Source organism: Typha angustifolia, chromosome 4 (genome assembly GCF_048772165.1).
Source record: "Typha angustifolia cultivar Huaian chromosome 4, ASM4877216v1, whole genome shotgun sequence".
In the NCBI taxonomy this organism is placed as follows: domain Eukaryota; kingdom Viridiplantae; phylum Streptophyta; class Magnoliopsida; order Poales; family Typhaceae; genus Typha; species Typha angustifolia.
In genome coordinates this window covers 6,708,627-6,852,805 of record NC_133242.1, presented here as the reverse complement: position 1 = coordinate 6,852,805, position 144,179 = coordinate 6,708,627, and the positions used below count along the sequence as shown (strand labels likewise).

The 144,179-nt window shown below is 38.0% G+C and overlaps 3 protein-coding genes and 1 long non-coding RNA gene across 5 annotated transcripts; 1 reads left to right on the top strand and 3 right to left on the bottom strand.

Moving 5' to 3' along the window:
* Positions 1 to 716: 716 nt before the first annotated feature.
* Positions 717 to 7,181, bottom strand: LOC140759078 (uncharacterized). Of its 2 annotated transcripts, none has more exons than XM_073095543.1 (7): positions 5,992 to 7,181; positions 4,877 to 4,995; positions 3,332 to 3,820; positions 2,573 to 2,849; positions 2,340 to 2,468; positions 1,255 to 1,354; positions 717 to 1,026 (listed from the first exon to the last, which is right to left on the bottom strand). In XM_073095543.1, exons 1-7 carry the CDS (start codon positions 7,018 to 7,020, stop codon positions 800 to 802), a joined length of 2,370 nt encoding a protein of 789 aa, XP_072951644.1. In that variant the 5' UTR covers positions 7,021 to 7,181; the 3' UTR covers positions 717 to 799. The 2 variants fall into 2 exon arrangements, with proteins under 2 accessions (XP_072951644.1, XP_072951645.1); XM_073095544.1 differs by having other exon boundaries at positions 777 to 1,026; positions 2,315 to 2,468; positions 5,992 to 7,176.
* A 15,105-nt stretch (positions 7,182 to 22,286) lies between these two features.
* Positions 22,287 to 24,798, bottom strand: LOC140759659 (uncharacterized). Its single transcript, XR_012104255.1, has 3 exons — positions 24,697 to 24,798; positions 23,689 to 23,795; positions 22,287 to 22,545 (listed from the first exon to the last, which is right to left on the bottom strand). It is a non-coding gene; the product is annotated as an uncharacterized lncRNA (long non-coding RNA).
* Positions 24,799 to 58,322: 33,524 nt separating this feature from the next.
* LOC140759560 (peptide-N(4)-(N-acetyl-beta-glucosaminyl)asparagine amidase) lies at positions 58,323 to 116,597 on the bottom strand. Its single transcript, XM_073096150.1, has 17 exons — positions 116,415 to 116,597; positions 116,272 to 116,325; positions 116,057 to 116,200; positions 115,866 to 115,964; positions 115,675 to 115,761; positions 111,866 to 111,948; positions 97,901 to 98,014; positions 83,541 to 83,595; positions 83,339 to 83,425; positions 77,044 to 77,099; positions 76,881 to 76,940; positions 76,352 to 76,439; positions 75,500 to 76,243; positions 75,344 to 75,404; positions 74,006 to 74,108; positions 58,803 to 58,934; positions 58,323 to 58,724 (listed from the first exon to the last, which is right to left on the bottom strand). Exons 1-17 carry the CDS (start codon positions 116,490 to 116,492, stop codon positions 58,640 to 58,642), a joined length of 2,130 nt encoding a protein of 709 aa, XP_072952251.1. The 5' UTR covers positions 116,493 to 116,597; the 3' UTR covers positions 58,323 to 58,639.
* A 16,872-nt stretch (positions 116,598 to 133,469) lies between these two features.
* On the top strand, positions 133,470 to 135,014 carry LOC140759167 (pentatricopeptide repeat-containing protein At5g48910-like). The gene has a single exon (XM_073095653.1). It carries the CDS (start codon positions 133,470 to 133,472, stop codon positions 135,012 to 135,014), a length of 1,545 nt encoding a protein of 514 aa, XP_072951754.1.
* Positions 135,015 to 144,179: the final 9,165 nt, after the last annotated feature.

The following is a 144,179-nucleotide window of genomic DNA, read 5'->3' as shown; positions in this document are numbered from 1 at the left end:
AATATATTGTATTAATCTTATAGAAAATCTAAAACATGATGAATATGATTTGGAATTACTTTCTAAACTTAAAACTTATAAAGAAATTTTATAAATCAATATTAAGACTCCAATTGATAAATTAAATTATATAAAAAAGGTCAATTACTTTTCAAATGCATATATTACATATAGAATATTATTAATCATATATGTAACAGTAACCTTTGTAAAACGAAGTTTTTCAAAATTAAAATTCATAAGCTCATATTTGAGATCAATAGTGTTGCAAGAAAAGATTAAACAGACTAGCAATTTTATCAATCGCAAAACTTGAACTAGAAATCTTTTGCATCTCAAGAAAGATGCTCTATGGATTCAAGCTCGGTAGTGCAAAACGAGCAAATGTTGGAGGGGCCCACCAGGTTGCATCAATTAAATGAATTTCTTCAACATGGGGTTAGCACTTAGCAGTAACACAGCTCCCGACAAAGTTCCCAAAACTTGCGCATTGATCTTGCAGGAGAGCCCACCTTGAGCTAATAAATACATATTACAATTGCGATAGTGGCCAAAAGAGGCGAAATTCTTTTTGAGTTGGAAAGTGAGTTTGTTATCTTCTTTGAGTTGGAAAGTGAGTTTGTATCTTCTTGAGTTGGAAAGTAAGTTTATAATCTTCTTGAGTTGGAGAGTGAGTTTGTTATGTTGTCGTTCACATAATATAACAAAAGGTATTCCCATAAAGAAGGACATGTTTGCCTTTAGATTCAAAACATCTCTATTGATATGCATAGTAATTAGATACAAATTTTTACAACAATCAGCATGCATAGTTATGCAGATTGGAGTAAGAGAAGTTAGTAGGTTCTGGAAATATCAGTCTATAGCCTGAATATCTGAAAATAAAGCAGGCGTATCTCTTGAGGACATTACGAATTAGGATATGCTCGAACAACATCAACAATTGGAGATCGACAGATAGGACATTTTCCACTGCTCCATTGCAACTCATAGGCACATTTAAAACAAGTACACATATGTCCACACCTAAAGAGATCACAATGCTAATTCATTAGTAACACTAAGAGGTTTAACAAGCATATGTCGACTAATGTAGGTAAATCATACAAGTGATGGAATTTAAGCTTTACGCATAGATATATCATTTATAAGTTACAACAGTATGCATATTTATAACCAAGAAATGCCATACATAAGTTACTAATTTATGAGAGATATAATATTCGTACACAAACTAGTGATAATGAGTTGTACCTGTAGAGCAGCGAATCAACTTGCATTCCATAGCAGATGCAACAGCTGTTTTTCTTTCCTGCTGCCAGATTGAAATAACTTGAGGCATTTCCCATTCGAACTGTCACAAGAAGCAAGGATGGACTTCACAGTTTCACAGAAAATAAACATGCAGCAACATATGCTTAAAAAAGAGGACGACCAATCTCTTTACAGTGTGAAACAAACAGTGTAAGACGCTTATTATGAAAAGACTGCACCACATCTCTAAAAGAAACTGCAACTCTGCATGTCCAGTCTGATGATTACAATACAGTTGAATGCTATTCTTTGATTCTTATCAAACTAAGATTATTCAGAAAATGAATTTCATCAGAAGAAATTTTAACAACATATACGGCATGAACAATCTTTAATCATGTCAATTACTTCACCACACATCACATATGCTATCTTAGCTTGCTGCTTTCAGCAACATCAGATACTGAGAATTACTTGAGTATAGATTTCAGACATTAACTTTTTTGTACTGAAGTATAAGATTACTTTAAGGATACAATTATCTCAAAAAAAAAAAAAAAAAAAGATTAACTAAATGTACAAGTTCTGTTTAAGTCTCCAAATCTCACGCTCCAGAACAGCATCTGGATCTTGAATGATCACCATATCAAGTTCCTAGCAAAATCCAGCATACTATCTTTTCATATAATATTTTCCTTGTTTGAATGAAACACCATACCAAACTAGTATTTACTTCTGCATACAACTTGTGTCTCACGAAGCATGATGTAGGCATCATTATGGAATATTGTAAATGTTTATCTTGACCCATAGTTCCTAGGAAAGTATTAGATCACCTAAAGTCCACAAGAAATTGGTGTCCTGAACTTATGTAGTTAATTCACTAATGGAACCATTACTAGTACATATTTTTCTCTCATTGCAGCAATATCCTTTAGAAAGTAGAAATTTGACATTAAACTCATAAAACAAACAGATTTTTAGTTTGGCAATGCATTTGTACACCGATCATGTTAAATACTCAGCAATAAATATATGTTAAACATTAGAACTTAAAGACCTGCTTCTCGAACAGCATCGCAAACCTCTTGCTTAATAGAGTACTGCAGCTTTTCCTGCCAATCCATGCAACTCTCTAATGACTTTCGTAGTTCTGTTATGTCGTGATGAATCCTTGTCATATCACTTCTTAAATCATGCATAATTTCTGTGTCCTAAAACATTAGAACATCGTTTGGCACGTCAGAAATAAGAACTTTTAAGATAAAATATAATATAGTGATTCAATTTGTTAGCAATATGATAAAATAAAACATACAAGAAAATTCTGGGATTCATGTGGTTGAATAGAAGTATGTCTCCAACTGTCAGGATGCTGGATTCTCTGGTATCTAAATGGTACCAATGAAGATGATGCACATGGATCTTGATCAACAATCTGGAATTCATTATTTTGCCTCTGTAAAGGTTGTGTTTCATAGTCTTCTGCAAAATTGTCACCAAAATGTTCTTGTCCTCGTCTGTGTAGAAATGACAGGACCAATAGGTTCATTTTGTCACGGAAGTCACTTGCAAGGGAGGTAGAAACCCTTCTTCTGCAAAAAAATCAGCAGGAGTAAATTAGTATAGACAATCAGAGCCGAAAAGGCACTCTATTCCATCAAAATGGTGCTCTTGGTTAAAACAGAAAGCGACATTTATCTAGACTATGATGCTGACTATGTATCAGGAGGGTGATTTTTGACTCTTTAGTTTCCTTCATGAACAGATGTGTAGCTTAAACTTCTGCTAATTCTTTAGGTAAATTGGTTCCTGCAAATTATACACTAGGCAAGTACATGAGCACCAATGAAACTGCATGTGCCCATACATACTAAATGAGTTATGTAGTAAATTATCTGAGTAAAACAACAAAAAAAATTGCCTCTGACTAAATAGCATACTAACAACAAAACTGAAATAAAAAAAAAGCTTCCCCCTTTACGGTACCTGATTTTAAAAGCTCTTTGCAGATCAGTAAAATTATCATAAACAAATATATCTCTGAGTGTGAATGTATAAAGTGAACTATGTATACCTCTCCAGAAGATCTCGGATTTCCATGTTGTTTGATAAGTCATCAAAAACATCATGATACAGAGTTTGTCCACTGAGGCCCAATCCTCTCCAAGAATTGGGAGAATCACATAACCAGGGACGATCGTTATTCCCAACCTGTTCATAGGATTCAAGTTCCTCTGTTACAATTTCTCCTTGCCAACCAGGAGAAATGGAATTCACGGATCTCTGCCAATCAATGCTGCTCATCCATAAGTTCCTTTCATCCCAAGAACTATCAGGACTGTGGCTTCCTTCTTGCCCGTCACTTCTAGAATGTGGAGAGGTCATTTCGGGCGAGCCTGCCAGATCTCTTGAAGAAACAATTTCTGCATGATGATCGTTATCAGTCCTTATCTGATCAGTTGATTGGGGATAGCCTGAGCCTTCAGATTCATGTACACTACTTAAACTTTCCTCAACCGGTACAGCATTATCACTCTGCTGTACTCCAAGGTTGAATTTCTGCCTGTTGTTGATAAAATAGATAATAAGGTTATGAATAGCTCAACCAAATAATCAACACACCTGATATGACAATTACAAATTTTATATTGTTCCGTCATTATTATATGAATGATGAAAACTATTTCAAAGAACCAGGAAAAAATAAACTATATATCCAATTGCTTCACTGATGTTGCTCTGGACTATGATACCTAAGAATACGGGACACAAATATGATAGGAACATGGGGATACGACAAAATAAATAAATAAAAACATTATATATATTATTGATATGTTTAAATTCTAAACATATAATATAGATACACAAGCATGCATAAATTATTCACGAGAGAAATAAAATGTATATGATACCACAAAGCCAAAAAATGATAATACTAATATGTGACAATATAATTCAATATTATGAGAACAAATAAGTAACTACCATTACTTAACTATAGTGAATGGCATAGGCAAAATCTATGATTTTACAATAATATGCATTAATATTTATTTTCTTGGATGCACTAACTTGTGATTGTTGCATTATATTTCTATAGCATATGCAGGAAATTCCTCTAATAGATAATTTTTATTATAAACCTTTTATAACATATGAAAAATCTTATATCTAAAAAGTATTTCAAGAGTGTCCAAAAATGTCTAAGAAGTATTCGAATTTATTCTATAATTTCTTAAATATCAAATATGTTGTATAAGTGTCCAACACATGTCTACGAAGTGTCCGATGAGTGTCAGTGTCCAACAAGTGTCAGACACAAACACGACATGCTATTTAAAGTGTATGTGCTTCATAGTATGACACCAATGAGAAAAATATAGTTATTTTTTATTTATTTTTTATTTCCTTTTATTTGGGGGCTCCAATAAAGAACATAATCAGGATGACAAATTAACTCTACTAAATAGAATATCCAGATTAAAATAAAATTTCTCAAGAAATGTTCCAAATGTTTCAGTTTATGAGTAAGGACAATCCAAGAGAACAATTGTTGTCCACAGAAGAATAGGTAACTAGGAGTTATTATACAATGGTATATGACGCAGAATAATACCTTAAAAACGAGATTGTAGCTGCGTTCTGCAACTGCTCTTGCTTTAGTGTTTTTGATGGATTTCTTACTTCATATTGAACTGCCACTTCTTGTTTTAGGAACCTGAGTCTGAGCATTGACTGCAGAAAATGCATAGAGATCATCAGTAAAAGCTTCATTAATATGCAATTAAGATTCATGTAGAGAACGAATCTGGTGCACAAGATTGTTTCTGACTGAAAGGCTTTGAAATGAAAAGCCTATCTTCTTGTCCAGTTAATATCGCCTACTAGCGACTCTTATTGGTCTCTGATCAATCATGAGAATTTAAATCAGTTTAGTTAGATGAAAAACTACAACAATCTGCTATGAATTTAAATCACGTTTTGTATCACTGGTATTGGCTATATTTCATAAGGACTGTATGTATATGTTCTTTTGTTTCACATTTTAAGTACTGTAATTTGATGTCAAAACATTACAAAAGCAGCATTTCCATAGAAACAGAAGTTTCCATCAACTGCAAGAGATGATGTAGAAAGAAACTTGAGGCAAAAAGCCTTGATAGAGTGTTCTTTAATCAGAAATAAACTCAGAAGCACGATAAATGTAAGCAAATGATGTATATATGCAAGAGATAACCAATATAGATAAGAATAGTTATTAAAAATTATGGGCAGCATATTCTAAAATAAGATCCTATCCAAGAAGAATCTGCATGCTAAATTTAATATTGTAGTTTTAGCTATAGATCATAAGACCAACTCATGGTTATGATGACTATGCATGACATTATTTTTGAACAGAAAGAAGGCTATAATAGCAATAGAACAGAATAAGAAATCCAGCTATTGAATATTTGGGAGCATTTTATTACATGATCAAATGTTACACCAACAAAGATACATAAAACTATCCATCACTTCCTCTCCAATCTAGATTACAAAGACATCACGTTATAAAATCAGCCTAACAAAGAATTAGAGACAAAGTCAAATTCACATTTCACAACATTAAACAAAAATTCAAATGCCCATAACCTCAGAGAGGAATTCATTTAGATTGTAAGCGACCTAATCATTTAATCAAATTCATAGATTGAACATAAATAAGATAACTATTTGGACATAGCTCACCTTAAGGCGGCCACGGTATGAGAAACGCGACACTGTCTGACGCTCAACCAAATCCTTCAGCTCCCTTTTCCTATCCTGTTCCATTCTTGCAACCAACTCTTCGATTTTCCTCCGCCCCCGCACCCTCTGATGCTTCACCACAGGCAAGCGCGTTGTACTGACACTGTCCTCATTAACCGAGCATAGCAAATTCTCCCTTATCAAGCACTCATTCTCATTGCTTTTGGTCTTATTCGCCGATGTGAGCATCTTGACAATGCAGCCGACACGGCCATGCTCACCCTCACCTGATGAAGAATTATGCACAGGCTCGCTGAACGCCGCCGTTGTTGAATCGGAGTCCCAGAAATCCTCATTGCAAAGTTCAAAATTCCTCGTATGCTCCTCGGTGACGAACGTGGGGGAAGAGGACGGCGACGCCGCATTAGTGTTTGCCGAATTGCCTCCGCCGCTGGAGGCATGATGCGTGGGAGTGCTCCCAGCCTCCGCCTCAAGCTCCCGCCACATCTGTATCAGCGACGAGGCGCGAACGTTCGGCGGGAGATCGACACCGCTGCCACTGCAAGAAGCGTTTGCGCTTACGGTGGACGTCTCAGAGAGCGCGGGGGACGTCTCGCGGAGGAAGGACGCGGCGCGCGCCGCGACGGGCTGGCTAGAGGTGGTGAGCGCGGAGAGCTCGGCCTCGTAAGCCTGCCGCTCGATGGTGGTGATCATCTCCCGCGCCTGGCGCGCGGCCCAGCGGTCAAGGATCTGCGACTGCGGCTTCTTCGCGTTGCCGCGGGAGCTTGCGTCGTCGAGGATGCAAGAAGAGGAAGAGGAGGAGGACGCGCTCCGCGAGAAGGTAGCATTGGGGGCATCCTTCGAACTGGTCAACGAGGTTGACGTCGAGGAGGAAGTCGAGGGGATGGGAACGTGCGGGTTCTCCCGGACGAGGATCTTCTTGAGGCTGCTGGTGTGGGACCCGAAGACGGAGAGGCGGTGGGGGTCCCGCCAGTCCTCGCGAGGCATGCTTGCCACCGAGGATGCCATTGTGGAGGTACGGCGGGGAAGAGGATGGGACGATGAGGGTAGGGTGTTTTTGTATAGGAGGCCGGTGGTGGGGCTACATTTTGGTAATTTATTACTATTCTAAGCGGGCTTAAAATGGGAGGGGGAAGGAGGGAAACGCCTGTTTTGGGGCAATGATGGTAAAAAGTAACCGTTGGGGATGGGTTAAATTTGGTAACAGGGGAAAAGGGGAACGGATTTGTTACCGACACTGCCTTTGACAACCAATAAATCGGTTTGATTCGTTTAATTTGTCGGTCACTAGAGAGAGAGAGGATTGAATGAGATTTGGGCCTGCGTTTTCTTAATTTATAGGGATGGAAAAGATTGGCGACTTTTAGACCAAGCTAGCCCTCCCAAAAGTTATTCAAAACTTAAATATGAAATCGGGTGGTTAAAAAACTGTTGATTTTTTTTTTCGAAAGAATGTCCGTAGACCGATTTTATAAGAGTTAAGAAAGATTCTAGCTGCTCCCCTGACCAAGTTTTAGAAGTCTTGGAGCGAAGAGCATACTGGGCCAAATTGTGGGCAAAGAGATTGTTATATCTGCTAGTAAAATCTAACTTAATCCATAAATACTTTGAAAGGTGCAGATTATAGTCTTCGACGACGTGGTGCATAAACCAATCAAGGATGACATTAGAATTGTTGATCTAGTTAACTGCCGCTTGGCGGTCGCTAAAGAGCTGCATTTCATCAGTTGTATGGATTTTGCTAAGCTCCTTTAACCTTGCTAGGATGGCCTGAGATTCATCGAGCAGTAGGCTAGGGTAGTTATCAAGAAAGATGGAAATTGCTAGGGGAGGGGAGGAGGGGATAAGACTGATGTAAATGCCAATTCCTCCGCATAGGTCATTGCACCAAAGCCGCGTCAACCCAACCTGCCTGGGTGGAAGGGCAATTGGGGTCTGAAAGTTGAGAGGCGCAACCCACCTGATCCTGGAAGCTCATAAGCGGTCTAGGGCTACAAGATGAGCTCATTTGCCTTGTGGGCTACTTCTCTCGGGGAAGCTTACTTGTTGCGGAAAACCCGGTCACATCTTGCATTCCAAATGCACCACATGAGATAGAAGCAGTAGGTAACATTCCATGGGGACAACTTAGTAATCCAGTCTTCCAGCAAGTAGTCGTGAGCAGAAATTCTAATGCTCGTGCCAAGCAGCTCTTGCAAAAGGATAGCTAAAGAAGATGTGTTCAATGGTTTCTGTAACACCCCAATTAAAAAAAAAAAAAAAAAAAAACCCTGACTGACGCACGTGCCGAGCCTGCCACCCTGCCCTTCCCTTTTCTTCTTCTTCTTCCCTTCCTTTGCCGTGCACGCTATCCTCCCCCCATCTCCCTCATCTCTTCTTTCCCTCACCGTAGCCCCTCCGTTCTCCTCTCTCTCCCTCGTGGTTGCCGCCAGCCGCCGAGCTCGCCGACCCCCCCCCCCCTCCGGTAAGCTTTCCTTCCCCTCCTTCCTTTCTTCCCTTCTTCCTTCCCCTCCTCGGCCTCGTGCTGTGCTGGACCCATGCCGCCGCCGTCCCCGCGCTGCGCCACCAGCCTCGTGCCGCACCGTCGCAGCCCCGCAGCCTCGTGGGCTCTTCTCTCCGCCTCACCCTCCTTCCATCGGGAGTGGAAGGAGATGGGGTGGAGGGGTGGGGGTTTAACCCCCACCCATTTCCCCCTTAGTGGGCTGCAGTGGTCTACAGCCCACTAATCTGTTGGGGTGGGCTGCAGACCGCAGCCCACCAGCCCGGTCTGGGTGGGCTGCGGGCTCGGGTGGGCTGCAGGCCGCAGCCCACCTAGCCTTGGATCCGGGTGGGCTGCAGGCTGCAGCCCATTAGCCCATTGTGGAGTGGGCTGTAGTCTGCAGCCCACTATTCCCACCTTGGTGGGCTGTGGCTGGACCCCCAGCCCACCAAGGCCCTATTGCTTCGTGGGTTGGGTTTGGGCCTACCCATTGCCTCTAGCCTAGCCCATTTGGGGCCATTTGGACCCTATAACCCTGTTTATCTTTTTCACCTGATTTGATTAGCATGATCCTTAATTTTGGGATAACATAAGATTCCTAGGATACCATTGACTCGTACCAAACATAAATGTGCTAATAAGATAATTAATTATATTAGTTCGCTAATGGCTTACTTGCGTGAATTAATAGGATTGACACCGCGCGAGGAAGATTTTGGGATTCCAGACTAGCTGACGAGTTTTACCATACCGTGGAGACCCCCAGGCGAGTAGAGTTATACAAATCTAGAATAACATAATTACAGTCATTATACCTGTCATGATACGGTAGTAAATGTCAGTATTAATGCATGCAGTTGGAACTCCCTGTTATATCTTTTGCATATGTAGTTATTTATAACCTGTTCATCATAGTATCATGAGGATGTTAATGTGTATGATAATGCTTTACATGTGTCCTGTATGGTATACCGTTGCATAAATGTATGATTACTGTGAATATGGAATGTAATGATCATGATGACTATAACATGCTTTATACACGCATAAACACTGCACCACTTCCACCTATCATTAGTAGTCGAATTCTGACTAGGCAGTACCCCTACTCACTCAGCCCAGGGTTAAGGGTAGAGTGTATCATATATGTCTATACTATTAGCGGCCTACACCTGAGGTCGGGAAGCCTGTGTGGCGTTCAGGTAGTTATACTGCATAGTTAGAATTAGATTATGATGATAGAAGAACATGATTATGAGGCGGGGATATAACTCTAGCAGTACCCGACGACGCAGGGTTAGGGCGTCTGTTGATGAGCCGAGGGCTCCCGATTCTCCCGCCGAGGGCGGTGATGATTTAGAGAGAGTGAGATATGGGCTTACGACCGGGGTCTTGAGTCTGATGGCCACAGACAACCGGTCACATGTAGTGTCGCCATACACGTGTAGGTGACATTTTCGCTAGATGTGTATATATCCCCCTCTTAATGTATGTGATGATGGATGATTGTTTCGTAAGAGTATTTACCCTGTGTGGTGAATAGCTCGGTGAGCGATGATAAGTATGATTATTGCTTTGGTAGACATGAGATGACTAAACTGCTATTTTATTGCTATGCATAACATGTAAAACCTATGATGCACGAATAAGAGATTGTCTCAAGCTTTATATCTGTGTGAACTTATCATAATATGTTTAGGAACTAGCAGATTCCAGGATAGTGATTGGTAATCTTTATCAATTGCATTGACTTAGTAAATTATGGTAAGTCATTTCAATAAGCATGTCGTTATCATTAGCAAATATAGGCATATATTGGATATATACATGTGATGTCATTATTTTAGATTCTATGGATCCTACTCGCTGGGCTGTAAGCTCACCCCTCGTGGTGGTATTATTTCAGAGCTAGGGGACGCAGGTGCGGGTAGCGAGGAGTAGCCGTTTTCTTTCTTTTTAGTACGTATGTTAGTTGTATTAAGCCCTTGCGAGGGTATGATGATGAAGTTGTATTTTTTTGGACTTTAACATAGTATTTTGGATGTATATTTGGAAAGCTTGTTGTGGCCTGTGGAACTTGTATCCGGACTCCTTTAGTTGAGTTATTTATGGTGAACTTGTGCTGTTGTGTGCCTTGTGAAATCCTTGTACTGACAGGTCATGTGATGTACCGCGTGGGAGGATTTACCCACGCGGTTTACACGTGTATTTGGAGGTTTGGGTGTTTCAGTTTCACTGCAAGATGAGCACATGGGACAAGTCTCATCGATTTCTGGCAATCTTCTGTGAAGGATGGCTCTAACTTGGATAGCACGAGCTAAACACCTCCAAAGAAAAGTTTTGACTCTAGGTAGTAAAGTTTTTTTGCACTAGATTAGAGGCCATATCTTTCTCGGGTTACCACCCGAGGATGAGCTAAGCCAGTTGCCATTGGATACTGCATTGTAAGCGGCTTTAGCCGAGAAGACATCGTTCTTTGCCGTTGACTATAAGAGCTTGTCAGGCTACTCGATTGAGTGAGGACTAAGGTAAGAGCAAAGGATAAATGCAGTAGTTGGGGGTGGGAAGATGCTGCGAATGAGCGATTGCTTCCATGCACCATCAGCAATTAGTTCACTTGCTAGATTAATAGAGCTGGGTAACTGAAGGTTCTCCAGGATGGCAAGTGGTAGCCAAGGGTCTGTGTGGATAGAGATTGAAGCACCATTACCTACCGTCAAGCGAGAATATTTGAAGAGAATATCTTTTACTTTAAGGATGGAAGACCATGTTGTAGAACATGATCTCTTAGTGGTCTGCTGCCAAAAGGAATTAGAAGGATAATATTTTGTCTTTAGGAGTATGGCCTAGTCGGCATTAGGGTTTGATACTAGGCGCCAAGCAAGCTTGAGGACGAGAGCTTTGTTTATTAAGCTCGGTTGTTGTACGCCAAGGCCTCCCATTGAAGTAGGTCTGTAATGGAGTCCCGTTTGCATAAGAATAGATGCTTGCCATTGTTGCTAACTCCCCACCAAAAGTTTCTAATGACATTGTTTAACTCTTTCAGTAGAGAATTGGACAGTGAGGCCAGCGCCATGAAATAGACAGGAATTGAGCTGAGAACCGACTTGATTAGAGTGAGCCTACCAGCATAAGAAAGAAGGTTGCACTTCCAGGCTGTTAATCTTGCTCTTATCTTGTCTAGGATGAAGCAGTAAGCTTGGCTCTTTGGCATGGGGAGGAGAAGAGGACTGCCTAAGTATTTGTCTCCAAGCTGAATAGATTGAAGGTTTAGCTTAGATAAGATGGCTACTTTTCTCGTCAAGTTAATACATTTGCTGAAGCGTATTGAGGATTTGTCAAGGTTTAATTCTTGGCCAAAGATTGAGTAGAAGTGGTCTAATATAGCAGTGATGACCGATGCTTCTTTTTTAGAGGCCTTGCCAAAGATTAATAGATCATCTACAAAGAGGAGGTGGGAGTGAGCTGGTGCTATACAAGCTAGCTTGATGCCCTTGAGGAGCCCTTCATTAGCAACATCCTTGAAGAATGGGAGAGAATATTTGATCCAAGAATGAAAAGATAAGGTGAGAGGGGGCAACCTTGCCTCAGCCCACATGTTGGCTTAAAAAAACCGCTTGCATTGCCATTTATTTCAACAGCTAGAGATGAAAAAGAGATGCATTGATATATAAGCTTGGTAAACGCCTTTGGGAATCCATAGAGCTTAAGGCAGTCCATGAGAAATTTTCAATCCATCCTTCAAATGCCTTTGAAAGATCAGCTTTAATAAGGAAATATCCCTTCGTGCTCATGGAAGACTTGAGTAAATGAACCATCTCATTGGCAATAACTTGGTTGTCTAAGATTTGCTTGTCGAAGACAAATGCCTTTTGAGCCTCTAGAATGAGATCAGAAATGAGTGGCTTCATTCTAGCTGCAAGTAGCTTTGAGATGATCTTATAGAGGGTGTTACATAGCCCAATAGGTCTGTAGTCATTTACTATCTAAGGAGAGCCAGTCGTCTAAGGTTGAGTCTGATAGAGGTCGAAACTTCTTACTCTAATTAGTTGAATTTCTTTTGCAATTTAGTCCTTGTATTAGGTTCAATTTGCTTTCAACTTTAGTTAGACTTGAGTTGATGTAGTTGGGCTAGCCAAACTGACTTGTACGTGGCCACTTATATATACTTAGGTGTGGACCACATTTAGATTATTGAATGAATTGGAATTTTGACCTAAGTCCCTCTCTCCCTCAATCTCTCCCTCTCGTGCAACCTCCCATTCTCTTACTGAGCATTGTCCTCGGCCATGGCTGCCACCCTTCCCTTACATCCAATCATCTTGACCCTAAGAGTACGGTCTACTTCTCCCCTTATTAAACTTTATGCTTTATCCCATTATCACAGCCATTTTGCACTTTCCATAACCCTAACCCTAGTCCAATTTCTTATTTTTCTTAATAAATGAAGATTTTTTCTTAGGGTATTCAAACACCAGGAAGAGCCATTCGAAAGCCGCGTTTAAATGGCTGCATCATGTATGCATATACAGAGACAATGATTTGGGCGTTCATTGCTATGAAGGGTTGTTTGAGTGCCGCGTTTGAACAGCTGCATCGCATTTGAATAGCTGCATCGTGTTCGCATATATAGAGACAATATTTGGCCATTCAAACGCATCGCAAGGTTGTTCGAATGTCCTCGGCAAGAACGGTTGTATGTTATTTTTCTTAGTTATTTAGTTGTTATGCTAGTCTCTAAATATGTGGAAGGCAGCCTCATTAAGGTTTTATCGAAGGAATTATCATTTCAACCTATCTTCTCCTCTCTAATCTGAAGCTTCTCCCTCCTCGCTCAATCCCTAACCGCACGTCATCTTGTCGCTGGTTACCTCTAGCCTATTTCATCTATCAAGACCCGTCCTCCTCCTTCGAACACCGACACCTTCTCCCCTCTCTTCCTTCACCCTACAATACCTTATGCAAACCCTACCTATAACCCACGTCCACTAGTTGTAGATTAGAAAGTTGAATGAACTTATCTAGTTTCATAATTTTCTAGTTACGAGAGAATATTTGGTGAATATTCTCCTCCAACTATACAAAATGCCTTCCTACACACGAACTCGAACTAGTAGCCAAAATCGGGTCATAATATTAGGATTTGACTTGTGGTTCTATTTTTTGTTTTAATTTCTAAGTTTTCTTGAAAAATAAAGTTTCTGGCAGGTGCATTCGAACGCCTGAGTGCATTCACACATATAGAGACCAATCAAACTACATTCGAACACGCTCGAGAGGCATTCGAATGCACTCGATGAGAGTGCTTGTATTATGTCGATATTATTAGGTTGTTTTTGCTAGGTTAGCCACTAAAACATAATGTGGATGGCAGTCTCATTAGGGATTATGAATTAAATTATCAAGTAATTCTTTCTTCTCTATTCTAGGCTAAAAACTTCTCCCACCTCTCTTAAACCCTAGGCGTGCACTCTCAATATCAGTTACCCCTAGGCTCTCTTGCCTATCGAACCCTCTCTCCTTATTAAGACAGCGGCTCACTTCTCCTTTCTTTTCTTTCACCTACAACACTCGAGCAATCCCTATCATAACCCACATCCATTTCATATCCACCATTACCATCACCTTATGTCACCAATCCTTCCACCGAGACTCCTCGTATTTGACCCATAGCAATGATCCAAATCTATGAAGGGCGTAAGTACTAAAAACATAGATGAGAAAGTTATGGATCGAATCCATTTAGTTTTGTAATTTTCAATGACGGTACAATTTCTAGTGAATATTCTTGTCGAACCGCATGGGCTGTCTTCCTGCACCAGAGCTTGATTTGGGCTGAATTCAGTTCATAACATTTCTAGTATTGGAGTAGGCCGAGCCTTGGCCACCTATGGCTACAACAAGATCCATGGCCAAAAGAAGGTAAAATGAAGACAACATGGAAGAAACTCCTCAAAGAACTCAAGCGAACACACCTCCGCCCAAGGTTGAAGCACGACGTGAGGAAATGACTTCATCACCATCTATCAAAGTGACAACCCAAATTCCTGATCTTAACCATCTCATCCTCAACCTTATCACAAGCACTACTAAGAATACCATGTACCTGAGGCAGATGAGCGAGAGGCAAGACCATTTGTTGGAGGGACTCGAAAGGTTAAACCCGAAGAGCTCTACTCAATGAATGATCCCAAATCCCCAACGAGACCCTACCGATATGCCTCCACAATGATAGGGTTTGCTGCCCAACCCTAGGGAGCGTCGTCTAGAGAACATGGGGCATCAAGAATATCACAGATTAGAGGTGGTAGGAATGAATCATCAACAAGCAGCACTTGGACGTGATACGACTCGGTCCGTATTGGCTTCCACTCGCGATATTGGGTTCATTGAGATGAGTATATTTATTTAGTTAATTTTCGTTTGAAGAAATAAAAGAATTTTTGCCAAGGGGCATTCGAATGCAGGGACCGCGTTGAAACAGGCCATGTAAACGCTTGCACGCGTTCACAAAAATAGAAAATGCAATTTGCCCGTTCGAGGCCGTTCGAATGCGATCGTTTGAACGCTTGCACACATTAGCAACGACAGAGAACAGTAATCACTACGGCAAAAATTATCGGTTTGTTTAGGGTTTTTAACTTGGTGGATGGGCCCCATATGGTGAGCCTCTATAAATATGTAGAGAAAACTCTAATTAGAGTTTATCTGATAATTGAAACGACATTGTGCCTTTATCTCCTTCTCTACTTGCTCTAGCCATTGGCACCCTCTCCCACCTTTTTTCTTCCACCACCCATGTCTTTGGTCAGCTTTATCTAACTCCTAGTCCCTCTCTTTTACAATAACTTCTCCCCCTTCACACTAAAGAATTAACCTAGCACCTATCTAGCCATTGAAGGGCTACTAAGCTATGGTTTATCTAACATTTGGCCACTGTTCGACCGATATTTTAAGATATAGCCATCCAAACCATGCAATCTTGGATTCGTTAGAAAGCTATTTTCAAGGGTGACAACATATTCAAAATTCAGGAAGATCCAACAGTTAGATTATCCGCAGCTTTTCTCGAAAGTCACATCTTCAATCTAGTCATGAACCATTACAGATTGGATCAAGATGGTTCGTAACAACTGATATCAGAGCCAATGTTTCTTGGACCGTAATAGCTACCACCAGATTGAAGACGGCAAAGCAAACGAGCAACCAAGGCTTGGAGACGGACCACATGGCTCCATCAAGATCGACATCCCCACAAAGTTCACGAGGACGAACGGAAGGCCCTTTCGATCTCTCACAAGCCGTGGCTGTAACGCCCCCGCCCGGCACGAGCACGTGCACGCCCATGCGCCCACACGGCACGCGTGGCGCACGCGACAGGTCGGGCGGGGCCCGTCACGCACAGATACACTCCTGTGCACATACGTTCATGACATCATCAAATAACACCTGCTAACATATCCATGATCACATAATCCATCACCAAATAAATCATACTCTTAACCAAATAAACCTGTTAACATATTAATATCAAAGTCCACAATAATATACACTAGACCGCTACATAATCTGGCAGGACCCACACAGGCCACAACAAACCATCAAGATACAACTAAACAACTGATACAAGAGTACACTATGATTCGACCTGTATTATACAAATCATCGTCTGATACAATAAGGTACAAATATAACAAACAACGATACAACTCAATGCCTGGTTAAACTATCTTCTATACCGTCTCGCATCAATAGCTCACCTCATCATAACTCTAAAATATATTCTCTAGATATCTCAGGTCGCTATCACGCACCACAGATCAGAGGGGTTAGAAAAGAAATAAAGAGAGTCATGAGCAAAAAGCTCAGTGAATAGACTTTACCCCGAATCAGTGATGCCAAACAGAGAGTAAATCATGTACTGGATAATATGAATCAGAAAATAGTATGATGTCATGTATGAACATATATATATATATGTATCCTCAATGACATATATATGAATGAAATCAGTTCTCATGAATGACCATATTATATCCTCAACCGAAATTATATAACATCACCGAATATAACACCATATCATGTATAACAATTATGATCCAATGATATTAGTCACAACAATGATGATGCATGATGCATGCCAACTACTAGATAATCATATATGTCAGAGCCAGATATAATTCACATATCTCTCACTATCACAATCATCCGTCTCAACTCTGAATATCATCCACCATGCTGGACTACGGTACCCGGCCCCAAACTCGATACACATCATGTCACAAGCTCAGAGCATACCCTGTCATACGCTAAGAGTATCTCTGTAGATAAATCATACCCTGCCATACGCTAAGGGTATCTCTGAAGAAAGTAATCATACCCTGCCATACGCTAAGGGTATATCAATGATAGTTGTACCCTGTCATACGCTAAGAGTACAACTATCAGCCATCACCATACTCTTCCATACGCTAAGAGTATGTCCAGTACCAGTCCGGACCAGATACTGTTCCAGCCATCACATCACATCACATCACATCACATCACATACACATGTACTTTTATGATTTCCTATACATGATAAATCATATGCATATATCCAGTACGACAACAGATCATACAACTCAGGAATTTAGGTGGTAAAGAAGCCGAGAGAAAAATGATGTAATGCAAACTCCAACCATGTATCTAACACATACATACTCATGCTAATCTATCACATGCATACTCATGATAGAGATCATTCCGACATAAAACTATAATAGCATAATCATCTCCAATCATCTCTATATATCACCAATGTACTCATATCCTAGATTAGTCTAATCAAATGCATGATAAAATATATGCTCGACTGAAATCATCTCTATATAAAGTCATATAATCATGCTGGAGGCCAAAACATGCATGTACATAATATATAATAAATCCTAATTTGAGAAAGGGATCTAGGGGATAAGACTACCCACCGTCTGATCAGAAGATACAAACCACGCATCTCTCACGTCCGTCAGGTAACCGAGTGACACTCATCACTAGCAAGGTCCACGGGGTCTCAAATAAGGGGGTTCGGGATCTGAAAATGTTTAAGTAACATAAAGTTAGTTGTTTATCCCATTATAATCCGTTCGAGTAAAATATGATGATTTATTAGATTTTAGAATTTCTACTTGTTTTTATGATTGGCTAGATTTTAATTATAAATAAAATATAGATAAAAATCTAATTATAATTAAATTATATCTTGATTAATTAGGGACTATGTAGTCATTATCTTATTTGCTACAAAATAATAATGTATAATAAATTAATAGAGTTACTTAAAAATGTATATCATAAGAATATTAGAATATAAATCTAATAATTATAATTTACAAATTTATCTATTAATCTAATATACATATAAGTAAGTAAATAAATAAATATAAGTATTACCTATATTTATGCCTAATTAATCATTAATTATAAAAATTATCATTAATAAAAATACATTGAAGGATATATAATATTATTAAAATAGTTAATGTCTAAATAATCTATTTGCATTAATTAAGAAGCAAAATACTTAAATAAATAACATAAATAAACTAATTAATTAATAAATTAATTACAACTGCCATCAGTGCTGGGCTCGGCCCAGCACTGTCTGCTACAGTGCTGGGCCGAGCCCAACACTGTGCAGAAAGAGAAAAGAGGAGCTGAGGAAGAAAGAGAAAAAGAAAGAAAGAAAGAAAGAAAGAAAGAAAGAAGAAAGAAGAAGAAGAGAAGAGGAAGAGAAGAGGAAGAGAAGAAAGAGAGGAGGTGAGGGAGGAGGTTGCGGACCCGGGCTGGCGGGGAGGGCACCGGCCGCTGCTGGCCAGCCAGCGGCCGGCCTCTCGCCGGTGGCTCAGCTCCGACGAGCCCACCCTCGGGCAAGCAAGAGAGAGAGAGAGAGAGAGAGAGAGAGAGAGGAGCTCACCGGCGCTCGAGGAGGTGGCGACGGCGACAACCGGCCTCGGCGAGAGAGAGAGAGAGAGATAGAGAGAGAGCATCCAGAGAGAGAGAGAGAGAGAGAGAGAGAGATTTAAAGAGAGAGAGGGAAGGCGGTGGGAGGTTGGCGGTGGCTGCGGCGGCGCTGGGGCCCGTCGCTGCCAGATGGCCGCAGCCGGTTGGCTGCGGCGACGTGAGGGGGGGGGGGGTGCGTGGCACCTCCCCCACGCAGCCCCACTGCATGGGCACGAGGCCGGTCACACTGTGGCCGGCCACGTCGTGCCCGTGCATTTTTTTTTATTATTTTTTTTTTTTTGGGATTGGGTTGTTACATTTTCCTTCCCCCCTTATAAAAATTTCGACCCCGAAATTTAAATCACACTAGTATTGTAAGAAAATCTACAAATCTTGTTCTAGTACCTTCTAATCAAATCAACAACTGCACAATCTCACTTTTCAAATCAATAACTCATACTTCATTTACTAACTTACTCACTAACTCTTAACATTCCACAACCCCAAGTAACTCCCATACAAAATTAATTTTTTTTTTTCTAGGTGAGTCATGTAATTATACCATGTCTATAAACATCAATAATACCACTGGTCTACAAAGAAGCGTACATTCATTCTACAATATAAAAAGGTGTTGTCATCTATTAAGTAAATCATATTCTACTCCAAAATACCTCAAGCTATCCCAATTTTATCACTTTTCCCGCTAACTACCACAATACGCATCGTAATGCCATAATCACCTATGATTATACAATACAACCTATTTAAGTAAATTATCTCCAATCTGCTAAATATATATTCCGATATCAACATACACAATGGATTATCCCTCAATACAATCACTAATACCAAGTAGAACGATAAATACAAGTTATTTCAAAACATCCGAAATACTTAACTCATGCTTCTCTTCCTAAATAAATAATCTCACTAATCTAAACATACTCAGCATCATCCGATATCCTCATAAAATTTAGGCGATAGCACAAACTCTCTTATTTAAAGTGCACTGCTCATATGCTTAAACTATTATACAAATTACTAGGTAAATCAATATTAGAGATCATACCTATCCATATAAGACTACAATATCAACGTGTATTCATAATACATTCTTCAGAATAACATACAGTGCATCAAATCTAACCTATCAATGTAAATCCTAATGCAACCTCAACCGAAATTTATATCCTCTTCTAATTCTCCACATTATCTTCTTTCTTAATCTGCAATATCTAAAAGGTTAAATCCGAACTATCTCAAGAAACATACATGATAAACTTTATAATGATCTTTCTATCAATCACTTCTATATCCAACTATTCATTCCTCGATTCACATAATTCAAGTTTGATCATTATCTATTTAATTACTATCACTACTAGTATATCCACCAAAATATCGCTTAATGATATCAATATTCCGATCCAAAGACTATCCATGGAGTTCTATTAAGTGATCCAATAATCTCCTCAATATCTCGACAGATATAATATTCAATTCATAATACTAATCCATTGCCACACCAATATATACTAATCCATCATACTGGATCTTTTAAAAATACATAAACACATCTTAAACAAATCCATAAAATCATTATAAATGAACTAAAGTTACTAAAATTAACCTCCCGAATTCATAATGCTATTATGATCTGCTAATAAACTAACTGACACTAACTGATTCCTATAGATTAGAAGACATCCAAAAATATAGATAACAACATTCTCACATCCTTAACTTTGCAATTCATTAAACGATCAAATTTCCACAAACTATAATAGAACCAATCATGAAATCATTATCTTCTAATCAAATGTCTTTATCTTAAGACTTAAATGTAAACCTGTAAGTCTTTACAATCATTAAATTAATCTAATCATTCAAAAAGGCTCGCTTAATAACCTCTAGTAATAATCGAGCATGTAAGCCAATTGTTAAACAATTGCTAATATAATCACTTTCCTATACATCATTATCTGTTTATCATCTAGCAGTATAATAAACATCCATCGATACATTGTACATGAAATATCATAGTCCACTATATTCCTTTCATTATCGTCCTATGAAGCAATTAGTTCAACTTCCAAATCATCTCTCAGTCATAACAAATAATCAAGTCTATAGGCTCTACGAATAACGCTATCAAATTATCTCACCAATTAGTATCATCGAAACAACTAACATGTCAAAACACATAATATCTCAATTTAACATCTATACCAACATATCTCATTCCTAATTAGATCAATTAAACCTCATATTTCTTCAAAAATCTCAATTTAATATTCTATCACATCCTCTATACAAAGTCCATTATATATACTGCACAATTTAATCGTATAGTATCATCAACATCCTTCTACAACATCATTAATATCACCTAATAATCATAATAAAATAAGTCTGTATACTTGTAATTAAAATTCATCACCCAACATACACGATCTTCAGGCTATAACATTCTTATCCTCTAAATCAATTTTCAAAACTAAACTAATAACCATAATATATTTTTACTGTCATACAAGATATATCCTGAGACTATCAACTTTAGTAACTATCATCACTTTATATAATTCCTTTCATTATCATTCTTTCTATCTAATCAAATTCACACAGTCAGCAACTTCTAAACTAAACCTACTATCATGTCATCTAGAAGGATATACATTACTTCTCAATTACTGACATCACTCACAAACCAATCACTGTATCCATGTCATATTTCCTATACCCATTACCCTATTTGGTAATCAACTCAAAGGTTTAAACAAGACATTAATCCTCTAACAATATTGTAAAACACATATTCCTATTAAATCACCCATCTTATTGATACAATCACAATGTTATACCTACTACACAAGTATCTTGCAAACATAATTTATCATACTAGTCATTCGAAAATTATTTTCTATATACAATCTACAATCAGTTATATCACAACACATAATTTCTTTTCCACTATATAAAATCATCATACGTCTTACTCATCCATCCACAATCCATAATTATAACCCTCACAAAGATCAAAATAGTCTTTCTGCGCATATATCTCTTTACATCAATCTCCTAATATCAAATATATCCATAAAAGATCAAAAATCCAAAAATATGTTATATCTACTCAGAATAACTTCAAATCTACTTATAATAATTCTTCTGTACAAAATACATATCTCCACATATTTACAAATTTCTACACTTTATCATAACATATGAACAACTCTATATATCTAATATTATGCTCCACAGACTATGATGCCTCAATATCAATATCAATGCATGATTTTAATAATACATCTTCCTATTCATTAGTCGCTCAGATAAATTATCAATATACAAATATCACAAATTATTTCTATCAAAATCGACAAGTATCAAAACTTAATAATCTTAACATCACAACCTAGATTCCTATCTCAACCAATTAATATCAAACTTATCGAGATTGACTACTAAAGTAGCCCTAAAATAAACCGACAACTACTATCTTGATGGTTTGCCAGATCATCCTTAAACCTAGGCTCTGATACCACCTGAACTGTAACGCCTCCGCCCGGCACGAGCACGTGCACGCCCATGCGCCCACACGGCACGCGTGGCGCACGCGACAGGTCGGGCGGGGCCCGTCACGCACAGATACACTCCTATGCACATACGTTCATGACATCATCAAATAACACCTGCTAACATATCCATGATCATATAATCCATCACCAAATAAATCATACTCTTAACCAAATAAACCTGTTAACATATTAATATCAAAGTCCACAATAATATACACTAGACCGCTACATAATCTGGCAGGACCCACACAGGCCACAACAAACCATCAAGATACAACTAAACAACTGATACAAGAGTACACTATGATTCGACCTGTATTATACAAATCATCGTCTGATACAATAAGGTACAAATATAACAAACAACGATACAACTCAATGCCTGGTTAAACTATCTTCTATACCGTCTCGCATCAATAGCTCACCTCATCATAACTCTAAAATATATTCTCTAGATATCTCAGGTCGCTATCACGCACCACAGATCTGAGGGGTTAGAAAAGAAATAAAGAGAGTCATGAGCAAAAGGCTCAGTGAATAGACCTTACCCCGAATCAGTGATGCCAAACAGAGAGTAAATCATGTACTGGTTAATATGAATCAGAAAACAGTATGATGTCATGTATGAACATATATATATATATGTATCCTCAATGACATATATATGAATGAAATCAGTTCTCATGAATGACCATATTATATCCTCAACCGAAATTATATAACATCACCGAATATAACACCATATCATGTATAACAATTATGATCCAATGATACTAGTCACAACAATGATGATGCATGATGCATGCCAACTACTAGATAATCATATATGTCAGAGCCAGATATAATTCACATATCTCTCACTATCACAATCATCCGTCTCAACTCTGAATATCATCCACCATGCTGAACTACGGTACCCGGCCCCAAACTCGATACACATCATGTCACAAGCTCAGAGCATACCCTGTCATACGCTAAGAGTATCTCTGTAGATAAATCATACCCTACCATACGCTAAGGGTATCTCTGAAGAAAGTAATCATACCCTGCCATACGCTAAGGGTATATCAATGATAGTTGTACCCTGTCATACGCTAAGAGTACAACTATTAGCCATCACCATACTCTTCCATACGCTAAGAGTATGTCCAGTACCAGTCCGGACCAGATACCGTTCCAGCCATCACATCACATCACATCACATCACATACACATGTACTTTTATGATTTCCTATACATGATAAATCATATGCATATATCCAGTACGACAACAGATCATACAACTCAGAAATTTAGGTGGTAAAGAAGCCGAGAGAAAAATGATGTAATGCAAACTCCAACCATGTATCTAACACATGCATACTCATGCTAATCTATCACATGCATACTCATGATAGAGATCATCCCGACATAAAACCATAATAGCATAATCATCTCCAATCATCTCTATATATCACTAATGTACTCATATCCCAGATTAGTCTAATCAAATGCATGATAAAATATATGCTCGACTGAAATCATCTCTATATAAAGTCATATAATCATGCTGGAGGCCAAAACATGCATGTACATAATATATAATAAATCCTAATTTGAGAAAGGGATCTAGGGGATAAGACTACTCACCGTCTGATCAGAAGATACAAACCACGCATCTCTCACGTCCGTCAGGTAACCGAGTGACACTCATCGCTAGCAAGGTCCACGGGGTCTCAAATAAGGGGGTTCGGGATCTGAAAATGTTTAACATAAAGTTAGTTGTTTATCCCATTATAATCCGTTCGAGTAAAATCTGATGATTTATTAGATTTTAGAATTTCTACTTGTTTTTATGATTGGCTAGATTTTAATTATAAATAAAATATAGATAAAAATCTAATTATAATTAAATTATATCTTGATTAATTAGGGACTATGTAGTCATTATCTTATTTGCTACAAAATAATAATGTATAATAAATTAATAGAGTTACTTAAAAATGTATATCATAAGAATATTAGAATATAAATCTAATAATTATAATTTACAAATTTATCTATTAATCTAATATACATATAAGTAAGTAAATAAATAAATATAAGTATTACCTATATTTATGCCTAATTAATCATTAATTATAAAAATTATCATTAATAAAAATACATTGAAGGATATATAATATTATTAAAATAGTTAATGTCTAAATAATCTATTTGCATTAATTAAGAAGCAAAATACTTAAATAAATAACATAAATAAACTAATTAATTAATTAATTAATTACAACTGCCATCAGTGCTGGGCTCGGCCCAGCACTGTCTGCTACAGTGCTGGGCCGAGCCCAACACTGTGCAGAAAGAGAAAAGAGGAGCTGAGGAAGAAGGAGAAAAAGAAAGAAAGAAAGAAAGAAAGAAAGAAAGAAAGAAGAAAGAAGAAGAAGAAGAAGAAGAAGAGAAGAGGAAGAGAAGAAAGAGAGGAGGTGAGGGAGGAGGTTGCGGACCCGGGCCGACGGGGAGGGCACTGGCCGCTGCTGGCCAGCTAGCGGCCGGCCTCTCGCCGGTGGCTCGGCTCCGATGAGCCCACCCTCGGGCAAGAAAGAGAGAGAGAGAGAGAGAGAGAGAGAGAGAGAGGGAGAGAGAGAGAGAGGAGCTCACCGGCGCTCGAGGAGGTGGCGACGGCGACGACCGGCCTCGGCGAGAGAGAGAGAGAGATAGAGAGAGAGCATCCAGAGAGAGAGAGAGAGAGAGAGAGAGAGATTTAAAGAGAGAGAGGGAAGGCGGTGGGAGGTTGGCGGTGGCTGCGGCGGCGCTGGGGCCCGCCGCTGCCAGATGGCCGCTGCCGGTTGGCTGCGGCGACGCTAGGGGGGGGGTGCGTGGCACCTCCCCCACGCAGCCCCACTGCATGGGCACGAGGCCGGTCACACTGTGGCCGGCCACGTCATGCCCATGCATTTTTTTTTTTTTTTTTTTTGGGGATTGGGTTGTTACAGTGGCACTCATGGCACAAACGATGCTAGAGATCAAGGCAACCTTGGTGGACATGAACCAAAATCTTCCAAGGCATACCCTAGAGCATATCAATAGTGGGGAAGTTAATCAAGGTGGCATTCTTCTAGGAACAACAAGGAAGAACCAGCCAGGGCTACGACTTCTATGGCTCCACCACCGGTTGCTGCCCAACCAAATCGTTGACCTACACCTTGTGAGCATTGTCAAAGACAAGAGGGTCGTCCCTTACTGGAAGATAGGATCCGGTGAGGACCGATCCTGGAGGCACCATGGCAACAACACGATGAATTGTAAAGGCGCTACACCAATTTACCACCCTTGCACTTGAGGGCACCTATGGCCCTATACCAAGAGGAGGAACCTTGGGAGGAGTGGGACGAGCCCCCAATATCAACCAAGGTTTCAGCAACATGAGCCTCTTCATCGAGGACGCGAAACGGACGCAACCAAATATTACAACCTCGCACTATTCGAGTTGATTTTCTTAAATTTAGTAGGGTGACCCATTGGATTGGATTTATAGCGTGGAGCAATTCTTCACCTATCAAAAGACACTTGACCACAAAAAGGTGCTTGCCTTATTCCACCTTGAAGACGTAGTAGTGAGATGATTTTAAGCAGCACATCGCGCATGCACCTGCATCACTTGGAAGAAGTTCGCTAACGCGCTTTGTGTGCATTTTGGACTCTCCAACTATGAAGACTTTCAAGCCACCTTGATGAACCTAACCCAAAAGACCTTGATAAGAGCCTACAAAGAGGAGTTCGAAAGAATTAGCAATTGAGTCCACGAGTTGTCGGACTCAGCTCTCAAAAGCACTTTCGTCTTTGGACTTCATCGTGATATCCAAGCGGAAGTCAAGGTGACTCATCCTACTACTTTGTTGGAAGCCTTCTCAGCTACTCAAATGATGGAAGAGAAGATAAAAGAGTTGAAGGTGACACACCATCTAGCATGGAGCACTAGCGACCCACGCTCTAACCCTAGACCACCGGTCTCGGGTGTGGCACGTTCGGGGTAGGTTTGGCCAAACCCCAATCAGCCACCCCCACCACGGACAGCCCTTGACCCTAGGGGATAGCCACGCATGATGGGACGACCCTCACACCAACGGAGATCGAAGATCGGCGCTCAAATGACCTATGCTTTTATTGTGACGAGCGCTTCACATCAAGCTACAAATGCACCAAACAGCCCACTACCATCATGCTCATGGAGGAGATGATCGAGGATGATTCCATTGAAGATCTTGAGGAGCAGTAAGAGGAGGAAGGTGGCTAGATCGAAAAGGACAACCCACTTGATGTCCAAGTCGAGCTCTCCCTTCACTCTTTTGCGGCCGAGTCGACTTCGAAAACTCTTCTAGTCGAAGGTATGATCAAAAAGATTAAAGTCCTAATTCTTATTGATTTAGGAAGCATGAACAATTTTGTGGATTCTTGGATGGTGAGGTGTTTGGGATTGGAGTCAGAGCCTTCCAACGGCTTTAATATGGTTATCGGTGATGGCACCATGTTGAGAACGGAGGGCATATGCCGCAAGGTCTAGCTACAAATTTAGGGCCATGTCTTTCGAATTGATTTATATTCGTTGGCTCTATGAGGAGGCGACTTAGTGCTTGGGGTGCAATGGCTTCGGAATCTTGGACCGACCACCTTCAACTTCACCACCATGGTGATGGAGTTCAGTTATGAAGGCCAACTGATTCAACTACTAGCCGCATCAAACAAGGAAGCCAAGGGAGCACTACAGTCCCTAAAGGGGTTGTCGAAACCTGGATACCGCGGGTTACTCATGCAACTCATTGAAGGGGCCAAGGACGTGAATGATCCAATGCACTTACCCGTTGACATAAAGGCTATTTTGCAAGAAATTGAAGATGTATTTGATACATTTAGTTAGGATAATTTTTATTGCGTTAGTTGTTTATTTTCATTAAAATAAAATTTCTATAGGTCGCGTTCAAATGCGGAAGGGGTCGCATTCGAACGCCCTTGCAAACGCCTACATCAAGTTCGAATGCGGTATTCGAACGCCTGCATCGTGTTCGCATATACAGAGAACGTCTTTTGTGTGTTCGAACGCGATCGGTCGCGTTCAAAAGCGATCGGCGGGATTGCACTAAAATTAGGCTTAATTTATGTTATTAGGGTTTGTTAGCTAGCTTCTATAAAGGTGTGGATGGCAGCCAAATTCATTATACTATTGGATTATTGATTTCTTGCTTTCTATCTTCTTTCTAATCTCTCTCCCTCCTCCCTCTTCACCAACCTACCACCTCTACCGTTAGCAAGATCTCTCCTAACTTCTAATCTCTCCTAACTTCTAATCTCTCTCGATTATCGAGTCTTCCATCTTCTATGGGATCTCAATCACTTCTTCCCCTTCATTTATATCCCTTAACCACATTCACCATCCACCTTCATCTCCATTACCCTCCATAACCCTAACATCCACTCCATCTGTCACCACCACCATCACCCATATTATTTCGTATTTTCGTCCCAATTTCAGTTCGAATCTGCAGAGGGCGTAAATACGAAAGTTGTAGATCAAGGAGATACAAATCTAATCCACTTAATTTTGTAATTTTTTGACTATAGGAGAATATGTGGTGAATATTTTTCCATGATTACGTGGACTGATTCCTATAATAAATATAGATTTTGAAGGAATCATTTCGTAGCCTATCTTTTGGTACCGTAACCCATCAATTTGGTATCAGAGCTAGGCGAACCTCAGACCTCCATTAATGGTTGAAATAAAGAAGATGACATCAACAAGGAGACCAATAGAGAGCACACCGATAAGGGAAGACACAACCCACGATAACTCTAACAGTGAGGCCGATTCCTTTAGAGCGACCACGGTAAGACCGAGTCAACCAACATCCATGGGTGTGAATATGGGATTGGCAGATGAACTTAGGGGCATGTTCCAAATATTGTTGCATAGAGTTGATGCAATGCAAAAGGATCATAATAATTTAAAGGAATATGTCATGAATCGATCGGCTTCATCATCTCCTTGACGACAATCGGTGCCTCAAGAAGGACTAGCGGTGGGACCACACCGAACCGATATGGTACAGGTCCAGGTGCGACATGTTAATGTCAATGATCTCTTACCCATGCCTACACATCATACCCCACCTTCGTTACAAAACCCAAGACCAGCGATGGTGAAACCCGAGAGGCGTGCGGCACAGATGTGCTTCGTCGATGAGGATGATTGGCATTTTGAGGATGAAGTTGATCCCTTCGGAGATGGTGATGGACGTGCTCAAGGATTTAGAGAAGGAAATCAACATGCACAAAGGTTTAGACCTGAACCAAGGATCTTTCACGAACCCGACAATGCTATTCGGGGGAGAACTATACAATTGGACTTTCCAAAATTCTAAGGGATCCAACGGATTGGGTGTTTCAAGTTAAACAATACTTTGATTGTCAAGGGACAACAGAGGAATCAAAGGTCCAGATGGCAAGCTTTCACCTCCAAGGAACGGCATTGCATTAGTATCGATCGGTTTTTCGTGATGGAGGATTTACCGATTGGGCTAACTTTTGTAGAAGGATTACATGCAGATTTGGGACAACGGCATATAAAGATTTTACTGCCACATTAAGCAAGATGGTTCAGAGGACGACAGTATTGGATTATCAAGCTGAATTTGAAAGAATTAGTAGTTGTTGTGAGCCACCTTGGCCCAAACTGACATTGATGAGCACATTCATTTTAGGGTTGTGGGATGAGTTATAGGCGGATATTTGTTGATACGATCTCCCCATAGGCTAAGGTTCGATCTCTTCCAATTCTCTAATCTGGACTAGATCTGGTACGGAACTTTGGAATAAGATCTCGAAAGATGTTGCCGTTGGATCGATGTGAAATTTGGATATGTTATAGCCTCAGAAAAGAACTTTCCAACAAATTAAGTTTCAGGCGAATCGGATGTAGGGATCTTGAGATATTGTCTGATTAGTGGATGAATATCAGAGTGGTCTATTCAGGATCCGTAGATGGAGGCATGAGATCCTAGGTGATGGTGGTTGGAGGCAGACCGACGATTGTGGGGTGGCACCGCTGAAAAGTGGTGATATAAAGGTTATGGTTGATGGAAGGGTTAGGGCAAGTGTTGAATAGATTGGAAGAAAGAGGAGAAGGCTGCCCGCCCCTAAGGGTCTAGGGTGATTGGCCGGTCGAGGGAGGTTAGAAGCGGCGTCGCCGGGGATTGAGAGAACGAGAGTAAATCAAACGAAGAAGGCAAGGCAAAACTCAATTTTTCAATAATAATCTCTGGTTGCCATCCACATCCCTTTTAGAGGCTAACCAAACAACTCAAAATTAACCCTAAACAATACAATTTCACCGACCGCGTTTGAACGCGCCTGACCGCATTCGAACGTACCGAGTTCGCTCTCCTCTCGATTTGTGAACGCGATGCAGGCATTCAAACGCGCTTGTTTCCCACTTCTCTGGATTTGCTAACGCGATGCAAGCATTCACAGTGCGTTCGAACGCGGCGTTCGAACGCACAATGCATACTTTCACAACCACGTTCACAACCGCGTTCACAACCAACTTCACAACCGCGTTCGAACGCACTCCACCCCTATTCGAATGCGACTTACAGAAAACTCATTTTCTTAGAAATTAAACATTAAAGTAAGAATAAAGGACAACTCTAAAGTGTATCCATGCTCTAGATGACATCGGTGAAGTCCGAATAGTATCATTTGTGCTCTTAATCCTATCACTCTTAAGGAGGCCTTTGACAAGGTCGTGAGGATGGAGCAAAAGCATAAGGCTCTCATGATGGCAGCGAAATTAAGTTGGGGCAATCGAGATAGGCGGTTTGTGCCTAGAACGCTAGTTGGAAATTCTGCGGGTTCAAAGACAGCGGCTGCGAGTATTAGACGACGACCACCTTTGAGACCTTCCGAACATACAAATAACGTCTTTTGTGCGTTCGAACGCGATCGGGTGCTTTCGAACGCGATCGGCAGGATTGCACTAGGATTAGGGTTAATTTATGTTATTAGGGTTTGTTGGCTAGCCTCTATAAAGGTGTGGATGGTAGCCAAATTCATTATGCTATTGGATTATTAATTTTTTGCCTGCTATCTTCTTCTCTCTAATCTCTCTCCTTCCTCCCTCTTCACCAACCCACCACTTCTACCGTTAGCAAGGTCTCTCTTCACTTCTAATCTCCCTTGACTTTCGAGTCCTCCCTCTTCTTTGGGATCTCAATCACTTCTTCCCCTTCGTCTATATCCCTTAATCACATCCACCATCCACCTTTATCTCCATTACCCTCTATAACCCTAACATCCATTCCATCCGTCACCACCACCATCACCCTTGTTATTTCATGTTTTCATCCCAGTTTTAGTTTAAATCTGCAAAGGACGTAAATACGAAAGTTGTAGATCAGGGAGTTACAGATCTAATCCATTTAGTTTTGTAATTTTCTGATACAGGAGAATATTTGATGAATATTTTCTCACGGTTGCACAGACTGATTCCTATAATAAATCTAGATCGTGAAGGAATAGTTTCATAGCTTATCTTTTGGTACTGTAACCCATCAATATTCCAACAGCCACATGGATTGCCTCCATCTAGGATGCAAGAATCATCACATTGAGATCATGCCCGAGGCAGGTCCAGCAAATGTGAGGCCATACCGTTATCTCTTCATCCAAAAGGAGGCTATAACAAAGATGATCCAAAAGATGTTATTTAATAAGGTGATAAGAGCAAGTCGAAGTGCCTATTCTTCACCGGTCTTGCTCATGCAAAAGAAGGACGGATTGTGGTGGTTTTGTGTGGATTATAGAGCTCTCAATTTCATCACCATCAAAGACCGGTATCCCATACCAGTGATCAAAAAGTTGCTGAATGAATTGGCGGGTGCATGTTACTTCTCAAAGTTGGATTTAAGGGCGAGTTACTATCAAATCAGAGTAGAACCATCGGATGTGCATAAGATGACGTTTAGAACTCATGATGGGCGCTACGAGTTTCTTGTTATGCCCTTTGATCTTACCAATGTTGTCGCCACCTTTTAGAGCTTAATGAATGATATCTTTTGGTCCCATTTGAGGCAATATGTGCTGATATTCTTTCATGATATATTGGTATACAGCCGTACATGGGAGGAGCACTTACAACATCTTCAAATAGTACTTCGCCTATTGTGGCAACACAAATTAAAGGCCAAGGAGTCTAAGTGTTCATGGAGGCAGCAAAGGGTCGACTACCTGGGCCACATCATATCTAAAGATGGCATGGAAGCTGACCCCAAGAAGATCCAAAGCATAGTTGAATGGCCGCTGCTCAAGACTACTAAAGAGCTACGTGGCTTCCTTGGCTTAACCGGTTACTTTCATCGGTTTGTCTTCACGATTCGCACCTATCAAAGGAGTTTGCCATACTTCCTTGAGCAGCGCATACACACACCAGCTTGACAAAGGTGGGTGTCCAAGCTACTCAGATATGACTACAAGTTGGTGTACAAAAAGAGGACCGAAACAACGCCATCGATGTCTTATCAAGGCGCTAGAATCCAGCCAAATTGGTAGCCATTCTAGCATCGGTTTTTCCTTTTCTTTAGTAGCTGCGGGAGGCCTACAAGAGGGATTGATACACTTAGTTAGGGTCTGTTCTTATTGCATTAGCTATTTATTTTCACTAAAATAAATTTCCTGTAGGTTGTGTTCAAACGCGAAAGGGGTTGTGCTCAAATGACTTTACGAACGCCTGCATCAGGTTCACAAAAATAGAGAACGTGAAATGCATGTTCAAATGCGGTTGGGCGCATTCGAATGCCTGCATCGCGTTTGCATCGATAGATAACGCCTTTTATGCATTTGAACGCGATCAAGCGTGTTCAAACGCGATTGGCAGGAATCCTCTAGAATTATGGTTAATAATTATTATTTTGGCTTATTGGCTAGCCTCTATAAAGGTGTAGATAGTAACCAAAATTATTATGCTATTGAATTATTGATTTCTTGCCTCCTATTTTCTCTCTATCTTCTCTACCCTAATCTTCCTCCTCCCTCTTCATTAACCTACCATCTCTACCGTTAGCAAGGTCTCTCCTAACTTCTAATCTCCTTCGTCTATCGAGTCTTTCCTCTTTCTTGGGATCTCGACCATTTCTTCCCCTTCGTCCTTATCCCTTAAACAACATCAACCATCCACCCTCATCTTCATTATCATTCATAACCCTAACATTTACTCCACCCATCACCACCACCATCATCTGCACTAAATCGTAATTTCATCACAGTTGTAGTTCAAATCTATGAAGGGGCAAAAATATAATAATCGTAGGTTAGGGAGTTACGGATCGATTCTACTTAGTTTCGTAATATTTTTACTATAGGAGAATATTTGGTGAATATTTTCTCTCTGTTGCCCGAACTGCTTCCTGTAATAAAACCATATCTTCAAGGAGTCGTTCCGTAGCCTATCATTGGTATCAGAGCCTATATTTTGGTGTCAAACCCTATCATTGGTATCAGAGCCAAGCGAACCTCACACCTCCATTAATGGTTGAAACAAGAAAGATAACATCAACAAGGAGACCAATGGAGAGCACACCGACAAGTGAAGAGTCAATCCACGATAACCCTAACTATGAGATCGATTTCTTTGGAGCGACCATGGTAGGACTGAGTCTACCAACGTCCATGAGTGTGAACATGGGCTTGGAAGATGAACTTAGGGGCATGTTCCAAACATTGCTGCATAAGATTGACGCAATGCAGAATGATCATAATACTTTAAAATAATATGTCATGAATCGATCGACTTCGTCATCTCCTCGACAAAGATCAGTGCCTCAAGAAGGACTAGTGGTGGGACCACACCGAATCGATACCCCACAGGTCCAAGTGCGACATGTTAATGTCAATGATCCTCTTTTACCTATTCCTACACATCATCCCCCACCTCCGATACACAACCTAAGACCGGTAGTGGTCGAACCTGAGAGGCGTGCGACACTGGTGCGCTTCATCGATGAAGAGGATTGGCACTTAGTTTCGTAATTTTCTGACTATAGGAGAATATTTGGTGAATATTTTCTCTCCGTTGCTTGGACTGCCTCCTGTAATAAAACCATATCTTCAAGGAGTCATTCTATAGCCTATCATTCGTATCAAAGCCTATCTTTTGGTATCGTACCCTATCATTAGTATCAGAGCCAAGCGAACCTTAGACCTCCATTAATAGTTAAAACAAAGAAGATGACGTCGACAAGAAGACCAATTGAGAGCACACCGATAAGGAAAGACTCAACCCATGATAATCCTAACCGTGAGGCCGATTCCTTTGGAGCAACCACGGCAGGACTGAGTGGGCTTGGTGGATAAACTTAAGGGCATGTTCCAAACATTGCTGCATAGAGTTGACGCAATGCAAAATGATCACAATGATTTAAAAGAATATATCATGAACTGATCGGCTTCGTCATCTCCTCAACAACGATCGGTGCCTCAAGTAGGACCAGCGATGGGACCACACCAAATCGATACCCCACAGGTCCAAGTACGATATGTTGGTGTCAATGATCCTCTTTTACCTATGCCTACACATCATCCCCCATATTCGTTATAAAACCCAAGAACGACGGTGGTGGAACTTGAGAGGCATTCGGCACTAGTGCGCTTCGTCGAAAAGGAGGATTGGCACTTTGAGGATGAGGTTGATCCCTTCAGAGATGGTGATAGACGTGCTCGAGGATTTAGAGAAGGAAATCAACATGCACAAAGGTTCAGACCTAAACCAAGGATCTTTCATGAACTCGACAATGCTATTTGGGGGAAAACCGCACGTTTGGACTTTCCAAAATTCCAAGGTGGTGATCCAACGGATTGGGTGTTTCAAGTTGAACAATAATTTGATTATCAAGAGACAGCGAAGAACACAATGGTCCAGATGGCAAGATTTCACCTCTAAGGAAGGGCATTGCATTGGTATAGATTGGCTATTCATGGTGGAAGATTTACCGGTTGGGTTGAATTTTGTAGGAGAATTTTCTGTAGATTTGGGACAACGGCATATGAAGATTTTGATGCCACTTTAAGCAAGATGGTTCAGAAGACGACCATTTTGGAGTATCAAGCTGAACAACGGAGGACACAATGGTCCAAATGGCAAGATTTCACCTCCAAGGAAGATTGCATTGGTATAGATTGGCTATTCGTGGTAAAGGATTTACCGGTTGGATTAAATTTTGTAGGAGAATTTCATGTAGATTTGGGATAGCAGTATATGAAGATTTTGATGTCACTCTAAGCAATATGGTTCAGAAGATGACCATTTTGGAGTAGTCGTTGTGAGCCACCTTGCCCTGAATCGACATTGATAAGCACATTCATTTCAGGGCTACGGGATGAGATATAGGCGGATGTTCATGCTCTTTGTCCTACCACTCTTGAGGTGGCCTTTGAGAAGGCCGTGAGGATGGAGCAAAAGTATAAGGCTCTCAAGATGGCAGCGAAAATAAGTTAGGGCAACCGAGATGGGCTGTTTGCGACTAGAATGCCGGTTAGAAATTCTGCGAGTTCAAAGACAGTGACTGCTAGTACTAGACCACAACCACCCTTGCGAAATTCTTTCGATGTTAGAGGAGGCACAAGATCCCCCGTTCGAACTCTTACACCTACTTAGGTGGAGGAGCAAAGAGCGAATGACTTTTGCTTTTGATGTGATGAACGTTTTACCCCCAATCATCAGTGTTCCAAACCGATCGGGAGTGTGATGCTCATCGACAGTCTCGAGGAGGAGGATGAGGTCGTTGGTGATTGGGAGTGTTTAGAAGAGGGCTATGAGGAGGCCGTTGAGGAGGGCGGGAGGAAGATATCCAAGTTGAGATATCAATGCATGCATATTCGGGTACTTCCGCGCCGAGGATGTTATGGTTAGATAGACTCGTTAGAAAGCATTGTGTGTACATCCTCATCGATTCCGAGAGTACACACAACTTTCTAGATGAGAGGTTAGTAAGGAGATTAGGCTTGGATGCTGAACTGACCACGAGGTTTGACGTTGCTAATGGAGACGGCATGAAGCTTAAGGCGGAGAGCTTCTGTCGACGAGTTAGTATAAGGGTGCGAGGACACGACATCATTATGAACTTGTATCCATTGGCATTGTGAGAAGCAGACATTGTCCTAGGGACACAATGATTATAAAGCTTAGGACCCATTACTTTTAATTTTCGAAGCATGTGGATAGAATTTAAGCAAGGAAACAAAGAGGTGCGGCTTGATGGCGTTCATTCTCCGCCGATTCCAGCGATGCAGCCGATGGTTGTGTTGCCATATACGAGTGATTTGGCCTATCTTCTTCAGTTAGAACCAGTAGGAGACGAGCCTCAAATTAGTCCATATACTACCATCGAGTTGTCTAATTTATTAGACAAATTTGCTAGACTGTTCAAGGAACCAAAATAGTTGTCACTAAGGCAAACAACAAACCATTGCATAGAGATTGTGCCCGGGGTTGCATTGGCGAATGTGAGGCCATATCGATATCCACATGTGCAAAATGAAGTTATCTCCAAGATGGTAGTTGAGATGTTGGAACAAGGCCTCACACAACCAAGTCATAGCTGGACGGGCATTACGAGTTCCGGGTGATGCCTTTTGGTCTCAACAATGCTCCAGGTACTTTTCAGGCCTCATGAATAATATTTTTTGACCTCTATTGCGAAGGTATATCTTGGTATTCTTTGACGACATTTTGATGTATAGTAGGACTGAAATGGAGCATTGGCAGCATTTGGAGGATGTGCTGAATTTGTTAAAGCAAAACCAGCTGAAGATCAAAAAATCCAAGTGCCTATGAGGAGTACCATAAGTGGAGTATTTAGATCATATCATCTTAGCGAAAGGTATAGCAGCGGATCCTCAAAAGGTAGCATACATGACCGCTTGGCCTATTCCTACTACCATCATAGGATTGTGAGGATTCTTGGGGCTAACCGGATATTATCGCCGCTTCATCGTCGGGTATGGTAAGATCACTACTCCTCTCACTTCTTTGTTGAAGAAGGACTCTTTTAGATGGATGGGTGAAGCCACTACAGCCTTTGAAAAGCTGAAAGCAGCAATGACAACGACTCTCGTTTTAGTGTTACTAGACTTCACCAAAAAGTTCATTTTGTAATTTGATGCGTCAGGAGTTGGCATAGGAGCTATACTAATGCAAGGAGGACGTCTCATAGCCTTTCTTAGTAAGGCTTTATCACAAAAATCTCAGCAATTATTGACTTATGAGAGAGAGATATTAACAATTCTGCATGCGATGACAAAGTGGAGGCCTTATTTGATTAGTAGGCGATTCATTATCCGAACCAATCAAAAGAGCCTTCCATACTTTATAAGACAACGTATTTACACTCCGACACAATAGAGATGGGTCACAAAATTGCTGGGGTATGATTATGAAATTCAATACAAGAAATGAATAAAAAATTAAACAGTGGATGCACTATCACACCAACCCGATGCCACCGAGCTTGCAGCCTACTCTTCTCCTACTTTTTCTTTTCTTGATAAGCTGAGGTATGCATGTACATCTTATCCCGATATTATGAGATTGTTACATGAGGAATTGGATGATCTAAAGTGCTATCCAGAGTTAGAGAATCGTGGTGGTTTGCTGCTGGATCGCGGATGCATTTGGGTGTCTTGAGGATTAATAAAAGAGTATCACAGAGTTGCATGTGGCTAGGATTGAGGCAAGATGTGAAAAGTTTTGTCTGTGCTTGCGAAGTCTATCAAAGGGCTAAGACAACCACATTAAAACCAGCCGGATTACTACAGCCTCTACTAATATTGAACCGTATTTGGGAAGATATTTCTATGGATTTCAGAGAGGGTCTTCCATTGGTACATGGTTATTCCGTTATTTTTGTGGCGGTTGATAGATTAAGCAAGTATGCGCACTTTTTGATATTGTCACATTCATTTTTAGCCAAGTCAGTGGCTGAAATTTTTGTTAAAGATGTTACTCGGCTACATGACATGCCACGCACGATTGTCTCGGATCGTGATTCTGTATTTATGAGTGATTTTTGGATAGAGTTTTTCAGATTATAGGGGACTCGATTGAACTTCAGTTTGGCCTACCATCCACAGACAGACGGCCAAACTAAGGTGGTCAATCAATGCATTGAGTAGTACTTGATGTGCTTTATTGAAGAGATGCCGAGACGATGGTTGGAGTTCTTACTATGGGTGGAGTGGTATTACAACATCACCACCACAATAGCATTGGCATGACTCCGTTTGAGGTGATGTATGGGCGCATAGCTCATTACGCGCTTATGATCCAATGGCATCTGCAGATCGGACAGAGGTGGACTTAGTTTTGATGGATAGAGACGCCACATTAAGGAGGTTGCGTGCCCATCTTAAACTTGCTCAAAACCATATGAAGCAAGTTTATGATCGCAATCATAGGGAGCAGGAGTTCGACATCGGCAGTTGGGTGTTTGTGAGGGTACAACCGTATCGATAGGTGACTTTGCGTCCAATGTGAAACTAGAAGTTAGCACATCGCTACTTTGGTCCGTTTCGGGTGTTAGAGCGTATTAGTCTAATCGAATATCATTTGGAGCTGCCAAGGGGGTCGATAGTACATTCTATCTTTCTTGTTTCATCGCTGAGGGAGCGGATTAGAGATCATGAGGTCGTTTGATCAGTTCTATCGGAGCCATTGGAGGAGACAGAGATCGTGGAGCTAATTCGTGTACTTGCTAGGCGCCGACGACGTTATGGTACTAGATTAGAGATGGAGATTCTAGTCGAGTGGCTTGGCAAGCCATCCGATGAGGCAACATGGGAGTTAGAGATGGATATTTTGGAGCATTTCCTCGTCTTTTCACCTTGAGGACAAGATGGGGGAAGCGTGGTAGGCTGATACACTTAGTCAGGGTGTTTTCTTATTGTATTAGTTATTTATTTTTATTAAAATAATTTCCTGTAGGTCGCGTTCGAATGCAAAAGGGGTCGCGTTCGAACGCCTTTGCAAATGCCTACATCAGGTTCGCAAAAATAGAAAATGTGAAATACGCATTTGAATGCAGTTAGACGTGGTCAAACGCGTTGTTCGAATGCCTACATCGCGCTTGAATCAACAAAGAACGTCTTTTGTGCGTTCGAACACGATAGGGTGCATTCAAACGCGATAGGGCGCATTCGAAAGCGATCGGCGGGAATCCTCTAGAATTAAGGTTAATAATTGTTATTTTGGCCTATTGGCTGGCCTCTATAAAGGTGTGGATGGTAGCCAAAATCATTATGCTATTAGATTATTGATTTCTTGCCTCCTATCTTCTCTCTATCTTCTCTACCCTAATCTTTCTCCTCCCTCTTCACCAACCTATCATCTCTACCGTTGGCAAGGTCTCTCCTAACTTCTAATCTCCTTCGTCTATCGAGTCCTCCCTCTTCCTTGGGATCTCGGCCACTTCTTCCCCTTCGTCTTTATCCCTTAAACAACATCAAACATCCACCCTTATCTCCATTATCATCCATAACTCTAACATCCACTCCACCCATCACCACCACCATCATACGCACTAAATCATAATTTTGTCCCAGTTGCTGTTTGAATCTGTGAAGGGAGAAAATACGAAAATCATAGATCAGGGAGTTACGGATCGATTTCACTTGGTTTCTTAAATTTCTAACCATAGGAGAATATTTAGTGAATATTTTCCCTCGGATGCACGGACTGCTTTCTACAATAAAACCAAATCTTGAAGGAGTCTTTCCGTAGCTTATTAGGGATCCGGAGACCATGAGGATGTTGGACAACCTTGCTGCAAATCCTAGCAGTGGTGGTGAAGAACGGACTCTTAGTGGACAAAGGCAAAATAATTGTTCTAACTAATCACCACTTGTGCTTGGAGTTGATGCACCACTTTCATGACACCCCTATGGTTGGACATGAGGGGTGTTGCACACCTATAAACGACTGAGCCAGAGTTGCACATAGGCTAGAATGAAGAAGGATAACAAGCCTATGTCAAGGCTTGCGAATTGTGTCAAAGAGCGAAAACGGAATCAGCAAAACGTGCCGGCTTGCTACAACTGCTTCCGATTCCAATGAAGATTTGGAGGATGTCGCCATGGATTTCATTGACGATCTACCCAAGGCCAGAGGACATTCCGTGATCATGGTGGTGGTAGATCGCCTCAGCAAGTATGCACATTTTTCAGCCTTGGCGCATCCCTACATGGCAAGGAAGGTTGCGGAGGTTTATGTGCACGACGTGGCCAAAATGCATGGTATGCCAAAGTCAATTATTTGAGATTGTGATCCTATATTTGTGAGTCAATTTTGGCAGGAATTTTTTGCTCTCCAAGGGACTACCTTTCGTATGAGTTCAGCCTATCATCCTCAAACGAACGGCCAATTCGAGGTGCTAAATCGTTGCTTAAAGCAATACTTGCGGTGTTTTGTCGATGAGCGACCGTAGCAGTGGCTATCTTATTTGCCATAGGCTAAGTGGTCATACAACATGGCCTTCACTCGGCCATTAGCATGACTTGTTTCGAGGCTGTCTATGGTCAACTACCTCCGACCTTGCATACATTCTTGCCATCAGGCCCGAGCTGACCAAACTAAGATGGATGTGGTTTTGCGAGATCGTGATGAGGCTGCCCAAAATCGAATGAAGCAAGTCTATGACTAATGGCACCAAGAGAGGTCCTTCTCGACTAGGGATTGGGTCTACAATAAGCTCTAACCATATCGGCAAAGCTCAGTTAGGCCCATTCCTAATCAAAAGTTGGCTCCAAATTTTATGGACCTTACCAGGTGACCGAGAGAATTAGACCCGTGTCGTACCGTCTAGACTTACCTAAGGAGGCGCGGATACATCTAGTTTTTCATATCTTAAGCCTAAATGCTAGAGTTCCCCTTGCCGAGCCGATTGGAGTTGTTCCACTCGAGCAAACAAGGGCTGACCTTGAAGACCAAAAGCCAAACCGAGTACTTCTATTCCAATTCGGATCCTAGCCAGACGATGCACTAGAATCTAGGATGAGATGACTTGGATGCTCGAATTCGACTTTATGGATAGCTATCTAGAGCTAACACCTTGAGGACAAGGTGAACAGAAGCGTGGTGGAGTGATACGACCCGATCCATATTGGCTTCACTTGCAACATTAGGTTCATTGGGATGAGCCTATTTATCTAGTTAATTTTTGTTTGAAGAAATAAAGAATTTTTGCCAGGGGGCGTTTGAACACAAGGACCACATTGGAACCGAGCCATGCGAACGCCTGCATGCGTTCACAAAAACAAAGAATGCGATTTGTGTGTTCAAACGCCTATACACATTCGCAATGATAGAGAACAGTAATTCCGCGTTCAAATACATTCAAACACATAGTGGTGAAAATTGTTGGTTTGTTAGGGTTTTTAACTTAGTGGATGGGTTCCTAGGATGAGCCTCTATAAATATGTGGAGAAAACCCTAATTGGAGTTTATCTGATAATTAAAACGGCATTGTGCCTTTATCTCCTTCTCTACTTGCTCTAGCCATTGGCACCCTCTCCCACATCTTCTTCCATCGGCCAAGTCTTTGGTTGGCTTTCTTTAACTTTTGATCCCTCTCTTCTTCAACAACTTCTCCTCCTTCATACTAAGAAATTAATTTAGAACCTATCTAGCCATTGAAGGGCTATTAAGCTAGGGCTTATCTAACATTTGGCCACTGTTAGACCGATATCTTAATATCTAGCCATTCAAACCTTGCGATCTTGAATTCGTTGAAAAGCTTTTTTTAAGGGCAACAACATATCCAAAATTTAGGAAGATCCAATGGTTAGATTATCCACAGTTTTATTCAAAAGTCATGTTCTCAAATCTAGTCACGAACCGTTACGAATTGAATCAAGACGGTTCGTAACAAGACCCCACCCGAGGGACAAATTGGTGGATTATGATCATGACGATTTCTTCCACAACGTTCCTAATCGAAGGAGACCCTTCCATAGACATGAGCAACATCATCAACCTATTAGAGGGGATTTTGGCTTGGACCCAAACCGAGAGAACACCATTTGGAGCCGGACTGCACACGTGGAGTTCCAAAAATCCAAAAGGAGTGACTTGATAGAGTGGATATATATGGCGGAGAGGTACTTCTGTAACGCCCCCGCCCGGCACGGCACGTGCACGCCCACGCGCCCACACGGCACGTGCGGCGCACGCGACAGGTCGGGCGGGGCCCGCCACGCACGGATACACTCCTGTGCACATATAATCATGACATCATCAAATAACACCTGCTAACATATCCATGATCACATAATCCATCACCAAATAAATCATACTCTTAACCAAATAAACCTGTTAGTATATGAATATCAAAGTCCACAATAATATACACTAGACCGTCATATAATCTGGCAGGACCCACACAGGCCACAACAAACCATCAAGATACAACTAAAATAACTAATACAAGGTTACTCTATGATTCGACCTGTATTATACAAATCATTATCTAATACAAAAGAGTACAAATATCAAATATTGGTACAACTCGATTTCTATATAAACTATCATCTATACCATCTCGCATCTATAGCTCACCTCATCATCGCTCTAAAATATCTTCTCAAGTCGTTATCACGTATCACAAATCTGAGGGGTTAGAAAAGAAATAAAGAGAGTCATGAGCAAAAGGCTCAGTGAATAGACCTTACCCCGAATCAGTGATGCCAAACAGAGAGTAAATCATGTACTGGATAATATGAATCAGAAAACAGTATGATGTCATGTATGAACATATATATATATATATGTATCCTCAATGACATATATATGAATGAAATCAGTTCTCATGAATGACCATATTATATCCTCAACCGAAATTATATAATATCACCGAATATAACACCATATCATGTATAACAATTATGATCCAATGATACTAGTCACAACAATGATGATGCATGATGCATGCCAACTTCTAGATAATCATATATGTCAGAGCCAGATATAATTCACATATCTCTCACTATCACAATCATCCGTCTCAACTCTGAATATCATCCACCATGCTGAACTACGGTACCCGGCCCCAAACTCGATACACATCATGTCACAAGCTCAGAGCATACCCTATCATACGCTAAGAGTATCTCTGTAGATAAATCATACCCTGCCATACGCTAAGGGTATCTCTGAAGAAAGTAATCATACCCTGCCATACGCTAAGGGTATATCAATGATAGTTGTACCCTGTCATACGCTAAGAGTACAACTATCAGCCATCACCATACTCTTCCATACGCTAAGAGTATGTCCAGTACCAGTCCGGACCAGATACCGTTCCAGCCATCACATCACATCACATCACATCACATACACATGTACTTTTATGATTTCCTATACATGATAAATCATATGCATATATCCAGTACGACAACAGATCATACAACTCAGGAATTTAGGTGGTAAAGAAGCCGAGAGAAAAATGATGTAATGCAAACTCAACCATGTGTCTAACACATGCATACTCATGCTAATCTATCACATGCATACTCATGATAGAGATCATCTCGACATAAAACCATAATAGCATAATCATCTCTATATATCACCAATGTACTCATATCCGAGATCAGTCTAATCAAATGCATGATAAAATATATGCTCGATTGAAATCATCTCTATATAAAGTCATATAATCATGCTGGAGGCCAAAACATGCATGTACATAATATATAATAAATCCTAATTTGAGAAACGGATCTAGGGGATAAGACTACTCACAGTCTGATCAGAAGATATAAACCACGCATCTCTCACGTCCGTTAGTTAACCGAGTGACTCTCATCTCTAGCAAAGTCCACGGGGTCTCAAATAAGGGGTTCGGGATCTGAAAATATTTAAGTAACATAAAGTTAGTTGTTTATCCCAATATAATCCGTTCGAGTAAAATATGATGAGTTATTAGATTTTAGAATTTCTAGTTATTTTTTAATTGGCTATATTTTTAAATATAAATATAGATAAAAACCTAATTATAATTAAATTATATCTTGATTAATTAGGGACTATGTAGTCATTATCTTATTTGTTACAAAATAATAATGTATAATAAATTATTAGAATTATTTAAAATGTATCTCATGAAAATATTGGTATATAAATTTGATAATTATAATTTACAAATCTATATATTAATCTAATAGAGATATAAATAAATAATCATGAGTATTACTTATATTTATACCTAATTAATCATTGATTATACAAATTACAATTAATACTAATCATATTGAAGAATATATTATTATTAAAATAATTAATGTCTAAATAATCTATTTGCATTAATTAAGAAAGAAAAACCTAAATAAATAACATCAAATAAATAAAGAGATAAATAATTAAGACACTGCTACAATGCTGGGCTCGGCCCAGCACTGCCTGCTACAGTGCTAGGCCGAGCCCAGCACTGTGCAGAAAAAGAAAAGAAGGGTGGAAGCTGAGGAGGGAAAAGAAAAAGAAAGAAAGAAAGAAAGAAAGAAGAAGAAGAAGAAGAAGAAGAAGAAGAAGAAGAAGAAGAAGGGAGGAGGGGAGGGAGGTGCGGACCCGGAATGCAGGGAGGGCACCGGCAGTTGGTGGCCAGCCAGCTGCCGGCCTCTCGCCGGCGGCTCGGCTCCGACGGGCCCGAGCCCAAGGTAAGAAAGAGAGAGAGAGAGAGAGAGAGAGAGAGAGAGAAAGAGAGGGAGAGATAGTGAGAGAGAGAAGAAGAGAGAGGAGGAGAAAGAGCTCACCGGCGCTCGTGGAGGTGGCGACGGCGGCGACCGGCCTCGGCGAGAGAGAGAGAGAGAGAGATAGAGAGAGATGATCGAGAGAGAGAGAGAGAGAGAGAGAGAGAGAGAGAGAGAGAGAGGTATTTATAGAGAGAGAGGGAAGGCGGTGAGGGGGGGGTTGCGGCGGCGTCGGGGCCCGCCGTGGCCAGCTGGCCGCAGCCCGTTGGCTGCGGCAGCGGGCGCGTGGCGCCCCCACCACGCAAGCTGCATGCGCAGCTTGCATGGGCATGAGGCCAGCCACAGTGTGGCCGGTCGCGTCGTGCCCAAATTTTTATTTTTATTTTATTATTATTATTATTTTTTTTTTAAAGATTGGGTTGTTATATTTTCCTTCCCCCCTTATAAAAATTTCGACCCCGAAATTTAAATCACACTGGTATTGTAAGAAAATCTACAAATCTAGTTCTAGTAACTTCTAATCAAATTGACAACTGCACAATCTTACTTTTTCAAATCTATAACTTATACCATCACAAGTAGCTCCCTTACAAAATTAAAATTTCTAGATCTAAGTCAGTCAGGTAATCATACCATATCTATACACATCAATAATACCACTGTTTTGCAAGAAAGAGTATACTCATTCTATTAATTGAATCATATTCTACTCCAAAATACCTCAAGCTATACCAATTTATCACTTTTCCTGCTAACTACAATAATACACATCGTAATGCCATAATCACTTATGATAATATGATACAACCTATTTAAGTAAATTATCTCCAATTTACTGAATATATACTCTGATCTCAAACATACTCAATGGATTATCCCTCAATACTATCACTAAATACCAAGCAGAACGATAAATACAAGTAATTTCAAAAACATCTGAAATACTTTAACTCATGCTCCTCTTCCTAAACAAATAATCTCACTAATCTAAACATACTCAGCATCATCCGATATCCTCATAAAATTTAGGCGATAGCAGAAACTCTCTTATTTAAAGTGCACTGCTCATATGCTTAAACTACTATACAAATTACTAGATAAATCAATATAAGAGATCATACCTATCCATATAAGACTACAATATCAACGTGTATTCATAATACATTCTCCAGAATAACATACAGTGCATCAAATCCAACCTATCAATGTAAATCCTAATGCACCATCAACTAAAATTTATATCCTCTTCTGATTCTCCACATTATCTTCATCCTTAATCTGTAATATCTAAAAGGTTAAATCCAACTATCTCAAGAAACATACATGATAAACTTTATAATGATCTTTCTATCAATCATTTTATGTATTCAAACTATTCATTCCTCGATTCACATAATTTCAGTTTGATCATTATCTATTTAATTACTATCACTACTAATATATCCACCAAAATATCATTTAATGATAATGATATTCAGATCCAGAGACTATCTACTGAGTTCTACGAAGTAATCCAATAATCTCTTCAATATCTCGACAGATATAATATTCAATTCATAATATTAATTCATTGCCACACAAATATTTGTTAATCCATCATACTTGATCTTTAAGAATACATAAACATATCTTAAACAAATCTACAAAGTCATTGTACATGAACTAAAGTTACTAAGATTAATCTCTCGAATTGGTAATGCTATTATGATCTGCTAATAAAATAGCTGACACTAACTAATTCATATAGATCAGAAGACATCCAAAAATATAAATTATAACATTCTCGCAACCTTAACTTTGCAATTTACTAGAAGATCCTACTCTCACAAACTATAATGGAACCAATCATGAAATCATTATCTCCCAATCATGAAATCATTATCTTCCAATCAAATGTCTTTATCTTAAGACTTAAATGTAAACTTGTAAGTCTTTACAATCATTAAATCAATCTAATCATTCAAAAAGGCTCGCTCAATAACCTCTAGTAATAATCGAGCATGTAAGCCAATGGTTAAACAATTGCTAATATAATCACTTTCCTATACATCATTATCTGTTTATCATCTAGCAGTATAATAAACATCCATCGATACATTGTATATGAAATATCATAGTCCTCTATATTCCTTTCATTATCGTCCTATGAAGCAATTAGTTCAACTTCCAAACCATCTCTCAGTCATAACAAATAATCAAGTCTATAGGCTCTATGAATAACGCTATCAAATTAGCTCACCAATTAGTATCATTGAAACAACTAACATGTCAAAACACATAATATCTCAATTTAACATCTATACTAACGTAACTCATTCCTAATTAAATCATTTAAACCTCATACTTCTTTAAGAGTCGTAATTTAATATTCTATCACATCCTCTATACAAAGTCCACTATATATGCTGCACAATTTAATCGTATAGAATCATCAATATCCCTCTACAACATCATTAATATCACCTAATAATCATAATAAAATAAGTCTGTATACTTGTAATTAAAATTCATCACCCAACATACACGATCTTTAGGCTATAATATTCTTATCCTCTAAATCAATTTTCACTGACATACAAGATATATCCTGAGACTATCAACTTTAGCAACTATCAATCACCGTATATCATTCCTTTCATTATCATTCTTTCTATCTAATCAAATTCACACAGTCAGCAACCTATACATTACTTCTCAATTACTGACATCACTCACAAACCAATAACTGTGTCCATGTCATATTTCTTATACCCATTACCCTATTTGGTAATCAACTCAAAGGTTTAAATGAGACGTTAATCCTCTAACAATATTATTAGTTACACATATCCCTACTGAATCACTCATCTTATCGATACAATCAAAATTTCATACCTACTAACACAAACATCTTGCAAACATAATTTATCATACTAGTCATCCGAAAATTATTTTCTATATACAATCTATAATCATCTATATCACAACACATAATTTCTTTTCCACTATACAAAATCATCATATGTCTTACTCATCCATCCACAATCCATAATTATAACCCTCATAAAGATCAAAATAGTCTTTCTGCGCATATATCTCTTTACATCAATCTCCTAATATCAAATATATCCATAAAAGATCAAAAATCCAAAAATATGCTATATCTGCTCAGAATAACTTCAAATCTACTTATAATAATTCTTCTGTACAAAATACATATCTCCACATATTTACAAATTTCTACACTTTATCACAACATATGAACAACGCTATATATATCCCATATTAGGCTTCACAGACTATGATACATCAATATCAATATCAATGCATGATTTAATAATACATCTTCCTATTCATTAGGCGCTCAGATAAATTATCAATATACAAATATCACACATTATTTCTATAAATATCGACAAGTATCAAAACTTAATAATCTTAACATCACAACCTAGATTCCTATCTCAACCAATTAATATCAAACTCATCGAGATTGACTACTAGGGTAGCCCTAAAATAAACCGACAACTACTATCTTGATGGTTTGCCAGATCATCCTTAAACCTAAGCTCTGATACCACCTGAACTGTAACGCCCCCGCCCGGCACGGCACGTGCACGCCCACGTGCCCACACGGCACGTGTGGCGCACGCGACAGGTCGGGCGGGGCCCGCCACGCACGGATACACTCCTGTGCACATACAATCATGACATTATCAAATAACACCTGCTAACATATCCATGATCACATAATCCATCACCAAATAAATCATACTCTTAACCAAATAAACCTGTTAGTATATGAATATCAAAGTCCACAATAATATACACTAGACTGTCACATAATCTGGCAGGACCCACACAGGCCACAACAAACCATCAAGATACAACTAAAATAACTAATACAAGGTTACTCTATGATTCGACCTGTATTATACAAATCATTATCTAATACAAAAGAGTACAAATATCAAATATTGGTACAACTCGATTTCTATATAAACTATCATCTATACCATCTTGCATCTATAGCTCATCTCATCATCGCTCTAAAATATCTTCTCAAGTCGCTATCACGTATCACAAATCTGAGGGGTTAGAAAAGAAATAAAGAGAGTCATGAGCAAAAGGCTCAGTGAATAGACCTTACCCCGAATCAGTGATGCCAAACAGAGAGTAAATCATGTACTGGTTAATATGAATCAGAAAACAGTATGATGTCATGTATGAACATATATATATATATGTATCTTCAATGACATATATATGAATGAAATCAGTTCTCATGAATGACCATATTATATCCTCAACCGAAATTATATAACATCACCGAATATAACACCATATCATGTATAACAATTATGATCCAATGATACTAGTCACAACAATGATGATGCATGATGCATGCCAACTACTAGATAATCATATATGTCAGAGCCAGATATAATTCACATATCTCTCACTATCACAATCATCCATCTCAACTCTGAATATCATCCACCATGCTGGACTACGGTACCCGACCCCAAACTCGATACACATCATGTCACAAGCTCAGAGCATACCCTGTCATACGCTAAGAGTATCTCTGTAGATAAATCATACCCTGCCATACGCTAAGGGTATCTCTGAAGAAAGTAATCATACCCTGCCATACGCTAAGGGTATATCAATGATAGTTGTACCCTATCATACGCTAAGAGTACAACTATCAGCCATCACCATACTCTTCCATACGCTAAGAGTATGTCCAGTACTAGTCTGGACCAGATACCGTTCCAGCCATCACATCACATCACATCACATCACATACACATGTACTTTTATGATTTCCTATACATGATAAATCATATGCATATATTCAGTACGACAACAGATCATACAACTCAGGAATTTAGGTGGTAAAGAAGCCGAGAGAAAAATGATGTAATGCAAACTCCAACCATGTATCTAACACATGCATACTCATGCTAATCTATCACATGCATACTCATGATAGAGATCATCCCGACATAAAACCATAATAGCATAATCATCTCTATATATCACCAATGTACTCATATCCGAGATCAGTCTAATCAAATGCATGATAAAATATATGCTCGATTGAAATCATCTCTATATAAAGTCATATAATCATGCTGGAGGCCAAAACATGCATGTACATAATATATAATAAATCCTAATTTGAGAAACGGATCTAGGGGATAAGACTACTCACAGTCTGATCAGAAGATATAAACCACGCATCTCTCACGTCCGTTAGTTAACCGAGTGACTCTCATCTCTAGCAAAGTCCACGGGGTCTCAAATAAGGGGTTCGGGATCTGAAAATATTTAAGTAACATAAAGTTAGTTGTTTATCCCAATATAATCCGTTCGAGTAAAATATGATGAGTTATTAGATTTTAGAATTTCTAGTTATTTTTTAATTGGCTATATTTTTAAATATAAATATAGATAAAAACCTAATTATAATTAAATTATATCTTGATTAATTAGGGACTATGTAGTCATTATCTTATTTGTTACAAAATAATAATGTATAATAAATTATTAGAATTATTTAAAATGTATCTCATGAAAATATTGGTATATAAATTTGATAATTATAATTTACAAATCTATATATTAATCTAATAGAGATATAAATAAATAATCATGAGTATTACTTATATTTATACCTAATTAATCATTCATTATACAAATTACAATTAATACTAATCATATTGAAGAATATATTATTATTAAAATAATTAATGTCTAAATAATCTATTTGCATTAATTAAGAAAGAAAAACCTAAATAAATAACATCAAATATATAAAGAGATAAATAATTAAGACACTGCTACAGTGGCAGCTCCCTCCCCTCCTCCCTTCTTCTTCTTCTTCTTCTTCTTCTTCTTCTTCTTCTTCTTCTTCTTCTTCTTCTTCTTTTCTTCTTCTTTCTTCTTTCTTTTCTTTCTTTTTCTTTTCCTCCTCAGCTTCCACCCTTCTTTTCTTTTTCTGCACAGTGCTGGGCTCAGCTCCGACGGGCCCGAGCCCAAGGTAAGAAAGAGAGAGAGAGAGAGAGAGAGAGAGAGATAGTGAGAGAGAGAAGAAGAGAGAGGAGGAGAAAGAGCTCACCGGCGCTCGTGGAGGTGGCGACGGCGGCGACCGGCCTCGGCGAGAGAGAGAGAGAGATAGAGAGAGATGATCGAGAGAGAGAGAGAGAGAGAGGTATTTATAGAGAGAGAGGGAAGGCGGTGAGGGGGGGTTGCGGCGGCGCCGGGGCCCGCCGCGGCCAGCTGGCCGCAGCCCGTTGGCTGCGGCAGCGGCAGCGGGCGCGTGGCGCCCCCACCACGCAAGCTGCATGCGCAACTTGCATGGGCACGAGGCCGGCCACAGTGTGGCCGGTCGCGTCGTGCCCAAATTTTTATTTTTATTTTATTATTATTATTATTATTATTTTTTTAAAGATTGGGTTGTTACAACTTCACTTGGCAACATACCCCTGAGGACTAGAAGGTTCTATTGGCCTCAATTCATCTGGAGGAGTCGGCCCTTCGTTGGTTTAGATTAGCGGATGCACAACACGAGGTAGACACATGGGAAAATTTCAACACTAAAATTTATCGACATTTTGGTACATCCCGATATGAGGATTACCATGCCTTGCTGACCAAAACCGTTTAGAAGACAGTGGTGGACGCTTTCAGAGATGAGTTCATGAGGATAACTAGCAGATGTCTTCCTCCTTGATTAGACCTACAGTTGAAATCCACCTTCATTACTAGATTACAGCGAGGCATCCGGGCTTATGTGAGGGCAGTGTGTCCGATCACACTAAAGCAAGCTATTGAGGATACTCTCTTGATGGAGAAGTATATGGAGTTGTGGCCGATAGCAAGGAGTTCATGGACTAGTAGAGATGGACGGACAGTAGCACGTCCACCGAAGCAATGGCATACCCGGTGGTGAGCAATTGGACTGCAACTAGTTCATTGGGTTCACCTCTTCGGGTGTGCAATGATGTGAAGGGTGCTGTCAAGACTCCTAGGAGAGCCCTAACACCTGCCTAGATTACGGAAAGAAAGGCAAAAGCATTGTGTTTTACGTGTGACGAGAAATTCGTTCCAGTGCATCAATGTTCAAAACCGATGGGTATCATTATGTTGATTGACGAACTCAAAGGTGCCAAAGAGGATCTATACTTAGACGTCCCGGAGCATGATGTCATTGTTGGGAGAGTCCAGAGGACGTCGAGGAGGAGCTAGAGGTCGAGGACATGAAGGCGAAGATCCCATTCCATGCCTATTCCAGTGCCACTATACCAAAGACCCTATGGGTGGACGGAATTATCAAGAAGGCCACCGTGCGCATCCTAATTGACATTGGAAGCACGCACAACTTCTTGGATGAGCATTTGGTCTAGAAGCTAGGCTTGGTGACCGATCCTATTATGGGATTCGAGGTGGCTATTGGAGATGGAACGAAGCTCAAGACGGAAGGTGTGTGCAACGACGTCCAATTGCGGGTGCAAGGCCACAAGTTTGCATTGGATTTGTACCCTATTGCATTACTAAGAGTGGACGTTATTCTTGGAACTCAGTGGCTGCAAAGTTTAGGACCTATAACGTTTGACTTCTATGAGTTTTGGCTCACATTCAAGTCCAATGGGCAAATGTGCGGCTAGAAGGCATTTGACTCGCAACTAGCACTAGTTTCCAGCTTCTTCAGGTTTCCTGAATTCCCACGACGTCGCCTACATGTTGCAGTTGACTCCTATTAATGTAGAGATGAGTGGAGGCTCAGGTATACCCCTTGAAATTGCTAAGTTGTTGCAGGAATTCTAGACCTTGTTCCAGGAGCTGAAAGGTTTGCCCCAACGCGCGACATTGGTCATCGTATCGAGATAGTTCTAGGAGCTGTCCAATGATGTGAAGGGTGCTATCGAGATAGCTCCGGGGGCTCAAGTATAGCCCATTTGACTTGTGGTTCTATTTCTTAATTTAATTTATAAAATTTTCTTGGAAAATAAAGTTTTTGGCAGGTATGTTCAAATGCCAAGAAAGGGCATTCAAACACCTGAGTACGTTCACACATATAGAAAATGCTCAAACTGCATTTGAATGCGCTCAAGAGGTGTTCGAACGCACTTGACAAGAGTGCTAATATTAGGTCGATATTATTAGGTTATTTTTGCTAGGTGCTAACTAATACATGATGTGGATGGCAGCCTCATTAGGAATTATAAATGAAATTATCAAATTATCCTTTCTTCTCTATTCTAGACTGAAAACTTCTCCCACCTCTCTCAAGCCCTAGCCGTGCGCTCTCAATGCTAGTTACCCCTAGCCTCCCCCATCTATCAGACCCTCCCTCCTTCTTAGGACACTGACTCACTTCTCCCTCCTCTTCCTTCACCCTACGACACTCGAGCAATCCCTATCATAACCCACATCCATTTCATCTCCACTATTACCATCACCTTCCATCACCAACCCTTCCACTGAGACTCTACTTTATTTTCCCATAGCAGTGTTCGAATTTGTTAAGGGCCTAAACAAAAAAAATGTAGGTTAGGAAGTTATGGATCTAATTCATCTAGTTTCATAATTTTATGATGATGGTACAATTTCTGATGAATATTCTCATCAGACTACGTGAATTATCTTCCTACACTCGAGCTTGATCCAGGCTGAGTTCGGTTCATAACACATAACAAGTGATATTAAAGCCACCGTTCCTCAGGCACTATGTTAACAACTAGATCCATGGCGTTGAGACCTCATGAAGGCACCTCAGCCGAAGGAGAGGTCACATATGTGGTCAAATCCAAATTGAACCCCAGCACAGCAGTGGAGACTTCTCCTTTGACTTCTTCTGTCAACTCATATTTGATTAAGATGTTTGCATACATAATGGAGACACAACAAGCCATGTGAGCCTCGATGGAAGCGATGACTCAAGTCCTCATGGGCACACGATGGCAATCGAACTTCGCGTTCACACCTAGGTTGCACCACCGAGGGAACCACCCTTTCATCAAAAGACTGCCTCCACCACTTCGTGCTAGACCTGAGGAAGACTATGAGGGCTTCATAGGGAGCCAACCAAGAAGCCCCTTACTGCCCATGCCACAAAAAAGGCTTACCAAACCGACACTGATTTTTCACTGCAATTGAGCACCAGTTCTATCTAGCCACAAAGATGATGATGAATGGGCAGACTATGAGGAACCAGCAACCCCTCAATATCATCCTAGGGTTGCTGGACTGAACCCAAGAGAAAGGAGGCCTAACTAACATGAAGAAGAAGAAAAAGAAGGCATTTATGTGGAGACCGTTCATCTCAACTTTCCACCTTTCAACGGATGTAGTTTGTTTAATTGGATCTATCGAGCGGAGCAATTATTCATATACGAGGGAACACCTAATGCACAAAAGGTTGTGCTTCTATTGTGATGAGAAATTCACTCCTAGGTATAAGCATGCTTGATCGACGGCCATGGTAATGGTATTGGATGAAACTGAAAATATGGAAGAAGGTGAATTAGTGGAAGATGAACCAGGGGACCTTATTGAAGACCAAGAGCCTTTAGAGATCAATGATGAGATCTATGCCGAGATCTCTATGCAAGCCTACACCGGCACTAATATGCCAAGGACGTTTTGGGTTGATGGCACCGTGAAGAACCAAACTGTGCAAGTGGTATAGTGAATAATATCATCAATCATAAGACATACACATCGAAGATATCATAATTAGGAATGCTCCAATAATCCATGAATAACTATGAAATAGTAAATTAAATATAATTATGTTGAATAGTGAATAAACATCTACCTATGTATGATATGAATACGATAAACTCATAAAGTAAAACATCACTTCAATATTACACTATTCCTAGACTATAGATAATTCACTTACTTGACATCGCTTCTAAGTTAATCAACTCCAATTTTGATCATTCTCACACGATAATAAATCTACCTTGATAATGAACATAATATTTTAGTCAGGTCATACTCAAGTTGATTAATTATTTTAGTCGAGTCATAAGATGTATGGTGAACCTAAGTTCAACTCGGGCTTGTCGAGTTGTATTAGTTGATCAAGTCCTGATCATAGTCGGTCTAGGATAAGCCTATATTTATATGTGAAGGAAACCTATTTTCATTTTTATTTGGCTATTGCATTGGCTTTGCTACCCCTACCTCCCTCCTAGCTTGCTCTAGTCATCGGTTCCCATCTCCCAATGCTTTGGTCGGCCTCCTCTATTCTGCAACAACTTTCCCCCTTCACTTTAAAAGAAGAGTTTACACGACATTTATCTAACCATTGAAGGGTTAACAAGGGTAAGATAATTTAGGACTGAAAGTACAATAATTCTCTCTTCTCCACCACCACCACCCATTGACTCTCTCTCTCTCTTTCTCTCTCTCTCTCTCTCTCCACCATACTCCATCTGTCACGACTCAAAATAGGAATCATGACCGGCCATGCATCTCAATATGCTTGAGATACACGAAGCCTTATTAATACTCTCTACGTGTACGATGGTAAAATAAATAAATAAAAGAAAAATGTGCTTTATTAAATTTTAAAACTAATTGCAATAAAGATAAAACAGTGTTAATGTTTTTGAGTCTCTAAACTAAATAAATAAAACTTCTAATCTAAAGCATAAAATCTAAAAGAGCAAAAAAGTAAATAAGTAAATCCTAAGTGGAGGTAGAGTCCGGGTACATCTCGCTCAGTCGCCCCGCTGACTATTACCTGAAATAGATAAATAAATACAAAAAAATAGAATCCATAAGCCAACAACTATAGCTCAATGAGTGGAATCCACTCGAAAACCAAATAAATTTTAAATCATATTAATACCGAATAAATTAAACTAAGAGCAACAATATCCATAACAATATACAATAGACATGCTCTTTAAATAATAACAATAGAGAGATGTCACAACTTGTAACCTTGCACGTTTTCAACATATTAACATCTTTTAATATTTATACTGTCATATGTCTCAATAGGTCTAAACCCTGTGGATCCACATCAACTAGAAGTCACCTCGAGATGACGCTTGGGACTTTTCTTCATAGCTAATCCGGTTAGGGTCATCAGATGGTATCACCCTGTGATCAACACACTCTGTCTTTTTCACTAACTGTTGAGAAAAGTTAGTCACCTAAAAAATTTTCTCATTCATCCTAAGACTGTTCCCTAACCCCGCTAGAGTCACCTAAGAAAGTCACTACAGTGATCTAATTTAAGACTTTCCTCTGAACTTCCAGATAGACTTGAGTTACCACGGAAAATCGGATTTATACCGGGACTGTTCTCTGAGTCGTACTAATACTAGTCTCATTTTTCTTTTCACAAATTTCAATATTTGCACGAAGTATGGTGATGCACTGAGTATAATGATTAAATGCACACAGAAAATATAATTAAATTTTTGCACGTATGGATAAAATAAATAGATTTGCACACAGGATTTGTAACAATTAAATTTTTGCACGTAAGGATGAAATAAATAATTTGCACACAGAAAATTTACATGATCTAATAAAGGTACAAAATATAATAAAATAAATATGTGAGTGAACCCACTCACCTGAGTCTAGGCAAGACAACTGAAATCTCAAATCTCTAGCTCACGTACTAAAAATCACCACTTTAAATAATAAATAATAATCAAAATTTTAATTTGAATAATATCAATATTTCTAAAATTTAGAAAAAAACCAAAAAGACTAAAGTGGGTTTAATTTACCTATTGGATTGGGCTGAGCTACTGCTGGTCCGGCCCATTCCAAAAATAAAGCTAATCGAGTTGGGCCAAGGCCCAGCCAAGAAAATGGATTGGGCTGTGGGTTAGCCCGCAGCCCATCTAATTTAAATTGGTTCGGGTCGGGTTCCTTGGATTCAGATCCAACCCGACCCGAATCCAACAACCTAATAGGAGAAGGCTAGACTCGGGTTGCCCGAGTCTATCTTCTCCAAGCCAAAGAGAGAGAGAGAGAGAGAGAGAGAGAGAGAGAGAGAGAGAGAGGAAAAGGGAGAGAAAGGAAAAGAGAAAGAGGAAGACGCCGGCGGCCACTACGACGACGATTCGCCGGCCGCACCCTCAGCTCCCCAACAACCCTACGGTGCCGCCATCCTCACGAGGTGGGGGAGAACCCACGAACGGCGGTCGATCCCATGACCGATGGCGACCGGAGCCACGAGGGCTCCAACGGTGAATGCCGAGGGCACGAGGCCAACGGCAAGATGCTTCCAGATGGAGCGGCTGTGACCCGAAACCGCCGGCCGGCCAGATTTGTCGGTGGAGCCGAAATCCAAATTAGGTATTTTTTTATTTACCCTATTAAACTTTAATTAAAATTTATGGGTGGGAAAGGGCTTACCAACGAGTCGCATGGTGGTCTCCGATGGCTCCGGCGGCGCTCCAGTGGGCCGATCCCAAAGCGACAACTCCGACGATGAGGAAGAAGAAAGCGAAAGAGGGGAGGAAGAAGAGAGAGAAGAGATTAGGGTTTTAATTTATAGATTAAGAAAAAAAAATCCTAATCTAATCCGATCCGTATTAGGCACGATTCTGCCTTGCGCCTCGTCGCATGCCAGAGAGGGAGAGGGGAGGGGCTGCACGTGCAGAGCACGTGCACCTTCCTTTCTCAACCCCCAAATTTTTTTTTTTTTGATTCTGACACTATCTTCCTTCACTACCACCACCACTATCATCCTTCCTACAACTGAGATCCACTACCTTCCATCATCTCCATCAATTGTTATTCATCCTAACCAAAGCTTAGATCCCTTTGTTGCGAATTGCTCTAGTTTATTCATAACAATTTGGTATAAGAGTCGTCGTTATCCTCGGACTAGATGACAATCACACAAGGGATGGCAGCAAGAGTAACCAGGGAGAATTCCACAATTAGGGATCCACCATCAGCGATGACTACCCAATAACACAAGTTTACCATTGGAACCGCCAAACTCACCACCCTCGACAGCTCAATTGGAGGTGCTGCAATCCTTGCAATCAATACAAGTATTCATGGCAGAGATGGTGTTCGCTATTCACGAACTCCGTGATAAACGGACATCATGAGCACAAATAGAGAGGAGAGATGTGGCTCCCGAACCAATGAGCGCTGAACCGGTTAAAGAGGAGAATGTCGTAGGGTTTGGGGTGGACCCATCCCTTGGGGTGCACACCAATGGTCGAACCCACCAGGGTTAGGCGCACGAGATGTTCGGTGCATTGAAACTGTAACACCCTGACCCTCGCCCTCTTTCATTATAAAGATGAAAGAAAAAATGAATGTAAAAATTTTGATCGAAGCTTAATCAAATCCCAAACGAAAAAAAATTGTATTATATAACTTTATTCTCAGTTATCCATTTTAGTCATAAAAATATATTGTTATAAAAATATAGAAAAAATTTATAAGTTCCATGTCATTTTCTGCAGCCAATTGTGCTCAAAATGGCAAAAAAATAACTGTAGCTGCTTCAAATTTTACATTAAAATTTTTGTTCAATGTTTTCTAATAAAATACTCAACTATTCAACGTTTTCTACGCATAAAACACTAATAAGTTAAATATTTTATATAAATAAATTTTTCAGTATTTCTATCTAAAAGTAAAATATTAAACTTATCAAGGTTTTATATAGGGTCATGGTGACATAGACTCTTTTTAGTATTAAGTTTGAAGTAAGGTCTAGTTGAGTAAATAAAATATAAAATAGGGCTAGTCAAAACCTTCTCTTCGAACACATTTCTTCTGCCATTCTTGTCAGTAACAGCTAATTGTCGAGGTCATTCAAGAATACTTTGTTAGCTAAAGAAGAAACTAATAATTAACTAGTATGCCAGGAATGGAGTATGTGACCCAAAGTTTCCTAGTGGTCTGCACAAAGGACATACATAAGAAGAAAAAAAACATATAATTTCTCTTTTAGATAACTATTTTCGATATAAACTTTAATATAATATAGCAAGTAAACAATAACTTATCTCAATACTAATTTACTAATATCTACTTTTCTCTCATCTTCTCTTCCATCAAGTATTTTTTACCAAATATTATTCTACCTTTTAAAAAACATCACTTTAATCAACTACAACTTCAATAACCCTTTCTCTCTTTTTCCTCATCCATTTATATATAGAGTATTTCAATTATTTACCAAACTATAATTTCAACTTTATATGTAATTATTATACACTATACTAATTCATACCATACTAATTCACAAACAAAATACCATAATAGCTTATATAGGTATAGAACTTATGACATCCAGAAGTGAATGACCCCATGATGCCCATACATTTTCTGATATGAACTTGTTTATCTGCAATATCCTATTAAATATTAGACACAAGAAAATTTTGATCTTCCTGACCTTCCGAGATTCTTGTAGCGATCTCCAAGTTTGAAAGAAAGTTATAGTAACAAACACTCGCCCTCTTTAAATGCTTGCAAAAACGTACTGATCATTACACTGTATAACTTGCATAGAATTTCTCTTTTTTCTACGAATGGAAGCGACAGATAGTTTTATTTAAGTCATACACAAACCAACACTCCTCTCTCTTCCACAATCTTGTTAATAAAAATATATCATTTTACATAATTAATGAGATTGATTCACCAATATCTAAAGCATGCAGTAAATATCTTTCCTCTCCTTTTACAAAATAATGAGAAAAGTCATCATTTTGTACCCAAAAGGTTACAAAAGTAATATTACAATTCTTTTTGACTTACTTTGATAATGCTTTGTGCATCTTGCTAACCAGAAAATGTTCATTACTCGACTCAGTATAAACTATTTGGCTTTTGCATAGAGGTCAATACCACCTATTTGAAACCTTGAAGTGGCATTAGCATCTCTAACACGCAAAAACTGAAATCTGGCAAAGCAACGATGTAAATCAAGATAGGTAATAAAAAATTTAAAGAAGTTTTTGAATTGTTCTGATTATTCGTACCTGAATGCATTGCACATATATCTTCTCTCTATCTTAAACGTCGTCCGCAAGAAACGCTTTCCAAATATCTGAGAGCTCTGTTTGTCTAAAACATTCCAGCTAGAGCCTCCATCAGCACTTCCTTCAAGAATCCTATTAAAAAGAGTTAAATAGACAATTAGGCCAAAGATGTAGTTAAGTGTCCATTACATATGATTCATGATTTTAGGACGAAACAAATATAATTGTAGAATGTTTTAGGCATGGATTATCATCACTTGTAGCTATTGTGCTAAATTTTTTATGTATAACAGAGCCGTGACAAACTCTTGGTGTGATTACATCATACCATACTAGTCTCCCTCTTAGCTTGGGAGACTGCAGAAAACTAGAGGATCACACCTGGGAATAAACAAAAACTGTTTTAAGATCTATATTCAGATCACACATGCTGGCAAGTGTATTGCCAAAATGAGAGTAGCATATTGTGGTGAGACTCACCAGAGCTGCCTACTTGACTATCTATTGACCTCCATATGTTCTATGACACCTTTCATATGTTATACTACGGAAAAAAAATAATAAAACAACCTATCCTGAAAAAAAATATATATATATATATATATATGTTATGGGCATGACGTGGCCAGCAACAGTGTGGCCGGCCTTGTGCCCATGCAAATGGGTATGGCATGGGGTGCCACGCACCCCCTAGCACCGCTATAGCCAACTGGCCGCAGCGGGCCCCAGTGTCGCTGCCAACCCCCCACCGCCTCTCTCTCTCTCTCTTTTTCGGTCTCTCTCTCTCTCCCCTCTGCCAACGTCAGCCTGCAGCCGCTAACGCAGTGAGCCTTCTATCTTCTCTCTCTCTCTCTCTCTCTCTCTCTCTCTCTCTCGCTTGCATTCTTGGGCTTGGGCTCGCCGAAGCCGAGCCGCCAGTGAGAGGCCGGCCGTTGGCTAACCACCAACAACCAACGCCCTCCCCGCTAGTGCCAAGTCCTCCTCCTCGCTTCCTTTCTTTTCTTCTTCTCTTCTCTTCTTCTTCCTTTCTTTTTCTTCTTCCTTGGTTCCTCTTTCATTGTTGCTATAGTGTTGGGCTCGGCCCAGCACTGCAGCAGAGCTCGAGCACAGCACTGTAGCAGTTCTTTTAATTTTTTTCTCTTATTTCTTTTCTGATAATTAAGGATTTTATGTTAACTAATCCTTTTAGTTTAATTCGGTAAATAATTATTATCTAATTATAATTAGTATAATTAATGATTAATTATATTACAAACACTTAAATATACCTATTATTTACATATAAGCTTACTTGGATATGATAGATTAATACTTAGCTTCATTAATTATAGTCGTGAGATTCATAAATATATCTTAATATTCATTATTTATATATATAGCTAGTTTGTAATTCTATTAAGTTATACTAGTTTATAATAGGCTTGTCTATTTATTTGCTTATCTCTTATATTATATAAAAAAGAAACAGGAAGAACTGATAAATTAGTTGTAATTACATTTTTGTCTACACTTATATTCTGATGTATAATTAGACATATTTAGCCTTTTATTTTATAATTACATATTTATACTATTTTAATAAACATAAAAGAGTAACCCTTTTAATCTTATTTCATCACTAGCATTTTAATAATGATAGTATATTTATAACACTAAAACCTAATAAATTATCATATTTTATATGAATTAGTTCTAACCGGATAAACGACTAACTTCATACTACTTAAACATTTTCAGACTTTAAACTCCCTTATTTGAGACCCCGGAGACCTTACTAGCGATGAGTGATGGTTGATCGATGGACGTGTGTTGGGTCTTCTGATTGGAGGTGAGTAGTCTTATTCCTTAGACGCATTTCTCAAATTAGCATATATTATATATTATATACATGCATGTTTTAACCTCAAGCATGATTATATGACTTTATCTAGAGATGATTTCAATTAAGCATATTTTATCATACATTTGATTAGGCTGATCTGGGATATGAATACATTGGTGATATATAGAGATGATTAGAGATGATTATACCGTTATGATTTTATACTGAGATAATGTTTAGCATGAGTGTGCATGTGATAGACTAGCAAGAGCATGCATATGTTAGATACATAGTTAGAGTCTGTATTACATTATTCTCTTAGCTTTTTTACCACCTAAATTCCTAAGTTGCATGATCTGTTACAGTACTGAATATATGCATTTGATCTATCATGTATAGGAAATCATGAAAATGCATATGCATGTGATGTGATGGCTGGAACGGTATTTGGTCCGGACTAGTACTGGACATACTCTTAGCGTATGGCAGAAAATAGTGATAGCTGATGGTTGTACTCTTAGCGTATGACAGGGTATGATTTGTCTCCAGAGATACTCTTAGCGTATGACAGGGTATGCTCTGAGCTTGTGGTATGATGTGTATCGAGTTTGGGGCCAGGTACTGTAGTCCAGCATAGTGGATAATATTCAGAGTTGAGACGAATGATTGTAATAGTGAGAGATATGTGGATTATATCTGGCTCTGACATATACGATTATCTAGTGGTTGGCATATATCATGCATCATTATTGATGTGACTAGTATCATTGGATCATGATTGTTATACATGATATGTTGTTATATTCTGTGATGTTACATTATAATTTCATCATGAGATATATTTTTGATTGAGAATATAATACGCTCATTGATAAAAACTGATTTCATTTATATACGTCATTGAGGATACATATATACATACTCATACATGGAATCATGCTTCTTTCTAATTTATATTATCTAGTACATGATTTACTCTCTATTTGGCGTCACTGATTTGGGGTAAGGTCTATTCACTAAGCCTTTTGCTCATGACTCTTTTTATTTTTTTCTAAACCCCTCAGATATGTGATACGTGGTAGCGACTTGAGATATCTTAAGAAGATATTTTAGAGCGATGATAAAGTAAGCTATAGATGCGAGACGGTATAGATGATAATTTATAAAAAAATTGAGTTGTACCAACATTTGATATTTGTACTCTTTTATATTAGACGATGATTTGTATAATACAGGTTGAATCAGTGTACTCTTATATTAGTTGTTTTAGTTGTATCTTAATGGTTTGTCGTGGCCTGTGTAGATCCTGCCAGATTATATTGTGGTCTAGTATATATTATTGTGGACCTGAATATTCATGTATTAACAGGTTTATTTGGTTAATAGTATGATTTATTTAGTGATGGATTATGTGAGCATAGATATGTTAGCAGGTTTTATTTGATGATGTCATGATTATATATGCATAAAAGTGTATCTATTCATGACGGGCCCCACCCGACCTATTGCGTGCATCGCGCGTGCCGTGTGGGCGCGTGAGTGTGCACGTGCCTATAATAAAACCATGTTAATTCTTAAAAAGAATAAATTCCAGCATGACATGATTGAATCACCCTTAGTATATGCTTTAATGAGTAAAATTGATTCAGTTCTTGTAGTTATTGACAGATTCAATAAAACGATATATTTCATTGCATGTCAAAAATCATATGATGCATCTCATATAGCACATTTGTTTTTCAAAGAAGTAGTTCGTATGCATGATTTTTTAAAATCATTTATTTCAAATAGGGATACAAAATTTTTTTGTCATTTTTGGAGAAATTTATGGTCTAAACTGGGCACTTAAATACAATATAGTAGTGCATATCATTTGCAAACAAATGGTCATACTGAAGTAGTTAATCGATCATTGGGTAATCTATTGAGGTGTTTAGCTGGAGAGAAACCCTTTCAGTGGGATCTAGTTATTTCTCAAGCTAAATTTGTTTACAATAGTTCCATTAATAGATCCACCGAAAAATCACCCTTTGAGAGTATATATGGCCATTCTATTTCCCACTACCTTGATAGAACCCCTATACCATATAATGAAAGAAATAGTGCTGATGCTAAAACCTATGTTCAAAGAATTCACCAAGTGCACCAAGAGATTCTTGAAAAGCTGTAGGTATCTACAAATAAATATAAAGAAGCAGCAAACCAACACCGCAGGGAGAAAGATTTTGCCGTAGATGACTTTGTGATGGTGTACCTTAGAAAAGAAAGATTTCTAGTTGAGATGCACAACAAGCTAAGCAGGAGAAAGTTTGGCCCTTTTCGTATTTTGCAGAAGTTGAGAAGTACTGCTTATTTGTTAGAACTTCCACCTGAGATGTCTATTTCGCCGATCTTCAATGTTGCTGATTTGTTCACATATCATGGAGGCCCAATGCAACCGACAGATGTTAGCTCACTATATTTTGAGCAATCAACAGATACTGACCAGATTGATGATATACTTGATGTGCGTGACACTAAAACACGACGGGGTATACATCGACGATATCTGGTTCGATAGAGAGATCGCTCCATTTCTAATGCTAGTTGGATTGAAGAAGATGAATTACGAAGACTACGAGAAGATCTATACCAGAAATATATTGAGGCTATCTCGTCGGAGTCGAGATTTTTCCTACCCACAGGGAATTGATGTGGGCATTATCTTCAATTTGACTAAAATAAAATTGCTTGAGTCCAATTTTGGTCTAATTATTGATTTTTAATTCAAATAATCAATTGAATTAGTCAATTGATAGATATGGTAGCCTATATGCAGGGGATGTCCGCATTGAATTATTACCTAAATTGGGTTAGTCAATTTAGGTAAGACTAAATCAATTAGGATCCTATTAAAAAATAAATTCCTATTAGAATCTCAATTGATAGTTATGGTAAGCTTATATGTGAGGAATGTCTACATTAATTTATTACCTAAATTGAATTAGTCAATTTAGATAAGATGATTAATTAGAGTCCTATTAGAAAATAAATTCCTATTAGAAAATAAATTCCTACTATTCCATTTATTGGTAAACCTAAACTCTAACGTCTTTCTTTACACCATATTTTAGGCTTTTCTACTATCAACGTACCTATTTAAGAGTTGATGAAGCTACTGCTTTATCTAAGTGGTTTTCTCTTCTTCCATCTAGTAGTGATCATTTTAATCAATTAACTTATTATCAGTTATTACTTACTATATTTTACTTTAGTTACTTGTTTGGGTCGATTATTCTCCAAAACATTGCATTTATACTAGATTTGCATCACAAATCCTCTGTAAAAATAATACCTCTGAAAAAGTTATGTAATAGAAATGCATGTCTCATCTCCATCATCACCTCCACCAGATTGAGTCTCATCATTATCACCATTACCATCACCATCACTATCATTATCATCTCTAGTCTCATCATCAATTATATTTAAACCTTCTAAAATGATCAAATGATTAGTTAATTTAATAATAATTGATGAAAATACAAAATATTAAAAAAAAAACTCCACATGGTACAATAACTGGCACGTGGCCATGCCAAACAGCACACAGCCATACCGGTTGGCACGCACTCGTGCCAGTCGATATGACTCGGCACAGTGTTGTGCCACTGGCACACCTCGTGCCAAGTGTCATGCTATTACTGGCATGGAAGTGTTGGTCAACACGGCTATCTATGGAACTCCTGCACTCTTGTTCTAAGCAATTCTTGGTTTATTGTTCCTAAACTTAATTCTGTATTTCTTGTACAGATCTTTCTATCGGTAGGGTTTGTCACCAAGCTCCAATGTGACAAAAAAAAGTCAAGGCAATGTTGTTAAGATTCTAACCTGCATACTGCAGAAAAAAAAGAGAGCACAACCACAATGTTACAATTCTCATTTTTTTGACTCTCTTTGCCTTTCCCAATGAAAGGAGCTTATGAATGGGATGAGGTACAACAAGGCCATGTCTTTCCACATTATTCAGCCATATAGCTCCCAGCCAGCAACTAAATAGCTTTTCTCTATAAGGAATGGAAATGTGGACGAACTGACGTCATATAAAATATATCCCTCTCCATAATGTTTTGTATATTCCTCAAATTGCATTGCACTCCAAAGCCAAACAGAGTTGCAGAGCGGAAAAATAGGACAATCATTACTATGGAAAAGCTAATGTTCAACGGCACAATGAGTAAGAAAAGCATGTCTAAATCTTATTGGGGACTGGCCTCATGACAGTCAATGCAAGCAAACAGTCTATGAACTAAGGTACCTTGCACTTCATCTTCCATATCGAAGCTTATCTCAGCCGTAGCTCACTTCTTTTTGTTGCAAACCAAAAGAAGTTCAAACCAAAATATAATCCACGGGCATGAATGTTAGCTCTCCCCGGAAAGAAGGTGATCCATGTGAAAGATCATTCCTTATTCATTAAGTGAGCAGTCATTTTTTCTCATCTTCCAAACCTTTCAGCAAAGTTGCAAATCTTGTTCTTATTGACTTGGCACCTGGCTTTCAAGCAGAGGCTAAATAATAGAGTCTTTACATCGGAATAAAATGGATTCCTATTGGTGCAATCTAATACAATATCCGGAATCAGTCCTAAACCTTCCCTATCATACCTTTATCCAGAATATATGTAGTGGCCTTGAATAACTCAATTCTTATGAAATTGCAACTCAAATTATTTGCCCTTACCTGAACAAAAGGTACCATGAAAGTCTTCTCTAGAACCATTTTCCTTGTCCCACAATACTAAGAAAGTTCAAACTAATCGGAAAAGGATAACTAAAAGAAAATAAACAAATTTGTTATTCATTAATATTTAATTTATTCAATGACCAGAGTTAGACAAAGCTATACAACTCAAATGTTTTCTAAGCAATAATTTGGAGTATGTCTCTTTGACAAGAGAGAGTTTTTCGGTTCCTTGGCCCTATGATGGTTTTGCTACCAAGACTACTAATAAGATGCAACAGAAACAACAGATAAGGAAGAGGCAATATAAGAAGAGCAAACATCAGGGGTAAGAGATTGTGCAAAAGAAGGGGCAAACACCAGGGGTAAGCTTGTGGCAAGATGGATGGTAATCATCGACATGAGGTCTTATGAAATGAGTCACGAGTGCAGGTATGATGAACACATTATAAAAGCACTTGTCCTTAGGTACTCCTAGGTTAACAAGAAAATATTTTCTCCATTTTGATGATTAAGTTTACCAAAATCTCACTATACCTGCTTAGTCTTAGTTCTCTTAGACATACACTAAATGTCTACATTTATTTCTCTCTACATATAGCTTAGTGTTTGATGCTTTCTTAGATTCATTGAGAAGAATGTTATCCACAAATAACATAAACCAAGTCTAAAAACCAATCACTTCGACCAAAACAGATCGATTTTTGACTACTTTGGTAGTCTCTGCATCAATCTCAACCATTTTGGTCAAAATTGCCAAAAACGACAAATCTATTATCTTAAGTCTCATTTTAAATTCTTGGGATGTAATTTAGGGGTTTTCCACTTAAAACCGACCTAACTTAATATAAAACACTAACTTTTGGTCTCTTAATTCTTGATATTTCTCTTCTTTTTTCTATTATTTTCTCTGTTTCTCTACATTGGGAACCTAATACTAGTAAGAGGTTGCATGCCAGCTCTCACTTAGTTGTCATGTTCTTGATCTCTTTATATATATATATTTAGAATTTTTTCTATATATTTAAATAATATTTAGAATTTGCGTATTCAAAAAAATACTTCGATCCAGTACGAGCAATCAATACAAGTCGATATGTATTGTTTTCTGAGCGGCCAATCTCGATCCCCAATTTCGAAACCTTAGTTGAGATTAAATACAAATGGGGAACAGTGTGACCTACAATCTTTTTGATACACCTTGTTAGAGTCTTTTCTTATTGCATTAGTTATTTATTTTCATTAAAATAAAATTTCTGTAGGTCGCGTTCGAACGCCCTTTCGAACGCCTGTATTAGATTTGCAAATACGAGGGACGCGAAAAGCGCGTACAAACAGGGTCGGGCGCATTCGACTGCGTACATCGCGTTCGCACATACAGAAAACGTATTTTATGCATTCGAACACGATCGGGTGCGTTCGAACGTGATCGGCAAGATTGCACTAGGATTAGGGTTAGTTATTGTTATTAGGGCTTGTTGGCTAGTCTCTATAAAGGTGTAGATGGCAGCCAAATTCATTATGCTATTGGATTATTGATTTCTTGCCTCCTATCTTCTCTCCATTCTCTCTCTCCTCCCTCCTCACCAACCTACCACCTCTACCATTGGAAAAGTCTCTCCTAACTTCTAATCTCTCTCGTCTGTCGAGTCCTCGCTCTTCTTTGGAATCTCGACCACCTCTTCCCCTTCGTCTTTATCCCTTATCAACTACCACCATCCACCTTTATCTCCATTATCATCCATAACCCTAATATCCACTCCACTCGTCACCACCACCCTCATCCGCAATATATCGTGTTTTCATCCCAGTTACAGTTCAAATCTGTGAAGAGCGTAAATACGAAAATTATAGATCAGGAATTTACGGATCTAATCCACTTGGTTTCATAATTTTCTGACTACGGGAGAATATTTGATGAATATTTTCCCTCAATTGTGTGGACTGCTTCCTGTAATAAATTTAGATCTTGAAAGAATTGTTCCGTGACTTATCAATTGGTATCAAAGCCTATCAGTTGGAACTGTAGAACCTCTCAATTTGGTATCAGAGCTAAGCGAACCTCAGACCTCCATTAATGGTTGAAACAAGGAAGATGACGTCAACAAAGAGACTAATGGAGAGCACACCGACAAAGAAAGACTCAACCTCTTACAAGGAAGATGACGTCGACAAGGAGACCAATGGAGAGCACATCGATTCCTTTGAAGCGACTACGGTAGGACCGAGTCAACCAACGTCCATAGGTGTAAATATGGGCTTAGTGGATAAACTTAGAGGCATGTTCGAAACATTGCTGCACAGAGTTGACGCAATGCAAAAGGATCACAATGATTTAAAAAAATATATCATGAACCAATCGACTTCGTCATCTCAACAACGATCGATGCCTCGAGAAAGACCATCGTGAGACCACACCGAACCGATACCCCACAGGTCCAAGTACAACATATTAGTGTCAATGACCCTCTTTTATCTATGCCTACACATTATTTCCCCACCTCTATTACAAAACCCAAGACCAACGGTGGTGGAACCTGAAAGACGTGCGGCATCAATGCGCTCCGTCGAAGAGGATTGACATTTTGAGGATGAGGTTGATCCCTTCAGAGATGGTGATGGGCGTGCTCGAGGATTTAGAGAAGGAAATCAACATGCACAAAGATTCAGATTTGAACCAAGAATCTTTCGCAAACTCAACAATGCTATTCGGGGAAGAACCGCATGCTTGGACTTTCTAAAATTCCAAGGCAATGATCCAACGGATTGGGTGTTTCAAGTTGAACAATACTTTGATTGTCAAGAGACAGTGGAGGACGCAAAAGTCCAGATGGCAAGCTTTTACCTCCAAGAAACGGCATTACATTGGTATCGATGGATGAGCTGACTTTTGTAAGAGGATTACATGCAGATTTGGAACAGCGGCATATGAAGATTTTGCTGTCATATTATGCAAGATGGTTCAAAGGACGACCATATTGAAGTACCAAGCAGAATTTGAAAAAGTTAGTACTCGATGTGAGCCACCTTGACGAACCGACATTAATGAGCACATTTATTTTAGGGCTGCGAGATAAGATACAGGCGGATGTTCGTGCTTTTGGTCCTATCACTCTTAAGAAGGCCTTTGAGAAAGCCGTGAGGATGGAGCAAAAACATAAGACTCTCAAGATGGCAGCGAAAACAAGTTGGGGCAACCGAGATGGGCGGTTTGCGCCTAAAACACCGATTGAAAATTCTGCGGGTTCAAAGACAACGACTGCGAGTACTAGACCACGACCACCTTTGAGACCTTCTTCCGATGTTAGAGGAGGCACAAGACCCCCCCGTTTGAACTCTCAGACCTACCCAGGTGGAGAAGCGAAGAGCGAAGGGTCTTTGCTTTCGATGCGATGAATGTTTCACCCCCGGTTATCGGTGTTCCAAACCGATCAAGAGTGTGATGCTCATCGATGGTCTCGAGAAGGATGATGAGGTTGTTGATGATGGAGAGTGTTCAGAGGAGGTCCATGAGGAGGCCGTTAAGGAGGGCGTGGAGGAAGATATCCAAACTGAAATATCAATGCATGCATATTCGGATACTTCCGCACTGAGAGTACACACAACTTTTTAGACGGACTTGTTAGAAAGCATTTTATGCACATCCTCATTGATTTGAGGAGTACACACAACTTTTTAGACGAAAGGTTAGTGAGAAGATTGGGCTTGGATACTAAACCGACCATAGGGTTTGACGTTACTATTGGAGACGGCACGAAACTTAAGGTAGAGAGCTTGCGTCGCCGGGTCGATATATGGGTGCAAAGACACAACATCATTGTAGACTTATATCCATTGGCGCTGCAATAGTTACAAAGCTTAGGAACCGTCACTTTTAATTTCCAGAGTATGTGGATGAAATTTAAGGAAACAAAGATGTGCGGCTTGATGGCGTTCAATCTCCGCCGATTCCTATGATGCAACTAATGGTGAGACTGCCACGTGCGAATGATTTAGCCTATCTTCTTCAGTTAGGACCAGCAGGAGATGAGCCTCAAATAGGTCCAGATACTACCATCGAGTTGTCTAATTTATTAGACAAATTTGCTGGACTATTTGAAAATTCAAAGGAGTTGCCACCAAGGATAACGGCGGACCATCGCATAGAGATTGTGCTCGGGGCTGCACCAGCGAATGTAAGGCCATATCGGTATCCACATGTGCAAAAGAAAGTTATCTCCAAGATAGTAGCCGAGATGTTAGAACAAGGCCTCATTCAACTAAGTCATAGCTCATACTCATCGCCCGTGCTATTGGTGCAAAAAAAGAACGGGCCATGGCGTTTTTGTGTCAACTATCGGGCAGTAAACGTTATTACTGTTAAGACCGATACCCCATTCCAGTTATAAAGGAGCTGCTTGACGAGCTTGCAAGGGCGATTGTATTCAGCAAACTTGACTTGAGGATCGGGTATCATCAAATTAGAGTTGGCGGATGTGCACAAAACTGCATTTCAGACTCCGGACGGGCATTACGAGTTCTGGATGATGGCTTTTGGTCTCACCAATGCTCAGCTACTTTTCAAAGCCTCATGAATGATATATTTCGGCCTCTATTGCGAATGTATGTTTTGGTATTCTTTGACGACATTTTAGTGTATAGTAGGACTGAATTGGAGCATTGGCGGCATTTGGAGAATGTGCTAAATTTGTTGAAATAAAACCAGCTGAAGATTAAAAAGTCCAAGTGTCTATGGGGAGTACCACAAGTAGAGTATTTAGGCCACATCATCTCAGCAGAAGATGTTGTAGCGGATCCTTAAAAGGTGGCATACATGACCGCTTGACCTATGCCTACTACCACCATCGGATTGCGAGGAATTTTGACACTGATCAAATATTATTACCGCTTCATTGCCGGGTATGGCAAGATCGTTGCTCCTCTCACTTCTTTGTTGAAAGACTCATTTAGATGGACGGATAAAGCCACTGTAGCCTTTAAAAAATTGAAAACAACAATGACGACGGCTCCCGTTTTAGTTCTACCAGACTTTACCAAAGAGTACATTGTGGAATGTGATGCATCAGGAGTTGACATAGCAGCTGTACTAATGCAAGTTGGACGTCTCATAGCTTTTCTTAGTAAGACTTTATCACAAAAATCTCAGCAACACTTAAAGAGAGAGATATTGGCAATTCTACATGCGGTGATAAAATGAAGGTCTTATTTGATTAGTAGGCGATTCATTATCTGAACCGATCAAAGGAGCCCTCCAAACTTTATGGAACAACGTATTTACACTTCGGCACAACAGAGATGGATTACAAAATTGTTGAGATATGATTATGAATTCAATACAAAAAAAAAATAGAAAATAGAGCAGCGGATGCATTATCACACCAACCCGATACCGCCGAGCTTGCAGTCTATTCTTCTCCTACTTTTTCTTTTCTTGATGAGCTAAGGTATGCATGTCCATTTGACCTAGATGTTTTGATATTGTTACAGTAGGTGATGGATGATCCAGAGCGCAATCCAGAGTTGGAGAACCGAGATGGTTTGCTGCTGGACCGTAGATGCATTCGGATGCCCGCAGATGATGGATTGCAGCAGAAATTATTGGAGCACTTCCACCAAACTCCAGAGGCTGGTCATGAGGGTGTCTTAAGGATTTATAGGAGGATATCTCAGAGTTACACGTGGCCAGGATTGAGGCGCGATGTGAGGAGTTTTGTTTGTGCTTGCGAAATCTATCAAAAGGCTAAGGCAACCACATTGAAATCGGTCGGATTACTTCAGCCTTTACCTATATTGGACCGTGTTTGGGAAGACATTTTTATGGATTTGATAGAGGGTCTTCTGCTGGTACGTGGTTATTCCGTTATCTTTGTGGTAGTTGACAGATTAAGCAAGTATGCATACTTTTCGGCACTGTCACATCTATTTTCAGCCTAGTGGCTGAAAGTTTTGTTAGAGATGTTACTCGGTTACATGGCATACCACGCATGATTGTCTCGGATCGTGATCGTGTATTTATAAGTGACTTTTGAACGGAGTTTTTCAAATTGCGGGGACCCGATTGAACTTTAGTTCGGCCTACCATCCATAGACGGACGACCAAACCGAGGTGGTCAATCAAGGCATTAAACGGTACTTGAGGTGTTTTCTTGGAGAGATGCCGAGATGATGGTTAGAGTTTTCATCATAGGTGGAGTGGTCTTACAACACCACCTACAATAGCAACATTGGCATAACTCCATTTGAGGCGGTATATGGACGCATGACTCCGACATTACACGCTTATGATCTAGTGGCATCTGCAAATCGGACAGAGGTAGACTTAGCTTTGATGGATATAAATACCATATTGAGGACATTGCGTGCCTATCTTAAACTTGCTCAAAATCGCATGAAGCAAGTTTATGATCGCAATCATAGGGAGCAAGAATTCGACATCGGCAATTGGATGTTTGTAAGGATGCAACCGTATCAACAGGTGACCTTACGTCTAATACGTAACCAAAAATTAGCATATCGCTACTTTGGTCCGTTTCGAATGTTGGAGCATATCGGTCTGGTTGCATATCGTTTGGAGCTGTCGAAGGGGTTGAGAATGCATCCTGTTTTCCATGTTTCATTGCTAAAGAAGCGGATTGGAGATCAAGAGGTTGTTGGATCAATTCTACCGGAGCCATTGGAGGAGACAAAAATCGTAGAGCTAGTTCGAGTACTTGCTAGGCGCCGACGACGACATGGTACCAGATTAAAGATGGAGATTCTAGTCGAGTGGCTTGGCAAGCCATCCGATGAGGCGACATGGGAGTTGGAGACTGATATCTTAGAGCACTTCCCTGACTTTACACCTTGAGGGCAAAGTAGGGGAAGCGTGGTGGGCCGATACACCTTGTTAGAGTCTTTTCTTATTGCATTAGTTGTTTATTTTTATTAAACTAAAATTTCTGTAGATCACGTTCAAATGCAAGAGGGGTCGCATTCGAATGCCCTTGCGAACGCCTGCATTAGGTTCGCAAATACAGAGGACGCTAAAAGCGCGTTCGAACATAGTTGAGTACGTTCGAACGCCTGCATCGCGTTCGTACATACAAAGAACGTCTTTTGTGCGTTCGAATGTAATCAGCGGTATTGCACTAGGATTAGGGTTAGTTATTATTATTAGAGCTTATTAGCTAGTCTCTATAAAAGTGTGAAGGACAGTCAAATTCATTATGCTATTGGATTATTGATTTCTTGCCTCCTATCTTCTCTCTATTCTCTCCCTCCTCCCTCTTCACCAACCTACCACCTCTACCGTTGGTAAGGTCTCTTCTAACTTTTAATCTCCTTCGTCTATCAAATTCTCCCTCTTCTTTGGGATCTTGACCACTTCTTCTTCTTCGTCTTTATCCTTTATCAACCACCACCATCTACCTTCATCTCCATTATCATCCATAACCGTAACATCCACTCCACCCGTCACCATCACCCTCACCCGCAATATATCGTGTTTTCGTCCCAGTTACAATTCGAATCTGCGAAGAGCGTAAATACGAAAATTGTAGATCAGGGTGTTACAGATCTTATCCACTTAATTTTGTAATTTTCTGACTACGGGAGAATATTTTGTGAATATTCTCTCGATTGCGCGGACTACTTCCTGCAATAAATTTAGATCTTAAAGGATTTGTTCTGTGACTTATCAATTAGTATCAGAGCCTATCAATTGGAACCGTAGAACCCATCACTTTTCACTTTGTATGGCTATAGAGAGATTTTTGCTAGACTTACCAAACAATGTCGTGTCGTTCCCAGTAACTATCTATAGTATTTGGCTGTTTGCACCAGATACTTTGAAGTAATACTTCCTTGTGTTTCAAAAATATCTTGCTATCATTCCTGCTATTTTTCTAACTTTATGAGTAAATATTTAAAACAAGACTGAAACTGAAACTGCAGAAACCAAAGCAAAAAACAAACAAAATCGATTGAAATCTAAGACGTTCATTCTTTCGGGGGACGGAAATCTAAACTTCGGACATTGACAGATATAACTCAAATAAAGTCAGAAAATCAATTGGAAAAAAGACATTCCATGGAGGACAGTAATATATGGATATATATTTTTTAATAAGGACCCAAATTGTCTTGGTGTACATTGAATAACGATCTAATACCAAATATTGACAAAAGAACTTCATTGACACTAGGCAACCTGTTAGACATGACTTACTTTGGTGGGACGGGATGTCCCTACATTCCTAGGAAATTGAAGTATAAGAAAAATATAAGTCAGAATTTTGAATTCCTTCAGTTTGTATAAATTTGTTTAAACTACTTTCATGCAAAAATAAGAAGGCAAACAGCTGCAATTGATCTTAGATCAGTAAAACTGGTGCAACATGTCATGGACAGACCTATCAAGAATGTATCTATTAAAACAAATATTATCAAAAAATTTGAACTCATGAAGATCTTTCAGCAATTAAAGAAAGAAGTGAACAAATCTTGTAGGATAAAGAAGGATTGCATACGAAGTATAGCTTTGAATTTTCTAGTTTCCGCGTAGGATATGAAGTTAAGTATTCAACTACTGATGTCAATAAAGTACACTCTTAGTTGCCACATCACAAGATGGGTTCATGAAACATTAGATGTTATGAGAAAGAAAACATGATAAGCATACCAGTCCATTGGATCTCTTTCTGGAGCATCATTTGCTGACATGAGATCATATGATTCCAAATCATACATTTGGCCATCAAGAACTTTGTAGATTAGCCAACACCCTGGGATTGTAAAGTGGCACAATGTGTTAAGGACAAGTAAAATCTAAAAATGTGAAGAAGAGGCAATAAACGTGTAAATCAAAAACTTAGATAAGAGGGCCATCCAACATTTCAGCTCAAAACTTGAGTAAAAATTTACAATAAAAAGATCAAGATGACATCCAGAAAAGAAACAGACTACTGTCTACAACATTGGAATGCCAAGTGTATGACCAAGAAAACCCCCATAATGCCATTATTGGGCTAAATAGAAAGAGTGATTTAGGAATTTATCAAGTGATGCAATTCTAACTTCTAACTAAAATGAGATGCGATCCGGGTCTGATTGGATTGACTCATGAGAATATTAGGTTCAATAGATCAAATCTATTTCTCTTTTAATTAATTTATATTTATCTCTTACTTATGTTTATCTCTTATATAAGTCATTAGGACTTATTCAAGTTTGAGTCATATATGGCAGTAGGGCTACTAGTAGGACTCTTGTACTTGACCTGGTCGATCTCTTTTTTGCATCTATCAAAGAATTGAGAATTCTTTTAGCCTTAAGTTTATATTAAGTGTAAGAGTAAAAGTAATCTAGGAGTACCAAGTAAATTAATCCTCCTACACCACCACCACCGCTCTTCTACTCTCTCTCTCCACCGTACTCCGCCTTCTTCCTCCACCATCACTGCCACCATCATCTCTCTTTCAATAAAGGTCCATCACCTTCCACGATCTCCACCATTCGTCATTCTTCCTTAACCAAAGCCTAAACCCTTTTTGTGGATTGACCAATCTGTCCATAACAAAAATCTACACATTTCTCCATTCAATCTTTGATAACTTCCACGCTTGTAATAGCTTTTCTAAACCTTTCTTTGATCACATCAACCTATTCAATTGATGATCTTCTCTTCTTTGGAACACGTTATCATACGGAAATCTTGCTTCTTTACCCTACTTGTCTGTTACTTGTCTGTCATTCACCAGAGAAAATTAGATTTTAGAATCATTCTATCTAACATGAAACTATCTAAATGTTTTAAGATTAGGTTGCACATCGTAGTTCTATGTCTGAAATGCATATATCTTTTCATATATTACAATGAAACAAAGACATCTAAGAGGTTCAATTGTCCTTCTCATGCTAATTTTCTATCAACTAGGAATATGCCAAATCATTTTGCAGAATACTATGTTAATTTGCTCTTAAGTAGAAATATGCTAATTTGCTCTTTAACTAGAAATACCTTTGGCTCCATTAGGTTCTTCCCATTTGGACAAACGAGTACCATCAAATGCTGATGTAGCCTGAATCATTATAAACATTAGAATTGTTTGGAACCTGGAATCACCTCAACTTAAGTAAATAAAAAAGAATAAAATGACTAACAGATCTCACTTACAATTCCAACAGGGAGTTGTTCACCACTAACAAGAACAGAGGCAGAAGATAATCTGTTGGTTCTTGGGAATTGGATATTTTTTACAGGGAACTCATTATATCTAGAATCATTGATAATTTCATTAACTACATCGACTGCCACTGGTAAAGCTAAAGAAGTTTGAACTGGATTTCCAGATAGAGTAACACTGACCAAACCATCATTCCCCAAATCTGCCCTTAAGGAAATGGCAGAAAGCAATTGTTTGATGCAGAGCATCATATCTTTCAAAATTTGAGATGCATTTGGATCTAAGAATGAGCTCCTATTTCTGAACGGGGTAGAGCTAAGATCTACCAACAAATTCTTAAGCATCTCTAAAATTTCAATACATCTATCTTTCGTAATTTCATTTTCACAAAGATGGCGCACCAAGAAAGCAAAACCACTGTAGATGTTTGCAACATGTGAATCAACACATTGGCGAACAGGGCAGGAAGAACAACCAACTGACTGACTTTCATCAGAACCAAACTCAGATCTTGCCTTTCGCCATTCAACAGCCCCGCTTTGCCTTCCAGGTAATGATATTGAAGCATCAGCTTTACTATAAACTGCTGTCTCAAGTTCCTCTGCTTCTTTCTTGTCACAGTATTCAAGGAGGGTAAGTGATTCAGAAGAATATCCACTACGACAAGTTTTTGTGATTGAAGACAGGATAGCAGAAACAACAGATTCTGTTGCCATGGTGCGTCTTGAAAGGACCTAAATTCCAGAGCAAGATATACAGAAAAAAATAATGAATATTATTCCTAATAGAACACACTCACACACACACTGCCCAAAAAAACTGAGCCCATTAATAATGGTTACCTCAGGCCATTTCCTTGTGTACCGTCTTGTAACATCATAAACTCCATCTTTAGCAATAGCAATTATATAATTTAACTTCTTGTTCCATCTAACAGAAAAGCATATGGTTTCAAATCAATTAATAAGCAGAAATTGATAAAAAAATTTAAATTTACATTGCTCAAAGCAGCAATTTTTATTAGGGATCCAAGGATGTACAGGCAGATCATATGCAGTAAAAATTTGATCATCATTAAATTGATAATACATGCATAGAAAATTAGAAAATAGAAATATAAGATCTGGAATAGAAATATAAGATCTGGAAGAGAAATATAAAAGATCGACACTTCTCTCTATTCAAGAAAAAATTCTACAAGGCTAATAATAGTTGTAGTGAAAAAAGTAAACACTAAGGATCCAATAAGTTATATGCATGTCCTATTCCTACATGAGAGCATGGAAATCATATTAGAACAGTGACGGTACAGGCTGAACTATGCTGCTGTCAATTTTCTGGAGAATGAATTATATCAAGAAAGTTACATACCCCTCTTCATACAGCAATGGATTATCATACACTCCTTCACAAGGATCAAGATGCATCCACCTAAATATGTTTCCAGATATCAGCAAGTATGGCCAATGTCCAATTATGAATAGGTTCCAAAGGAAAGAGTAAAGTGGAAAAAATTCAGCACATGCTGCAGTACCTCCCAGATAAGACAGAAAAGCACTCAGTCCATACATGATCAGTGAAGTCCATTATCTGAAAAACTAAAGATCAATTAAATCATGACCAAAAACTGAGCGTAAACAAAGAATTTAGGCTGTTTGTTTAATGAGGCAAGAACCTGGTACTGTTCTACCATACAAAGAACCTTACATACGTTTTTAAAATAGACACATTGGTCAAATAAGGCAAGATAAAGTGGAAATTTTGCTTCATAAACATGTCCTTAAGGAATGCCTTGACTATTATAACCTAACGGCGACTATTATAACCTAACGGCGTCAAAGCATATAGACAGAAATTGTTTCAATTATTGAGGCAATCAGCACCTAATAAACATTTTTCAACAAACTTTTATCACAAAGGAACATGAGAGGTAACATATTACATCAGAGCAAGTTCAGATCCAACAGATCCATGAAGAAAATTTTGTAGTTTCCACATATCAAAACCGAGTGCATAATGAGCAAGTAATTTATGAAGAAAACTTTAAAGATGCAGATTATGAAGATAATTTGAGACAGGATTTGTGCAGCAGAAGCGAATGATGGGAACTAGATTTTTCATTTTGTTTGTACTTTCGGATGTATATTTCTTTAAATTTTTTATTTGGTTTTAGAGTGTCAAATTTAGTTAGAACTCCTAAAAGTCTAGGAAATTTGATTGTCAATTTGTTTTAAGGTAAGTTTGTTAGGATTTAATTATTTTTTAAGTTAAAAAAGTCTAGTTTAGTTATATATTAGTTAGAAACAAGGTTCCCAGTATCGGGATCGGGATCGGTATTGGCCGTCCAGAAAAACGAAACGTATCGGCCGTATCAGCCGTATCGGCCATTCGTATCGGATTAGACTATTTTTTAATTATATAAAATTCTAAATATTATTTAAAAATACAGAAAAATACAGAAAAATTTAGAAAAAATGACAAAAAAATAAGAAAACAAAAATTACTCACATATAAAGTCTAAAAACTTAAAAACATGTATTAACTTACTTAAAATTTAAAACTTTGATAAATACCGAGCTGGTTCTCGTAAATTTCTAGTCTTCATCATCATAATCACCATAAATTTGTAAATATTGATGTATGGGATCTGATGCTTCAAAAAATGATTCCATCATACTAGTCATATTGTAAGGATCTTGTTGTATAACTTGAGGAGAATAATAACCAGCATTTGGATCTTATGCCTGAAAATACTGAGGATAATAACTAGCATATGGATCTTGTGATGGCTCCAAACAATAAATACTAAATACTCAATGTACCATAATCATAGGAACTAAAATGCATCTCATGACGACGTCGCTGATATGTATATATATCCTCAGTTTCTCTGTCTTCACTTCTTATGCCTCCTTGACTTTCCTCAACAAATGTAGATGGAATGAACTCATCACCATATGTATCATCAGAACTATGACTAGTACTAGTAGGTATACTATCTCTCGCTGCTGAATGACTCGTACCAGCTTCTGCCCTCATCGTGGTCTCTCCCAATATTTCATCTAACCATGGGTTATCTCTGTCATCTAATAACCTGTCCTCTATTTCTCTGATCCATGGAGTCAAGAGGTCTTCTTCATCAAAAACATGATTTAAATCAATTAGTTGTTCATTTTCTGTCTTTCTTCTTAAATTTCTCTCCTTCAATCTCACATTATAATGACAAAAAATTAACTTCTCAAATCTTTCCATTGTTAATCAGTTGCATGTTTTTGTGTGGATTAAGAAGAAAGTAGTCCAATTTTTTTCACACTGTGATAAAAACACAGTTTAACTTAAAATTTTCTTTGCTATTGGCGTCAAATTTGGTGCCTCCTCCCATCTATAGATAGACCACCATTCAGCTGGAGTGTTATGAGATATAGCTGCAGCAACTTTAACAGTACTAAATTGCCCAGCTCTCAATCTATATCTCTCCATCTGAAATCAAAAATACATTATTAGCTTATTGATTATATTGAAAGTTAAAACTTGAAACAAATAATAATAAAATTATTTAATTGAATCATAACTCACTTCTTTATCGCACAGGATTTGTTTATGAATATCGAGCTCAACATTGCTGATTATCTTTCTAACCCCCAACAAGACTTCACTATTATTATTGACATTTTTAGAGAATTGAAATCTTTGGATTAAGAAAATACCCTGTAAAAATTTAAAATTTGTAAGCATTCAAATTTTTAAATATTAATAAATAAAAGTAAATTAGTAAATTAAAACTTAAAACTTAAAAGCATGCCTACCAGCAGCGTGTATATCTCTATGTAGTTATTTGTTCCATCTAAAATCAATCATCTTCCACTACTTCCTAAAACTTTGGCCCACATTTTTTTTTATTGATTCTTTTGCTATCTCCATTGCTTTATATAAGAAACCCATCTCAGACTTATCATCATTGTCTACAAGTCTTAATACTTTGACAAGAGGCTCAAATACTGCAGTGGTAATTATAATATTATCCCAAAATATATTTCCAAGAGCCATATTTTTTAAAGTTTCACCTAACAATTTATCTTTAAGTTTCATATTCTTAGTTTTTATAAACCACTCCTGTGATGTAAACATCCGCATGATATCATCTTTGTAGCGCATGATACTCTCCAAGGCTAAAAAGTGAGTAGCAAATCTAGTGACCCCGGGTCTGATGATCTCCCTACCACAAGTCATCTGCCTGAGTAAATTAAGAACCCAACCATGGTTATAAATAAAATTTGTTAACCTCTGACCTTCACATATGACCATGTCAATTTCAGGCTCTTTTGCAATATTCTCTAACATCAGATCAATACAATGTACAGCACATAGCGTCCAATATAAATGAGGTCTTTTAATCATCAGTAAATTTCCGGCAGCTTTATAATTTGCCCCATTATTAGTAACTACTTGAACTACTCTTTTTTTCACCGATTTCTTATACCACGTCATCCATCAACTGACAAATATAATCTGCATTTTTAAAATGAGCAGTAGCATTCACAGACTTCAAAAATATTATCCTCATGCCAGAGTACACTAAGAAATTAATTATATTTCTTCTATTTTGTATACTCCACTCATCATACATCAGTGTACAATTAAATTCATCCCAATACCGTTTAAATGTCTCAATGTAAGTATGAAGTTCATCTACATCTGAGTCAAGATATTTAGTAGCAATATTATTTGAACTAGGAGGCGGAACACCAAGCCCTACTAATTGTATAGCATCCACCATAGTGTGATAGTAAGAACTATCAACTACATTAAAAGGAATATGGTTGTAGAAGAAAAATTTAGAGATAACCCTACCAATGTGTTTCTTTGCATTTTTAATTATTTTGAGAACTGTTTTGATGGAAGTCTGTGTACAACCTCTTTTTTTCTAAAGATATGTATCTATTGGTCTAATATTTTTAGATTCTGCTGTAACACCAGGAGTCCTATGGGTAGAACTGTTACCCCCATATTCTCTCTCCTCGTATATTAACTGATCTACATCTCTGAAAGTTACCACCAGTGCTTCTTCTCATCTCTTCTTCTCTATGCATATTTCTGCTCTCTTTCATTGCCCTCCTCATCTGTCTCTCTTCCTCATCCTCCTCATTTTGCTCACTATTACGACCATTAATGTGTACAAGATTGTGCATCAATTCTTTACTAACCATTGACTCTCTTTGTTGTGCAAATTGTTTATCCTTCTTTTTGCCAATTAAATAAGCCAATATCTACTTTCTAACTTCCAAGGATACCTGAGTGCAAGCTGCTATATATCCCTGTCTTCCAGCTAAATGTTCTTTCAAACGGCTAATACCACCACTCATTTCCTTTCTACACCAGTTGCATTTAATATGTCTTTTATCTTACCCAATAGTACTGCAATGTTGTCATCCAATGGTATTATATGACTTCTCTTTTGGAGCCATTAATATTTTAACTCTGCAACTAAAAAATATAAATAAAATATAAAATAATTTAAAATTTATGAGGCATAACTGCTGCAGCAGCACCAGTAGTGGTGCTGGTGCTACTGCTGCAGTAGAGAAGCAGCAGCACCTGCTTCTCTACTATGCTGCTGCAGCAGAGAAGCAGTAGCACCTGTTGTAGGTTGTGCTGTGCTGCTGCGCAGTAGCACCTGCTGCAGGTGCGCAACAACACCTGCTGTAGGTGCAGCTACTGCACAATGAAAAAAAAAAACCTTACCTAAGGTCGCCGGAGATCGAGGTCATCGAATCTTCGTCGGAGAACGTCACCGAAGGTCGAGGTCACCGGAGATCTACTCACTACTCAGTCGTCGGTGAGAAAGAGACCCGTGAGAAAGAGAGAAAGAAAGAAAAGAGAGAGAAAGAAAAGAGAGAAAGAGAAAAAAAGAAAAGAGAGAGAAAAGGGAGAGAGGCAGGTGGGGGGTGAGGATATCAATTATTGATGTCACCCGGGTCGGATCCAACCCGTTCCCACCCGTTTCGGTCGGGATCGGCTGAAACTGCCGAAACCAGCAAACCGGCTAGGATCGAGATCGGTCAAAACTGGAAACCATGGTTAGAAACCATCTTAATAAGATCAATTTATGATTTGATGTAATCTCATCATCTCCATATATAGACATGATGGGAACTTTGAAAAAAGAAGGAAAAAAAAAGGATGAATATTTGAGAAATGATCTTTTGTGGAGGATTCTATATTTATACTTTTTCCTTTTCTCCTCCCTCATCTTCTACTCCCTTCTCCTTTTCATGGTGGATTACATGCTTGCTTTGTCTCCCACAATTTATGTGGTTTTGATTTTCTTTCCCCTATAGCTTGGTGGGTTATCTTCTATCTTTTCTATGTACATGCTGGTATAAAAATGGTACTTTGAGGCAAATAAAGGGATTCACACATGTCCTATCTTTTCCCCTTAGGGGTGGATCTAGGTATCTCCTTATTTTTGTCCTATATCGGCATGTTTCTTTGTCCTTAGGCCACATCAATTATTGTTTAGGCTTATCTCAATTCAATTCAAGTCAAACTTGGTTCAACCTCAAACCTTGAACCAGCTGCCATGGCAAAGCCATCAAGGGAGTAGGATGAGGTGGGTTTTGGTGGCCTACATGTCAAAAAGGCTGGTGATAGATGAAAGGTTGATTTCTTGGCAGGTCAAAGGGTTGAGGTCATCATGATCTAAGTGACGAAGTATTAGTTGTGGAGCATGGGCACAAAGAGACGGTGATGGAGGTCATAAGAAATATAGAGGTATTGTTGTTCTCATCGTTGTCATTTAATAGAGACAAAGATAAGAGCCAATGATGAGAGTTGACAAACAGTAATGAGGATATATTGCAGCGACAAGAGTCAACAAGGAGAAGAGATCAAGATGAGAGCCAACGATGATGAGGAGAGATCGAACTAGTGAGAGTACAATAAGATTAGGATTTAGGAGGAGAAATTCTAAGCTATAAATGGAAAAAAGATATGAACAATTAGATCAAAGATCTAATGGTCCCAAACTATATATATATATAGTGAAATTGAATCGAGCCTTGTCGAATCAAGTTTGAGGGAGCCAACTTGTGCACAAGCTCAGATCGAAATGAATTCCAAGCCCATGTTAGTAGTTAGGGCTCGAGTGTCTTATTTTTCAACCCGAGCTTGAACTAAGCCATGCTCGAACTGCTCGATTATTTTGAAAGCCCTAGGTGTTTTTATGGCTCATAAAACTGGCTATGTAGATTGGTTCTGAGGCTCAAAACAATTGTGGGAGTCAATCATTATATTTTTCACAAAATCTTACCCTCTTGCTCATTTTCCAAGGGTATGAAGGTACCAAGGTAGCCCACTTGTAATGTCTAGAACGTAAGATATCACATCACGCTCTAATCTTTCCATGTAAAATATCTGAAGTGAAAATTTGATGAATCTGTGAAATATTATTGTACTCAAAATTGACAAAAATATAAAAGCTAAATAGAGAAGGTTAATGTCATTTTGTATAGCAAATAAATATCTTTTGTACTTCAGTAAAAAATACTGATCATGCTTCTCAAAATTTTGCAACAAATATTAATCTCCAAAAACCAACCAGAACTAAAACTGTTATCAAACATATGGATCTTTATATTTCCGAGCTTAAGGAAGGCACATTACTTTTAATCTGATATGAATTATGTAGATAACAGTTCAACATATATATATATATATAGACTCATTTTCAACATAACGTGGCCACAAGTTCAAGTTTCAGAAAATATATACCGCCACAAAGTGAACAGTCTAACAGTGGGTTTAACAATTTTCAAAGTGAATTTACTAACCAAACGAGCTTTGTAGCCAAAGGCTCGACAATATAGCGTAAAGCAGTTGGCCCATTCTCCACAGCGCCCTCTCTTTGTTTCCAGAAGCTAAGATTAGAAAGGACATCATGTTCATATGAGTTTGACTGAACTTAGTCAAGGGAGATAGTACTGAACTCTACGAAGTCTCCAAAATAAAAGGATCAAAGGAAACGGTTCATACCTTTAGTGGATCATTGTATCGTGGGAAACGAGTGACACATGAACAAAATTTGCACCTTGATATTCATTAACTAGTCAATCATATGCAGTCATATAAGGTGATAATTGCTGAATCATCACCTCAGCAAATTTAGCATACATTCAGGAAAGAGGAAAAGAAGATTAGAGTAAGCTATTATCTGCCATAGTACAAATATTCCAAATGGCAAGTAAAAGTTAAGCTAACAATTCAAATAAATAGAGGCAAAATCTTCCATACCCCTCTTAACTTGTCTATCTTGATCCAAAGGTTGTAATTGCCATTCTAGCTGGTATTCCTTTCTTTATACATGCCCAGTTCTAGTCCCTCGGTACCGGATTTAACTTAATTCCTTAAGTGCTTAAAGAGCTAATAAGTACATTAATTATGGAGAGAATTACTGAGAGATGTTCGTATTTGAGAGAGGACAGAGAAAAGGATGTGGGATCTGGATCAATTAGGGAAAGATTGTCGCAAATAAATATAATCAAATAGATTTGAATTCAAAAGTAAAGTAAATGACTTAGACTATAAATTATGCAAATCTAATCAATTTCAAATCAGATTTAAATACATAATGTTTTGAATTAAATTTGGAAGCATATCACTGTAAAACTTGATCATAGTAAGATATTCTTTTTTTAAAATATAAGCAAACTGAATAATGAATTTGGAAAAGAGGAGATGAAGAGAGATAAGGATATAGGATATGTAGATGATGATAAGAATCAGATTTATTTTACTATGAATAAGAGAGAGAGAGAGAGAGAGAGAGGAGAACATAAAAGTCACATACTAGAATCCTAATATGAAGATAACACCGGTTGAAAAGCTTAATATTACGAATTCTCAATTTTACCATTGGTTCTGTCAACGGTTTGATTTCTCTTTCACCTTAACCAACCAATTTGAGTGACGGGTATGAAAGAAACACTCATAAATATAACAAAAAACATAACATGACACATGGCCACACCAGCAGCTAGTCACAAAATAAGTGTGGCATGTAACAACCTAAAATGGAAAAAGAAAAGGAGAAGAAAAGATGTACTAAACAAAGATAATTTTTGTGAGAATTTTTATACAGGATCATAAAATGTTATGGTAACAGTAAGTAAACATATATGTAAACCGAATGAAAAGAGTCCGAAGAAAATGGAGAATTGTTGAAAAAAAAAATACTATAAAGAGCTGAAACTAAGACCATGCCAACAGCTAAATTTTAATTCCACAAATCAGCCAACCAAAAAAGCAGCCCTAAAGAAATTGTAATTCATTCCGACTAATCAAACGCATCTTGCCATATAAGGTCCAACGTCTACCATATAGTGATACGACACCAATAATTACCATGGTGGTATCAGAGCACGCGAACCTCAGACCTCCATTAATAATTGAAACAAGGAAGATGACATCAACAAGGAGACCTATGGAGAGCATACCGACAAAGGAGGACTCAATGCACGATGATCCTAACCGTGAGGCCGATTCCTTTGGAGCGACCACGGCAGAACCGAGTCAACCAACGTCTATAGGTTCGAATATGGATGAACTTAGAGGCATGTACCAAACATTGTTGCATAGAGTTGACAACATGCAAAAGGATTATAATAAATTCAAGGAATATGTCGTGAATCGATTGGGTTCGTTATCTCCTCAACGACGAACGGAGTTTCAAAAAAGACCAACGGTGGGACCTCATCGAACCGATACCCCACAGGTCCAAGTGCGTCATATGAGTGTCAATGATCCCCTCCTACCTATGCCTTCACATCATCCCCCACCTCTGTTACAAAACCCAAGACCGGTGGTGGTAGAACCTGAGAGACGTGCGGCACCGATGCGCTTCGTCGATAAGGAGGATTGGCACTGAGGATGAGGTTAATCCCTATGGAGATGGTGATGGACGTACTCGAAGATTTAGAGAAGGTGATCAACATGCACAAAGGTTTAGATCTAAACCAAGAATCTTTTGCAAACTCGACAACACTATTCGAAGAAGAACCGCACACTTGGACTTTCCAAAATTCTAAAGCGGTGATCCAACAGATTGGGTGTTTCAAGTTGAACAATATTTTGATTGTCAAGGTACAGCGGAAGATGTAAAAGTCCAGATGGCAAGCTTTCACCTCCAAGAAACGGCAATGCATTGGTATAGATCGGTTATTCGTGGTAGTGGATTTACCTAATGGGCTAATTTTTATAGGAGGATTACACGCGGATATGGGATAGCGGCATATAAAGATTTTGCTGCTACATTAAGTAAGATCTACAGTATTGAAGTACCAAGCTGAGTTTGAAAGAGTTAGTAGTCGTTGTGAGCCACTGTGCCCCGAATGTACATTGATGAGTACATTTATTTCAGGGCTACGAGAAGAGATACAAGCGAATGTTCGTGCTCTATGTCCTACTACTCTTGAGGAGGCCTTTGAGAAGGCCGTGAGAATGGAACAAAAGCATGGGGCTCTAAAGATGGCAGCGAAAACTAATTAGAGCAACCGAGATGGGCGATTTGCACCCAAAACGCCGGCTGAAAATTCTACGGTTTCAAGAACAGCGGCTGTGAGTACTAGACCATGACCACCTTTGAGACCTTCTTATGATGTTAGAGGAGGCACAAGACCCCCTGTTTGAACTCACACCTGCCCAGATAAAGAAGCTTTAAAGAGCGAAGAGCCTTTGCTTTTGATGTGATGAGCATTTCACCCCCGGTCATCGGTGTTCTAAACCAATCGGGAGTGTGATGCTTATCGATGGTTCTGAGGATGATGACATTGATGATGATAGAGAGTGTCCATAGGAGACCTATGAGGAGACCGTTGTGGAGGGCGTGGAGAAAAATATCCAAGCTGAAATATCGATGCATGTATATTCGGGTACTTCCGCGCCGAAGACGTTACGAGTAAATAGACTCGTTAAAAAGCATTATGTGCACATCCTCATCAATTCGGGGAGTACACACAACTTTCTAAACGAGAGGCTAGTGAGGAGATTGGGTCTGGATACCGAACCGACTATGAGATTTGACGTTGCTATTGGAGACGACATGAAGCTTAGGACGAAGAGCTTGTGTCGCCGAGTCGGTATACGGGTGCAAGGACATCATTGTGAACTTGTATCTGTTAGCGCTACGCGGAGCGAACATTGTCCTTAGTGCTCAGTGGTTACAGAGTTTGGGACCCGTCACATTTGATTTTCGGAGTATGTGGATGAAATATAAACAAGGAAACAAAGATGTGCGGCTTGATGGTGTTCGGTCTTCGCCGATTCCTGCGATGCAGCCTATCGTGGGGCTGCCTTGTGCGTATGATTTGGCATATCTTCTTCAGTTAGAAAAAGCAAGAGATAAGCCTTAAACGAGTTCAGGTATTACCATTGAATTGTCTAATTTATTAGATAACTATTCTAGACTGTTTGAGAAGCCACAAGAGTTGCCACCGAAGAAAGCGGCGGGCCATCGCATAGAGATTGTACCCAGAGCTACACTGATGAACGTGAGGCTATATCGGTATCCACATGTGCAAAAAGAAGTTATCTCCAAGATGGTAGCTGAGATGTTGGAGCAAGGCCTCATTCAACTAAGTCATAGCTCATACTCATCCCCCGTGCTATTGGTGCGAAAGAAGGATGGGACATAGCATTTTTGTGTCAACTATCGGGCACCAAACGTTATTACCGTCAAGGACCGATATCCCATTCCGATTATAGAGGGGCTACTGGACGAGAAAGCAGGGGCGACCATATTTAGTAAGTTTGACTTGAGGGCCGAGTATCATCAAATTATAGTTCACTCTGCAGATGTGCACAAAACTGCATTTCGGACTCCGGACGGGCATTACGAGTTCTGGGTGATGCCTTTTGGTCTCACTAATGCTCCAGCTATCTTTCAAGGCCTCATGAATGATATATTTTGTTTTTTATTTCGAAGGTATATCTTGGTATTTTTTGACGATATTTTGGTGTATAGCAAGACTAAATTGAAGCACCGGCGACATTTGGAGGACTTGCTAAATTTGTTGAAGCAAAACCAATTGAAGATCAAAAAGTCCAAGTGCCTATAAGGAGTACCAAAAATGGAGTATTTAAACCACATCATTTCAGCGAATAGTGTAGCGACGGATCCACAAAAGATTGTATGCATGACTGCTTGGCCTATTCCTACTACTACCACCGGTTATTATAGTCAATTCATCGTCGGATATGGCAAGTTGTAGATCAAGAAGTTACGGTTCCAAGCCAATTGGTTTCATAATTTTCTGACTACCGAAGAATTTCTGACGAATATTTTTTCACGGTTACGCGGACTGATTCCTGTAATACATTTAGATCTTGAAGGAATCTTAGCGTAGCTTATTTTTGGTTCCAGAACCTATCAATTGGTATCAAAGCCTATCAAAGTGGTATCAGAAAAATAGAAGACAGATTATTAGATGATAGAGATAGAGATAATGTGAGAACCGAAAAAAAAAAAAGGGTTGAGAGTGGAGGGTGCACGTGCTCTACACGTGCAACCCCCTCCCCTCTCCCTCTTCGGCACGCAACGAGGCGCAGCGGAAATCTCGCCTAATCCGAATCAAGTTAGATTTGGATTTTCTTTTAATCTATAAATTAAACCCTAATTCTCTCTCTCTCCTTAACCCCCCCTCAGCCTCTCTTTTCTCTTCTCCTTCGTTTTCTTCTTTCTCACCGTCGGAGTCACACAGTAGAATCAGTTTTAATTTCAGTTTAATAGGTTAAAATAAAAATACCTAACGGCTTCGGGTCGCTGTCTCTCCTCCACTGGAAACCTCTTGTCGTTGGTCTCATACCATGGGTGTTCACCTTGGAGCCCTCATGGCTCCAATCGTAGTCGACTTTTGAGTTGGCCATCTGTGGTGGGTTCTTCTCCACCTCGTGAGGACGACAAAGTCGCAAGAGGAAATCGAGGGGCTTGAGGTGTGGTCATTGAACCGTCGCTGGCGGTCACTCTCTCCTTTAATTCTTCTCTTCCTCGCGCCGGTCGCGGAAACGGAAGGATTTGGTTGGGCTCGGGTTTAACCTGAGCCAACCCTTTTCTTATGGTTTTCAGGTTCAGGTTCGGGTTTGAATTTCGGATCCAACGACCCGACCCGAACCACTAAATTTGGGTGGGTTGCAGGTTAGCCCGTAGCCTAATCCATTGTTTTGGCTAGGCTTTGGCCCAGCCCGATTAGTTCTTTTTGGAGTGGGCCGAGCCAACAGTAGCCTAGCCCAATCCAATGGGTAATTTAACCCATTTTAGTTCTTTTTAGTTTTTTTAAAATTTTAGAAATATTGATATTATTCAAATTAAAGATTTTATTATTATCTATTATTAAAGGTGGTGATTTTTAGTACGTAAGTAAGAGATTTCAGTTGTCTTGCTTAGACTCTGGTGAGTGAGTTCATTCACATTTATTTTTATTATATTTCGTACCTTGTCAGACCATGTAATTTTCTCATGTAATTTTCTGTGTGCAAATTTATTTATTTCAGCCTTACATGCAAATTTAATTGTTACATTTTTTGTGTGCATTTAATCATTATACTCAGTACATCGTCATACCTTGTGCAAATATTAAATTTTAGTGAAAAAAAAAATAAGACTAATATTTGTACGATTTAGAGAATAGTCCAAGTATAAATCATTTACGGTTTTCCGTGGTGACTCAAGTCTATCTAGAAGTCCAAGGGAAGGTCCTAAATCAAATCACTGCAGTGACTTTCTTAGGTGACTCTGGTGAAGTTAGGAAACAGTCCTAGGATAAATAAAAAATTTCGTGACTCTAATTTCTCTCAACGGTTAGTAGAAAAGACAGGGTGTGTTGATCACATAGCGATACCATCTGATGATCCTAACCAGATCAGCTATGAAGAAAAGTCCCGAGCGTCATCTCGAGGTGACTCTAGTTAATGTGGATCCACAGGGTATAAACCCATTAAGATAAATGACAATATAAATATTGAAAAGATGTTAATATATTAAAACTGTGCAAGGTTACAAGTTATAACTCTCTATTGTTATCATTGTTATTATTTAAAGAGCATGCCTATTGCAAATTGTTATGTATATTATTGATCTTAGTTTTTATTCAACATTAATAAAATTTAGAATTTATTTGGTTTTCGAGTGAATTCCACTCACTGAGCTATAGTTATTGGCTCATGGATTTTTTTATTTATTTATTTATTATCTCAGGTAATAGTCAGCGTGGCGACTGAGCGAGACGTACCCGGATCCCACCTTCACTTAGGACCCACCTATTTACCTTTCCTCTCTTTTCAATTTTATGTTTTAGATTAAATGTTAAATTTATTTCGTTTAGAGACTCAAAAACAATAACATTGTTTTATAATTTTTGCAATTAGTTTAAATTTAATAAAGCAGATCTTCGTTTATTTATTCTTACCATTGTACACTTAGGAAGTATTAGTAAGGCTTTGTGTATCTCAAGCATATTGAGGTGCATAATTCCTATCTTGAGTCATGACAGATAACCCATGGCAGCAAAAGAAAGTACAAGTTGTCAACAGCGTGAGATAGTCCATCAACCAATACTAGTAATAATACTAATGATCCTGATAATAGACCTACCTGGTGGTAAGATTGTCCCATCTACATTTGCTAAGGAAAGTTAAGGAGGAATTGACATTGAAGACGAAGAAACTGAAGATGTATATACATATCAACAACGTCGTTATGAGAATGTTGCTCCCTATGATTATAGTGCATCGAGTATTCATTATATGAAATCATCACAAGATCTATATGCTGGTTATTATCCTCAGCATCCTCATACACAAGATCCATACAGTAATTATTATATTCCTCAAACAGTCACACAATAAGATCCATATAATATAAATAGTATGATACCACATTTTAGAGCACCAGGTCCTATACAATATTATTTACAAACTTATGGTGATTATAATGATGACCAAAGAAATTTACAAAAGCCAGCTCAGTATTTATCAAAGTTTTAAATTTTAAGTAAATTAATATATTTTTTAAAGTTTTTTGGCTTCATATATGAGTAAATTTTTTTCTATTTTCTTATCAATTTTTCAAAATTTTTAGAAATTTTTTGTATTTTTAAATAATGTTTAGAATTTTACATAATTAAAAAAATAGTTTGATCCGATACATATCTTTTTTCCAGATGGTCGATACCGATCCCAACTCCAATACTCAAAAGTTTGATATGTACATCTAGTGTATATATATATATATATAAAGTTATTTAGGCCTTTTGCAGTAAAAATACAATGGCATTTTTCATTTTAGAGGTTAGGTCCACTTTTAGTTTCTTTTGCAAGGTAAGCCATTGTCAGAACCAGAAAAAATTAAATTAAATAAAAAATTAATTGGGGGTTAAGAGAGGAGGGTGCATGTGCAGCCCCTCCCCTCTCCCTCTCCGACACGCGAGAGGCGCAGAGAAGATCTCATCTAATCCGAATCGAATTAGATTTGATCTTCTTTTAATCTATAAATTAAACCCTAAATTTTTCTCTCCCCTTAATCCCTTCAGCCCTCTCCTCTCTTCTTCCCCTCCTTCGTTTTCTTTTTTTTTCTCACCGTCGGAGTCACGCCGTGGAATCGACTTGCCGGAGCCAATGGAGACCACCACGTGACTCCTTGGTAAGCCCTCTCTCATCCCTCTAGTTTAATTTCAGTTTAATAAAGTAAATTAGAAATACCTAATTTGGGCGATTTCGGCTTCGCCAGCAACTCTCGCCGGCCGGCGACTTCGGGCTGCTGCTGCTCGTGCTCAAGAGCTCCAAGCCGTTGGCCTTGCGCCATGGTTGCCTTCTGAAAAAACCCTCATGACTCCAATCGTCGTCAGCTTCGAAATCGGTCGTCGATGGTGGGTTCTCCTCCACCTCGTGAGGATGACAGAGAGAGAGAGAGAGAGAGAGAGAGAGAGAGAGAGACGAGTGGTGGAGAGTGGTCGTGAACCGCCGCCTGCAGGGGTCGCCAGCGGTCACTCTCCCCCTCGATTCTTCTCTTTCTCGTGTCGGTCGCGAGAAGGAAGAAAGAGGTTAGCAGGGCTCGGGTTTAACCCGAGCCAACCCCTTTTTCCTTTTAAGTTTGGGTTCGGTTTGGGTTTGAATTTCGGATCCACAGACCCGACCCAAACCAATTTTTTTGGATGGGCTACGGGCCAACCCGTAGCCCAATCCATTATTTTGGTTGGGCCAAGGACCAGCCCAATTAGTTTCTTTCTTGGAATGGGCCGAGCCAACAGTAGCCCAACCCAATCCAATGGGTAAATTAAACCCATTTTAGTTCTTTTTAGTTTTTAAATTTTAGAAATATTGATATTATTCAAATTAAAAAATTTATTATTATTTATTATTAAAGGTGGTAATTTTTAGTACGTGAGCTAGAGATTTAAGATTTCGGTTGTCTTGCCTAGACTCAGGTGAGTGGGTTCACTCACATATTTATTTATTTATTTCTTCCGTACGTGCAAAATTTAATTGGTATATTTTCTGTGTGTATTTAATCATTATACTCAGTGTATCGTCATACCTTGTGCAAATATTAAATTTTAGTAAAAAAAAAATGAGACTAGTATTGGTACAACTTAGAGAACAGTCCCAGTATAAATTGCTTGCGGTTTTTTGTGGTGACTCAAGTCTATTTGGAAGTTTAGGGGAAAGTCTTAAATCAAATCACTACGGTGACTTTCTTAGGTGACTCTGGCGAAGTTAGGGAACAATCCTAGGATGAATGAGAAATTTTATAAGTGACTCTAATTTCTCTCAACAGTTAGTGAAAAAGACAGGGTGTGTTGATCACATAGTGATACCATCTGATAACCCTAACCGGATCAGCTATGAAGAAAAGTTTCGAACGTCATCTCGATGTGACTTCTAGTTGATGTGGATTCGCAGGGCTTAGACCCATTGAGACATATGACAGTATAAATATTGAAAAGATGTTAATATGATTGAAACCGTGCAAGGTTACTAGTTGTGACTCTATTGTTATCATTGTTATTATTTAAAGAGCATACATATTGCATATTGTTATGGATATTGTTAATTTTTGTTTAATTTTATTCAGCTTTAATATAATTTAAAATTTATTTGGTTTTTGAGTGGAATCCACTCACTAAGCTATAGTTGTTGGCTCATGGATTCTTTTTTTTTGTATTTATTTATCTATCTCAGGTAATAGTCAGCGAGGCGACTGAGCGAGATGTACCCGGACTTCACCTCCACTTAGGATTCACCTATTTATTTTTCTGCTCTTTTGGATTTTATACTTTAGATTAGAAGTTTTATTTATTTCGTTTAGAGACTATAAAACATTAACTTGTTTTATATTTATTGCAATTAGTTTTAATTTTAATAAAGCAGATTTTTATTTTATTTATTTATTTTGTCATCGTACACATAGAAAGTACTAATAAGATTTCGTGTATCTCAAGTATATTGAGATGCATGGCCGGTCATGATTCCTATTTCAAGTCGTGACAGCCATTTTCACTATTTGTTTCCCAAACTACCTTGAGATGGGAGGAGAGAAATTTGCTATGCATTTTATGCAGTGTGACATTTTATGAACTGTCACTTTTGTCTGGAGAAGCCGGGAAGGAAAATATATATTTGCTCTTCCTCACATATATCTACATAAAACAGTCAAAACAAAACTAAATTATGTGATTTTAAATGCATAATAGTATAAAAAAAACTGTGTTACATGATTTTAACTGCATAATACAGTAAAAGGAACTGTATTATGTGATTTTAATACTATAATACAATCAAAAAAGAAACTGTTGTATATGATTTTAACTATGTAATACAGTAAAAGAAAATTGTATTACCTGATTTTAGCCATGTAATATTTTCAAAAATGTTGTGTTACATCATTAACTACGTTTACCCTATAGAATATAAAATTTGAGGTAATAACTCGGAATACCTTATACAAACAGTGTTATACATTCTAATAACTGTGGATACCTATTAATAATAGTCTAATACTTTCTAATAATAGTAGAATACAGTCTAATAAAAGTGAAATACCTTATAATAAAAGCATACTACCTTCTAATAATAGTGAAATATTTTCTAATAATTGCGTAATACCTTTCAATAACAACGTAATTATCACAATCCAAGATAGGAATCATAACTGGCCATACACCTCAATATGCTTGAGATACACAAAGCCTTACTAATACTTTCTAAGTGTACAATGGCAAGAATAAATAAACGAAGAAGATCTGCTTTATTAAATTTAAACTAATTGCAATAATTATAAAACAATGTCATTGTTTTTGAGTCTCTAAACAAAATAAATTTAACATTTAATCTAAAGCATAAAATCGAAAAGAACGGAAAGGTAAATAGGTGGATCCTAAGTGAAGATGAGATACGGGTACGTCTCACTCAATCGCCATGTTGACTATTACCTGAGATAATAAATAAATAAATAAATAATTCATGAGCCAACAACTATAGCTCAGTGAGTAGAATCCACTCAAAAACTAAATAAATTCTAAAATTTTATAGTGTTAAATAAAACCTAAGATTAACGATATACATAACAATTTGCAATAGGCATGCACTTAAATAATAACAATGATAACAATAGAGAGTCATAATTGGCAGCATTGCACAGTTTCAACATATTAACATCTTCCCAATATTTATACTGTCAGTTCTCTCAATGGGTCTATACAGGATTCACATCAACTAGAAGTCACTTCAAGATGACGCTCGGGACTTTTCCTCATAACTGATCCGGTTAAGGTCATTAGATGGTATCACTATATGATCAACACAACCTGTTTTTTTCACTAACCGTTGAGAAAAGTTAGAGTCACCTAAAAAATTTCTTATTTATCCTAGGACTGTTCCCTAACCCCGCCTGAGTCACCTAAGAAAGTCATCGTAGTGATCTGATTTAGGCTTTCTCCTGGACTTCCAGATAGACTTGAGTCACCACGAAATTAGGTATTTCTATTTTAACCTATTAAACTGAAATTAAAATTAAGAGGTGGGAGAGGGCTTACCAAGGAGTCACGTGGTGGTCTCTGATGGCTTCGGTGACACTCCAACAGGCTGATTCCACTACGTGACTCCGACGGTAAGAAAAAAACGAAAAAGAGGAGAAAAGGGAGACGGAGGCTGGGGGGCTTAAGGAAAGAGAGAATTAGGGTTTAATTTATAGATTAAAAGAAAATTCAAATCTAATTTGATTCGGATTAGGCGAGATCTCCGCTGCGTCTTGTCGCGTGCCAGAAAGGGAGAGGGGAGGGAGTTGCACGTGCAGAGTCCCTCAACCCCTTTTTTTTTTTGTTCTTACAGTAATTCCTTCTAATAAAATGGAGTACCTTCTAAACTTCTAATAAAAGCACACTACTTTCTAATAATAGTGAAATACCTTCTAAGAACAGCATAATTCCTTCAAATAACAGCGCAATACCTTCTAATAAAATGGAGTACCCTCTAAACGGAACATCTATTACTTGTGCAAAATCTGAGAGTGTGTTGCATGAATATCTATGAAGTGTTGTTCCCTGTTGCGTAAATTTGTAATACACTAGGAAAAGTTTCAAATCAGATATCTTTAAGTTTGTGCACTATAATATAAGTTTGTAATACACTGGGAAAAAATCAGAATACATCAGAAAGTTAAAAAAAATAAAGCTTATTTGGATATCTTTAAATGTTGTGCACTGTTGTATAAGTTCATAATACATCAGGAAACATTCAGAATACATCATAAAAATGCCAAAAAATGTCTATTTGGGTGGAATAGATATCCGTAACTACTGTGTGATGTTACATAAGTTCGTAATAAATTGGGAAAAGTTTGAAATATATCACAAAATGTGAATAATGTCTATTTGGGTAAATTAGAAATCTTTAAGAAGGATTTTCCCTAGGGTTTCCTTTCTAAAGTTATATGTCCTCCATAGTTACTAGAAGGTATCCCACAATTATTACAATTTAATATGTTATTATTAGAAAGTATTAACTGTTCCAGAAAACATTGCGCTGTTGTAAGAAGGTATTCCACAATTATTAAAAAATAATACATTATAATTAGAATGTATTATAATGTAATTAGAAGGTATTATGCTGTTGTTAGAAGGTATTCTATAGTTATTATGTTGTTACAACTAACGAGAAGGAATTCTGTTAATGTTAAAAGGTATTTCATTATTATTAGAAGAAATTCTGCAATTATTAGAACATATTACACAGCATAATATTTTCTAATAACAATAGAATACATTCTAGTAACAGTAAAACATGAAATTCTCTGGAACGTATTATAGAATGTTTTTACGGATCGTACTATCAACATTCATGTATTAGATCTAATTAATGATTATAGATGATTTTGTCTTTTCTACAACATATTACAAGAAAGTTTTAATCTATCATGCTATCTACTTTCACATATTATGCGATTTAAGTGTGGCATAGATCTAGTAAACTTTCACATATTATGTGGATGCAAATTGCATGATCTGTAATATTTATCAGTGCAATTCCTCCTTTAAGAAATTAGTCTTAAGTCAATTATTTTTATTATACATTTGCTATTTATGGTGTTTAGGATTGTATTTACTTTTTTGCAATTCTTTAGTGTGTTATTTGCTTATTATCATTTGTAAGATCTATATAGGCTAGCTTTAACTCAATCAGGATTAATAAAGAAATGAAATTTTTTTGAGATCTCCAATAAGAGTTTTGGGTATAAAACCCTAGTTGAAAATAAAAGTATGAAACTCCATTCTTTTTCTGTCTCTCACTATTATTGTTCCTAGAATCCTAACGATCTAATTATTTTCAAGGTTCCAAAAATCGATATCGAGATCGGGATCAACCGTCTGGAAAAACGATACGTAATGGTCGTATCGGCCATATTGGCTGCCTGTATTGAATCGGACTATTTTAATTAAATAAAATTCTAAATATTATTTTAAAATGTTGAGAAATTTCTAAAAATTTAGAAAAATTATAATAAAATAAGAAATAATAATTACTCACATATAAAACCTAAAAAGTAAAAATCTCTCTTCCTCCCTCTCTTCTTTCCTATCCCTCTAACTGTTAGTCTGAGGTATCCATTCTCTCCCTTACTCTCTTTTTTTTTATCTTTCTCTCTCTCTCCCTCACACTCTTTCTTTTTATCTTTCCCTCTCTTCCTCACTCTCTCTTCCTCTTTCCCTCTCTTTTCCTCTTTCTCTCTCTCCCTCTCTCTCCCTCTCTCTCTCCCTCACTCTCTTCCTCTTTCCCTCTCTCTCCCTCTCTCTGTAGCTGCTGGCTGCTACTATCAGCAGCAATTGACAGCTGCCTGCTGCAGCTGCCAACAACAGGCAGTTGTCTACTGCTACTAGCTGCTGTAGGAATCGGCTAGTTTCGACCCGGTTCGAGATCGGCCATAGACCGATCCCGATCGATTTCGGCCAATCCCGAATGGGATCGGCCGAAAGTAGGAACTACGATTATTTCACATCACTTATCTTTTGTACAATGTATTACAAAACTTTTTCATGGATCACAATATCTAAGTTCATGTATTACATTGATTTAATTTGCGAAATAACTCTGAAAAATACTTGATGGAAGATGTATTCCTAAGTTGCATAAAAGTGCACAATGCTTAGAGATGTCTGATCTGCCCAAATAGACTATATTTTCTAATTTATTGATTTATGCCATAGTTTTTCCAACATATTAAATAGTGCACATCACTTAGAGATACCTAATCTGCCCAAATAGAAAGATTGATGATTCTTTGAGAACTTAGAAGGTATTTCACTTTCATTAGAATGTATTCTGCAATTATTAAAATGTATTATGTTTTTATTAGAAGGTATTTCGTTGTTGTTAGAAGGTATTTCATTATTGTTAGAAGGTGTTCCACTATTATTACCGAGAACTTCATATATAGAGGGTATTACTAATTAACATAACATAATGTAATTTGTTACGTCACAATGTAATAGGAAATTTTGTCTTCCACTTTTTTTGGTTGGAGGAAAAAGGAGAATTTTTTAATTACTATAGAGTACTTGAATGTCCAATAAATTGTAAAGTACATTTAATGTAGCTAATAAATATATTGTACAACTCTCTTTCTTCTTTTCAACAGGCAAAAGACAATTTGGGAAGAAAATATAGAAAATGACGATATGCAGAAGAACTAAAAGTGGACCTATTCTCTCAAATAAAATGCACTAGATTTTTTTTTTTTTGACAAATTACCCAGGTTATTTAGATATATGTGCATTTTTTCTCAAAAGGAAATAACTGTAAAATGTGATCTCTTATTAAAGAAAATATGTTTAACCTGTTGTAAAAAGTACCTGTAAAGTTCAACACGTGAACCACCAAATTCAATTTCGGAGGGCACAGCAATACCCATTCCAATGTTCATTGTCTCCTTTCCACAATAATCACAAGGAGGTGAGTTGACCCACCTGCAAAAATAAGCATGTGAAATGTAACAATAGGTGAAATATCAGAAAATACTAGTTCACAAACATTGTTGGCATGCTATGAATTAATTAACTTTCCTATATCATGAAAAAATTTACCAAACAAAAACAAGTCATAAGTGTAACACCCCAATTATAAAAAAAAAAAAAAATCCCTCTGACTAACGCACGAGCGACCTCCCCCCCCCCCCCCCCCCCCATCCTCTCTTCTCCTTCTTCCCCCTTCCCTTGCCATGCACGCCACCCTCCCCACCTCCCTTATCTCCTTCTTCCCCTTCCCTTGCCGTGCACGCCACCCTCCCCACCTCACTACCTCTCTCCCTCTCTCGCAGGTTGCCGACACCGGAGCCGACGAAGTGCCGGAGTCGACGAAGCCCCAAAACCGACGAAGCCGAGTGGGCGGGTCGCCGTAAGCCTCAACCTCGTCGTTAAATCTCGATAGCTAGCTCCTCTCCCTCTCACAATCATCCTCCGCGACCGCGACCCCGCATCCGGCCGCCAATCCGAGGGCTCCGGTGGGAGGAGAGAAACCCTCCCTAGATGGGCTTCGGGCCCTTGATAAAGGAAGGAAGGACCCCCCATGGCCGCTGGCCATGGAGCACAGCCCGCCGCCGTCGGGCCCGCCTCCCCATTTTCTTTTTCTTCCCCTCTTTCTTTTCTTTCCCCCTACCTACTCGTCGGTCTCGTGGTCGTGCCGCCAGCCTCGTGCTGCGCCACCAGCCTCGGGGCTGCGCCGCTGGCCCTGTGGACCTTCCCTCCCCTCCCTTTATCTCCTTCCTTTGGAAGGGAAGGGCGTGCGAGGGTGGGGGTGGTTTAACCCCCCACCCACACCCCTACTGGGCTGCGGCTTAGACCGCAGACCACGAGACTTGTGGGCTACGGTCCAGCCGCAGCCCATGAGCCTATCAGGTAAGCGGGCTGCGGTTCAGACCGCAACCCATGGACCCGCAAGGCCTGAGCCACGAGCTGTTTCCTCCTTACCTGCTGAGTTGGGCTTGGGCCCAACCCAATACCCCCAACTTAGCCCATTTGGGGCCATTTAGACCCTATAACTCCGTTTATCCATTTCCACCTGATTTAATTAGCCTAACCCCCGTAATGATAATTTATTATCATATGAATTTTAGGATAACATAGGACTCACCCTACGAGACCCTTGACTCATGTATATGCCTAAACATAAATTTTCTAATAAGGTAATTAATTATATTAGTTCGCTAATCTTATGTATGGCTTTCCTTGCGTGAATTAATAGGATTAACACCACGTGAGGATTTTGGGATTCCGGAGGAGCCGGCTAGCTGAGGAGATTTAGTGTACTGTGGAGGCCCCCCAGGCGAGTAGAGTTTATACAAGTCTAGAATAATGTAGTTACAGTCATTATACCTATCATGACACTTTCATTATACCTATCATGACACTGTAGGAAATGTCGGTATTAATACATGCATTTAGTGTACCATGTTATATCTTTACATATGCAATTATTGATAATTTGCTCATCATGATATTATGAGATTGTTAATGTGTGATGATGCTCTACATGTATCCTGTATGATATACCCTTGCATATATATATCTGTTTTGAATATAGAATATAACAATCATGATGACTATGACATACTTTATATACTCATAGACACTGCACCACTTCCACCTATCATTAGTAGTCAGATTCTGACTAGATAGTACCCTTACTCACTCAGCCCAGGGTTAAGGGTAGAGTGTATCTTATATGACTATACTTTTAGCGGCCTACACCTGAGGTCGGGAGCCTGTGTGACATTCACGTAGTTATACTGCATAATCAAGACTAGATTATGATGATAGAAGAACATGATTGTGAGGCGGGAATATAAGTCTAGCGGTACCCGATGACGTAGGGTTAGGACATCTGTTGATGAGCCGAGGGCTCCCGATTCTCCCGCTGAGGGCGGTGATGATTTAGAGAGAGTAAGATATAAGCTTACAACCGGGATCCTTAGTCTAATGGCCACAGACAACCGGTCACATGTAGTGTCGCCATACACGTGTAGGTGGCATTACCGCTAGATGTATATATATACCCCTTGATGTATGAGATGATAGATGATTATATAATAAATGATTGTTCTAGAGAGTATTTACCCTATGTAGTGAATAGCTCGGAAAGCTATAATAAACATGATTAATACCTTGGTAGGCACGAGATGACTAAACACCTCTTTTATTGCTATGCATAACATTAAAACACTATGATTGAGATTTGTATGAATAAGAGATTGTATCAAGCTTTATATCTGTGTGGACTTATCGTGATACGTTTAGGAACTAGCATGTTCTAGGATAGTGACTGATAATCGTTATCGATTACATTGATTTAGTAACTCATGGTAAGTCATTTCAACAAGCATATTGTTATTGCTAGCAAATATAGGTATACATTAGATATACACATGATTTCATTATTTTAGATTGTATAGATCCTACTCGCTGGGCTGTAAGCTCACCACCTCTTAGTGGCATTATTTCAGCGCTAGAGGACGAAGGTGCGGGTAGCGAGTAGCTGCCTTTCTTTCTTTCAGTATATCTATTAGTTGTATTAAGCCCCTGCGAGGGCGTTATGATTGATGATGTATTTTGGACTTTAGCATTGTATTTTGGATGTATATTTAGAAGACTTGTTGTGGCCTGTAGAACTTGAATCCGGACTCTTATGGTTGAGTTTACTTATGGTGAATTTGTGCTGTTGTGTGCCTTGTGAAATCCTTGTACTGACAGGTCATGTGATGAACCGCGTGGGGGGATTTACCCACGCAGTTTATACGTGTATTTGGAGGTTTGGGTGCTTCAATAGGTGTGACCAAATTAATAATTGATAGTAGGATAAAGATACCGTAAGGATCAGCATTAATATGTGCTCCAAAAGACTTATACAAGAATTCAAGTGTCACACACAGTGCCTCTGCTATCATGGCCACATTCATCCCTCACTTGGACATAGAGAGATTGATTCAAGGCTAATTAGAGGCTGTTTTCTAAAATGTTCTATCCAGATATTGGATTCTAAATATCGAACTCTCACTAGTAAACATATAGCTCTCTTGTATTTTAATCCATATGTGTGTGTTATCCCTAGTGATCAAAAAGAACATTATTGTTTAAAAAGTCGAGTTTTTCTAGTTGGGATTGTTAATGTATATATATTCTTATAAGCCACCTACGGGATAATATACCAATATAATGTACATATATATATATATATATATATATATATATATATATATATATATATATATCCTCTTAATGAGAAAGTAGGAGAGCTCCTTCTCATGTTACATGGTATCAGAGCCCGATAGGGTTTTCTTTCTCCATAGTCCTCTACTATGTCCTCCCTCGTTAACACCTTCTGACGAGCTCGAGACTCCACCTCCCCCTCAGGACTCCTCCGCCTCCCTTGGTGCTGATCAAAACTAGCCAGCCCTCCCCGTTGATTTACTGTGACGAATGGCTGTCCCGAAGCCCTCCCTTCCCCTCCCCCCTCTATGATGAACAATTTCGAGCTCTCATGGAGCCTCCTCGCTAAACACAACCCGGCAGCTCAATTCCTTATTTCGGCAAGGTGATCTGCCTCCTCCTACATCGACTTTATCAAGCTCAACCCATCGGACTAGTTCTACATCACAGTCACCAATGTCATATGCTATTGGAGAAAGAAGAGCTCCAGTAGATTACTCACATGAAAACCCTCTTAGCAGAAACTTTTCATTTTCTTTTTTTTTCATGTGAGTGATTCTCTAGCATCATTCTCCTTGCAACATATTGGTCTACTATATTTTTACTTGTCTGATAGCAGTTACAGATCCTGCCCGTGACTATCTACCTACTTCTGCTGATTTTTTACTAGTAACCATAGCTGATGAGCCATATTGATCTGCTACGGTCAAAAGTGCTCTTAATGGTCGTGATCTCACCAGTCAGCTCGAGAAATCCAGCCCTATGCCCTCATAGGTTCTAGATGAGAAAAGGCAACTTTCTAAAGAATATGTTGCTTAGAAGGCTAACGATCATCATTTCGATCCTATTTGATTGCATCAATTGATAAGGTTATTTTCCCAAATCTTATACATTTTACCATTGATGCAGATCTTTGGAGCTATCTTTGGTCTTGCTTTGTTGAATCGAGCGATGCTTGAGAGAATCATCTTTTGTCTAATGCACAAGGTGCTCAACAAGGTGATAGATCCATATAGCAACTTTATAGTTATATGCGAGATTTTTGGCATTGCAAGCTCTAGAGCCTCCCATTCCCCCGTAGTTTGCTAGTACATCCTATCCTATAGACTACGAGGCTTTTCAAGAGCATCGTCAGCTTTACCAATGTCTAGATGCTCTTTGGTCCATCGTCATACACGACCGAGTTTAGAGTCTGTAGTAGCCAAGCTAGTTGCTGAGGAGAGACATCGTCATACTGTTCAGTCTCAATATGCTTTATCAGTGTCTGTTCCTTTGACCGTAGTGGATAAGGTTCTTACTGCTACAACTTTTTTTATACCTTCATCCTGTAATGTCAATTCATCTCACTCTTGTCCTCAGTGTTCCCACTGTCACAAGCTGGGGCATCTAATTGACACATGTTGGGAATTGTATACTGGGAATCACAAGAACTACAAACAAAAAGGTCATCCACACCCGACTGCATCACTGTTAAGATTTTTGCTGAGATATCTTCTATTGGTATTCTATCAGATCGTCTTCAGCAGATTGAGGAAACACTAGCTCAATAAAGTCAACTCCTTAGCCATCTTTTATAGCATCTAGTATCTATTTCATCTGCTTCACTAACATATCACTCAACACCATTTGCTCCTTCTGGTATTACTTGATTATGGACTCTGGTGCTACTCAGCATATGACTCCAGATTCTTTTATCCATATTGCTTGCTACCCCATATCCCAATTGCCACCTCTTCAGACTACAAATAGCTTTCTTCTTTCCATTTGTCAATCTAGCTCTATTACTAATACCTCTAAACCTTCTGGTTGTCTTACACTACCTATGTCTTGCATGTTCCTTTTCTCAGTATGAATCTTCTTTCATTTAGTAGCATTTGAGATTCTAGCTATCATGCCTTATTTACCACTCACTCTTGTGTTGTGCAAGATCTACATACCGGCCACGAGATTGGACATTGGAATTGATTGTAGAACTGATGGTCCTTACCATATTTTTTTCTTCATATACCTGTCTCACCTCTCTCATTTTGTTGGAGTTGCTCTCTCTCCCACTGATTTGTAGCATCGTAGGTTAGGTCATATGTCAAAACCACATCTTAAAAGCCTTTTCCACTCTAGGGCCTTACGACAAGATTCATTTGTTCTTTGTTGGACTATGTGGGTAAGTAAGTTAACCGAACAATCGGCTCTACCTTTTCCTTCAAGTAATAATAAAAGCAGTTCATATTTTGATATTGTTCATTCTAATATTTGGGGACCTACACCATCACCTTCCATGTATGGATATTTGTATTATGTATGTTTCATTGATAACTTCTCCAAATATACTTAGGTTTATCTTATTCGACATTGATATGAGATTTCTCAAATTTATCAAATTTTCACCTCTATGGTTCACACTCACTTTCACAAATACATTTAAAAATTTCAGGCATAAATGTGCTTGAGAGTACACATCTGCTGCTACGCGCTCTATTTTTTTCATTCTAATGGCACTCTTTTCCAATAGTCTTGTTTTTATACTCATGAGCAAAATGGTGTAGCAGAACAAAAACATTGTCATATCTTGGAGACTGCTCATGCTCTACTTCTCAATTCCTCTGTCCCTCATACTTTTTGGGCAGAAGCTCTCTTGAGTTATGTTAACCTTATCAATTTCATGCCCTCTCTTTCTTACGAGACCGAATGAGGTTCATTTTTCTATTAAACTTGATTATAGTCACCTTCATATTTTTGGATGTACTTGCTTTGTTCTGCTTCCTGCACGAGTATAACAAGCTATCAGCTCATTCTATGCAATGTGTTTTTCTTGGGTACAGTTTTGAACATAGGCTATCAATGCTATGATCCTTTGACTCGTCGGATGTGAATTGCTAATCATGTCTCTTTTCTAGAGAATATTCCTTATTACTGTCACAAGTCTCAGGACCTTACTTTTCTTGAATTTCCATCTTTGACATCTTCTCCTTAGTTTCCTCTTGAGCTTTCGTAAACACCATACTCTCTTGAGGAGCATCTTGCTAGATGCCCTAGTGATTCTCCCTCTTATTGTCCTCCTGTCACTTACCTATACCTTCTTCGTCTATGTCAATTCCTATTTCATCTTTTCTGCCACCATCTACGGGTCCTCCCCGATCTCAGCATGAGCATTGCCCTCCTCAATGATATGGATATGTTGATGTTGCATGTTACTCTTATAAGTTCTACACCTTTCTGACAGCTTTTCATGCAGCTCAAGAGCCTAGATCTTATTGATGATTAAATTAGTGCAGCTCACACTAATTATTGATTTTAGCTATAGGTATTCACAAGCTGATATACACCTATTATTTTCTCGTTGACTAACCAGTATTCTCTTATAAGCTGAGCCTATGATTAACGATGGTGTTTTGGGTTTCTTATCTATGATTAGAGGATATATTTCCAGACCTAGTGTTGTCTAAAGGAGATGACTAGTTTTGTGTTTTTACTTTTTAGTTCTCAAGCCATGATAATAGGGTGTATTTTGAGATCTGAGTTATCAAAGCATTTGATTTTGTCTAGTAAGAGTCTAACACTCTAACTAATAAAGAGTATTGTTTTAGTAAGAAGTATGTTTTTGTGAATTAGAGAGACTCTATTTTAGCTTAAACCATTGTATGCAAAATGGACAGAAATGATGGGGTTTATAGATTAAGTTGGCAAAGCTATTATAATGATTAAATTAGAAGACATTAACTATAGTTTTGAAGTCCATAAATAGTATCTTAAATTATGTTGTTTGCACATTTCAGGTTAAGATTTAAGGTCTCTTTCAACAAATGTTTTGATGTAGAAAATTGATTATCTAAAGGTGAGTAATATTGGATTTTGTTATTAGTGTATTTAAAACAAAAAAAAATATGTTTTATACCTTGTGTATAAGACTGGTTTTCCTATTTATGTAACTAAATAGTTTTGTGAAGCATCTTCGATGCAATGGGATTTGGATTCGATATGAGTTATCTATTTGGTAGTTGTTTACATTTCTTGCTCGATGCAAATGTTGCCATTCCTATTTTGTAGGAGTTGGTTTTCCAAATGACTTGGTTTGATATATATGTATTTGCAAGAATGCACTCTCGAGACTTGTTCTTTTGAGAGAGTTATATTTGCTGGTTTTATGCTCAAAATGAGCATGACATTTGAAAGCTTTGTAAAGCTATATGTTGGATTATAGGCTTGAAAGCTATTATTTGAGTCATTTGAAAAGAATCATGTATTATACTGGTTAGTTAGTAGATGAATACTAACATGTGATTACACGGATAGAAATCCGAAAACTTTGGCATCCTGGAGTATAAATAGGACAGACTCTGGTAACCTCGAGGGTTAATAGAGGCGGGCCCTATCAGTGGGGCCAATACACTGATACTCTGGTATCCCAGAGTTAAAATGGGATGGGCCTGTAAGTGAGCATACTAACCTATGGTTTCCTAAGTTAATGTTACCTGAGTTGATATATATATTTGAGATATTAACTATATCCTAGCTATATGATATATGGTGTGGTTTGATTATGCTACATGCATTTGGATTTGTGCATTAAAGTTTCATTTGCTACTGTGGTTATTCGCGTACTCTAATATGGTTTTTATTGTATATTCGATTTTTAAAACGGTTTTACTCATTGAGCTGTGCTATGAGCTTATTATATTATTTCTCGCCCATTCTAGATATCTCTTACGATGTGTGAGGACATAGTGGGACTTTCAGCTAATATCATTTTGGGTAAGATATCAGTAGTTGTATCATTTTGAGAGTAGTATTATTTTGTAACGAGTCCTACCAAGGATAGCTATTAGCCCCATATTACTTGTATTTGTATGTCAAAATTTGTACCTATGGCATTATATAGAAGTGTCGACTAGTTGTTGTGAATGAGATATTAGATTTTTATTTTTAATATCAAAAACCTCAAATGTTTAGCTGTCTTAGTCTAGACGATCCGAGACAATCGTGCGTGGCATGCCATGTAACCAAGCAACATCTCTAACAAAAATTTCAGCTGCCGACTTGACTGAAAACGAATGTGACAATACCTAAAAGTGCACATACTTGCTCAACCTGTCAACCACTATAAAGATAATGGAATAACCACGTACCAGTGAAAGACCCTCTATGAAATCCATAGAAATGTCCTCCCAAACACAGTCCGGCATAGGTAAAGGCTGAAGTAATCCGGCCGATTTCAAGGTGGTTACTTTAGCCCTTTGACAGACTTCGCAAGCACGAACAAAACTCGTCACATCCCACCTCAATCCTGGTCACGTGCAACTCTGAGATATCCTCCTATAAGTCCTCAAGATACCCTCATGACCAGCCTCTGGAGTTTGGTGGAAGTGTTCCAACAATTTCTACCGCAATCCATCATTTGCGGGCACTCGAATGCATTCGCAGTCCAGCACCAAACTGCCTCGATTCTCCAACTTTGGACGGTGCTCTGGATCATCCATCACCTCCTGCAACAATCTCAAAATATCTAGGTCAGATGTACATGCATACCTCAACTCGTCAAGGAAGGAAAAGGTAGAAGAAGAATAGGCTGCAAGGTCGGCGGTATCGTGTTGTCGCGATAGTGCATCCGCCGCTCTATTTTCCATTCCCTTCTTGTATTAGATTTCATAATCATATCTCAGCAATTTTGTGACCCATTTCGACTGTGCCGAAGTGTGTATACGCTGTCCTATAAAGTATGGAAGGCTCCTTCAATCGGTTCGGATAATGAATCGTCTACCGATCAAATGAGGCCTCCACTTTGTCACCGCATGTAGAATTGCCAACATCTCTCTCTTATAAGTCGATAATTGCTGAGATTTTTGTGATAAAGCCTTGCTAAGATAGGCAACAGGACGTCCTTCTTGCATTAGTACAGCTCCTATGCTAACACCCGACGCATCACATTCTACAATGAATTCTTTAGTGAAGTCCGGTAGCGCTAAAACGAGTGCCGTCGTCATTACTGTTTTTAATTTTTCAAAGGCTATAGTGGCTTCATCTGTCCATCTAAAAAAGTCTTTCAACAAAGAAGCGAGAGCAGCGATCTTACCATATCCAGTGATGAATCGACGATAATCCTCCTACAAAAATCAGCCTATTCGGTAAATCTACCTCTACGAATAACCGATCTATACCAATGCAATGCTGTTCCTTGGAGGTGAAAGCTTGCCATCTAGACTTTTGCATCTTCCGCTGTACCTTGACAATCAAAATATTGTTCAACTTGAAACACCCAATCCATTGGATCACCGCCTTAGAATTTTGGAAAGTCCAAGCATGCGGTTCTCTCCTGAATAGCATTGTCGGGTTCGCGAAAAATCCTTGGTTTAGGTCTAAACCTTTGTGCAGATTGATCACCCTCTCTAAAAATAAGAGTGGATCATTGATACTCATATGACGCACCTAGACCTGTGGGGTATCGGTTCGATGAAATCCCACCGCTGGTCCTTCTTGAAACTCCGATCGTCGTCGAGGAGATGACGAACCCAATCGGTTCACGACATAATCCTTGAATTCATTGTGATCCTTTTGCATGTTGTCAACTCTATGCAACAATGTTTGGAACATGCCCCTAGTTCATCCATATTCGCACCCATGGACGTTGGTTGACTCGGTCCTACCGTGGTCGCTCCAAAGGAATCGGCCTCACGGTTAAGATTATCATGGATTGAATCTTCCCTTGTCGGTGTGCTCTCCATAGGTCTCCTTGTTGAAGTCATATTTCTTGTTTCAACCATTAATGGGGTCTGTAGTTCGCTTGCTTTGATACCAAATTGATGGGTTCTTATACCAAAAGATCGGCTATGGAACAATTCTTTAAGATTTGAATTTATTGCAGGAAGCAGTCCGCACAACCATAAAAAAATATTCGTCAAATATTCTCCGGTAGTCAGAAAATTACAAAACTAATTGGGTTAAATCCGTACTTCCTGATCTACAACTTTCATATTTATGCCCTTCGCAGATTCGAACTACAACTGGGATGAAAACACGAAAGAACGTGGATGATGGTGATAGTGACGGGTGGAGTGGATGTTAGGGTTATGGATGGGTATGAAGATGAGAGTAGATTGTGGATGTGATTAAAGAAAGTAGACGAATGGAACGAAGTGGTCGAGATCCCAAAGAAGAGGGGTGGCTTAATAGTCGAGGGAGATTAGAAGCGAGGAGAAACCTTGCCAACGGTAAATGTGGAAGGAGGGAGAAGTCTAGAGAGAAGATAGGAGGCAAAAAATCAATAATCTAATAGCATAATGAAATTGGCTGCCATCCACATATTTATAGAGGCTAGCCAATAAGTCCTAAAACAATATGAAACCCTAATTCTAGACGATTCCAGTCGATCGCGTTTGAACGCACTCAAAAACCTCTATCTCTGTATATGCGAACGCGATGCGAGCGTTCGAACTCGCCCGACCGTGTTCGAATGCACAATATGCGTTCTCTTTATTTGCGAACCTAATGTAGGCATTCACAAGAGCGTTCGAATGTGACCCCTCCTGCGTTCGAACGCAACCTACAAGAATTTTATTTTAATGAAAAATAAACAACTAATATAATAAAAAAAAGATCCTAACTAAGTGTATCACATAGTCTTAATAGGTTGCAGCCGTTCCCATCCTCGTCTACTATAGTATAGTAGTAGCGAGGGGTGTGACAAAATATCATACAGAATAGCTAGTTCATCAGTAATGGCTTAAAATACAGAATCATCAAGAATGCCTATTTGTATGACATGCCCCATCTAAGTTACAAGAATAACTAGAGAAATTGCTTGTAAAGAGATAGTATTTTTGTCTGGTAAAAGAGTTGTATTTGCAAGACAGGATTTTGAGCTAATAACTGCAGAATCACTCATTTCTGAAATCATAATTACCAGATAGGTTAGATGGTGGAGTGGACCATCAAGTCCACAGAACCTCAAACTCCTGTAAAGTCAATAGTCTCTGATGCATATCAATTCTGTCATTAATAAGATACTTCATTGGACTTGGTGGAAATTCTTTTGTGCATGTGAAGTTTAGTCATTCTCAGGAACAAACAGTACCTTTGTAGGTTTCCAGTATACAAACACTACTATTGTCGTTTTTCATTCTGCAAGTTGGCATTAACAGTATCTGAATAAAGAGAGGGCTTTCTTCATTTCTTCTTCTTCCTAGAATCCCTGCCTTTTCTTATTCAGGAATCAGGATTATCTAGTTTTGAACCAGGGTTTGCACAACTTGAACTAAGCCTCACCTAGGAACTCCAAGGAAAAAGAGCAATCAATGACACCAATGCCATGATACACCTTTGAACTCTCTTGAATCTTGATCATCTCACTTTTCAATATGCCATAGCAGCTTTGCAGCACAGGAACTTTTCATTATGTGGTTACTCTCTTGCAAAAAATAAGAAAATGAAATTTTGGAGGCTATACTTTCATTTATATCTTCGAAGTTCTAACCATTCTAGGACCGAATTACAAAAGAAGGATCCATGTCGCCGACCCGAAACAGATTGGGGGAACTGCACTGTTAGGACTTCTAATACACTTCAGGAAAGGCACACTTTACTACTGTCTTTCAAGATAACTATTCCCTCTTACTTTCTGACAACACACATGAAATGATTCCTCCTCAATGACATGAAAACTTCATAGAATGGGATGTGACAAAAATAGAAAGAAATCAGATATTACTGAACTCTTTCACTGGATATACATGAAATCATGATATATCAGTGTTTTAAAATATTTAAGGCCCGTTCCACCTCAAGCCTCAAAGTCGGGCCATCAGACTCAAAAATGCCTAGAGGATTTGATGTGGGCATAATTTTCAATTTGACCAAAATAAAATTGCTTGAGTCCAATTTTGGTCTAATTGATCTAATTAGGCTCAACTTATTTTCATATGTAATTTGTTGAGTTGATTTTTTATTCAAATGATCAATTGAATTAGTCAATTAGTAGATATTGTAAGCCTATATCCGGGGAATGTACGTATTGAGTTATTACCTAAATTAGATTAGTCAATTTAGTAAAAACCTAATCAATTAGGATCTTAATTAGAAAATTAATTCCTATTAGAATATCAATTGATAGTTATGGTAAGCTTATATGTGGGGAATGTCTACATTAATTTATTACCTAAATTGAATTAGTCAATTTAGATAAGATGATTAATTAGAGTCCTATTAGAAAATAAATTTCTAGTAGAATCAACTAGAATTAAAGTTGTTAACCTATTTAAGAGTTATTACATGAAAAACCAGGAACGATTAAATAAGATTTATTTGAAATCTCTTATTTTCTCTCATGCGATCTTTTTCTTCTTCTTCTTCTTCTTTCTCTCTCTCTTTCTCCCCCTTTCTCCTACTCCATCTTCAGATTCTTCTCTAATCTCTTCTACTTCCTCTCTAAACCTCTCTTCTTCTTCAATCTCTACTTTTCATTGGTTATTGTTGCTGTCCAGAAAATTCCAGTAAATTTTTGGGTGCTTGGACGTAAAAAGTAAGACTTGGTTTTAAAGTAAAAGTATTACTATTCTATTTATTGATAAACCTAAACTCTAAAGTCTTTCCTTACACTATATTTTAGGTTTTTCTACTGTCAACATACCTATTTGAGAGTTAAATGAAATTACTATCTTATCTGAGTGGTTTTCTCTCCTTCCATCTAGTAGTGATCCTTTTAATCGATTAACTTATTATCAGTTATTGCTTACTATATTTTATTTTAGTTATTTGTTTAGGTCGATTGTTCTCCAAAATATTGCATTCATATTAGATTTGCATCAAGATTTAATCTAATAAAGCATGAGGTGTACATCACCTAGTGTTTTGAAATAGCATTTCTTTCTTTTTTTAAGATGTTATTGTTTCATCAATGTATTATGTTCTATTTATTACTAAATTGTATTATCTCATAGTTTTAAGAATGGTTATAAACCATTGTTAATGTATTTTAGTGTAGTAGACTATCAAAAAAATTATATATACTATATTTATATATATTATATATTGTGTATAATTATATTTAATTCTTTATATATTAAAAATGGTGGACTGTCTTAGCGCCCGCCTTCCGCATAGGCGCTAGGCAGTGATGTGATCACCTGCCATCCACAGTTGCCTTTTAATACACTGATATCACCTTAATGAGGGGTCACTGTTACCTCATCCATGTCATACACAATTATTAGTAGTATGAATGAAGAGGAAAAATGGAAGATGATAATTTATTATGACACTATTAAATGTAAGATAAACTTAATCTAATTGTTGGCTGCTTATCTATAAACAAGTGGATTATGCTTGTGTGCAGGTTGTATCAAACTAAATATTATTCAGAAATCATAATTCCAGAGAAACATAGTTAAGAAGCTTTTTGGCAGGTACTCAAGTTACAGAAGTTACCTTTTCAACATGAAAACATGCAGCCCAAAATAAACATTTTAAGGAAGTGCACACCACATGTTCCAAACAAATTTAAGCCTCTATTAAACAATTTGGAAGTTAGACTTAACAGACTTTTTCAACATGGATTTAGCCATTTAGGAGCCAATTGTAAGATAAAGATACTAAAAGTTTCAGCAAGATTTGAAAAAATATATGATTGACCTGAAAGAGTGCTTAAACCAGAAAAGCAATTGCAGCAAGAAGGCATAATCTTCTTCAGCTTTTGAAGGATTGATATTCCCTTCCTATAAAAGTATCAAAAGAAAACTCAAATTTCCTCCAAGATTTAAGTATTTAACATCATGCAAGAGAAAAACTGTGCAATTATAAAAAATTAAATAAAAGCAATCTAAGTGATCTAACAAGGAGAATTTATCATGAAACCAACACAAATTATTTACAGTGCATTGACAAATAATATATACCACTTCCAAAGCTAAAACTGTAGTAACTATATGCAATTCTGTAAGAGAAGAATTCACAATATTGTCTTAAACAAGGAAATAGGAAAACACCTTATTCCCACTAGGATATCTGGCAAAGCATAATAAAGCACTGTTGAATATGTACTTAAGTGCCAAGCATGCACTTCTCCCTCCCCAGTATCAGGCCATAAAATTCATTAGGCAAAACAATGACTTACATGTCACTCTATAAATGAATTCTATAGTTTTAGCTGCAAATATGCACATAATGGAAACTGGAAAGAATGAAGCACTATGGAACACTTTTTCTTGAAAGGTTGTAATACAGAATCCTATAGCACATAATGTGAGCAATGTGGTACCAAAACTAAATGATATTTGATTTTCTGTTTCTAGCAGCAAATTTTATCTGATTTATGAGTAGAACATGGCTTCCATTTAGTTAAAACGAAGGCATATCAAAGAATACTAAATCTGGAATATTCGAGTGATTCCGCAAAATAATCGAAAAAATGATTTGGTTAGTATCAGCATTTAGTTACAAGAACACAAAAACTACGATAAGAATGTGTGCACCATACAAGAGCACTAAATTGCATTAAGATGTATAAGATAATAATCTAGGGACACATATCTAGCCAAATGAGTACCAATCTTACCCATCCTCATGCCACTTATCCAGAAAGGAGATGAATAAAATAAAATCGGGTCAACCAAGTCAACCCTAAGAGGAGAAAACATCAGGATTGGCTGATTCAGATCCATAACAGATCAAACTCGGATCCGATCCTAAGTTCTCAATAATTGATGTTCCCAATCCACCATGATCTTCCTCCTCTCTCTCTCTCTCTCTCTCCTTGTCTCTCTTTTTCTCCCAACCATAGCCATTGTTTCTCTGACAGAGAGATTCAGCTTCAGCAAACTCCAGTGACACAGATCCAACTCTAGCAAATTCCGACAACTTCGAGTATGTGATTTTTTTTATCTCTCAGATCCAGCAGTTTTTTCCAACAATGATTATACTAGTGACATGCCATGTCGTGCCACCATCGGCATGGCATGCCCTTGGCATGTCCCTGCATGCCACTTGATGCCACTTGCATGTATTTAATATATTTTTAATAAGAAATTTATAATATTTAGGGATGTTTTTGGAGCTTCAGCATATCAATTTTTAGTTTTTGATTTAAATATATATATATTAAAACCTACATTATAGTGTTTATCTTTAGATTACTTTCATAAATGACCTATTTTATTAAAGAGAAAGCAATAATCAAATATTAATATTGTTCAACACATAATATGATGAATACATTCATTAAAAATAATATTAATGATTAAACACTCCATAATATAATTGTGTTGTGTTGAACACTTCATAAAAACTTTAGAGGCATCTAAAAGAGTTAATGGATAGAAATAAGAGAGACAAGAAGAAATAAGATTATATGACAAAACATGAGCTATTTATTTTATTTGATTGAAAATTCAAGAATGACAAAAGAAAATTAGGCATGAATTTGTATTCCTAAAATGAGTAAAGTTGATTGATAATGATTAATGAAAATAAGAAAAAGATGTCATATCATATTTGTTAAAAAAATAACTAAAGTTAATTTGATAATAATTGATGAAAACAGAAAAAAAAAATTAATAAAAAGACTACATATCAGCACGAAGACCGGCACATAGTCATGCCAGACCGACATGACTCAGCACGAGGGTGTGTTACTAGCACATCCCACGGCAAGTGCCGATTAGCACGGCCATCCTTAGTTTTTTCATTTCTTCAACTCTCTTTCTTCTTCCTTACTACCAATGCAAACGCCATCTTCTCTAAACTCCGCCACCTACCGTCGCCTACATGTAGCAGTCAACTCTATCAATCACTGTCACGTCCCTATCAACTTTTTCACTCGTCCCGATGATCGGTGGCCTTCCTGAAATTGAGGACGAGTCTTAACATCATAAAAATTTGGATGCGAAACCCTAACTTGAGGATGAAGATATGAAACCTATCCCTAAGCATGATAATACTTGGCTTGACTAAGAAAGGTAAAAGCCTGACAGACTAGAGCAGTATGAGAAAAGTCTCAATCCATTGCTCAAAGTCACTAAGGTTTAGAAAAATTTGGGTATGAAACCCATACTTAAGGGTAGAGGTGTGAAACCTATCCCTAAATCTAATGATATTTGGCTTGATCGAAATGACTTGGAGTGTCAGCAATATGAATGTTGCAAGGGATACACGCAATAGAGTCGAGTTCTCTTCCATTCGGAGAGAATGATACAAACATTAGTGACATACTACACAAGTATATGTATCAATATAGTTTCTCCTTCAGGAAATTAGTCTTTAAGTCAATTATTTTTATTATATATTTACTATTTATAGTGCTCAGAGTTATATTTATTTTTTTCACAATTGTTTAGGGTGTTATATGCTTATTGTCATTTGTAGATCTATATATAGACCTGTTGTATTTTCTTTTGAGATTAATAAAAAAATAAAATTATTTTGAGATCTCCAATATGAGTTTCGGATGTGCAACCCTAGTTGAGAATGGAGATGTGAAACCCCATTATTTTTCTCTTTTTTTCACTATCATCATTCCTAGAATCCTAATGATCTAATTGTTTCACATCAATCCTACTTCCAAATTACTGGCTATAGGTAGCCAAATCATGGTGCTAATGCTAACCCCTTCCAACCAGCTTGTTTCCCTCCTAATTGAGTAAAACTTGGGGTCTTAAAGTTTTCCTTTTGTAGGTTAATATAGTTTTGAATTTAACCGTCAGATTTCCATACTGAAAATTGTTAAAGTTCTTCTTTATCTCCAGTTTCTTCATTATCTCTCTTCTTTTAGATCTTCTATCCTCATTCACTCCATATTCTCTGGTTCTTTCTCTGTTCACTACTGAAGTTTAATACTTAACAGAACACAGCTCATGATTTGGAGGCTCTAGTTCTAAAAATATTGCAGAAAACTAGAATGGTAAAATCTTTCCTTTCAGTTGATAAACAGTAAATCCTATTTATTTGAGCAATACAAGTTGATGGCTTAAATAGCTCATCCAAGCAATGTGCACTCTTAGATTGCATCAGCAAGTTGGTTAGTTCAGGCAAAATTAAGAAACCATCCTAATTTTGGATTTCTCAGCAGAAGACCTCAATCCATGGAAAATTAAAGGCACGATGATATCCTGACAAGCATTACAAAAGTCTCAGTCGTTATTCATGACTTAATGCATATTAATGGTTCCATATGTTCTCTTCTTCACTTCTGGTCCACAACTATTTCACAATTATTTTCCTTTTCCATATTTTCTATCAATCAATCAATGAGTTCTTTCAACCTTTCAGAAAATCTCTATAAGTCCTTCGTGATAGCCAAAATCTCTGAACTACCACACAGAGCATCAAATAGGACGTATCAAAAGACAATAATCATTTTTAAAATCCCAGTTTTAGAAATCCACATAAGGACCTACACTCTCGCTACTATAATAAAAATAAATAAGAATAGATAGAGAATGTTATACCTTGGCTAGAGAAACCAATGCCTTCTCTTCAATCTCGTCGATGGGAACTGACTTTCGGGCAGATTCTTGGCGGGTGGCATCCTCATACTACATTCATCAAAACCACAGGTGTAAGGAACCAAAAACAGAGAAATTAACTAAATGCACCTCTATGTAGGTAAAAGATTCTCAACTGAGAAATAAGAAATTACCAGGTAAACCTGCTTGACATATGGCTCAACCCTCCTCTTGAACTCCCCTCCATCACCACCAACACTGAACCGCTGGAAGAGGAGTGCCTCCTCTTCCGCCTACACAAACCATGGCCAAAAATTAATAATTATCAGAAAAAAAAAGAATTAAGAAAGAATCAGAAAAGGGGAAAAAAAACCCAATTAGCGACCTGCAACATGCGGGCCAGTTCTTCATCGGTATTCCCAACCGAGGACTCTCCCGAGTCTTGAATCGACACTAATCGGAGCTTCTCGGGGATTGTCCCCAGATCGGAGCTCTCATCGATCAGATAGCCTTCCTTCTCCGCCAGGATCTTTCACAAATGCAGAACAAGGATTAGATATATTCCCAAATTAAGGTAAAAGAAGCAGAGAGGGAGAAGACCTTCTGGTCATCAGGAGGGACGGAGGTCAGCGAGAAGATTTGGAATTTGAGAACCTGCAATAAATGGTCGAGAAATTAGGGAATTATTTGTTGTCTCAAGATTTCGTGTAAAAAAGGATGGAGAATTGGGAGAGTTGGGTTACTTCGAATCCGTTATCGGTGTCGAATTCAACGGGGAAGTCTTCGCCGTCATGACGGAAGACGAACCGGCGAGACACCATCCTCGTATTCTTTGTTATTTTCCTGCAGAATTTGAGAATAAACAGCAATAAGCCAATAACTCAGTAGGGAAGGTGCAGAGTCTAACTAGAAATTAATGTCAAACGATTGCATTATTTTATTTGAATAATATTTGATTAGGGAGACTATTTCAAACTTATGAAGTTGAGATAAAATAAACGATTTGCACTTTGTCTTTTTTTCTCTTTTTTTAGGAAAAATTCAAGTCATTCAAGCTTCACATCTTGGGATCATGGAATTTACTCCATCACTAGGGTTTTGAGCTTCTTGTCTCCCTCGTCCTTTCTTCTTTTCCTTCTTGTCATAGGTGAAGTCCTAGCTTCACCAAGACTGCTCCGTTCTAGGCCACCAGATCCTATGGCAACCCTTATCTAGCCGATGGTGGCAACTACTATTCCGATCTTGGTTGAAGTTCTTACTCTAAAGGCCATGGTGGATGAGCTTATGTTGGTTGCAGCTATTGTTGTTGAAGATCACTCATTGCGTGCTTGTGTAGGAAGAGGAGCCCTAGGAACCTGGGCTTAAGTTGCCGAGAGTAATGGTCCTCCTATCCTTAAGCATAGGCCAGTACCATTACACACCATACAGAGCCATATCTTGGACATGATAAGTGTTGATATTGAGGATTGGGTGAACATTGACCCTAAGCTTCTAGCTATACAAGGGATTGGAAATTTTGGCTCTACAATATGATTTTAAGTAAGTTGATTCTAATTGAAACCTTCCGACTCGCTTCGGAGGATGATATTGTTATGGTGTTGATGGAAGGGTTGTGATATACTAGGGATAAGTTTTCAATTTGATCCTTTGGAAACCAAAATTCCAAACTTCATACGAGTAATCTGCTCGAGTTAGAGGTAGGACAGATTCAGTATTGTGAAGCACATTCATTAGCGACCTCCGTCATGATATGCAAGCCGAAGTTAAGGCCGCCCGTCTAGCGACACTCATTGAGGCTTTCTCCACTACACAATTAACGAAGGAAAAGCTAAGAGAGCTTTGGTCCACCCTCAAGGAGGGAAGACAACTAGCTTTGGTCCACCTCTTCTGATATCATAGTGTTGCAATATTGTTGATTGAGATACAAATTAGACATAACCAAATCGCTTCAAATTATATCATTTTCTGTCTTTGTTTGAAAAAAAAATAAGATGACTTAACTTTTGATCTACTTGCCTAATCGATGAGATTCCAATTATGTTGGATTCCTAACTTACATAGGAACAACATATACAAACATCGGATCATTCTAATAGTTGAATTTATAACTATTGCCTTCAAAAGTTCTATATTGTGTTTTGTCTGGGTTAGCAACTTGGATAGACAATCATCTTCCTCAAGGTCGACTGTACACATAGACATCCATTGATCGAGCTTTGCTCCACCCATTAAATCCTTTATCTCAAGCTCATGCAAACCCACGATAATAAAAACATCAAGCTACACCCATCTTCCGGAAGATATGCACAAAACGGCATTTCGGACTCACAATGGCGACTGTGAGTTCCAAATCATGCTGTTTGGGCTCACCAATGCACCGGCTAACTTCTAAGGGATGATGAATGACCTTTTTCGCTCGCTCCCGAAGTCGTATGTGCTCATCTTCTTTGACGATATTCTAGTGTATAGCAGGAATTGGAGTGAACACTTGCGGCATGTGCGTGAGGTGTTGAATATCTTGCGACAAAACCAGTTAAAAGTCAAGATGAGCAAATGCTTTTGGGGTGAGCCACGAGTGGAGTACTTGGGTCATATAATCTCAGCGAGAGGAGTGAAAATTAGAGGATTCCTTAGATTGACGAGGTAGGATTCGTTGCCAACTATGGCAAGATTGCTGCCCCACTGACCTCCTTACTTAAAAACGGAGGATTTCAATGGACGAGCAAGACGACGAAGGCTTTCAAAGCATTGAAGACAGCCATATCTACCACACCCATTTTGGCTCTATCGAATTTCAACAAGCCCTTCGTGGAGGATCGTGGAGGAATGCGACACCTCGGGTGAAGGCATTAAAGCTGTTTTGATGCAAGAGGGCAGATCCGTGGCATATATAAGCAAGGCATTGTCGAACCAGTCGCGACAACTATCCACCTACAAGCACGAAATGCTAGCAATTCTGCACGTCATCATCAAATGGCGACCCTACTTGATTGGCTAGCGATTTACTATACGCACGGACCAACGTAGTTTACCCTACTTCATGAAGCAACGTGTGCACACCCTGGCACAACAACGGTAGGTCACGAAACTCTTTGGGTATGACTACGAGCTAGTCTACAAAAAAGGGATCGAGAACCGAACTATCGATGCCCTTTCGCGCCAATCGAACACAAGTGAGCTAGCTTCTTTTTCAGCACCAACCCTTCCTCTATTTTCAGATCTGTGAGGAACTAGTGCAGAGGATCGAGTCATGGAGGAGCTTGAGTCAAGAGTTCAATGATCGCTTCCCCAATTTCACACCTTGAGGATAAGGTTGCGGAAGCGTTGTGGATTGATACGATTCGGACTTCACCGATGTCATCTCGAACATGGATACACTTTAAGGGTGTCTTTTATTCTTGTTCTAGTGTTTAATTCAGAGAAAAATAAATTTTCTATATGTCGCGTTCGAACTCCTAAATTAGGTTCACAAAAACAGAGAATGCAAATTGTGTGTTCGAACGCGATCGGGCACGTTCGAATGCCTGCATCAAGTTCGCATCAACAGAGAACGTTTTTTGTGCGTTCGAACGCGGTCGACAAAAATCCACTGTTTCTAGGGTTAATAATTGCCACTTTTGAATTATTTGATTAGTCTCTAAAGGTGTGAATGGCAACCAAGGAGTCATTTATTGAATGAATTAAATTTTGCCCTAGTCTTTTTTTATCTTCTCTCTCGTTCTCTCGTTCCTCGGCACCGTCGCTTTTAGCCTCCATCAACCGACCACTAACCCTAGTCCCTTAGGGGCGGCCCACTCCTCCCCCTTCTTCCAATATCTTTATTACCTTGCCATAATCCCTTCCATCATCCATAATCCTTCCACCACCACTTAAATTATGAAAATTTAAGTTAAGGTAGCCTCGTGAGTTAGGATTCGAATGGCTTTAGTTTTACCTAACTCGGAGGTCGGGATGAAAAGTTAAAAATAAAATAGTGAAGTCAGAATAGGGTAGAACAGTAACTATTTTTGACGTTACGGCAGTCGTCGGAGGGTGACGAACGACCAAGGGTGGTGGGTGGACGACCGTAGAGTAGGGTGGCTATTGGAGGAAGATGGTGCCCAGAGTTTGGAAGGTTTGGAGATTCTATGGCTATGATCTACTCTTAAAAAGGTAAAAATGATTTAATGGCTACAATAAAACGATAAATATAGTAATAAGAAAATAACTAAATTCAATTAATTTTTAATAGTTGGATGCTTAGCATTGAGCCCAACCCCTCTATATATAGAGGTAGGTTACAATAAATCCCACTAAGACTAGCCCTAAAGGCTGACACGATAATATGGCTTTGATACTAAATTGATAAGCTTTGATACTAAATTGATAGGTTCTTGTACCAAAGGATAAGCTACGCAACGACTCCTTTAAGATCTGGATGTAATACAGGAATCAATCCATGCAATCATAGAAAAATATTTGTCAGATATTCTCCGGTAGTTAGAAAATTACGAAATTAATTGGGTTAGATCCGTAACTTCCTAATCTACAACTTTCGTATTAATGCCTTCGTAGATTCGAACTGAAACTAGGATGAAAACATGAAAGAACGTGGGTGATGGTGGTGGTGACGAGCGGAGTGAATGTTATGGTTATGGATGAGTATGAAGATGAAGGTGGATTGTGGATGTGATTAAAGGAAGTAGACGAATGGAACGAAGTGGTCGAGATCCCAAAGAAGAAGGGTGGCTCAACAGTCGAGAGAGATTAGAAGTTAGGAGAAACCTTGTTAACGGTAGAGGTAGAAGGATGGTGAAGAGGGAAGAGGGAGAGAGTCTAGAAAGAAGATATGAGGCAAGAAATCAATAATCCAATAGCATATTGAAGTTGGCTGCCATCCACATATTTATAGAGGTTAGTCAATAAGTCTTAAAATAATATGAAACCCTAATTCTAGAGGATTTCCGTTAATCGCGTTCGAACGCGCCCGATCGCGTTTGAACGCACCAAAAAAGCTCCATCTCTGGATGCGCGAATGCGGGTGTTCGAACTCGCCCGACCGCGTTCGAACTTGCCTGACCGCGTTCGAACGCACAATATGCGTTCTTTGTATTAGCAAACCTGATATAGGCGTTCATAAGGGCGTTCGAACGTGACCCCTCCTACGATCGAATGCGACCTATAGGTATTTTATTTTAATAAAAATAAACATCTAATGCAATAAGAAAAGATCCTAACTAAGTGTATCAGCTCATCATACTCCCGATCGGTTTAGAACACTGATAACCGGGGCTGAAACGCTCATCACATCGAAAGCAAAGGCTATTAGATTATTGATTTCTTGCCTCCTATCTTCTCTCTATTCTCTCTACCCTAATCTCCCTCCTCCCTCTTCACCAACCTACTACCTCTACTATTGGCAAGGTCCCACCTAACTTCTAATCTCCCTCGTCTGTCGAGTCCTCCCTCTTCCTTGGGATCTCGACCACTTCTTCCCCTTCATCTTAATCACTTAAACGACATCACCCATCCACCCTCGTCTCCATTATCATCCATAACCATAACATCCACTCCACCCGTCACCACCACCATCATTCGCACTAAATCATAATTTCGTCCCTGTTATAGTTCAAATCTGTAAAGAGCGTAAATACAAAAAATGTAGATCAGGAAGTTACAGATCGATTCCACTTGGTTTCGTAATTTTTTGACTATGGGAGAATATTTTATGAATATTTTTTCTCGGTTGCGCAAACTGATTCTTACAATACCAGCATGATATAAATATAGGGGTCAAAATTTTTATAAGGGGAAAAGGAAAATGTAACAACCTAGCTGTAACACCCCAAAATAATTAAAAAAAAAAAACCTAACCGACGCACGTGCCGAGCACGTGCGTCGGCCTGTCAGCCTGCCACCCTGCCCCCTTTTCTTTTCTTCTTCTTCTTCCCTTCCTTTGCCGTGCACGCCATCCCCCCATCTCCCTCATCTCTTCTTTCCCTCACCGCAGCCCCTCTTTTCTCCTCTCTCCCTCGTGGTTGCCGACAGCCGCCAAGCTCGCCGACCCCCCCTCGGGTAAACTTCCTTCCCCTCCTTCCTTTCTTCCCTTTCTCCTTCCCCTCCTCGGCCTCGTGCTGTGCCGGACCCATGCCGCCGCCGTCCCCGCGCTGCGCCGCCGGCCTCGTGCCACGCTGCCGCAGCCCCGCAGCCCATCAGCCTCTCCACCTTCCCTTCGTCTCCTCCCTCGGTTGGGGAATACCGAGGGAGGGTGGGTGGGTGGGTGGGTGGGTGGGTGGGAGGGGGGGTTTGTTTAACCCCCCGTGCCCCTCCCCCTTTTCTTTTGTGGGCTGCAGTCCAATTACAGCCCACCTTGGCCCTTGCCTATTAGGTTAGGTTTGAGCCTACCCTTTTGCCTCTAGCCTAGCACATTTGGGGCCATTTGGGATCCTATAACCCTGTTTATCATTTTCACATAAATTGATTAGCTTGATCCTTAATTTCGGGATAACATAAGATTCCTAGGATACCCTTGACTCGTACCAAACATAAATGTGCTAATAAGATAATTAATTCTATTAGTTCGCCAATGACTTTACTTGCGTGAATTAATAGGATTGACACCGCGTGAGGAAGATTTTGGGATCCCGGACTAGCTGACGAGTTTTACCATACCGTGGAGACCCCCCAGGCGAGTAGAGTTATACAAATCTAGAATAACATGATACAGTAGGAAATGTCAGTATTAATGCATGCAGTTGGTACTCCCTGTTATATCTTTTGCATATGTAGTTATTTATAACCTGTTCATCATAGTATCATGAGAATGTTAACGTGTATGATAATGCTTTACATGTGTCCTATATGGTATACCGTTGCATAGATGTATGGTTGCTGTGAATATGGACTGTAATGATCATGATGACTATATGCTGCTTTATACACGCATAAACACTGCACCACTTCCACTTATCATTAGTAGTCGAATTCTGACTAGGCAGTACCCCTACTCACTCAGCCCAGAGTTAAGGGCAGAGTGTATCATATATGTCTATACTATTAGCGGCCTACACCTGAGGTCGGGAAGCCTGTGTGGCATTCAGGTAGTTATACTGCATAGTTAGGACTAGATTATAATGATAGAAGAATATGATTGTGAGGCGGGGATATAACTCTAGCGGTACCCGACGACGCAGGGTTAGGGCGTCTGTTGATGAGCCGAGGGCTTCCGATTCTCCCGCCGAGGGCGGTGATGATTTAGAGAGAGTGAGATATGGGCTTACGACCGGGGTCCTAAGTCTGATGGCCACAGACAACCGGTCACATGTAGTGTCGCCATACACGTGTAGGTGACATTACCGCTAGATGTGTATATATCCCCCCCTCGATGTATGTGATGATGGATGATTGTTTCGTAAGAGTATTTACCCTGTGTGGTGAATAGCTTGGTGAGCGATGATAAGTATGATTATTGTTTTGGTAGACATGAGATGACTAAACTGCTATTTTATTGCTATGCATAACATGTAAACCTATGATTGAGATGTGTACGAATAAGAGATTGTCTCAAACTTTATATCTGTGTGAACTTATCATAATATGTTTAGGAACTAGTATGTTCCAAGATAGTGATTGGTAATCTTTATCAACTGCATTGACTTAGTAAATTATGGTAAGTCATTTTAATAAGCATGTCGTTATCGTTAGCAAATATAGGCATACATTGGATATACACCTGTGATGTCATTATTTTAGATTGTATGGATCCTACTCGCTGGGCTGTAAGCTCACCCCTCGTGGCGTATTATTTCAGAGCTAGGGGACGCAAGTGCGGGTAGCGAGGAGTAGCCGCTTTCTTTCTTTTTAGTACGTATGTTAGTTGTATTAAGCCCCTGCAAGGGTATGATGATGACGTTGTATCTTTTTGGCCTGTGGAACTTGTATCCGGACTCCTTTAGTTGAGTTATTTATGGTGAAATTGTGAGGTTGTGTGCCTTGTGAAATCCTTGTACTGACAGGTCATGTCATGTACCGCATGGGAGGATTTACCCACGTGGTTTACACGTGTATCTGGAGGTTTGGGTGTTTCACTAGCCCCTAAAAGAATTAATTAGAACAAATATATATATACTTATATATATATATATATATATATATATAATGCATTTCTAGCACTGACTGTTATATATATTATTTTCCATAAAATAAAATGCTAAGCTATGATAATTATTTTTATATAAACAGATAATAATTATTTTATGTATAACTAGTGTCTAATTAAGTAAAATTAATCATTGCCAAATAATTGAATTATACTTAGTTATTTTATGTACATGTATCATAATTATATATATTATTATAAACCCAGTTATTTAATAATATTTAATAAATTATTATATTTTACACGAACGAATTCTAATTGGATAAACGACTAACTTCATAATACTTAAAAAAAATTTCAAATCCCCAACTCATTATTTGAGACCTCGGAGACTTTACTAGCAATGAGTGATAGTTGATTGATGGGCGTGACGGATACGTGTATTAGGTCTTTTGATCAGATAGTGAGTAGTCTTATCTCCTAGACGCCTTTCTCAAATTATCATATATTATATAATTATGTATATGCATGTTTTGGCCTCCAACATGATAATATGATCTTATTAGAGATGATTTCAATCGAGCATATTTTATCATGTATTTGATTAGACAGATTTGGAATATGAGTATGCTGATGACTTATAGAGATTATTGGAGATGATTGTATGTTATAACTTTATGTCGAGATGATTTCTAGTATGCATGTGATAGATTAGCAAAGGTATGCATGTGTTAAATATATGATTGGAGATTGTATTGCATTATTTTTCTCTTAACTTTCTTACCACCTAAATCCTTAATATGTATGACTTGTTATACTACTGGATATATACATGTGATCTATCATATAAAAGGAAATGCATAAAGCTCATTGTAGGAAAGTTAATAGAAAAAGCATGACGGTACCCGAGGAGGCGCCAAGGTTATGAGTGCCTAAGATGATGATTATGGTCGCTAATATGCGATATCTCGTGGCCTATATCCGAGGTCAATTGAGTCTATGCGCATAGACAATCGGACACATACCGTTCGCTAGGGCATGCGTGTGACGAATTATCCTCTTGTGATTTCTATTAACTGGTGGGGTACCCCATCTGTATGGATTTTGATATACTCTTAGCGTATGGCAGGGTATGATTACGACTGAGATACCCTTAGCATATGATAGGGCATGCTTTGAACCTATGGAATGATGTTGAGATCAAGTACCAGATGTTAACTGTGCATAATGATCTAGTATAATTATGTTATTCAAAGTCAATATTGATGACTGAGATATTGAGAAATACATATAATTTCATTATCATCTGATATACCTAATTATCGAGTGGTCATTATGTACCATATGTAGTTGCATATGATATCATTATATGGACATGGTTGGTATGTATCATATATAGCATATTTGAAAGAGTTATAAGGATGATATGACTTGGAGAATTATTTATGCATTGTCGAGAATTGTATACTTGATCAGTTATGACATGATATCTATCATACATTTATATATTATTAAGGATACCTTTATATCCTTATTCACGATATGATACTCTTTTCTGATTCATATTATCCATTACATGATTTACTCGATTCAAAGTACGATCTATTTACTAAGCATTTAGCTCATGACTCTATTTTTTTTCTAACTTCCTAAATATGTGGTACGTAATAGTAACTTGAGATATCCTAAGGAAATATTTTAGAGTAAAAATAAGGTGAGCTATAGAAGCAAAACGGTATAAAAGATAGTTTACATAGAAATTAAATTATACCATTATTTGACTTTTGTATTCTTTTGTATTAGACGATGATTTGTATAATATAGGTCGAATTATAGTGTACACCTGTTTAGTTGTTTTAGTTGTATCTTAAGAACTCAATATAGAACTTGCTAAGGTGATAGGAATCGATCCAACCGTTGTAATGATCTAAGATTTGGATATGTTGTTCTCTAGAAATTAAGAATTCAACACAACTAGAATCTCGTCGATCGGGCTAGTAGATCAAAAGTTACGAAAGAAACAATGACCAAAAGTCAGGAGGTGATGGCATGGACAAGGATTATTTGGTTATGGGAGATGATGATGGGTATGGTGGACAAGTTAGTGCTTTGAATAGGTAGAAGGCCCCCATAGTAAGGATGCATTATTTTAGGATTATCTTTTGTTTATTTTGCTTGTTTGGTTAGCCTTTAAATATGTGGAAGGCAATCTTGTTGAGGCTATTAATAAAATATTAAACTTTTCCCTTCCTACCTCTATCCCCTTCCTTCCACGACATCCATCATCGGACATTATTGTCTTCTTCTTTCAATTTAACCATGCCCCTTTGCCTATCAAAGATCGATCTACTATCTATCACCTCATCTAATTTAATGTTTTATTTTCACTATCACTGCCATTGTGGATTCTCAGATTGAAACCATGTTGGACGCTAGATTTTTTGGATGGCTAAATCACCCGCAATAGTTCTAAAAAGTACTACCTTAGATTGAAATCATGTTGATTGATTGTATCTCTCAACAAAAGCTGTGCCATGTATATTTGTGGAGTCACATTAAGGGCACCATGTACCCCAATTGTTAAGGCGAGCTAGTTGGACGCGGCTTTCACCTTCTACTTCTCCAAACTATAGACTTATTTTTGAATATCTCTCTTGCATTTCTTTTAACTCTGCTTCCAGTGATGTGTTCTATTCTTTTAGCAGTGCCTCTCGTATAATTTTAGCTTCATTATGCTGTTCTTTTGGCGAAATCTGTAATGTCTAACAGCCAATTGAAAGACAAAATAAAGTATAATTATACTTCTTTTCCTCTTAGAAGTACTTAGTAGTTCTTTCAGTTGCTTTCCATATATAGATCGACATTATGTGCAAAACTTTGGAATTGTAATTTAAAGAAGTATGAGATCTGAATTTTCAGAATTTATCTTTCCACTGACGTTCAACTTCTTGGTAATTCCCCACCGCTGCCATTTACATCATGATTTTTATTCAATCATAGTACTTAGCAAAGAGTTCTGAGAGCTATCAACATCAGTGGTATCATACTTAAAATTCATGTCGAAATTCTCGTCTCCCTACATCATATAGATGATCTGACATTATGTTACATGATAAAAAGAAAAGTTATGCTATACTATTGAGCTGACTGATTGTATCAGTTCATGAAGGTAACATTCTATTTAGACAATTCCTAAATATGCAAAATACTTTTTTAATCAATTTTTTATTCAATTACTCTACTTATTTGAATTGTAGTTATATTGATTGTCCGGAGGATTTAAGATTTGATCTTATGGATAAGAGGTGGATAAATCAACCACAATATTAAATCTTATAACTTATTTTTAATTTTATATATATTGATTTATATATGTAAATACTTTTCTAATATATTTAATTATTTTTTCTTGAGAAATAGGAATAGTGATGAATACGAAGAAGGTGTACAAATGTTATTGGAATTTGCATTTAGACATGCATCTCAAGGGGTAAAGATATTATGTCCATGTAAAAAATATTGCAATAGTTTTTAGAAAGACTTAAATACTATTTATAATCATCTATTATGTGACAGATTTTTGAAGTGTATATCAACTAGATGTTACATGGTGAGAATGCTTCGTGTTTTGCCTCTATTTCAACCTCTCATTTGAATGAAGAAGAAAATTAATATGATGAGATGCATATAATGTTGCAAGATGAATTTAATTTTCCAAGCTCAGATGATAAAGTGTAAATCATATAAATAAAAATATTAGCAAAGGGTCAACCCTTGAGGCTAAAAAGTTCTATCGATTGGTAAAAGATGTAGATCAAGAATTATATCCAGGAGGTGAGAAAGTCTCTAAGCTTTCTTTTATTGTTTGATTATTCTATATTAAATACTTTTATGCACATCAAATCATTTGATGTCCTTTTAGAATTGCTTACAGAAGTTTTTCCCAATGGTGTTAGTTTGCTAAAAAATTGCTATGAAGAAAAAAAGATCATTTCAGACTTAGGTCTTGAGTATAAGAAGATTGATGTATGTCTAAATGATTGTATGCTATTTTGAAAGGATTCAAAGAATGCATCTACATATAGTATCTGTGGTGCTTCGAGGTGGAAAGTTTTTAAAAAAGATCAAAATTAGAGTATTACAACATCATCTACAAGTGAGAGCAAAATTACAGCTAAAGTTTTGCGTCATTTTTTATTAAAGTGTTACGAACCAGATCTGGACTGATTCAGATATAAAAAAATTATGAAAATTTAGTTAGTGATAGCCTTGTGAGTTAGGGTTCTAATGACTCTAGTTTCACCTAAATCGGAAGTCAGGATGAAAAGTTAAAAAAAAAACAGTGGAGATATATCAGAACGAGGCAGAACAGTAAATATCTGACATTACGGCAGTCGTCGGAGGGTGGTGGACAGCCAATGGTGGTGGTGGATGACCGTAGGATAGGATGGCTGCTAGAAGAAGGTGGTGGCTAGGGTTTGGAAGCTTTGAAGGTTCTACGACTATGATATATTCCTAGAAAGATAAAGATGATCTAACGGCTATGATAAAACGGTAAATACGATAATAAGAAAATAATTAAATTTAATTAATTCTCAATATTTGAATGCTTAACAAGGAGCCTAACCCCTTTGAGATTTCATTCTTTAAATACTTGAATTCATAGACATTAATGTGATACTCCTTTAACAACTTTCTAAAGGCTTTCATAGTTGGAAAAATTATTCCCAGCTTTAATTTGGGAGTTTCCAATACCTTGTCATGATATTCTTCAAACAGTTGTGTTATAGCATGTCATCATTACTATGTGATTGCTGATCATTATCCAAAAAATCTACACCATGAGATGAATCTTCTTTTTTCATTGAAAGTTTATTCTTCTGTCTATGAGCAACTTCTCTATTTTCATCAGATGAACTATCATCCCATTTATAGCTGTCTTTAGATGAATTATCATTTGAATGTTCACCACTTATTTCATTATCTGACAATTCTTCTTCCTCAATCTATTTTTTGTCTTTTCTTGCACTCATCTCATTATCCTCATCTTGCACTTGTTCATTTTTAGCTATAGGTCCCTCATCTTTAGCTGTAGGTCCCTCATCTTCAACTATAGGTTCCTCAACTGTAGGCCCCTTAATATAAACTTGAATAATAGTTGAGGGAGTGTATTTGTAACGCCCCTGCCCGGCATGGGCATGTGCACGCCCACACGCCCACACGGCACGCGCAGCTCACGCAATAGGACGGTTGGGACCCATCACGCACAGATACACTTGTGCACACATAATTCATCACCAAATAAATCATATTATTAACCCAAACAAATCTGTTAACATATGAATATCTAAGTCCATAATAATATATAGTAGACTATAAAATAAATTATGACATCATCAAGATAAGCTTATAACATATCCATATTTAAATCCACAAAAACTATATTAGACAGCTATATAATCTGGCAAAGCCCACACAGGTCACGACAATTAGTGATGCCAAGAGAGTAATGAGCAAAAGGCTAAGTGAATAGATCTTACCTCCCTTACCTTGAATTAGTGATGCCAAATAGAAAGTAAATCATGCATTGAATAATATGAATCAAAAAGAGCATCATGTTATGAATGAGTATATGAATGAGTCCTCAATAATACATAAATGAAAGGTAGATATCACGTCATAACTGCTAAAAATATATAATTCTCAACAATGAATAAACGAATCTCCATATCATACCATCATCATAACTTTCTCAATATGACACATATGATGCATGCCGACCATAACCATATTATGATATTAAATGCACTCACATATGATGCATAATAACCACTCAAAAATGAGATATATCAGATGATAATAAAATTATATGCATTTCTCAACATCACAATCATCATTGACATCTCGGTATAATATCATTATACTAGACCACTTTGCACAATCAACACCTGGTACCCGATTTTAACATCCTGCCCATATGCTTAAAGCATACCTTGCCATACGGTAAGGATATCTTAGTCATAATCATACCTTTTATATACTAAGGGTATCTCAATCATAATCTTACCATGCCATACGCTAAGGGTATATCAAAATCGATCCAAATTGGGTACCCCACTAGTTAATAAAAATCACACGAGGGTAACTCGCCATACGCATGCCTTAGCAAACGGCAGGTGTTTGATTGTCTATGCGCACAGACTCAACTGACCTCGGACATGGGCTACAAGATATCACATATTACGATCATAATCATCACTCCAGGCATCTACTCGGCTATCCTCATGCTTTTTCTATCAACTTTTTTATTAATAAGATTTTATGTTTTCCTACTAAATGATAAATCATATGCATTTTATCTAATATTATAACAAGTCATGCATATTAGGGATTTAGGTGGTAAAAAAGTCAAGAGAAAAATGATGCAATGCAATCTCCAATCATGTATCTACACATGCATACCCATACTAGTATATCATATGCATACTCATGCTAGTACTCATAACAATATAATCATCTCCAATTATCTTTATATGTCATCAACGTACTCATATCCTAGATTAGTCTAATTAAATGTGTGATAAAATATGTTCAACTGAAATCATCTCTAGATAAGGTCATATAATCATGCTAGAGGCCAAAATATACATATACATAATTATATAATATATCCTAATTTTAAAAAGGCGTTTATGGGATAAGATTACTCACTATTTGATCAAAAGACTCAACACACGTATCTCTCACGTAAATCAATCAACCGTCACTCATCGCTAGTAAGGTCCCCGAGGTCTCAAATAAGGGGTTCGGGATTTAAAAATGTTTAAGTAGCATGAAATTAGTCATTTATCTAATTAAAATCCATTCGTGTAAAATAGGATAGTATATTAGACTTTATTAATTAACTGGGTTTATATTATAAATATATATGCTACACTAAATTATATTCATTTACTAGAGACTCTACTTTCTAGTTATATGTTAGGCATACAATAATTGTTCTCCTTTGATATAAAACATAAAAGGATCAAACATACAATAATATAATTAAAAATAAAATTATATATACTATATTTAATTATAATTCAATGACCAAAGGTCAGGAGGTGGCGGGATGAATGTGGATTATGTGGTTAGGGTTATGGGAGATGATTATATGTATGGTGGATAAGTTAGTGCTTCGAACAAGATGAGGTGGCAGAAGGGAACTTCCTGGTATGGCTAGTTGTTAGAGTGAGGAGGAAGAAGCGATAGAGGATTAACTTTGGTCGTAGACGAGAGTTCGGGTTGGATACTGAGGGGGAGGAATGAAGAGGGAGAAGTTAACTCAAGCTTAGATGCAAAACAAGTCTTAATAATCAATGATTCTATGTTGGCTTCTTTTCCATATATTTGGAGGCTAGCCAAATATCCAAAAACCCTAAACAAATCCTATTACGACTCAACTTATTCATCGCACGTTTGAACACCCCTTGATCGCATTCGAATGCTCAAAAATAAGGTTTTGGATGTGCGAACGTGAATCGAGTGTTCGAACACGATCTACTTGTGTTCAAATGCACTTGCCAAAAGTTATTTTATTTTCCTAACCATAATTAGAAAATAATATAATTTGAAGCAGTTTAACCATGCCCAGTATGTATTTAAATCAAGAATCACAACACGCTAAGTTCGATTTCTCATCGGTTTCATGAAGGAGGAAAGGCAAGTACATGAAAAGGGGAAAGTAGGGCCTTGAAAGACTATGAGTTCATTGAGGGTATATAGGTAATTTCATAAATTAACTTTTTTTAACTGGCTAAATTGATGACCTTGTTAACTTATTTGAAGTATAGTTGGTTATTACGTATTGTTCGTCATCGCCGTTACCCGTTTCACTTTGCCCTAAAATTTATGGGTGATATTGTAACCTAAAAAAGTTAGAAAGTTTCCATGAAAACTAGGTATAGTTCAAGAGGTGTCTGCATAATTAACCCTTTATTTTCCTCAAAAAAGTTTGTTCTTTTTGCTCCAAGTTGATTCAACATGAATTGTTGTAAGTTTGTGCATTCTTTCAAGATATAATTTTGAGCCCAAATTTTAGCACTTATTTTGATATTGTTCTAGGATAATTCTGATAAATTTTGAACTAGTTTTATTTTATTTGATATAGTTTGTTCATTCCTCGCTGAGCAAAATTCACGGAGAATGTTCTAAGTTCATGCGCTATTTTAAGATCTTATTTTTGTCCAAACATTAAAACTCATTTTTATGTAGATGTGAAATCATTATGATAAGAATTTTATTTTCTTGGAAAAATTGTGTTCATTCCTCCCTGATTAGATTTAGTGTGAAATGCAATGAGTTCGACCACTATTGTAACACCCCCGTCCGGCATGGGCACGTGCATGTTCACACGCCCTCATGACACGTGCGGCACATGCGATAGGACAGGTGTGGCCCGTCACCCACAGATACATCTATGCTCACATGATTCATCATCTATAAATCATGACATTATTAAGATAAACTTGTTAATATATCCATATCTAAATCCACAACAACTATACTAGATAGCTACATAATCTGGCAAGGCTCGCATAGGCCACGACAAATCAGCTAGATGATCATCATCCTCGAGGACAATTATAATATCTATAAGTATGAGTAAAAAAAATAGAAATCAAGATGTATCAAGTTCCTGCACTGAGCAACAATATTCTGGATGCACCAATTAGATGTCATTTTGTTATGCAGCTATATGGCATATAGGTTTGCAGCTACTTTCCGTCTTTTAGAGCATCTCCAACCGAGCTCCAAATGGGGCTCCAAATTTGGAGCCAGCTATAGTGGAGCTCCAAATTTGGAGCCCCATCTAAAAATTTGGAGCCCAGCTCTAATACTATTCAACTTTTAGAAATACCAATTTTGCCCTACAAAAGCTTCATTTAAAATTTTAAATTTCGTCCGTATCTTTTATTAAATAATCTAATTAATTAAACTGAATATATAATTAATTTTGCTAATCAATTTTTAATAAAAATAGTACCATTAGAATGTTCTCATCGAGATCTTTAAAATGAGTCTAATATTGAATTATTTAAGTTGTTTTAAATATTTTAATTTTATTTTATGTAATATAATTTGTGTTTTTAATTAAAAAAATAGTAATTTAAAATTATTTGTGAAACTATTGAATATTAGTCTTTTTATAAAGATATCGATGAGAGTTTTATAAACATATATTTTTTATTAAAAAACAATAATATTAAGAGTTCTTATTAAGTGATTTAGCATATATATATATATAATATTATATTAATTAAATAATAAATATGGAGCGCACCGGGCTCTTAGCTCTATATTTGGAGTTGGAGATGCTCTTACCTATGGGCTACGAGCCTACGAGAATACTTATAATACTAATAATATTAATAATTGGCCTGTGGTATCTGGGCTAGGCTTTAAGTGAGGGTTTAGAGTCGAGCTTGGTTTTCGGGCTAGGCCAGGTTGGGAGAGGCTAGGCCCGATCCCAACCGAATTGGTCTCGGATCGATCTCGGGCCGGGTTATAGCCAGAAATTGTTGGGTGGATTTCGGTATTTTTGGGCTGGATGAGCAGCCCTACCTCTAATAAAGGGTCTCATGAAAAAGTGAGGGTGTTAAAAACAGAATAATTTTACCTTGATAGTTACTACTCAAGTTAGGCGGGATTATCGAACGACGCAATTGGGTTTGGCGCCATGTCTCTCCTCCATACTTCTTTCCTCCTCCAGCCTCTACCTCTCCACCCTCGTTGCAGTGCCACGAAAGACATCCAGTTTCAGTCTTCCTCTCTCATGTCTAACTCCACCCAATCTTCTCTACCAACTCTTTCCGATGGAAAACCTCCTTCGCATTCATCTTTCCATTACAATGCCCTCATTCGATCCCATATCGATTCGCATCTCCCCAACTGTGCTCTCCTCTTATTCCACGATATGCTATTCGGCTACGGTTGTCTTCCCGATAAGTACACGTTCCCTCTCGTTCTCAAAGCGTGCGCTCAGCTGTCGGTGATCGATGAGGGCGAGCAAGTCCATTCGTTGTTCCTGAAATATGATCACCTCTCTAAGGATGATGCTTATGTGACGACTTCTCTCATGCACATGTATGCTCGTTGTGGTCGGATGGATGCTGCAATGAAGTTGTTCGATAGAATGCCGGACAGAAATGTTGTGTCTTGGAACATTTTGCTTGATGGGTTTGTAAAATCTGGTGATGTAGAAACTGCCTGCTGTTTGTTTGTTGAAATGCCTGAGAGAAACATTGTTTCTTGGAACTCGGTGATCGGAGGTCATGTGAGGAACGACATGCCTCATGAGGCTCTTAAGCTCTTTCTTGAGATGATGATTTTGGGTCTGATGCCTGATGAAGCCACGATGGTCAGTGTCGTCTCCGCAGTTTCTGATCTGGGTCTTCTTTGTTTGGGGAGAAGAGCTCATGGGTATGTAATTCGCCGTGGCTTCTCGCTTTCTGGTGCTCTTGGTGTGTTGCTAATCGATTTGTACTCGAGATGTGGGAGCATTGGTGCAGCATACCAGGTTTTCTTAAGCATTCCTGATAAAAATGTGGGTCACTGGACTTCGATGATAGTAGGATTCGCCGCTCACGGCCATGCGGAGGCGTCCCTTAGATTGTTTGCAGAAATGACAAGATTGGGTGTCGAGCCTAATTATGTAACCTTCATTGGCGTGTTAAATGCTTGCAGCCATGGAGGTCTAGTGAACAAAGGTTTCCAGTACTTTAACCTAATGAGAAGATGGGGCATCAGGCCAAGGATCCAGCACTATGGATGCTTGGTAGATCTTCTCGCCCGTGCCGGACTTCTAGATGAAGCAATGGAGCTTGTCAGAAATCTACCTATGGAACCTGGATTTGTAATTTGGAGCACTCTATTAGCTGCCTGCCGAAGCCATGGCAGTGTTGAGATAACAGGGGAAGTGGCGCAGAAGTTGATTGAAGCTGAACCGGATCATGGCAGTTATTATGTCCTACTGTCTAATATGTATGCAAGCATGGGAAGATGGGAGGATTTCACAAGGATGAGGAAAATGGTGGAGGAGCATAAGGCAACGAAATCTGCTGGCTCTAGTTGGATTGAAGTGGATGGTGATGTTCATGCATTTGTTGCAGGAGACGAGTTTCATCCGAGGACTTTGGAGATTCACCTCATGTTAGATGACATGAAGCTTAATTTGAGATGTGCAGGATATGAACCAATGACTAATGCTTGTTTTGAAGATTAGAGACTACATCAAAGATGTTTAAAAAAAAACAATTAGATAGAAATAGCTCTGGCAAGTTCATCTCTTGTTACTTTTGTATATGTATACTACTTTTGATATCATCACTAATCCGGTGCTTGCTGATTAATTGAATTAATAAGCTCCTGTTGACTTCAAAAATAACAAAAATGATTATTCCAGAATATAACTTATTAATCTAGAATAACAACTCTACATTGAAACTGTCATATTTTAGAATATAAATACTATTTATTAAATTAACATCTTATGCTACACACTAATCTAATTATTAATTTATCTTTAATTTGACTACAAATTTCATTTAAGTATCTTATTTTAATTTTCAAGCATCTTATCATAATTCGTTACTTCTTTCTTTCCTCTCTTAAACATGTTATATACATTTTGTCATAATTTATTACTCTTGTGCTCTCTCTCTCCTCATTTGTCATATCTTTTATTCTGCAATAGATAAATAAAATTCGAATTAAATAGTATAAATGTTAATAATTTAATATTTCATAAAAATAAACATATTTTAAAAAGTATTATTATTATTAAATATTATTTTAATTGTATATAGTTAAATATAAATAATATAAGATTTTAATAATATAATATTTAATTGATATAATATTTTTATAAACCACTATTTTATCTAATTAAATAATTTCTCATAGATAAAATAATATATTTATTTAAACTACTAACCTAAGTAAATCTTTCTTTCTTGAAATAACAAAATAAGAAATTTGTGAAAAAATTAAAACAAAATTATTAATAATCTTATGTTTTAAGCTAAAATAAAACTTATGAAAGTGTAATATTATAATATTATGAATAATCCAATTTTGCAAACATATATTAAAAAATATATGTTCCATGTAAAAAAAAATTTTATTATTTTTTGTAAAATATGTAATATTAAAATTTTGGTTTTTTCTTCTTATAAGCAGTAAATATGTAAGATTAAATGTAAAAAAAGAGACAAATGTTAATAAACCAATATTTACAGAATTATAATATATTCAAATAATAATAATAAATTTTTATAAGCATTGCATGCATTCCTCTTGCACACCTACTCTTTAAGCATTGTTTATCTATCTCCCTAGGATATATTGCATATTTATCTTCGTACCATTGCATTACATATTTATCTCTTTAGCAATGTGTTGCACATCTATGTCCCTAGCAATGCGTTGCACATCTATCTCCCTAAACTTCATACAGCCTAACATTGCGTAAGTAACTCCCTAGCATTACATACATACAATATTTTAATTTATTTATCATATATTTTATCAATCTATTTTAAAGCAAATTGAATGGTATTTAAGTAAATTTTTATTTTTTACCTTTATTTTATATCACATCAAGCATAATTATTACACCTTTATTCGAGAATACAAGTAAACATTGAAATAATTATTCCTAAAATATATCTTTCATTTTAGTAATAATAATTCCTATTTCATATTTATTCCTAATGGGAACACGGCCTTGTTCACATCTAGAATAGGGAGGAATAGAAATAGCAAAACCTAATTTGTTATTCCTAAAATGATGATTTTATTTAGGATTATTTATTTCTATGTTTCCTTGTATTTTGGAATAAATGTGTAATAATTATATTTGATGTGATATAAAGTGAAGGTAAAGAAGGAAAAATTACTAAAATGCCTTTCAATTTGATTCAAAGTAGATTGATGGAATAGATGGTAAATAAATTAATATATTTTATGTATGTAATGCTTGGAGTTATATATGCAAAGTTAGAATTATGCATTACATATGCAAAGCTAGGCTAAGTCATTATATAATAAACTATCATCTATACCGTTTAGCATCTATAACTCACTCATCATCACTGTAGATATCTCTTTAGGATATCTTAAGTCGCTATCACGTACCACATATTTGAGGGTTAGAAGAAAAATAAAAAGAGTCATGAGCTAAAAACTCAATGAATAGACCTTACCCTGAATTAGTGATGCCATAGAGAGTAAATTATGTACTGGATAATAAATCAGAAAGAGCATCATGTCATTAATGAGTATATAAATATATCCTCAATAATGTATAAATGTATAATGGATTTATATCATAACTGATTAAATATATAATTTTTAACAATATATAAATAAATCTCTATGTCATACTATCATCATAACTCATTTAAATATGACACATAAGATGCATGCCACATGTTATGATATCAAATGCAACCACATATGTTGCATGATAATTACTTGATAATCAAGTATATCAGATGATAATTAAATCATATGCATTTCTCAATATGTCAGTCATCAATATCGACTTAGAATAACATCATCATACTAGACCATTATGCACAATCAACCCCCGGTACCCGATCTCATCATCCTATCTATAGGTTCAATTGATATCCTACCATACGCTAAGAGTTCTCAGTCATAATCATACCCTTATCATATGCTAAGGGTACATATGTCATAATCATATCCCGTCATACGCTAAGCCCCCATTCACTTCAAGAATAACAAAAATCTTTATTCCAGAATACAACCTTTTATTCCAAAATAATAGCTAAACATCATAATAGCCATGTTTTAGAATATAAATACTATTTAACAAAATTACATCTTATACCACACACTAACTCAATTACCAATTTACATTGATTTTGACTACAATCTCTCTTAAAAATCTTATTATAATTTATCATTTATCTTTTATCTCTTTCAAACATCTTATCATAATTTATTACTCTTCTCTTTTCTCTCTTAAACATCTAATAAACATCCTATCAAAATTTATCACTCCTCTCTAGTCTCTCTCCTCTCATATCATATATATATATATATATATAATTTTATACTAAATAAATAAATTTTAATTTAAACAGCATAAATGTTAATAATTTAATATTTCATAAAAATAAACACAGTTTTAAAAGTATTGCTATTATTAAATATTATTTTTTGTAAATATAAATATTATAGAATTCTTAATAATATAGTATTTAATTGATATAATAATTATTCTATAAATTATCTTATTATTAAAATCATTTTTATATGTACTAATAACATCAAAAATATAATATTAATAAACTACTATTTTATCGAATTAAATATTAACTCATAGATAAAATAATATATTTACTATTTAAACTATGTATTAATCTAATTAAATTTTTTTTAAAAAAATAAAATAGAAAATTTGGGAAATAATAATATAATATTGTTAATAATATGATGTTTTAAGGTAAAATAAAACATATATAAATATTTTAATACTATTAATAATCTCATTTTGCAAAGATTATTAAAAGATATATGTTCCATGTAAAATAAAATTTAATATTAAATATAATAATATTTAAAATATAACATATTATTTTTGACTAGAAAATATGTAGGATTAAATGTAACAAAAGACTAATATAAATAAACTAATATTTTAAAGCAACACATACGTATACAAGTATACAATACATAGGTATGCTCCCACCATAATAATGTGTGCTAGTAGACATGTAAAGCATGGTAATGATTGATATTAGTTGTGTTACGAACCAGTCTGATCCAATCTACAACTTTTCTGGACTTGGTTAGGCTTGTAACTTTCAATGAGATTTGCGAATAATCTAACCAACGGATCCTCTTGAACTTTAGATATGTTGTTGCTCTAGGAAATAGCTTTCCAATGAATCCAAGATTACCGGATATGAATGGGGAGCTCTCAAGATATTGATCAAACAGTGGTCAAAGGCCAATTAAATCCTAGCCTTGATAGCCCTTCAATGGCTAGATAGATGCTAGGTTAAATCCCTAGTGTGAATAGGGAGAAGTTGTTGTAGAAGAGGAGATTAGAGGTTGAAAGAGGCCGACCAAAGACTTGAGCAGTGGAAGAAGGGAGGTGGGAGATGGCGCCAATGGCTAAAGATAAGTTGAGAAGGAGATAAAGGTTAAAGCCAATTCAATTATGTAAGATTATCTCCAATTAGGGTTTCCTACATATATTTGTAGAGGCTCATCCTTGGGACTCATTAACTAAGTTAAACAACTCTAACAAATCAACAACTAAGTTAAAACCCTAAACACCAACAATTTATGCCGCGGTGCGTTCGAACGCGCCCAATTGTGTTTGAACGTGCAATTTGCGTTCTCTGTAGTTGTAAACGCGTGTAGGCACTCGAATAGCCTAGTTCGAATGTAGGTGTCTATGCCGTTCGAACGCCCCTTGGCAAAAGACCTTATTCTCTCAAGCAAACACAAGCTAGATAAATAAGCTCATCCCAATAAACCCACTGCCGCGAGTGGATCCAATTCGACCGAGTAGTATCATTCCACCACGCTTCTGATTACTTTGTCCTTAAGGTGTCCATAGTGGTTCCCTAGTCTTATGTATTTTCTTTGTCAAGTGTGCATCCTTTTCGGTTTGTCCATGCTCTTCTTGTGATTGGTTCTTCATGTCACCCTTTGAATCATCTTTGATCATCTTCTCCATGAGCATAATGGCAACGGGCTGTTTGGTGCATTTATCGCAATAGAAGCATAGCCTCTTCAAGCGCCAATCTTCCATGTCTGCTGGTAGGAGGCGTCGACCTCTCAACCTCGGCTAGTCCATAGGGTCTGGCCCAATTCGAGGTGGGGCTGGCCTGCTTGGATTTGGCCGAGCCTGTCCCGAATATGGCACACCCGATGCTGGCGGTCTCGGGTTGCTCACTAGCGTTTGACCTATGGTTGTCGACTCCAATGTTGTCCACTTTGATTGGTGTATTTCCTTCAACTCTCGTATCTTTTCCTCTATCATTTGTGCCGCTGAGAAGGCCTCTTTAGCAAGGTGGTAGGACGAGTAACTTTAACTTTCGCTTGGATATCATGACGAAGCCTGGAGACGAAAATACTTTTCAGAGCTAAGTCTGACCACCCGTGGACTCGATTACTAATTCTTTCAAACTCCTCTTGATAGGCTCTTACAAAGGTCTTTTAGGTTAGCTTTGTCAAGGTGGTTTGGAAGTCCTCATAGTCGGAGGGTCCAAAATGCACACAAAGCGCATCGGTGAACTCCTCCCAAGTGGTAAAGGCGCGTGCATGATGTGCTGCTTGAAACCATCTCACCGCTACGTCTTCAAGGTGGAATGAAGCCATAAGCACCTTTTGTTGATCAAGTGTCCCTTGATAAGTGAAGAATTGCTTTACCCTATCAATCCAATCTAACTGGTCACCACCGCCGGATTTAGGGAAATCGACTCGAACGGTGTGAGGTTGTAGCATTTGATCGTGTTCGTTCTCACATCCTCTATGAAGCGGCTCTTATTGCTGGGCCTTTGGCTAATGTGGGGGCTCCTCCTACTCATGCCAAGGCTCCTCCTCTAGATGTGGAGCCATAGGTGCCCTCGGGTGCATGGGTGGTAAGTCAGTGCGTTGCCTGTGCGGTTTGTCGTGCTATTGCCATGGTGCCTCCAAGATCGATCCTCGTCGGTTTCCCACTCTAGGTAAGAGGCAATCTTCATGTCTTTAATGACACTCAAGGATACGCCCTGGAGGATAATGGTTCTTGTCAACAAGGGTGACCTTGATCTCCAACAATATTTACGCCATGAGCGCCAGGGTTTATGGGAGATTAGGAGGGCCCTCTATCCATCCTTGTGAGCTTTGAGGGGATGGAGCTCTTGATGGAGCCATGTGGTCCGTCTCCAAGCCTTAATCGCTTGCTTGCTTAGCCGCCTTCGATCTTGTGGTATATATGACAGTTCGAGGAACATTGACTCTGATACCAGTTGTTATGAACCGGCCTTATCCGATCCGCAATGGTTTTAGATTTGGTTAGGCTTGTAACTTTCGAAGGGATCTGTGAATAATCTAACCGACGTAGCCTCTAAAATTTTGGATATGTTGTCACTCTAGGAAAGAGCTTTCCAACGAATTCAAGATTACCGGATTTGGATGGTTAGATATCAAGATATCGATAAAATAGTGGTTGAAAGTCAATTAAATCCTAGCTTGATAGCCCTTCAATAATGGCTAGATAGATACTAGGTTAAATTTTTGGTGTGAAAGGAGAGAAGTTGTTGTAGAAAAGGCCGACCAAAGACTTGGACGGTGGAAGAAGGGAGGTAGGATAGGGCGCCAATGGCTAGAGACAAGTTAAGAAGGAAATAAAGGCCAAAGCCAATTCAATTATACATGATCATCTCCAATTAGGGTTTCCTCCACATATTTATAGAGGCCCACCATAATGACTCATTAACTAAGTTAAACAGCTCTAACAAACCTTAACAAACCAACAACTAAGTTAAAAACCCCAACAAACCAATAATTTTTGCGGTGCGTTTGAATGTGCCCGATCACGTTCGAATGCACAATTTGTGTTCTCTGTAGTTGCGAACGTGTGTAAGCGTTCGAACGGCCCCGTGCGAACACAGGTCCATGGTGTTCGAACACCCCCTAGCAAAAGAACTTATTCTCTCAAGCAACACAAACTAAATAAATAGGCTCATCCTAATGAACCCAATGCCGCGAGTGGATCCAATCTAACCGAATTGTATTAGGTTGCTAAAAAGTAATGCATTACATACGTACCAGCACATAATATATAAGTACGCTCTCACCATAGTAATGGGTGTTAGTAGATAGGTAAAGCATGACAATAATTGATATTGCTTGTCAAAATGTAATGCACTACAAATGTATTAGCACACAATGCATAGATATGCTCCCACCATAGTAATAGACACTAGTAGATAAGTAAAGCATGATAATGATTGATATTGCTTGCCAAAAAGTAATACATTATTTACGTACTAGCACACAATGCATAGATATGCTCCTAACATAGTAATAAGCGTTAGTAGATAAGTAAAATATGATAATACCTAATATTGCTTGTCAAAAGATAATGCATTATATACATACTAACAAATAATGCATATGTACACTCCCACTATAGTAATACGTGCTGGTAGGTGCGTAAAGCACGATAATGCAATATTTTATGCATGCATTACATACTTATAATATTATAAGCTTCTCTCCCTCTATCCCATCAATATATTTTAAACCAAGTCGAAGGGTATTATAGTAATTTTTTTCATCATTTCATTAACTTTATATCACATCAAAAATAATTATTACACCCTTATTCCAGAATATAGGTAAATATAGGAATAGCTATTCCTAGAATACTACCATCATTTTAGGAATAACAAATTAAGTTTAGCTATTCTTATTCCTTCCTCTTCTAGATGTGAATAGGGCCTAAGGGTATATCAATATCCATCTAAATCGGGTACCCACTAATTAATAGAAATCATATAAGAGTAACTCGCCACACACGCCTTAGTGAACGACAAGTGTCTGATTGTCTGTGTGCACGGACTCAACTAACCTCAGACATGGGCCATGAGACATTGCATATTAGCGACTATAACCATCATATCAGGCACCCCTAACCCTAGTGCCTACTCAGATACTCTCATGTTCTTTCTATCAACTTTCCTATTAATGAGATTTACGCATTCCCTTCTATATAATAGATCAAGTGTATATATCCAGTACTATAACAAGTCATGCATATCAGGAATTTAAGCGGTAAGAAAGTCAAGAGAAAAATGATGCAATGTAGTCTCTAACCATATATTTAACACATATATACCCCTGCCAGAGATCATCTCGACATAAAGTCATAATAGTATAGTCATTACTAATCATTTTTATATATCACCAGCATACTCATATCTAAGATCAGTCTAATCAAATGCATGATAAAATATACTCAACTGAAATCATCTCTATATAAGATCATATAATTATACTGGATGTCAAAACATGCATATACATAATTATATAATATATCCTAATTTGAGAAACGCGTCTAAGGGATAAGACTACTCATATCTGATCAGAAGACTAGAACCACATATCCCTCACATCCGTCAACTCATTGCTAACAAAATCTACGGGGTTTCTCATAAGGGGTTCGGGATCTAAAAATATTTAGTTAACATGAAATTAGTCATTTGTCTAATTAAAATTCGTTTGTCTAAATTATGATGATTTATTAGGTTTTAGAGTTTCTATTGATCTTAATAACTAGCTAGATTTACATTATAATTAAAGTTTTAATATTAAGAATATACTATTATTATAAAAAGTCAGTTACAAAATAAGAATATAAGGGTTGCACTTTTCAAATAAAAAAAATAGTCTAAGTATGACATTATAAAATAAAATAAATAAAATAAAAGGCTAAATATATGAATATATATATAATTGTAATTATAAATAAACATATAAATATAGATAAAAATCTAATTATAACTAAATTGTTGTTCTCAATCTTATCTTGATTAATTAGAGATTACTTAGTCTTTACTTTATACAAATAAATAAATAAATAAGCCTAGTATCTCATTTGTTACGAAATAGTATATAATAAAATATTAGAATTGCTCACAATGTACATCATATGAATATTAGTATACATCTATAAATCTAATGATTATAATTTACGAATCTATCTATTAATCTAATAGAAACAAAATAAATAAATAAATAAATATAAGTATTACATAATTTATGTGTGATGGCTTGTAACATTATTAATCATTAATTAATTATAATCAACAATAATCATATTGATGAATATATATTATTATTAAAATAATTAATGTGTAAATAATCTATTTATATTAACTAAAAATAAATACAAAGACACTAATGCCGTAGGTGTTGGGCTTTGCTAGCACCAACGCGCTATAGGTGTTGGGCCAGCCTAGCACCACAACGCAGCAGGGTGTTGATCAAGCCCAGCACCATTGCAGCCAATAGCTCAGACCAAGGAGCAAAAGAAGAAAAGGAGGAAAGAAAAGAAGAAGAAGAAGAAGAAGAAGAAGAAGAAGAAGAAGAAGAAGAATGAGAAAGGAAAGGAAGGGAGGGGTGCAGACTCGGGCCAGTGAGGAGGGCATCGACCGCTGGTGGCTAATTGGCGGCTGACCTCTCACTAATAGCTCGACTCCGGCGAGCCCAAGCCCAAGTGCAAGAAAGAGAAAGGGAGAGAGAGAGAGAGAGAGAAAGAAAAGGAAAGAGAGGGGAGTGAGAGGTCTCATCGGTGGCGACGGCTCTAGGGGAGATGGCAACAGGCTGGTGTCGGCAATGGGGAGAGAAAGAGAGT

What these genes read in the sequence shown, in the direction of transcription:
- LOC140759560 (XM_073096150.1), bottom strand. Translation starts at nt 116,492, where the DNA reads ATGGTGTCTCGCCGGTTCGTCTTCCGTCATGACGGCGAAGACTTCCCC. An exon ending in TCCCTCCTGATGACCAGAAG is followed by an intron (nt 116,201 to 116,271) that starts GTCTTCTCCCTC and finishes CATTTGTGAAAG; the next exon opens with ATCCTGGCGGAGAAGGAAGG. An exon ending in TATATGTGCAATGCATTCAG is followed by an intron (nt 58,725 to 58,802) that starts GTACGAATAATC and finishes TTGCTTTGCCAG; the next exon opens with ATTTCAGTTTTTGCGTGTTA.
- LOC140759078 (XM_073095543.1), bottom strand. Translation starts at nt 7,020, where the DNA reads ATGGCATCCTCGGTGGCAAGCATGCCTCGCGAGGACTGGCGGGACCCC. An exon ending in CATACCGTGGCCGCCTTAAG is followed by an intron (nt 4,996 to 5,991) that starts GTGAGCTATGTC and finishes CATTTTCTGCAG; the next exon opens with TCAATGCTCAGACTCAGGTT. An exon ending in ATCCGAGATCTTCTGGAGAG is followed by an intron (nt 2,850 to 3,331) that starts GTATACATAGTT and finishes ATTTTTTTGCAG; the next exon opens with AAGAAGGGTTTCTACCTCCC.
- LOC140759167 (XM_073095653.1), top strand. Translation starts at nt 133,470, where the DNA reads ATGTCTCTCCTCCATACTTCTTTCCTCCTCCAGCCTCTACCTCTCCAC.